Source organism: Hippoglossus stenolepis, chromosome 9 (genome assembly GCF_022539355.2).
Source record: "Hippoglossus stenolepis isolate QCI-W04-F060 chromosome 9, HSTE1.2, whole genome shotgun sequence".
NCBI classification, from domain to species: domain Eukaryota; kingdom Metazoa; phylum Chordata; class Actinopteri; order Pleuronectiformes; family Pleuronectidae; genus Hippoglossus; species Hippoglossus stenolepis.
In genome coordinates, this window is record NC_061491.1 from 26,963,569 (window position 1) to 27,106,991 (window position 143,423).

Genomic DNA, 143,423 nt, shown 5'->3' on the forward strand with positions numbered 1-143,423 from the left:
CTTTTCAACACAGCTAATTCATTTATAAACGGTTCCTCTATTCAATTCAAACAGTCCAAATACAAATGGATGAACACATCGGGGGAGTAAAACATTATGTACACAAACACAACAGCACTCTGTGGTGGGGGAGGAGCCGTCAAGGCGAAGCTCACGTCAGTCAAACACATTCAACTTCATACTCTGAGCTGCTGCCTCCAAAAATAAATCTCATACGAACGTGTAAAAAATACAAATAATAATAATAATAATAATAATTAAGCCAATATCTGAAGACTACTTCAGCTGGTTATGTACCTAGTACAAAATTAAATAAGATGATGGTATTGGCATGAGGACATAATGTGACTACACAGAGTTATAAATAAAACAGGGAGGAAACTAGACTCTGATGACATGGGAAATAAAAACAAAGACGAAATCCTCGGTTCACATTATTCAACCACACAAATCCATTCACTGTTCTGACTGAACCACCAGGGGGCAGCACAACCACACTCGTTGACTACATTAGGCAGGTAGAGCAGGGACACGGGGCCCTTGACTCCTGTCCTCAGCAGCTGAGGGACATTTAACACCCACTCGATCAGGATCAGCAGGAAAAACGCACGAGACTACGTTTCATTTTTACGTTCACTGACGAAGACGTCGGTACGTTTCAAACAAAGACTTCGATCCCCAGGTTTCCTCTGCACAGGAGGTGAAGGTTTCATCGCTGTTTGACCTTAACGTTGAGCAGGTTCACGCAAAAAACTACTCGGATGATTCTCTTGAAACTTGGTGGAACGGTCGGGTGAGAATCCGGGAACGTTTGGCACAGATGTGGATAAAAAAGGCGGATCCAGGAATTTTCTAACAACTTCCTTTAACGTTGCAAGATGATGATTTCGTGAATTTCTCAAGAAATCCTGCAGAAATCTATAAACAGCTGACATTTGGTGCAGAACTGTCTCAGCGAGATGTTTTAATATGAGCAGTGTGTCCATATGCATCTAATTTAGATACATAGACCTGTAAATGCTGCTCCCCCGTCAGAGAAACACTTTGTCTGGAACGTACTGAGGCTGAAGTGGGTCAAAGACACAAGAAATGCTGCTCAAGAATCACACAGTTTTATACAACACACACACAAAACAACTCAGTTCTATCTTTTAAAAAACGCAGCCAGTGCATTTTTCTCGTACAACATCACATTTAACAAAACCTTCAAGAACACGTAGCGGAAAGAAGCTCGTACAAAAGGAAAGAGACGGGAACGAGAGACCATGGCTTCGTGAGGAACTCGTGTGTTCAGGTTCGATCTCCGTTCAGAGTGCTGGCTTGTGGAACCAGAGAGCGTTAGCCAACCAGCGGCTAACGTTGTAGTTTCAGTGGAAAACAACTGGCAGAGGAACGAGTCCGTTGACGCTCGCAGGAGGTTCGTCGGCGTCCAATGTCCCGGACGAGAACAAGCACCTGCCCGTGCTTTTATTCTGACAGTCTGGGGTGTTTCTCTTGTTTGTTTGTTTTTTTAAAAGACTCTACAAAGTCATACAAAGATGAAAAACGAGCAGGAGCGTAAGGAAAAGCAGAGCTTGGTAGAAATCTGAAGCCGGAGGGAACACAAAACGTCCTCGCCAGCCAGAGTAGAGATTGTCATTTCCCCTTTCCGATACGGGAATACTTGGTTTGGACAACAGCGGCGCCGAGCGAGCGGTGGCTTCCTTGTCGGGGGGTTTGTCTTCCAACTGGTTTTCTTCAGCTTGGAGGTTTAGACCCTGCTTAGCAGAGTGGATCTGTGGGGAGGACAAAGAAAACTGGGGTTAGAGTGATGACAAAACTGAATCCTCTGGTTTGTTTGCTGCTCCATTAAAGCATTTAACACGTGGTCTTAGTGTTTTTTCAAATAGGATCATATCCGATGTAGAAAATGTGTCTTTTCCCTCCTCCTCAAATTAGTTTTTCTGACACTGATAAACCTTTAAAACGCAGGATGTGCAGCTGCAGCAACAGTTTGTCTTCAGAGGGGTTTTCTCTCGTGGTGACGTGTGCAGAGCGACACTCGTCCCCTGAGGCCGCGTTCGAAACCGTTTCTCGGCTCATTCTGCCGACGCCGCTCGGCCGCAGTAAAGTGACAGGTCGTGTCGCAAGCAGAGGCGGCTCGGGAGTGAAAGCTGAGCTGGCAGACGGTCAGGAAACGTGACATCACACACACACACACAGTTCTGAGCCAAAACCTGATTCATGTGTGTGGGGGTCACTTTTTGGCAGCGTTCAGCCACGTGATCACGTCCATGGATACTGGCTCGCATTAATCTGACTATTTTTGGCCACTAGGGGGCAGACTTCTACATCAAGCTTACAGACATGTAAGTATCTTGTTGTGAATTTTATTTATTTACAAACTGTTCTAAACAAATAACAACAGAGCGTTTGTATGTTTTTCCCATTTTCATCCTGTTTTAGCTCAGTTTTGGTCTCCACCAACTCCCTAAAGGAAAAATCTAACTATTAACTATTAACTTTTAAAAATATCTTTAAATCGCACATTATTTGACGATCTTGTCTTCGTACAGAATTAACAGCTTCTGGTACAAACCCCAACTAAAGGTTTTCCAATGTTTTCAGGGAGTCATGAATTAATATTTATTTATCAAATAGCAATTCATAAAATAAGATAAATAGAAAATAAAAACATTTGTGAAAACGTGGGATTATTACTGAGCTGGACTGTTTTCTTGTTTTAATTGCGAACCAGAGAAAATGATCTTTACCAACGTTAATACAAATTTAGGTTTGTGTGTTTGCTCGGTTATGAATCTTCATGTATTTTAAAGTTTAATCTTTGTTTAATGGCAGAGATTTGATCGTGAGTCACTGAGATCTGCACTCGTGTCTCAGGAGAAACCTGACGTCCCTGATTCAGTTTGTGTTCATTTAACTTCAGTGTGTGATGCTGCAGCGAGGAAATATCCCTCTGTCAGCTCTCCTGGGCTTTCATCAGCCGGGTGGAGGGAACAAGACACACACACACACACACACACACACACACACACACACACACAGACACACACCCAGTGCTGTGTGAGGAGGGTGTATGGTGCATTGTGTGTGTGTGTGAGACGATATAATTGTGTGAAAATGACTGATGTCCTTTGCATTTGTCTACGCAAGCGATGGTGTGACCAGGAATAATGAGTGTGTGTGTGTGTGTGTGTGTGTGTGTGTGTGTGTGTGTGTTTAATGTATTTATTGAACAGTGTGCAGGTCAGTGTGTGACCTACATCCCTCCGGTGAGGCTGGTCAGTGGGGAGGCAGGAAGTGATGTGGGGTGACAGTCGAGACTGAAAGAATCAAAAACCCCTGAGGGTGTGTCTGTGTGTCTCTGTATGTCTTTGTGTGTCTTTGTGTGTCTTTGTGTGTCTTTGTGTGTGTTCATACACACCTCAGAGACTTCCATCTGTCCTTCTCCATGTGGTTCTCAGGACCTTCGCTCTCGTACGATGCCAGATACAAAGCTGCCAACAGAAGAAAAAGAAAATCAATAAGCATTACTCTTCTAAAAAATGATTTTTTGAAAATGTGACAGATTCCTGACATGAAATATCATGTGATTGTGATTTTGCACAAAGGTTCTTCATCATTCATTCATTCATTGTCCCCCACCGATGAGGTTGTGGAGGACAATGGTTACGTTTTCATCTGTGTTTGTTTGTTTGTTTGTTTGTTTGTTTGTTTGCAGGATCAAGTAAAAACTACTGAACCGATCTCCATGAAATTCTGGAGCAGACGACCTTGATTCACCCGTTAACACACTCACCGTCCTCAGGCAGCACCGGAGCCGTCAGCAGGTACTGCAGGATCTTACGGTCCTTCTCAAACGGACACTCCACTTTCTTCCAGGCCATGAATTCACTCACTTGTTTGGCGAGTTCCCAGAATTTCTGAAATGAAACGGCAAATGGACAAAGGTGAGCAAGGAGCTAACACGTGAACCACCCACGTGGCCTGAATCCCACAGTTCACTGTCACTACTTTACTCCGTGTTCCGAATACAACCCAGTCCCCGCGCTGCCTTTGAGCAAGGTATTTAACCTTGTACGGCTGGCGGTGGTCGCTCAGCTGCTCCGAGGTGTTAATCTGTTCATGTGTACGAGCGTCATCGACAGAAAAAGACTTCAGCAGAGTTTCCCAAGATAAAATTAAGATTTAAAAATAGAGTCTGAATCAGAGAAGCTGTGAGTAGAGTGGAAACACTCATGAGCGTTCAGGGTGTTTTTGCTCCATGGAAACGCAGCTGAACTTTACACACTTTACTTCTTCTTTCTCAACACTCTTTGGGGAAGTGGAAATAATCGAATCCGTCGCCTCGCGCGGTGACGGTTTCTGACCCAAGCCGTCGGGGGTGTAACTGTTGCCCGGGGGAAACCCCCAGTGGGGAATTTAAAACTCAGCTCACCTCAAAGTTGATGCGGCCGTTCTGCAGCCTGTTGGCACATCCCTCGTTCAGGAAGTAGATGTCTTTAATGAGCAGGCTGAAGAAAGGGATGACGATCTGCGAGGAAAACAGAAAGTGAGAGAGATTTAATTTCACTGAGAAGATGTGAAGGGGATTTCCCCCAAAGACACTGTGTGTGTGAGATCTTTGTAAATATCGATTCAAAAGAGGATCTATGACAAAATGAAAATAAACCAGCGAGCAGACGTGTAGCAGCGTGTTTATAAAGAAAGTACCCAAAAGTTTCCCGAGACAAATTCCTCCGATCAACCATAGAGAAGTGAGACGTCAGGTCGTTGTGTGTGTGTGTGTTGGGATGTTTCTTCTTTACTGGTAGAAAACTAACCATCGGGACCAGAGCTGGTTTTTGCTTTGACTTGTTTTTTGATGCTGTGACCTGTTTCCAGACCGTCCCAACACACAACCCCCCCGCCGCCAAACATTATCAAACATTAATGGCACTGGAGCTTTTCAAAGTGGAAACACGCAGCAGACTGAGATCTGGGTTCATTGTAGAGTTGGGCCACGGTTTGATGTCCGAGTCCGACGGGAATTCAGTTTTTTGTGTTCGAACCCGAGTCTGATGTTTTCCAGGGCGCATGCAGCCTAAAAGATTTCTTAATTCAAGCTCGTAATATATAGTGGTGTTTAAGTTCTTGTTATTTGTAATTATTCCAAATAAAGTTTATGGTTAAACTGCAAAACTGACAATTTTATAAGATACAAATTAAATGTCTTAGGAGAGTTGTGTTGCCACTTCTGTGTTGGTGTTAAACTCTTTCAAAGAGTCTTTCAAAACAAACAAAGCTTGAGGTGCCGCTGACGACTTCTTATCAAAGTTCTGGACATCATGTCTGGTGACGGTTCTGCAGGAGCAGGATGTTGTTGGGTCGTGTCTGTAGGTCTGAAGGCTGCGGTCATGTATGAACACACGTCTGTAGCAGAGAGGAAGTCGTTTTCACAGCTGGACACAGAGAGAGTCGAGGCCCTGGAGCCAGAGTCGGGATTTATTAGATTTATTTCATGCTTGTTACTGTTTATCAGCTGTTTTTTTGATTATTCTCTGCATTCCTATTTTTATTCCTTCTTATTTTGGTAAAGAAATGTCTCACTTATCATCCAGGTCTGATTAAAACAAGCTTTAGGAGCAGAACGTGTGATTTAACTGGATATATAACGTGAATTCTGCTGTAAATCATCTGTTGAGCAACGTTCAGATCATTTCAATCTTTGATCAAAACAAACCACGAGCTTTGTCTTTGTTGACAAGTTCAACAGCCGAGTGGACGTCCCCCTCCCCCGCCCCCGCCGAAGAGCAGAGGTCACAGGGGCAAGAACATACCAGACTTCTTGGGAACTTTCCGTTTCATGACCCCGACCTCTTGTCTGTTTGCATTTCTGAGCTGCAGAAAACAACCTCCGGGAGCCAGACACGTACTGACAGTACACTGTGTTTCCATAAAACTCTGATTCAACATGTGATGACGTGAGGGGAGGATAACCACTAACGCCTGGCGGCCCACGAGCTCGGCGCTGGCACGGACTCGGGCAGGGCGGGGGAACCCGAGAGGCAGCCGGGAACGCTATGTGATCTGGCAGGCGACCATGTTTTCTCTTTCCTTCACAGCGTGTTTTGATGAGGAGGAAAAACCAAGACCCTCGTCAGATCTTGACCCATTTATAACTGTCCCCTCGGAGCGCTGCACTGTTACGTAACCTCTGTCCGGCGTCCAGGTCCTCTGAGGACGCCGCTGATGTTGAAGCTCGATGGGAACGCGGCGTCCAGGCGCTAACGAGACACAACAAGCGGAAGCGCTGTGGTTTGTTTTTCTGCTTTGACTCGACTTCAACCGTTTTCCTTCATGTTTGCTGTTGAACTACACACGGAGATAAACATCTCAACTCTTTACAGAACTGTAATCAGCTTAAAGTCGCTCGGCTGCAGAGACTCGTTCATCCGAATCCTCCACGATCCTCTGCTGTTTGGTGTTTTACTGGAATTTCAACCTTAAGTTAACAAACTGGTCTTTAAATTGTACATTTTAATTCTCCCTCTTTGGTTCCTCCCAGCACAGAGAGTTCAGATATGAGCTGAACCACAAATGAGCCAGTTTAAAGAGATTGAGATTATATTATATCGTCTCTGGCCTCACCTTCTCCCGGCTGCTGTTGGCGGTGATGGATCTCTGCGTGGCTCCTCTCAGAGACGTTCTGTAGTTGTAGAAATTGCTGGAAGGATCCATCTGATGCTGAGAGGAGGAAAAAAAAACACCAGAGTCGGTTTGAGTTACGTGAAGCTTCGGTCAGAACTCGACGAATGAACCCAGATGTGCGGAGCAGCTGAGAGACGAGTGGATGTGAGGGAGCAGGGAGCTGTCGACACGCTGCTGCTGAACAAGGACGTTTCTACAAGTCGGTCAAACTCAATACAGATGTGATAGGGTTGAAACAAATATTAATACAGTTGATGTCTTTCTTTGTTTGTTCTGTTAAAAGTTTTCAAGCTGCTTGTCCGACCACTGAGAACATTTCCTACATTCCTTCTTACTTTTCTATTATTGAATTTGACATGATACAGGAAAAGCAGATGATTAATTACACTTTAATAGAACCAAAGTTTAAATATCTAATATCTAAACGACTAAACCAGTAGCAGAAGAACAAGATCAAATAGCCAACGCAGCAAATTATAAATTTAGTATAACCTTAATATAAATATATATATATAACATTTGGACTTTGCTTGTCACATTTTACACTTTGGTTTTTAGGTTTTTTAGGTTTTTAGTTTCTATCCTTTTAGTGTTTTATCATTTGAAGTGTTTTTAGGGCAGATGCAATATTTTTAACTCACTTTTATTCGGCATTATTATTCTGGGTCTCACACGATGTGTCCTTGTGTAGTGTTTTGTGTTTTTTTGTTGTGCAATGTACTGTTGAAGAAGAATTTCAATAAAGTATATTTGATTAGATTTGATTGAGGAGCAGCGCGGTGACGTGTGAGACGTCTTACCTCTAAGATGTCGAACTTTGCCGTCTTGACTTTACTCCAGGTTTTCTTCAGCCGAGACACAGGACTCATGTTCATCCCAGCTGCAGGATGGACACACACACACACACAACAAACAACAACAATGAGAGAGATATCACACATCACAGCTAACACCCAAACACCACAGCATTAACACATGGCATTTTCCCATTGAGCCAGACAGACACACACACCTCCCCCTCTTCCACTCTTTCTCCCATGACATGTCAGCCATCCCCCTTTTTCTTTCTTCCTCCTGTTGTTTCTTCTGATGCAGCGAGGCAAAAGGCCGCAGGAACAATGGAGTTAACACACGCCTCGTTTCCCCTGCCAGCCCTATGCTTCCCATATGGTAATCCTCTGTGTGTGTGTGTGTGTGTGTCGCCATCAGAGCAGAACCACAACACAAACCTGCAGTAAACAATGGAGCTCAGTTTTTGTTTCTGTAGACACAAGAAACATAAACCACTAAAACCAACCAGAGCCTCATTCTGTCCCCGAACTCGCTGCACTTCCCAGGAGACGGTTTCTGGGTTTCACGTGAACCTCGAACGCCGCCGGGACAAAACGAAAACCCTGAGTCCCGACCACGAGCGAGTGTGACCGAGCACGTCCTCTCCAGACGCACAAAGACACGAGTGTGTGTGAGGACAGGTGTGAGCCGTCCTCCTCTTTATAAAACACACTGTTCACATTGTTTGTGTTTAAAGGATCATTTCACCCGAACTACACAAAGAGATGTGAAGTGATATCAGGCTACGTTTGGTTTTATGACTTGTTTGTCAGGATTACGGTAAAACTACTGAACAGATTCCAACAAGGTGGAAGACAAGGGCTTTCTCAAACGTTTTGCATTCCCCAAATTCTGAGGACACATTTATCTCTTTTTACAAAACAAAATCCGCGTCTTTAAGATAATTAAGTAAAATTAGCTTTTCATTATTTGAGTGAACTAACCCTTTGGTTCCCTGGAGACGAGGCCGGGGGAGAGAGCTTTGCCTGCGGCTGTTTTCTCTCTCTCTCTGTCTCGGGGGAGAAAGACGAAGGACAGCTGGACGCTCGAATATCCTCCACTCTCATCATCACCGTCCCATCCTCCCACTCTGCCCCCTGCCCCTGCCTCCCCCGCACACGGACTCTGGTCAGTGCTGACCATCTGCCTGGACGGGGTCGTTCTGCGTCCTCTGCCAGCTGCCCCCTGGACACAGAGATCCCTGACGATGCTCTAGGCCTCGGACATTCGTATCTAACCTGGATCGAGCTTTAACAAACTACCCATGATTCTCTGCAGCTTCTGTACAAACGCACACAAACGTTCTGCTGGAAATACTTTGCAGCCGAACGAACAGAAAGTTGTTTCCCAAATCGGACCGAGATTCTATCGAGCCAATTATCTGCATCACCGCCGCTCAGCTGACGACTCTCACTCATATCATGAGGCTGGAGTAAGTTACTGAACTGAGACCGAAGCCGTGAGAGGTCCGTGCTGCAGGGGGAGATAACATCTGCACCAAACTGCCACTGAACAACAACATTTACTACGCTGATCGGACTCAGTAATGACTTTAAGAAACGGCCCCAGAGCAGCAGAGGGTGGATCAGAGGGAACGAGGGAGGAATGTGACGCCCATCGGTGCAAATGAATGTTTTTCTCACAAATCAGTGACATTTTGTTCTCAACTGACGATATGAAAACACAAACTCACAGATGATCGCCATGAGGGAGTTGAAGTTGCCGATGTTGAAACATTCCCGCGCCACGTCGATGAAGAACTCGATGACTCGAGCTCGGTGCTTCTTCTTCACGGGCTGTTAACAAAATAGAAACGTCTTTTATTTACATGACTGATTCCATCAAGTCTGGACTCATTGTGGCTTTTCATTGACACCAAATTGAGTTTCCAGGCTTTCAAATGTAAGATCCAACGGGTTTTCCTCATTTTAAACTCAATATCTTTGAGTTTTTAACTGTTTTCTGACATTTCCTAAACTAAACAATCTGCAGTCGGAGCCTGTTCGCCTCCAGAAGCAGCGAGAAGTGACCCTTCGTTACTCACCATGCAGATTTCTGTGGCCACCAGGTAACTGAGTCTGTTGAACCATTCCACGTACGCCTCCAGGTTGCTGGCCTTCTTGTGATCGCTGAAGCAACTCTGCAAAAACAACAACAGGATCTTAATGAGACAACAGCAAAACATGATAAGAGCTGAACTGGTGAATTAAACGCAGATATTTGCGATAAAGAAATAAACTCCCGGCTTCATGGAGCCAATCACAGTCAACTTCACTCTGTAGTGGTCAGTGTCCGTCTCATTATTCATGCTGCTCCTTTGTTTGGGTTCTTCTGGATCTAATTCCACACATTCCTTTGGCCTTACGCCACGCTCCCCCATGTCGTGCCTCCCGCCAGTGGACACACACACACACACACACACACACACACACACACACACACACACACACACACACACACACACACACACACACACACACACACACACACACACACACACACACACACACACTCGTCGGGGTAAGAGAGAGGCGAGCCTGAGGCACAAAGGCCGTCTTAACCCCCCCATCACCTGGCTTCCAAAAATGAGCTGTTGCCTAGCAGCCGAACGCCAGACAAAAGGACCCACTGCCAGACCCACACACACACACACACCCCTTCCCAAAACAAACCCTGGGCACCAGCGGTTGCTAGGCGATAAGGTGCATGCATGCCCATCTAATCCAGACATTGGGATGATTTGAGGAAAATTGTCAGTGAGGTGTGGCCGGGTGTATCTTTCTGAATGTGTGTGTCTGCATGTGTGCGTGTGTGTGTGTGTGTAGCGGCAGACAAAATACCCGCTGCACACAGTCTGGAAATCACCTGCCCTCGCTGTGACCCGTGCAGCCCGTGTTGTATAAACCTAACATCCGTCTGCAGGAGAAACTAGGCCGTCTCATTTCTAACCCACAGACACGGAAGAATCAGGTCTGCCTCAGGATTTCAGCCAAAATAAATTGTTGCATAATCACTGTGTGTGCGTGTGTGTGTTATTATTGTCTCAGAGAAGCGTGCAGACGTTACCTTATCATTGTCGAGAGGATCTTTCTGGACGAAGGCCTGGACGAATTCTTCAGGTCCGATGTAACTCAGTCTCTCCTGAAAAAGGAAAATGAACACAGTGAATGTTTGGGTCGAGTCTCCTTAAGAAACAAGAACCTTCAGCCTTTGAATTGTGCAAAGTGACACCTAATGAGAATAAAGCTGTGGTCAAACACCACAGTTTAAAATCAATGCTGTGTTGTGTCAGCTGTACGAGCAGCGGGTTTCTAATCCATCCCTCCCTCACACGTTCTCCGCTGCAGATCGATTGGCTCTTTCTCTCTGAGCCGACACGAGTGCGAGTCCCTGACAGGATTTCACATTGTTCGTTGGAAGACAACATTTACATCTTAATCTGGTTTGATGTGCCACAGCGAATGATGGATACGGTGCAATGGTTTAAACAGATGATCGATGGGAACCGTCCTGGAGTAAAAGAGACGTAGGTGGTCCTCACCAGTTCTATGTGCGTGAGCTGCTGGGCCACAGTGAAGGGGTCGTTGCAGATGGACAGCATGTCTCTCTGGATGGACGCCTGCGGCTTCGCTTTCAGAGCCGTCAGCCGCTCGGCCGCCGTGGCGTTGATCTTGACCAGCGCCTCCTCGTACTGGCTGAGCACCGTCAACCTCCTGATCAGGCCCTGGCTCATCTGCCCAACCGCCTTCCTGTACACCTGAGGGAGGGACGGAGACGAGAAGAGAATTAGATAAAAACACAATGTTTGGCAGCTTTAAGTAGTTTAGTTTATCTCAGAATCAACTGGGAACTCTGGATCGTTGACAACCTCAGTGGAAACTACAACAGCCGCGCTATCCCCGTGTCAGCAGAAATAACTGATGCCTGCTCGCAGCAGCATCCTCTCGGTCACACACCGGGAGGGTCACTCGCTATGTCGCGCTCGTTACGGCCTCTCAGCTCAGCAGGGGCTGAGGAGGACGGGCTCTTGACTTCCTGGCCTCAGGGGTCGAGAGGTCGAGAGCTTGGAACATTCCCCTGACTCAGACCAGGCCACGATTAGATAATTGTTCCCTTGCTGACACAGTTTAGCACAGAAGTTGCGTAAGTGGGTCTCCAGAGGACAGGAGGACAGACATGTGTGTTTGATTCTGTGTACGTGTGGCAGACTGTGTGTTGTTGTGTAAGTGCGGAGGATCCAGGGCACGGAGTCTTTCGTAACGCCGCTACGAGCGGTCCAAGAAATCGGAGGAGCCGAGGCCCCTTTTTCTTGCGACCACATCCCTTCTCTCTGGACTTTCTGCCAGTTCAGCCTCCAGAATCTGGGTTTTACAAACAGGAATCAGGTTCAACGGGGTGAAAAGAAACACAACCAGTATTGTAATGGAGGTTGAGGCCCCGAGCCGAGGAAATCAAACGTGAGTTCTCGGTGGAGGCGCTCGGCTTCTCTGGGAAAAATGAGCAGACTCTCATCGCTCAGCTGGAAACGGCCGGGGCGGCAACGTCTCTGAAATTCACTTCCAGGGGCGTGACTAATGCGTCTGCCTGTCGGTGATGTGGCCGTTACAAGTGTGATGACACACGCACACACACACACACACACACACGCACACACACATTCGAAAAGTCAGCCAATCAATTGCAGCCGTGTGGATATTGCACTTTTTGGTGAGGGATGATTGCAGGAGCACAGGACAGAGGCAGAGACAATGAAGTTGTAGAGAGAAATGAGGTTTTCATTTCGCAGTGCAAGTGGAGACGGACCGACAACAAGGGAGGAAATAATATATTCAAATGATCAATGCTCCTTTAGGAAGGTGGTGACGCTGCTAAAGCCGGCGACTAATCATATTTTTCATTATCGGTTATTTTCTGCAGTTAAACAACTCATGTTGTCATTGGTGAAATGTCAAAAATAGGCCGGAAATGACGATTAAAAGATGATGAATTAAAAACACTCGTCTGTTCAACTGAAAGTCAAGAACCCAAAGATATTAAATAAAAACCCCACTTCACCCCACTTCATCATATTGTATTGGTATTTGTTGCTTGATAAATAAATTATTAAGCAAGATTGTTAATTACTTTTCTGGAAATGAACCAGCTCTTGATCCCACGGCTGCTGGACTCAAACAGGAACTGTTTTGTAGAGTTGCTTGTACACGTCTAGAACTTTTCTCCCTTTAAATCTACTCGTGCTCGTTCTGAACCTGTCTGTGGTCAAATCACATTATTATTTCTATTACTATTAAAGTGTTAATAACAAGAAAAACATGAAATCTGATCATTGGCTGCAGCGCTTCATGGAATACCTCCACCCAGTCCCAGTGACGTCAGTGGTAAACACTGTGAACCCTCAGCTGACGCTTGACCACACTCCTGCCCAGTTGGACGACAGTGGGACACGCCACCAGTGAAAATCGCTTCAGTTGCCACTTCAGATTCAACCATCTGCCGCGGCTTCTGTCCACACTGCACACAGAGGACAGGCCGGGGTCGGACAAATATAGTCTCAGATCTCGGAGACGACATTTCTCATCATAACTATCCGACGTTACGAATGATGGCGCCTGGCGGGGGCGTGCTGTTCCCTGTGCTGGAGAACCTGGCAGTGATCCTGAGGTGGCAGCCGGCCGCTCAGTACAAGTCACCGCAACCGAGCGCGTAGTCGCTTCACGCCATCGACTCACCGGAGGTCCTGTTTTCCTTGGCTGGGTCGTGTCGTTGCCTGTGGAGCACCACCTGACCCACGTGAGGGCAGGACTGTTTTTAGCAGCTCGGCCGAGCAGCACTAATGAACAGATAGTAAAAGGTGCACTGGGCGGGAATGATTGTATCTGCAGGCACGTCCGTGCTGCCAAGTCAGGAAGGGACAGAAATACCTTCCCACCGTACGACGTCACATCCAGGTCACGTTATCCAGAAAAGTCAAGAGTTCAGTCGATCGTTTTAAAGTCTGTATTTTAACAGTTAGGATATCAGCTCCTCTGGAATCAACTGACGTGCAGATATTGATTTTCCGACTATAAACGTACAGTGGCCCTTCGTTATAAAAGAGTCGTCTCAGTCTGAGAACGTCTGTCTTATACTTTGTGAACCATCTGTATTTACTGCACAAATTTGAAGAAAAGCAAGAACTCTGCGCCGCTAACTGAGGTCAGATGAAGATCAGTGCTTGTTTTCTTCTCCGCTGCCGCTTCCCTATATATCCAACCACATCCATAATGACAGTCTTACTACAGAGATCAAGGTCCTGGAATGTTTTGAGTGTGGTTTTGGACACGTCTCTGACCAGATGTTCGGGGGGACATCTATTTTGGACTGGAACCCGTTTCCCAGAGAGCTGCGGTTCAAACGCTCCGAAGAATCAGCAGCTCAACTCTTTAACTCCAGAGTCGCTCAGGGTTTTTTTTTTAATGCGTTTTGTTTTTTAAATCTGTGAAAAACACAAATGTAAATCACTCGTGCTGATGTCAGTGGCCTGTGTGTTTACACTTCTTCGAAAAAACACCATTTGTGCAGATTTAATCTACAAGAATAAACAATGTACAGTCGGGGGTCAACGTGGTCTCACACGTATGAACAAACAACCTCAAGCGTCCCTGAGAACTATTCATCTGAAAGAGCATTTCTTGGTCACGCTGTGCTAATCATGAGCACAGTGGTTTCCACGGTAACGCAGCACATCTGGAGGGCGTCTAATCACGGCAAAGGGTTTCTTTGTCCACACAGGACAAACTGTGAATTAAGTTTTTATTACATTTGTCTATTCACTGAAAGGGACTTTTGTATCAATGCCATAGATCAAAATGTGCTAATACAAGTTCGAGCACGTTACACAAACGATGAAGGACAAAGGGGAAGTCGTGATATTCCATCATCCTAACTGTCGGGACACTAGAAGCAGAAGACGGGGAATTATAAGAAATTGAAAGCAAAAGTTAAAGTGGTTACACAATCTGACCGCAGTTCAGTTTCTCTTGCATTCAGACGCTCTATGTCATGAAGGATTTTAAGACACTTTTATTATAATCTGACTTTAATCTCAGTGAGAACCTGGAGGCCCGACACTTTAAACACTTCACCTGATAGTGTAGACGTTCATTAGATAGAAGAATTAATACCTGTTGTTTTTCAATCATTTGGATTAACTCGTTTTATTTTTAAAGGAGAAAGCATGATGTCACCAACGAGCAGTGGAAAGTACCTGAGATTCAGATAAAGAGCTTTTTGTTTCCTTCAGTTCAACCGTGAACTTTGGACGTTTAATGCCAACTGCAGCGATTTAAGGTGGAAATCCTGAGATGTTTGTGTGACCATCAAAACAAAGCATTTCTGTACTGTAGGTGTGAAGGTGTGTGTTATGTGGGGGGTTGCAGATGTTGGGAGCTGTAAATGTGTCCAAGTGAGAAACGTATTGATTTCTAGATTAACTCAGGATCAATACTCGTGCTCGTCCCTTTGATGAGTCATGCACAACATATAAAACACTGGCCACCCCCCCTCTCTTGTCTTGAGAGGTGGGGGCAGTTTTCATTAACACCAACCCAAGACAAATAAACAGATAAAACCACTCAGCAGACAGAAACACGTGGAAACATCAGGATTCGTGATGACTGACCAAATCATTTGTCAGGAGACCAAAGAAAAGACTCTTTCATCTGGAAAGATAATTTTATAAAACGCCAAGCTCACTCAATTAGAGCAAGAAAACAGGAAGATAAACTTTTTCTACCCTCCGACTTCTCTGTTGAATTCTTTATCAGCCGAATGCAACCTGCTCTGCTAAAGTTCGCTTTGAGCAGCGACGGGACACAAACAGATCCACCCTGATAAAAAAAACTCTGTTATCCAAACAGCGCAAAGACGCTAAGCCGGTGACGTTCAGCTCGGCAGCAGGGGAACAATCCAAATGCTGCCTCGGACGGAGCACCGGAGGGATTCACAGAAAAAGCCACCTATCCCTTCAACAATGGGGCTTTTCTCTCGGCTCAGCCGGCCTGAAAAGCGGCTTTGTTGCCAGAGAAGCCCCGTCCACCTCCCTCTGCCGCTATCGGCAAAAATCGGCCTGAGTCCGTAGCTTTGCAGCACGTGCAGGCTACAAAACATGGACTGCATGGACTTCCTGTGACATTAATTTAGAGGGAAAGCACGAAGAAATAAACGAGTGAACCGACCTCGTCCCCGCTGGCCAGTCGGTGGGTCAGCTCCTTCAGGCTGCGCATCATCCTCTCGTCCCTGAAGTCGTACGGGAAGGTTTCCGTCCACTCGGTCAGGAGCTGGAGGATCTTGGGGGCATTCTTCCTGACTCTCATCTGAAAAATGCGAGATAAACACAACATGAAAAACCAGGAAGAACCAAATCTAGGTGGGAAAACAAGGAACTAGAAGAACGTATCCTGCGTACCTTGTCAGCTTGGGGGTCGCCGGGTCGCTGCTGCTCCATACACAGGTGACACACCCTGGACATGAGCTCGTACGGGTGGAGGAAGAGGCGAGAGCTGAGCAGGAAGGTGAAGATGTACGTCCTCTGCACAGAGAAGAAATTAATAAGTTTACTGCAAAAGCAAAAAACGCAGGTAATGTAAGTTTGAAAATATGCTTTAAAACCCACTACAGGGAATCATAACCTACACAACTAACTATTTAAAGAGCTTGAGTGGGAAATTTAAAATGTTTAATCCCTGATGTGTGGAGACAAACACAGCAGCGCAAGCATCTTTGATATTTAACAGCGTCTCAATGCACCAGAGCTTCTCAGACAGAATCAACACATTGATGAGGCTGCAAAGGAAAAGAACCCAGCGGGGATATAAACAGGTACAATGTTAAACCAACTCACATCTGGATAGTAATCCACAGTTGGGACCAGGTGGCGGATGAGGGCCTCCAGGGACCCGGACACCAGGTTGTTGTCATGATAGTAGAGGCCGGGGTAGCCCTCCTCCTTGGTCTGGTACAGGTTCTTGTTGTAGCTGCCTGTGTTCAGCTGCCCCGTGAACGGTGGAGTCTGAGGCATGTTGTCCTGCAAGACAGAAAAAAAAAAAACCCACAGGAACAGTCAGTCAGGAAAAAACACGATAGATATTTCACCGCAGACGCTGATGCAGGACGGTCAAAACAAATCCAAAATAGCTCAGACACACAAACATGAGACGGCTTGTTTTGGGGAAATGGTTTGGACCCAGTCGACACCCTTCCTCCTCCTGGATCTGCTGGTTTCAGAGTTTGGGTTTAGTTTATTTGGACAAATGAGCAACTGAAGAAAACGAGCTGTGGTCGAGGCAGAAAAAAGGAAAAAAAGGATGGAGTCAAAGAAGAGACTCAGAGAACTGAACTCTTGACCCTGGTGGGATTAGTGTGCTGCACTGGACAGAGACGACAATTAAACTGTGCAGGATGATGAGCGTCACAGTCACAGTTACATAAACCTGCAACCTTCATCAAACCAGACGAGTCGGACACAACAAGCGGAGGAACACGTGTCTTCTGCTCGATTACAGGCTCCATGGAAACGTTGCCATAGAAGCTTTTCAAACTTCTCCTGCAGCAGGATCCACTTGACATTGGCCCTTTGATTTCAATCAGTCGGAGCTTTGTCAGAAACCAGCGATAGAGGAAAAGCTTCTTGGCAAATAAAAATTCGCGTTTGTGTCTCGTTTATATTTCTTGCACGGCTGCTTCTGTTCAGGCTTTTTACGAATGAGAGAAAAATGAGTGGTAGAAGGAAGTGATCGTATTAAAGGTAAATATGGTGCTAACGCTCTAGACGTCACTTGGAGTGAGAGACTGCCAGAAGTCATTGAGGATGGAGCCGCAGTATCAGCTGCGTGATTGACAGCTGAGACTATTCAGTCTCAGCTGTCAATCACAACGTTTCACCCTGTTTTTACACTGAAACACACCAGACTGATTATGACTGTTAAACTGAGTAAAGGAGCATTTATCAGTTTGATCCACCTCTTCTTTTGTAGGACTTTGTTATTTCTTCTCCAAATACTTTTACAAATCCAAATCTCTGGTCCTCACAAAGATAGAACAACCACCTCTCCATCCCCTCGCAGCCTCCTGACCTCTGAACCTGGCTTTTAGGTTCTGTCCCCGGCCCGGCAGACTTATGGCTGAGGAAACACAAAAGGCCTTTTCACACCAGGGGTGGGGGGTGGGGGTCGGCACAGGGTGTAAGCAACCCCGCCCCCACACACCCTCACACCCCCACCTCCAGGACAATATGCCGCCCCGTGGCTGGATGCCGAGTCAGGAAGCCTGTGAGGCTGATGCAATGCGGCGCTGCCAGGAGCGGACACGGAGATGCCAGGACGTATAAACTGCACCTGCCCACACACTGGCACCGAAAGTTCAAATAAATTCAGGGTTTCATTGTCCCGTGACAGGACGGGAGGAAAATAACCACAACATATGCACCAGGGATGAACATCATCTGATCAGAGCGGGGATGGAAATCAAGAGAAGTGATTCAGTTGCATCTAAAAGACCATAACCTTTAAAAAACCAGCATCACAAGACGCTGCGCTGGAGACAGAAACCAAAACAAAACCCTGTGTATTCATAAGTTCACATAAAACCTCCACCCACACGAGGCACGACGCCCACTCCTCCACTTTCACACGCATGCCATAAAGCACGCGTGCACACACACACACACACCCTCCATCGCTATTATTCAGCGAGACAGCCGTGGACATTTCCATGAGAAAGGCGAGCGTGAGGAGTCAGAGCACAGCAGCCGGAGCATCTGCTGCACCATGTGGCTTCCCCACCGAGGAAGAGGAGAGGCAGCGAGCGGCTGACGGAGGAAGAGATCCTGGAACAAGTCGAACGGATCATCTCTGTTTGTTTACTCCTGACTACAGGGGGGGTGCTAAACTTAAATGCTCTTTTCTTAGAAGTATAATTATTTATTTAAGTCCTGTTGCTCAGCAGCAGTAGCATCCAAGTACGACCACAGACATCTGCTGTCCAGCACTGAGGTTCAGACCAGCAGCACGTCGACAGCAGCAGGTGATCGAGGGCTGAGAACACCACTGTTGCTCTTTTCCCAGCCGGGTGGGATCTGAACCACCACCTCCCTGATCCACGCCTTCTTTTCTAACCCTTAACCGGGTGGATGGAATAATTATATCTCCATATTATCTTGAGTAAACACGAGGAGGTTCTGTGCACATGTAGGACATTGAGGGAACTTGCCCGTGAGCATGTCAATTTTTTTTGCAGACTTAGAAAAACATCATCCAGATGTGACCTGTCTCCTTTAAATACATTTCTTCATCAACATCGGTTAAAAAAACAGTGTTTCCACAAGTGTGCGCTCACTAAGACGAGATGATGACCTGATCAGGGGCCTCGTTAGTCATTTAACTTGTTATATCAAGTTTAGATTCCTCGTTTTCAAATATTAAGCTGTTTTCTTTTTATTTATAGTTATATTAGAGCCTGACGAGTGGCAGCAGCAGCAGCAGTGGTGGTGGTAGAGGGTGTGGGGGCCACATGTCGGGTCCCGGGGCCCCCGACAAAAACAAACCCTCAGCACAGTGCTGTTGGTTTAGCGTGGCCGCTGGCTGGGAGGCAGGGTAAACAAACAAAATGCCACAGCTCGCCTGTAGAGGGGGGGTGGATTTAATTATAGTCGGACTGGTTGTGTACGAGGAACCATCTGCCTCAGTGTGTGAAAGTAGTTAAATGGATTTAAAAAGAAAGGGACATTTGCATGTCTGGATATAAAGATGGCTGAAGGTCACAGATTGTATCTCTAAACTGTGATATTCTTTAAATATTCAATAGTTTTATTTGTTTTCACTTCTTCTGATATCGGCAGGAAACTGGTCCAGTGATCATCATGACGTTGAGTCTGTGCTACCTTGTGTTGATCTTAAGGTCGGGGACTTTCTCCACGACATTTAAACAAAGACAGACGAAGTAAACTGGTCTGAAACCAGCATCTTCAGATGAATCACTGATGATCATGTGCTGTGACATTTGGAATTTCAGGGAATATTGCAACTGGCCTAAAAAAATCTGCTCCAAACCTCCTCGGGCAAATGTCCCATTAGGACTTAAAACCCCCGGAATCAGCTCCAGGCGGCGGCGCCATCGACGACACGCGTTTACAGGTAATTTGGTCTCCAAACGTTTGGGCGGCGCCGCTTCCCCGGAGAGAAAATGATGGGAGTCCGGTTTCCCACTCGTCCAAAACACGCGCTATCAAACAGCCGCCCTGCCCGCGGTGTTAACGACCGCTCATGATGAGCGGCCATCAGCAGTTCAGAGGCCGTAAAGGAAACGGAAACACCCTGGACACACAGGGAATCATTCCCTCAGTCCACGAGACGCACGCAATCAGCCAGACACTCAAGTGAGGTGCTTTTATTTTGTATTTTCCTGAGAAATGTTCTTCTCACGACCAAGCAGGAAGATTTGTGACGTAATAAAACTTCTTTAAATGAAAAACAGCGATGCGGTTGAGGAGAAGGAGCCTCACAAAGAAAAAAAAGCTTCTGAGAGAACGAGGCTGTAGCAGTGAGAGAATGTGATTCTGGCAGAGACACTTTAAAAGGGACCTGTAGTAAATCAATACTACAGCCCCCCCCCCCTTCCACTGCGTAAACACTGCGAGGCATGAGGAATCTCACTCATGCATGGCTTGAGGAAATGAGGGTGAGAGATAGCTGAGTGGCTGCACAGGAGGGTGAGGAGGCCACGGTGGAATACTGGAAGTTGTCTAAATAAAGACGGCCGGTGTTTGAAGCTGGTGTGTGGTCAGGAGGGCTGGACGCACCGAGAACTGGGCCGAGCAGATTTCAGCAGAAATCACAACTCCAACTATTACAGAAGAAATCACAACATACCACAAAGAGCTGAAAACTGACTCCGACATTCTCAGACCAGAGGAGAAGAGGGCGACCACAGATAAATCATCTTCTCACTTAACCTTTTCACCCCCGGTGTCCCGGCCCGAGGGGCGAGCACGCTGCGCCGCTTAACTTCAGCTGCTTTCAGACACGCACTGAGGCAAATGTGCAGAAAATTGGGTCTGGACCTTTTCCAGAGTTTGTTCTGAACAAATGAAGAACGCAGCAGCAGACTATCCAGGTCAGACGTGATCACAACATCAGGAACATTAAGGCAGGACATGATTCAGAGGTTTAACTGTGGAAAACACATCCACACCCACGTTAGCCCTCATTAACCAAAACCTTCCCAAGCTCGTCTTCTACGTGTTTGCCTCCTCTTGATCATCCTGCAGATATTTGGACATTTGACCTGCATTTGTTCAAACTTTATTTTTAAAAGGAAAGCAGAGGATCTAAAGTTCACATAGATGTCAAGAGATCAAATACATCGTAAATGAAGAGACTAAATCTGCTGATGAACAGAATATGTGGCCCAACCCTCTCGTCCATCAGCCGTATTAGCATGTAGCCTTATAGCAGCCATTAAAAAGAACCCCAGTGCCCCTCGTGTATGAGAACATAAGAACCACGAGACTGAAAACCCCTCTGACGCTTTCCACCAGCGTCTGAAGACAGAGGTTCTCCCACCTCCCTCCACCACGTTTACACCAGAGACGAGTGAGTGATGTGCGACCGACAGTGTTTTGACGCAGGTTCATGTTTGCAGCTGCTGCACTGAGTGATAAACATCACAGCTTCCATACAGGACCCCGTCAGCTGGTGTCATCAGTCCTTGACAGCGATATGACCCCCTCCTCCCTCCCTCCCTCCTCGCGGACACTAAACACCCTGCACAGAGGGAGGCTGCAGCAGGAACAACACCCCCGAGGCTTCTGATCCTGATGGTGATGAAAAACATCAACCAGCTGAATTTCAGCTCAGGTAACTGAGTCTGTGAAGAAACACGAACCCATACGATTTCTTTGATTGGACAATTTGCAGGTCTCAGGTCGACACTGGGCGAAATTTGGAGACAGCTGGATTGGAAGGTTGCAAATAATGTCAGTGCCTGTGTTCCAGGTTGTAGTCTGGACCCACTTTGCAGCCATTTCAAATTCTGAATCACCGCTTTTCCAGCAAATTAAGCCGAGAATGTGACCTTAAAAAAATGGTAATTTGAACAAATTCAATTCAACTGTAGCTGAGGATGTGATTAAGTCGCAGTGAACAGCTCCTAAACAGACTTTGCAGTCAGTTGGTTTAGGCAGGTTCAGCCCCTGTTCAATAAAAGCTCAGACGTCTTGTGACCTGCAGGAATCTGTAGATCAGTGCTGGCCCAGGTTTTTTTTACGTGACAGGTTTGAAGACAGCGCGGCTGCAGCTGTGCGGGCACGTCTCGTAATCCTCACGGCTCGGCAGCCTGCACACCTTTTTATCTACAGTTCCACCGCTGCCTGCACCGAGTGTCAGGCTCCCGGCACAGACCCTTACTTCGTGATTGGCGACTTCCCATATCCCCCAAAGTCCTTAATTTGTGTGCATTGGTACAAACAAACCCCACCACAGCCACAACCCCGCACCGGAGAACAGTAGCAACCCGCAGCAACAACAAGCCAAGTGTTTCCAGAGGAGGCCGCCTCCCTGTCGGCCAGCCACAGTCCTGCCAAATCACCAATAAACGGATTGAACTTGTCAGCACGTTAAGGGGAACCCGGAGCATGCCTGGAACACAGAGCAGCGACACGGAGAAGCCAAGGAGGAGCACAGGCCGGAGTCATTCAGGAGAGAGGTGGGATTAACTTCACTGATCCCTGGCTGTCTTGTAGGGGAGAGGAGGCAGGGGAGGGGTGGGGGGGAATCCTCTTAGCCACAGGGCGGTGGGGTAAAAATAGACACTGGTTTCAAAGATCCCATTATCGGGGGTACGGTTTCTGGGGAAACACCTCGGCTCGTTGGGGAAGCCTGTGCATCATGATCATTAAGGAGGAAGATGTGGTAATTTAAGACAAAGTCAATAAATGCACAGTCACACTGAACATGAGGTTCAATCCAAACAACAGAAACTGAGGCTGCAGCCTTTAGATCTCACAGTAGAGCCTGAGTGTCATTTCATCTGTAGCAATACAACAAAAGTCATACACAACATTAATATATTGCTTATACACTCTCGAACACAGGGAGGAGGTAGAACACAAAACTGATCCACCTCAGATTTGTAAAATGTTTGTTTGTAATAAATGTTTCTGCTCGTAAAGAAGAATCTTCACTCGGGAGCAAGAATCTGTCTTTAAATGTGAAAAGTAAAATATTAATGTGACATTTAACGTGATAATTATCAGAATCAGCTGCTATCAAATATCGCTCCTTTGGTCTGTGACACATTAAAATCCTCAATAATAATAATTACCGCAAGGCCATCCTGATATCAATGTCAAAAACATCAAATATATATCGATACGTTCTATTGGGTGAACAAAGTAAGATGGTATAACACCGCAAAACCTGCAGGAGCAGATAATCACGATAACTATCGGTATCGGTCAATATTAAATATCGTCCAGCCCTAATTAGTCTGTGTCACATTCACAAAAGTTTAATATATATATCGATATATTGCTTATGTATTGTGTATAAACAGTGAGGAGGTGTAACAGATAATTGTGTCCATTAAGAAGAGTTTAGGAGCTGAACCTTCACTCAGGAGCAGAGATCAGTCTCTAAATGACACAAACTATAAAGTATCGTGATGTTTATCGGTGTTAAACACGGTGTCTGCCTCTCACACAGGCACAGACCCTGTCAGCCACAGACCCTCTCAGCCACAGACCCTCTCAGCCACAGACCCTCTCAGCCACAGACCCTCTGAACCAAAGTGCGCTCTGTCCACCACCTGCGCGCGTTTCAGCCAAACTGCGCGTCCACATCACAACATTGAATGAAACCCATGATGTAAAGCAGCAGAGTAAATCCTCTCACCTCAACGAGCACCGGTCCAGATGCAGATTCAGCCTTTCTCCAGAACCAACTGAGAGAATCAATGAACAACAAGAGACTTTCTCCTTCTTTTACATGAGAATAAAACCCGAGGGGGGGGTTGAAACGCTGCTCCGGGCTCCTGTGGAGGGTCAGTGCGGCATCGTCCAGGTGGAAACGCCGCAGAGAGGAGCGTGTATTCCCGGTTGAGCCGCAGCAGAGAGACGCACGAACGGATGGATGGAGGAGGAGGAGAGACGCTGCTGCTGCTCCGCCGCCTTCACGTGAATCTGAGCTGCGGAGAGAAGCCTCCAGACTTCAGGGTGAGGGGGGGGAGGAAGCAGCCAATCACAGCACAGGACTCCCCCCTCCTCCTCATCGTCCCGCCTCCTCCTCCTCCCCCTTTTCTCTCGTTTTAAATTTCATTTCTCCTTTTACTCTCTCTCCTTCTTCTCTCTCCTTCTGCTCTCTCTCCCACGCGGAGGGTTTTTCCATCAGTTTGTCTCAAGTTTCATTTCTCATCTCACTTTCATTTCGATTTCTGATAAAGTGAATGACTTCTGCAGAAAATATGATAAAAATAATATGACTATAACAAGTGTTTCTATGAATAATAGTTTAATAACATAAATCCTAATCCCATTAACAATGAAATAATAGTACTACTAAAACAACTAATACTCATAATAGCTATTATTATTATTATAGAATAAAATATATTGACTATACTGAGTGTCTGCTATGAATAATGAAGGTTTTATAACATAAATAATTATAAACACATTAACAATGAAATAATAGTACTACTAAAACAACTAACACTAATAATTATTAATATTTATATAACAAAATACATTGACTTATACCAAGTGTCTGATTTGAATAATTATATACTATAAATAATAATAACATTAACGATGATAATAGTACTACTACAACTAGTGGTAATAATAGCTATTATTATAATTTATATAAACAAATATATTGACTATACTGAGTGTCTGATATGAATAATGATAGTATAATAATATAAATAATAATAACAATAATAATAACATTAACAATGATAATTGGACTGCTACTACCAGATTTAATAGTTAATTAAGTCTGCCCCCATGTGATTGAATGAATTACTAACCCACGTTAGAATCATACTGCAATAAAAATGCTCATTAATATGCAGTTATGTTTCCTGAGCTGTATGTTTAATGTTGCATGTTTTAATTGACCTGCCACATATATGTTTTCACATCATTCTCTTGCCCCCTCATCTTGTTATCTCCATACCTCCCCCCACCCTTTTCCATTTTGTGTATCTAAAGGCCTCATTGTCATTTCAATTAATTGACGCTTCGTAAACAACAAAAGAAACAGATCATAATTATATTGATGGAAGAGTCGTCGCAGCGAATGAACAAAAACATCCTGGTTCAGTTCTTCAAACCAACACTGGTGTTCCTCGTTTGTCCAAAAACAATTCAAAGCAACAACTGTTTGATTTGGGCAGAAGCTGTTGTTTGTAGTGAAATGAAAAAAAACGTTGTCTCACATGATGAATCGTTGGATTTCTATTTTTAAAAAATGTGGACGGATTAGATGAAACAACCGTGCGAACCACAATCGTATTTACACGACAACTGTATTAAATCCTCCGATGCACCAAACTGTTATTAATTTAGTCGTCTTTAGGTATTTTTGCCTTTTAGTATTTGTATTCAACGAGCCAGATGAGATAAGAACAAATAAAGACAACTGCAAGATGCTGTAAATTCTGTTTTATGTCTGATTTAATTTGAACACACGTTACCTGACGGTTCCTGTTATCTACAGAAACAGGCTTCACAGTAGTAACGCTTGTTCAGACAATAAAGAAATGTGACTTGTGCACAGACTGGATCCTGGATGTCTGTTTGGCCGGTGAATTCTTTGCGCTCTGCGGATTTCCTCCTGGTTTCTGAGCAGAGTAATAAGCCTCGGTGAAATAACGGTGAATCATCGCAAATCTCGTCGACATCCAGTGGCGTTGTGTAACATGGGATTAACGCAGATTTACGTGAATATGCAGTAATCCTGCTTTTCTCTCGCTTAAATGACCGCACACGAGATCGACCGCAGGGATCAGGATTGCCGTCAGTGCGTCGGACATCGTGAGGCTCAAACACAACAAACGTCTGCAGACACAACAACAGGAGGCTCAGGTCATTTCTGGTGTTCGACTTCATTTGTTTCTCTTGTTCTGCAACAAAAACTGTGGCAAAAAAATACAAACTATGATCAGAGCTGATCAGGAATCATAGAATTTCTATATTGGGACTTTAACCAAAGATTCAAATCAATGTCAATTTGGGTCTTTAGCTTTTTTTTTGTTCAACTTGTATTTACACTGACTGGGACAGAAGAGCACAAACCTTCGCCTCCCGTTCATCACGAGGAGGCAAATAAAAACATTCCCTTCCTGTGGCGAGGGCAAATTGCAGCGTGGCTTTTGAGTGGAGTTTAACTTTGGTGACCGTGTCCTTACACAATTATTCTGCCATCAGATTCAAAGAGGCTCAGTCAGAAGTCACAGACCAAAATGTCCCTGCATGAAACTGGAGAGACGAAAACAACCAGAGCGACGACACGCGAATCAACAAACGCTATAAAGTTTGTTGTTTGTTCCTTGTCCAGTTAGTTAAATACTTTCTCAATAGAAGATTTAACAGACCTGTCAACATTAGAAGCAGCCATCTTTGGTTGTTAATGGAAATGTTTTAGCAGCACAATGACTGATGGCTGTCAGGCATCACAGATAAATAGTTGTGATTGGCCCAACCCGTCTCAGGACGAATGGAACCCTGTCTGAACGAGGAGGTGGGGGGGTGGGGGCGCGGGAGAGAGTGAATAAACATGAGTTTGCTGACTGGTCTGGTTTCCAGGCTTATAACACAATACCACCCTGACCAGTGTAGATTACAATCTGGTTTTAGCATTTCAAAAGTTAAGGGGAAGTGGGGCTGTTCCATTTCAGCTCGTTCACACTCGGCACCTCGGGGCCGGCTCGTGTTGAATAGTCGAGTGAAAGATTCCAGTTTGTCTGTTTCAGGGAACAATCAGCACGGAGCAGCTACGGCCCAGAGGTTTAATAAACTGCATTTTAAATGTGAGGGTAACACAGAAAAGGGGGGGGGGGTATCACTGTGTGGCTTGTTTTGTTTATATCACTGAAGCTTTAACAGCTAAAATCACAAATCAGTCATCTGATGTGGATTCGTCCACATGCGCCGGGACTTAAAGCATCAGCTGTTCACTCGTATGGACACAGAGCCCGACTGGAATGTGAGGAGTGTGTTTAAGGTCCCTTATGCAACTGTGACATGGATTTGAAATGTTCCTGCGAAGGACATAAACAAACACAGGCTTTAGGTTTGTGCTATATTCCCAAAATAGCCCCTGCAATGCTGTAATGCTGCATGTTTCCCATGTGTGCCACCAGGGTCACAGCCCAGCGTCGCGTTCCAGTTGGAGAGCAGAGAAACATTCAAACAGACGCCACTGGCAGAGCAAACAGTTGGAAAATATCGAGCTTTTAATTTCTCTTAAAGTGCATGAAAAGATTAAATTACATTTGGTTCAATCAACACGGATGAATCCCCCGAACACATGTGGTTCCAGGGACCAGGGAGACAAACAAACCACCTGCTGTCAGCTGGTGTGAGGGTCGTTTCCCTGTTTTTGGTCCGGTGTAAATCTCACACAGAACCACACAGAGTTCACCTGGTTCACACGACACGACCTGTTGTCTTGTGATCAGGAGTCTTGCCGTCGTTGTGATTTCAGTGCAGATTTGGGGGGTTTTGCGGGGGGGCTTCTAAAACTCAGGCGGAACATCCTGAAGTTTGCACTCGGCTTTGAGACCTGAACCAAACTGGCCTCAACGTGGTGGTTTGCATTATCAGTGCCGTTATTTGGTTCCACCTGAGCTCACCTCTTCCACTCTTTGGGTCAAACATTAAAAAAGTCCTCAACAACCTAGTTTCTGTTTCTGTCCGTGTTGTGACTGGGACCAGTCGCTGCCTCTGGTACAGTCTGGCTGCCTCCACATTTACACCCACGTTCTCTGCCCAGACTGGTGAGGAGCTCCAGGACTCGGATCTCGTGCTCCATGCGAGCTTTCTCCCTCCTCTCCTCCCTCTCCGCCGTCTCCCTCTGCCGACGCTCCTCTCGCTCCAGCCACTGGGTCAGGAGCCCCTGGTGCCAGTGAGCCTGCTCCTGCCGCTGGCTCTCCAGCTGCACCAGCAGGCCCCGGCTGTCCGACACCAGCCGCTGGAAGCTCTCCAGCAGGTGCTTGAGGACGGGTTCCAGGCCGGGGGACTCAAGGTGATGGCGGCCAGAAGTGGGGAGGGCGTTAGGATCTGGTGGTGCGGGAAGAGGAGAGGCGGTGGACTGGATAAGAGGAGGAGGGGGAGGAGATGGTGGAGGGAGTACTACGTGTGGGGAAGGAGTGCTAAAGCTGTTTTCCACTGGAGAACCTGACACAGGAAAATAAAAAACAGAGCGTGAGACTAGTAATGAGAAGAATATCTTAGTAAGTAATGAGTAAGCAAACAATTCTAACAACGTAATAAAATGGGTGTTAATATACTTAATATGATAATCACTACATACCACTTATTTCAGGATGAACAGTTGATTCCAGATAAACTTGGTGGGCTCTGTCTCTCGGACACTGTGAGAATCCTGCGTCTATGAACTCGAACTCGTCCGTTGAATCTTCTCTCTCCTCCAACTTGACGTCGGAGTTGAGCTGCCAAGACTGACGAGCCCCTCTCAGCTCCAGGGAGCTCGAGCGCTGTCTCCCTGTCCGCCCCAACGGACCAAAATGGTGACCCCCCATCTCAGTACTAGAGTTAAAATCGTGTGGGATACTTCCTGTCCTGTCGATGCCATCCGCCGTCTGTTCTGAAGAGGCAAAAAACGAGCCCCCCTCTCCTCCCGCCGACCTCCGTCCCAACACAGCGTCCATCTCGGCAAAGTATTTAAAAGTGCACTGCTGCGGGCTGTTGACACTCCTCTGGAGTTTGGCCCTCACGTAATTGGCCTTGAGCGTTTTCACCCGCAGCCGGCATTGGTGCGGACTCCGGGCGAAACCCATTTCACTCATGCGGGCTGAGAGGTGTTTGAAGACATGGCGGTTGCGGAGGTTCTCTGCCAGGCTCTTCTGGACCCGCTCGTCGCTCCAGGCGCAAAGCAGCACCTGCGTTTCCTCCACCGTCCAGTTAACGGAGCGCTCCGCCTCTCGTTTCCCTGCACAAAGAGGTTTCAATGGGTCGTTTAAATGCTCTGAACACGTAAACACATGTTGTTCACAGCAAGCACGTGGATACGCAGTAAGCCCTGACTTTATCAGGGTTAGAATTTTTTGTATTTATTAAAGTCTGAGGTGTTGATTCTAATTTAAGATGTCATACAACATGAAAACGATTAAACTGAAATGTTCAAGAGGAAATGATTTACTGCAGAATTGCTGTATTATGCACAACTTTGTTTAGCTTCAGTTATTTCTCTTTATATGTTTTTATATTTGGCTTCAATACTCACTCTTCTGTCTTTCAATCACCTTATACATGAAATATTTGTACTGTCAATATCTCCATTAGCAGATACTTCTTTACAGTGACATCTTTGTAATAGTTCTGGTGGTTAGACTTTCATCCCACTTTTATTATTCCTATGCTCTCGTGTCTGACTGTTTTATGTGATACTTGATGAATACATTTCCCCTCAGGATCAATTAAGTATCTATCTATCTGTTAGACAGAGTTAACTCTAGCCAGGTGTACTTAATATACTGAGCGATACACAGAAACAGGTATCTGCTTATTTAACATCCAACCAGGACACTGCAGGTTCGAGTCCCCAGGCCTGAGAATAACCACATCACAACCACGTGTCCTCATCAACCTTCTTCAGTCTCCTCAGGGGAAATAACCGGTGACTTCTGCTCAGGTGACGACACATCGACTGTAAACCTGCAGGTTTCTAACTCACTCTGACACATAATATGAGAAAAGCTTCACATTCAGATAAAATAAAAGAGTATTACATTACTTTACTGTCTAATAGTGACAGTTCAGTGAGCATGAACCTGGCAGGATCCACCACCACACACTGACTCCAGAGCTGCTCTGCAGGTTTGTGGGTTCACAGTTTGAATTCATGTCAAATCCTCACATTAACCAATCAGAGAGAGAGAGAGAGTTAGCTCACACCTCCACCTGAGAAGCAGACATGCTAGCTAACATGCTAACTCAGACACATACAGGATAACACTAGCATCGCACAACAACAAGGGGCCCAGGTGTTACTGGGAAGTTAATATTCATATAAACTAGAATTATAGAGAACAATACATTATTCACCGGCTGTAAAAGCACCGAACCTGAGGCATTTCCGCCTTCTGCAACAACATCCGGAGCTACCGTTAGCAGCTAGCAGCTAGCAGCCCTAGCTACGTGGCCCCTGCTGTGCGATGAGCAGCAGAAAACAACATGTCGGCGGCTCGTGCTCCTCTTACTTCTCGTCGTCGACACGGAGTTTGTGGAGTTGATCATCGGAGGATTCATCTCGACGAGCTGCAGCAATGTAAACAAACGCTCCTCACTTCCGGGTGACGCAGCGCAACGCGTGACGTGATTTCCGGTCAGGCGCAACAGTCAAAATTCATCAAATCAAGGAAAATCAAAAAAATGTTATAATAATAAAATCAAAAAGCAGTTTTCATACACAGGGTTAGATTCAATGTGCTGAACAGGGACATTTAAAAAAGCACATTTTAAATCTAAGAGTGGAATAGAGGAGATTAAAATATTGTAGAGGCAAAAGGAATAAAAATGATAAATCTGTATAAAATAATGAAATAAAAATAGAATAAACTTGTACATTGTGCATTGTTGCTTCTCTCTGCTCCTTCAATCATATATTAATTTATGTTTCTCATTAAAAGTCTGTTTATTATTTGTTGTTGTTTTGTTCCTTCTATGTTTTAAGGTAAGTGCAAAGTGCTTCACACATGATTTACAATATGATAATAAGACATAAGAAGAAAACAATAAGAGCAAATAAAAGAAACAACTAAAACAATGAAAAACAATTAAAGTCTAATGCACGCCCAGTGGATGGAGCATCATTGTTTCCAGTGCTGTTCTCAGTGGAAACCATTAACAGACCACTCCCCGGAGATCTCAGGGGTCTCACAGGGTTATATTAGACTAACATGTCCTTTATGTATGTGGGAGTAGCTCCATTAAGAGATTTTTAGAAATTGTATAATAATTTATTGCCAAGGAGGTATCTCAACTGGGAAAGTGAAATACCAGTGGTTTGATCCCCGGCTCCTTCAGTCTGCATTCCTACTAGGTAGCCTAGACAGCGCTGTATGAATATGTGCATGATTGGGTGAATGCAGTCATGACTGGAAAGGCTCTATATAAATACAGTCCATTGCGTTTTCAAACTACAATGACCCATAGAGAAACAGAGTGTCAGTTTCAAACATCACAGAAACGGCACGACAGTGTGGGGCGGGTTAAGGGAGTGGGGGTGGAGGTATAAGTCAAATACTAATGAGGTGTAATCACAGAGACAAAAGCACTGCATGTAAAAAAAATGCGGCCACCTCATTCATTTCAATGAAACAGCAGTTGGCTCAGTGGGATCCCACCACAGGGACCTCGGGCATGAACTGGGCTCCACCTTCACCACAGCACGATCCCAGTGTATGTGAGGAGTCAGGTGATGGACGGGCATTCCAATGGAAACAGAGATTTTAGTTTGAAAACGCTTCTTTCAAACCAAATCTTAGTAATATGGACGTAGCCAATGTGAGTCCTCGTGTGATCTGCATCTCCAGGTGAGTTTGGACGACTTCTGATGTGAGTCACTACAGTTTTAAAATGTAAAATGTATTCGTGTGGATGTAGCCTAAGGTGCATTTCCCCCCCCTGAGTGCGAACAGTGAGAAATTCATCTGTGCTTTGAATAACAAGAGGAGCCCGTCGGGAGGAAACGGCTCCTGAATGAGGTGATAATGGTTTGTCTCTGCGTTCTCTGCTGGGAGCATTAAGACCTTCCGGAGCCTCTTCTTCTATTTCACGTCTTTCATCCACAATCACAGCGATTACAGGGGGAGGGCTGGGGGTGGGGGTGTGTGGGGGTGAGGTTAAAGTGCTGTTAATGATTCAGTCTGCTCCCGTGCATCGCATTTGCATGTTGAGCTTTCAGCCTTTGTTCCGTGACACAGTGACTTTAACAGTAATGTCTTTGTCGTCTTTTCTCTGGGCCCATTTTCCTCTGTCTCCTTATCGTGTTGCACTGAATCATCTCGTCATACATATACATATATATTAAAACAACTACTTGCTTGGGGAAATTCTCCCCTTTGCCACTTCTCAAAGATTTAGATGCCAAGAGTCAAAATCTCCAGTGTGTCTAATGAGCCATTTTCGCACATATAAATTCACATAATATCACATTTCTGTTCACAGCACATCTACAACGGCGTCTTATCACCAAAAGCTCTCGAATCTCTGGACAACAACACGTCCAACACCGGCCGATACTTTGAGACATTTTGCACAACAGGCCTGAAAAGGTTTGATTGTGTAGTTTCCATCCTGGGACCAGCGTCAGGCCCTGAAGCGGCAGGTTCACGACACAATGCTGAGCCCAACACAGCATTAGGTAATTATAGAGGAAGAGGAGGGGAGACAGTCGACTGGACATCCGTCTCTTTACTCACACGCACCTCTGGGCTGTTCCTCACAGGAACATCACACGCTCTTATCTCACAAGCACAATTTGAGGCACACACACACACACACGCTGGCAAAGTCTCCGACAAACACACGACACACCCCTGGACAGTCAGGGTCAAGAGCTCGATGCAGCTTTTCTGATTCCATCACTACAAACAGTGAGCCGTGTGTTATTATTCATAAAGAAGCAGTGAGCAGAGCGCAGCGTCAATGGGAATCACATTCGAGTCGACCTCTTGCAGGAAAAGGACGGAGGGAGGATTCCTGAACATGAATTTTGCAGGAGAACCTGGTGCTGCGAAGTTCAAACCTGAGATGTTTCTATCATATAGGAGGAGCTCGAATTAGTCGTCTGCGTTCTCCTGGAATCTAAAGGACGACGAGTCAACCAAAACAAATAATATATGACCCCAGTGAATGACACAGCACAGAGCCGGCACTGTCTCCTCAGAGGGAAGCGACAGCGTCTACATCTTGTGTGTGATTTGTGGAGCAGAAAACCAGGTCAGCGAGCACAGCGAGGTGAGATGAGGGCGGCTCACACGCCGGAGATGTTTTGCGTCAGCCGAGGCTGGAGTGGAAGCAAAGTGCCCTGCTGCTGCGGAGGCTCAGGATCCCTGACTGCACGCTGCTCTTTGGCGTGGCTCCATCTTCAGCCCTTTCATGTCTCCTGACAACCAGCAGCCGCCGCGTTGTTTAGATCAGACGCTCGCAAACTTTCACACCGCATGCAAACAAAGACTCGACGTGGGAGCTGTGCAGCAATTCCTGGAATCTGTGTCTTTCTCTTTCTCAAGCTTTTAGCCTCCCAAGAATCAAAGTGATGTCAACTGGAGCCCTGGTTGCAAAGTGGTGTTCCTGCAGAGCGACAGACTGTAGTAGAAATATTTTATTGATAAAAATTCTCAGTTCTACACTTGAAAATTCAAAGTATCAGCCAACCCTGAAACATTTGCAGAGCTAGAACGTCACTGAATAGTGCACAAGCCTCCACCACCTTGAATTCAATGCACCAAATTACACATACAAAGAAATCAGTTCCCTAAATGTGCCAGATTATTTTTTCATCAAGATCCATGAATTATTCTCTGGGAAATTAAGGAAAATGTCAACAACACATCATATCTGTGAGAAAAGTGATAAAAGTAATCCTTGGATTGTGGCTCACGTTTTATCCTTCCACCAAGTTTCTTGGAAATCGTAATCCCACTGACAACAAACACTTACTTTCAGTTTTACGCCCGTTGTGTGTCATCATCATTGTGAGATTTCTGCACAACGTTCGTTCTGTATTCTTACTTGGACTCAATCTGACATTTTACCAGGGGGCTTTACCGGGGAAGTTCCAGAAAATGTACAGAGCAGCTGACTCGGACTTTTGCATTCTCACTTCTCACAATGTCCAGACTTCAGTGAAGGTCTGAAAACTACTTTGACTTTTGTTGCTGCTCAATATTAAAATTAATTTATTAACTAACTGCCACACATCGACATCCCTCACCATCACAGCTGGTGGCCACGCAAACGGCCCATTTCCAACCCTGCAAACAGAAAAACAAACCTAAAAAACCTGACAGCTCTCGTTAGCAAAAGAAAAACAAAGCTCACATGTCTGTGGGTGGTGATCACGAGCTTATTATGGTCTGTGGATCCGTAGCTTTGATTTGCAGCTGTGCAGCACCAGCCTCTGCAACAGGGCGGGACACCGAGCCACAGGATCTCCAGGAACCGCGGCAGGTCATTTACCAGCCGTAAACGTGGGCTCTGTTGTGATGTGGAGCTGCGAGCTTTACTCTCTCAAATGAATTACAGAACTCTTGGTCCCGCGCCCGGACGCCCTCTAATTTGCTCGCATTTTTATAGTAGCCACCAATTTGCCGAGGCCACTTTGACCAACAGTGAACTTATGGCAGAGCATCTGCGCTTCAAAACATTTCCTATGGACACCAGATGCCTGCATGTGAAAAACATCCCGCCCGCCGTAATGTATTCAACAGCACAGATCAATTAGAGATGAAGTGCCGGGGAGCATCTGGGGAAGTGTGTGGTGACGGTTTGGCTGGAAACACCATGTGAACGCAGATTACTCCACAACTTCTGCGTAAATATCCAGAGGTCACAGGCGACAGAGCATCTTTCTGTTCATCAGCACACGGAGCCAAAATTAACTTCGGCCACGCGTCACACTTCCTGTACTGTACGTCTTATTTGAGTCACAGTCATCTGCCAGTGTGTGGAACTCTCCAGGCATTTCCACCTCGAATTCCTTCTTCCTGTGTTTGCACGAGCTGAAACTTCAAACAGGAACCGAGGAGCTGAAAGTGGAACAAAGACTTTAAAAGGCTCCTAAATATAGTCGCGCTTGGTTGTTGCACATATTTGTGCTCGTAGAAAAATAGCAGCATTACTCCTGGTTGTATTTTTACCAAACTAAATAGGAAATAGTTGCGTAAGAAGCAAACGCCAGAGCTGACTGGTGACATCACAGGGTGGAATGGAAATGTGTTGATTTGCAGGGTCAAGAAACTTTGACACATCGAGGTGGAAGTTGAGCTGAATCAGGTTCAAAGTATTCAACTCAATTCTTGATTTACTTGTTCTTCTGTATTTCTCCTCCACTCAAAAATGTGCTCACTGTTACTTGACTTCCACGTTTGACCTTCACCGAGCAGAACAACGTGTGTGAGGTCGACACGACGATCAGCTGACGAGTGTGAAGAGAGTCAGCGCGAGTGTACGAGCCCGACTCTGACCCACATGAAGACATGGTATTAACAAGAGACTGTTTAAACAGACGTATCGATTCTGGGTCTGGAACGTGAAGCCTTTTAACAGCCAATGAGAAAATGACTGTACTTCTCATTTGATTATAACGCCAGTGAACAAAAAGGAGTTTATGTCTCAGTCTCTGGTTTCAAGTCTTCTTCAACACAGCTGATGTTCACTCAGTAAGTTATGATCCAGTTAGAGACCAATAGAGCAAAAAGCAAACGGTGACGTCAGTGTGGATTTTTTATTTTATGACAGTTCTTCTCCACTGGTTCGTTGATTTCCTTCCGAAGACATTAGATGAGAAATTCTTTTATCAGTTCCACTTCTGGGAAATGGGCAAAATTTATCCCATTAGCAGAGGATGGTTTCGATCCATCGACCTCTGGGTTATGGGCCCAGCACGCTTCCGCTGCGCCACTCTGCTGACATGCACACTCTGTCAATCACTGGTGGACAGACTGGTGCACTAGGGCTTTGATTACAATACAAAACACAACATATTTTCCTTTCTACATATAATTTAGCTTGAAAAATATGGTGTTGGACACCACCTCATAATTTTCTATATGTTTTTTACGTTTCCTTCCCCTTAAGTATTGCATGTTACTTATTATTAATTACTGAAGCTTATTTTTTGACTCTTACTGATGTAATATTGCAAATGTCCCCATAGTGGGACTAATACAGGATTATCTTATCATGAGTGGAGAATATTATAATTTTTAATTAATCATTTATCTGATGGTTAACGTTTCAGATTCACTTCTTACACTCAAAACCACTGTTTAGAATAAACTATCGCTCAGTATCCACCAGTTATAAGATTAAAAATTCTGCTTAGTCATTAAAACAGTGATAAAATCCTTCATGTAACAAACAATATAATGATATTATTCTGCATTATGACTGCTTGTATTTGAGCGGATACACGAACAGTTTGTCTGTGAGCTGCAATTCTAGCTCAAGCACAAGCTTTTGTCTGTCCTGAGACAGACAATGAAACCAATAAAGGTTTTTTTCATTCAGTGATCCAGACTCCAGCTCCAGACCCCCCCCCCACAGCATCTCTGGATTCCAGGGACTGAGCGGAATGCGTCCCCCATAAGTCACCAGGGCGACCCCCTTCTGGTGTCCGAGGAATTCCCGGCGTTTGGCTGCTCAGACTGTTTTCACAGCGCAGACAAGTGTCCACGCTCCCTCTGGTAAACTGATCCCGACCACACAGGAGGAGCTCCCTCCCGAACTACCGTCAATCAACACCTAATACTCCGGGCACAGCTGATTGAAACCACGTGGAGGAACTGCTGCTTCCAATTCGACCAAGAATGTGCTTATATAACTGTAAGAAGAAGAAGAAGAAGAAGTGGGCCACTTCCATGGCTGTGGGCCTCCTATGGATCTGAGTGTATAGGAAGCAGAGTGCGATCAAAGACGGGGGAAAAGAGGGCAAGAGGTAACGGAGAGGATGCAATAACACGACGCGATAAGTAAAACCAGATCGACGCTGTTAACGTCTGCAGTGTGGAACCGTTTGAAATCTCTGGCACCATTAATCAACAGAACTTAATGATATTATCTCCTGCTCTGAGGCAGTTTTACAAGGTCACACTTCATGTTTTATTTCTGCTTCTTTGTGCTGAGTGTTGAAAGACGATCTGTCAACTCTCGTCACATCAACGTCTCACAATCTCACACAACACTTTCACTTTCCTTTTCTCATGCAAACGTTCTGTCTTTTTGTCTTCTGCTGATGCCGAACCGGGGACTTTCGTTATTTAAGATGTTTTCGGGGTCATTGTTGGCATGAGGAGAGAATGATTGTGTTCTGCAGGTGGCGGTGATGTGCCAATCATTTCCAATCCTGCCATTAGAAGAAGAAGATGAGGAAGGTTTGAGCAACAAAAACACAAAATACTGTTTAGACCATAGACCGGATATAAAGATGGACGACATGACAGTTCCCCAAAAGTGAAGCCAAAACGTCTTGTTTGCCCCCTGGTGGCTGGCTGTGGTATATGTCATAAATCTGCCTGCTCGGTGTAAAAAAAAAGCAAAATACACGTCAAATTAACATCTCGTAAAGATGGTTTCTGTCATTTTAGCTAGTTCTTATCACACTGATGCAAATCTTTCGTTGTTCATGTTTATTTTTAGTCTGTGGTTTTAAATTGGTCTAATTTACGTCTTTACATACGACGTCAAAACGAGACCCGTTCTCTTGTGTCTACATTTAAAATAGTTTCTAAACATTGTGTGTTATCTCCTCATGCAACAGTTCAATTTGTTTTACGTTTAATTCGACCTATGGGAGTAAAACACATTTTCACTGTAATAGCCTGCAGAGAAACTCAACAACATTTAAAAAACCCAAAAGAGACGAGTCGTTGGATCTGATCTGTTTCCAGGATTGTGTCTCTGTGTTTCTACAGCTGTCCTCAGCCTCGTCCCCCCACTGTCCCTTTACCCCGTCATAAAGGACCAGACTCACTCCTTTCTACAGATCAGCCTCAGATCCCACAGACCAGGTCAGACTCTGATGTTTCAGGGGCTTTGGTGCATTGTTCTCACCGGACAGAACAAACACTTGGGAATTCTCTGTGTACGAGTGTTGTTAGTCAGGGATGAAATATCCTGCAACAGAGATACAAGATACTCCAGATGAGGAAAGACAACGGAAAACAATAGAGTCTAAATGAGTTTCCATTCCTTTAGTGTTTATGTACACAAAGAGCTTATTTAACAGGTATATATGTACTTATATTACAAGTATCTCCTACAAATGTCAAGAAAAGTAGAAACTAAGTTTTGGGTAAACATATTTTATGTTTTGTATTTTATATTATGTAACTTAGCAACTAATTTCTGTTTATCTGGTAGATGATGGGTGGCTGATAATTACCCAATCAGGGAGCGAACGTGGGTGACTGCATAGTTTCCAAAAGTCTTGAGTTTCTGTTTGTCCAGACTGAGACAAAACGCCAGGGTTTTCAAAATAAAATGGGATCAGCAGCTTTTCCAAGAAATACTGATGTCATTTAGAAACTGGTTCAGACTCATGGGCCTCACATGTATCTTGGTTTTAATAACACCCTAAAATCAATATGATGTAACGTGTAAAAAAAATCCATTTTGCTCATTTCATGTGCGACACATGTCAGCACCACATTTCCACTCTGGTTCTTTTGTGAGAGAAGAAACATTTGTACGTTCCTGTCGTGAAACACCTGCTTCTCCTCATCAGGTCACGATTAAAAAAGAAAAAGCTCGTGATCGCTCTGCCAACGATAAACTATTACCAGACTCGTTTTTTTCTGCAGTGGTTGGAGAACACAGGTGCCGTGGCGTGAAGACGAGCGATGAAGACGAGCGATGAAGACGAGCGATGAGGACGCAGCAGCGTCGCCAAACACTAATATCATTAACTCATAAAAACACAGAGGAGCACGGCTGGGGGAGCAGAGGTGACTGGTTAATTAGCCTGAGCAGCTGGTAGACTGAGGTGTGTGTGTGTGTGTGTGTGTGTGTGTGTGTGTGTGTGTGTGTGTGTGTGTGTGTGTGTGTGTGTTTTATTGGTTTGACACAATGATCTAATACATTGTCAGAGCAGAGGGTGATAAATGACTTATTCACAAAAATCATAAAAAATAAAATCATTCACCTCCTTGTATAAGAATATAGATTTTTGCCTTTGACGCCTTTTCAGATGTAAAAATGTGATGTTTTTACTTCCCAGCCACCGACAACAGAAGAATAAGAATAATCATATCTTCTTTGCACATTAGATTTGTCTGTAGTTCTTATAGATCTAATGAAAGTTTATTGAATAAATGACCTCATGGCCTTTGAATTAAATAAAATAAAAAGGTCTTTCCAACACATTTCACATTCAGTGCTCACAACAAAGCTTATCATCGACTTCCATCCTAAAATATCAGAGTTTATCAAATATAATGGAACAATGGTATTTAACTCCTCTCACGTCCAAACAGAGCGAGTCACATATTCCCTGAATCTCTATTTATTTCATGTGTTTGCGTTGGGGGGGAAGTGACTTGAGGAAACCAGGGAAACAATGAGACGCCACCAAAACAAACCGCCCCACCCAAATCGACCCAGCTCGACCCATCCTCCTCCTCCTCCTCCTCCTCCTCCTCCTCCTCCTTCTCTCTCTCCCCTCCTCCCGTCATCAGGATGACGACAGCCGGGGGGGGCCCCGCCCTGGATCAATAGAAACAGTCAGCGTGTGTTTATGTGCACAAAAGAATAAGGAGAAGCAGAAACTGTGTTTACATGAACTGAACTAATGTGAAATCAATGTTCACATGCAAATATAAGTAATCAGATTACTGAGGTGACATATTGCTGGATTAGAAAAAGGTTTTATTTCAAGAGACAAATAGAAAAAAGGCTGTTTTTTGGAGATTTAAAAGTATTTGGAGTGAAATACAGCCGAGGTTCCACCATTTAACTTCAGGTATTCATATGTTGTGTCTAGCAGAGTGAGAGGAGGCTCCTAGCAAAGTGTAGCTACCGTTACGTGCTCCCGGAGCCATGTAGAGAGTGTGTAGCCACCGGAGTTAGGTCTAATGTTAACTAAGCACATGTGGAGATGTTTATGTTGCCTGTGAGTCAGCACAGAGCTCAGGCTCAGAGTCTGAGTTGTGATTCGGTCCGTTAGTTTCCTGATTGCTGCTGGATCTCAGCACCGATCCATCGATATTTTCTCTTGGAAGTAAAACTGAAAAGTGTGAAGCTCTGGACCGAACACAGTAGATGTGAAATTGGCCCCGAGACTCAGAGACTCCAGTTGGAAGTCAGCGACAGAGTTACTTATTGAAAAATGTGTTTTTTGGCAAGTGACAGATGATGGAAGTGTTTCTGTTCCATTCCCCGAACCTTCAGCCAACTGAAGCTGCGGGTATCAGAGGAATGGATTTTTCAATTTTCGTCCTCCACTTTATCAGGAAGACAATTTTTGAGAGGGACGCATTTTTCTCTGAGATGAACGAGCTGCACGAAGACGCCATCATGAGTCTGACCTGCTCTTAATGTTTAGGCGCTCACAGCACATATAGAGTTAGGTAAAGAAAGTGTCGGTGTTTTAAATCAGAGACAGGAAATGTTGACTTTACCGACTTATAACTGAAAAACATTACATATTTCAGGCTATGTTTTAAACTCTCCTTCCCGGCCTGTCCACCGGTGTGATAATAAATCACTGTACCTCGTGCAAAATGGTGCAATCACGGTCAAACGTAGCGTTCAACCACTTCTGGGCTCTGCAGATATATATCAGTTTATATTTCTTGGCACGGCCGCCATCGAAAACGCACTACATGCGGAGCTACACCTCATTTAGAGAATATTTATTATTGCCCAGATGTGGTTTTTACATTCTTTTTCAACAGACAGTTTAGTTTAAGGGAAGAAATAATGGGAGCGGTGAAAGAAAAAAGGGCAGCGGAATCAAGTTGCTCTACTTTCACTGATCACTGATAAATGTCACAAACTGCAAAACACGTCACGTTATCTGAGGTTTTCTCTCCGGTGGAGCCGCCCTGGGCTTTGAATCACTCATCTGGTGACGCACACACGGAAAAAAACGGATAAACAGTCGGATGCAGGGGATTCTTCTGCATGGTCACGTCCCCAGTGTGTGTCTGCAAGTGTGTAGCGACCTGTGTGTGTGTGTGTGTGTTCATCGGCATTGTGACTAATGAGTCTCAGGCCCAGCAGGTTACAATTCAACTACCTCCGACAAACACACAAACTCACATGCATGAATTCTCCCACTCACTCACTCACTCACTCACTCACTCACTCATACACGCATACAGTAGGAATGTGATCTGCAGGAGAAGCTCTGGGCCGATGGCTCTTCTGCAAAGTGCCACACGGAGACGGGCGGCTGCCGTCGTGAGCTGCAGCTGCAGAGGAACACTACAGTCCCCCCCCCCGAAAAAAATACAAGCGCACCACTAATCTGCGGATACACAATCTCAACGGCTCCTTTCATGCACCGGTCCGGCCCTGGAGAGAGATGGAACCACCCACACAAAGAAAAATGGAAGAATGTCCAGGATTACATAATTTGTGGGCTTTATGTAAGAGCAAGGGCGAGTCAGTGAGTTGGAACGGTCCTTTTTAGGGCTCTTCTCTCTCTCTCTCTCTCTCTCTCTCTCTCTCTCTCCGACTGGGTGACTGGATGGGTGGATGGTTCGTGTGCCACTGGCGATGCCCCAGAGCAGTACCTCTGTGACAAAGACTGGCACAGATGGCGGCCCAGGGCTGGCTGCCGTTCAGGGTACCAAATGGCATGCCACAACAGGTCCAGATGGACTCGGGCTCTCGGTTTTATTTTTGCCTCTGAATAGATGGAGGATAAACAGCGAGGCAGACACGGGAGTGAAGGAATAAGAGAGAGAGAACAGGGGAGGCGGGGGCAGAGGAACAGGGAAAAAATAAACACACGGAAAAAAGGGATCTGGTGGAGAAGTGGCAGCGTGAAAAGACAACGAGACAAACAAATCGATCAGGCTCTCTTCCAATCTGTCCACTTTGTTCTTCACAGGATTCACCAGCTGCATCTTTCTCCAGCTTCCCAGCATCAGAGCTGAGTCACAGAAGTGAGGCCTGGTGGAAGAGTATCTGACTGAAGGAGAAATAGTGTGTCTGCAAGAGTCACTTTATTTTACTATTAAATATCCCCTTTCTCCTCGGGTATAGTTATTATAGAAACTACTGTACGATTTGTCTCTGAACATATGAAGGTGAGAAAGCACAAGTAGATTTCCAGAAATAGCCACAGGTGGTTCTCAGCACATTTCTGCTGGTTTCCAATTGGCCCAGATGAGATGTTTGATTGCTGCTCACGGTTCAAACCTGAGAACGTGTACAGCACGAGGGAGCGGGCGAAAGGAAAAGTACAAATTTGAGAAACGAAAGGAAGTCCTCCTCGTTCTTTGTGTGGACTATAAGTGTCTGAAGGCTGCGAGCGATTGAGTGTTATTCCACAGATCAGCCTTCGAGGCAGCAGCCAGGGGATCGAGGCGGCTTTCAGAACTCATGTGCTAACAAATTATTTTCTCCTGCAGGATATTACATTTTCTACAAGAGTCCGGTTTCCTTATAAAACATACAACCCACAGGAAATTCTCTAATGCACTGAACTTAACCTGGGACGACCTTTGAGCTGCGGTATCCAGGTTAACGTGGAATCTGAGGATAGAAGGGTTTGAAAGAGACGTCTGTCCAGTGTTGAAGTTTGACGTGGCACAACCTTTGTGAAATAGCTCCATGGTTTCATTCATCCGGGGAGGAGGGGAACCCGCTGCTCCCTCGTGACCATCCACAAATCAGGGAGCAGCTCAGTCTATTCTTAGATGAGATTTTTTTCCCATCACAATTAGAGTCAATCGGTGCAGATTCTGTTTAATAATCTCTGCAGCATGATTACAAATGGATTTCTATTCTGAGGGCAGCAACGGGCGACACTGGGTTCGCTGAAGGAAGCGGGAAACCCTCAACCCCCCCCCGACATGAGTCCAAAAATAAATCCAAAGATACAGAATAATGGTCGTGAACAACGACAGAGCAGCCGAAGCTTGGCCGTCACAGGTCTGCGCTCGAATGGACTTTTACTGGATATTACATTTTCTTAATAATAAGGATTAAAACAGTGTCTATTGAAGATGATTGTTTGGTGAAGCAATCCTGGATCTGCACCAAAATTGAATGGGTTCTTCCTCCACCCATTCCGCACTCTTCCACTAAGTTTCGTAGTAATCCATCGGATAGTTTTCGTGTGATCCTGCTACCTAACAAACAAACCGTGGCAGATTTAATGATAAGGGCCTTAAAGCAACATTAGGCAAAGGTCACTGAGCAACAGCGCCCTCTGCAGCCACAGGGGATAATTAATTCTGTTCAGCTCTGAGAGGTTTAACGTTTCTTTAATATACAGAAAGCAAAACCTATCAAAATTGCACACAACACACCTTTGGAACTGGATGTTATTAAAGGCCCAGCAGCTCATTCGGCCCCCGGGAGCCTCCCAGGTTAATCTGTCTGTGTGTGGCTGAGACCACCGGGAGAGTCTGCCTCCTCCTCACCAGCATCCTACTGAATACCAGTTCCTAATAGTTATTGGTTCTTATTAATTGGCTCAATGATGCGTTTGCGTTGCTTCCCCCCGTCGTCAGGTGTGCGACCAGCAGCGGCTCCAGGTACAAAGTCAAAACGACCCGGTACAAACATGCAGCTGCACCTTGAAGGCATCGCGCTCACGTCTCTGCTGCAGGATTGCCGAGCGGCTTGATCATGTTCAGAAAGTAGACCACACGGAGTGAGCCATGAATTATTAAAGCTGCAGTAGTATATCGCAGATGAGGCATAACTAGGGCACATTCCAGCACCGCGACTCGGGGCTTCTGGGAGTTTCTCTGGGAGATGGAATGTGTAGTCGGTTGCAGCAGGACAAACTGTACTGTGGCACAGTGTACCCGTCTGCACTGTAACACGCTGTTCCTCCTCTTCCTCCGCATCCTGTGTCAACCCTGCTCGAGTTAAGTGTGTTTGCACTCGAGGTGTTCCAGGCAATGTGGGTCGCTGACGTCGTGTTTTGGCCCCGCGGAGGGAAAAGGAAGCCGGGCCTGCGTTCAGCTGCACCCTGACAAGGTGCCACACCCACATGAATTACATCTACATTCACAATGTATATATGACATATGTGTTTTTTACGATGCCAAAACAAATAATCAAACACGTAATATAAGCTGCAAGAGGCTGATAATCTGTATTTTGTGTTTCCCAAAAGGAAATGACTGAGATTAGCACTAAATTAAAGATAAAGCTCCGTCATTAACTCCAGCGATGCCACAGTGTTGGACGCAGATGGATACAGGAAAGAAAATGACAATAAAGTTGAATAAAGAGGAAGAGTCAAATGATTCTTGCTGCGACTGTGTCCACATTTTCCAGAGCTATAAACTCCTGACTCCTGATTTAAACTGTTCCCTCAGTGCGATGATGAAACATTATAAGAACTGTGCTCGTAGCCACATTTTGTATATTTAAAAAGTAACTTCAAACCCAACTCTGATTCTCTGCCACAGACATCTTCCCTCAGAACTTTATAATAAAAACAATAAAAGCTTATTGCAGCTGTACCGGTTTGTGTGGTTCTTTTTCATCCATCTTTATATCCTGCTGCGTCTCTCCTGAGAAACATGTTTGGATGCAGTAGGATGAAATCGGTGGAGAAGGTGAATTCATCATTGTTACCTCCTGTAATTGTGCTTTGTGCAAAAACAAACTTCCATTTAACTTTTTCTCACTTCGTAGTGAAGATTTTGTTTCACGCAGATTTTTGCCAGTTTAGCGTTTTTTCCCGACTCGAAACAGAAACTCACATCTCGTAGGAAAAGATGTCTGGAGAAGATCTGACTCTCACCTCCGACACGTCGTCAACCGACAAAAGCCTCTGTGGAAGTCCCTGTGCGATGGAGTCCACACGTGGAGTGTGACTGGGATGTAAGACACAACGTAAACAAGGTCCCCGAGGACACGAGATGTTCTCTGCAGTAGGTTAATCCCCAGTAACTTATATAACCGTCAGCTGGAGCACTTTAAAGAAAGAGCGGAGAGGATGATCCTTGGATTACTGCGGACTCAAAGACCACAATCTGTCGGTGCACGTAAGGAGCTGTGTGTGTGTGTTGGATGAGTTTTAATGTAAAGAAAGGAAACACAAAGTGGGAGTAACACAAACGAGCCCGTCACCTCAAACTGAGAGCTTCACCCCGTTTGCCTGCGTGAACTTCCAGGCAGGATTATCACATCCCAGACCGGGGAGTCGATACTCGTGTCCTTGAGGAAGTTTCTCTGAAGTTGCTTCAAAGAGAACAAACTTCTTCATGAAAGAAGCTTCTCTGCTCTCTGAGCAACGTGCACGTCCATTCAGATGTTGTTTGAGTCTGCTCAGACATGATGATGCATCACAGAAGCTCGGGGCCTCGCGCTCGATACCAAGCCTCCGTATGATGCGTCTTTATTTAGTGAATAATCTCCCCATGATCTATTCCTGTCATGTATGAGTCACGTCTTCTGTAACATTACAGCGTCCGTGACGAGGCGGTGCCTTCACGGTGCCGACGCTCTGTCCCTGCAGAGGTTCATAGATGTTATTCCTCATAATTAAAAAGACGTTTTAACATGTTTTTTTATTTATTTTAGGAAAGATCACAACGATCTATGCATTATATAATAACATTATAAAATAATCAGTATCTGGACCATATATTTGGTTTTCTTACGTCTTGGACCAGGAAGAAACTGGAATGAGGTCACTGCGACCTTTGACCCTTGACCACTGAAATCTAAAATCTGGAAAAGTTCCAGAAAATGAAACTGACTCATTTGCGTTTTCACATCCAGCCTCTGCAGAGAATTTCAGGAGATGTCTGGACTTCAGTGCGTAGAAGCAGAGAAAAGACTGATCTTCCTGCGGTCAGCGACGCCACACGAAGATCAGATCATTTCACGGGAAGCAAAGTGCCCTGATATATATTTTTGTTTTCCATTTCTCCAACATGGTGGCAGACGTCGCTCGTACTGGATACAAGTCTCCGAAGACGCCGTGACGAGCTGCTAATTGAGAATCCGTATTCTACTTTGTGCTTTATGTCACTTTTCTCCTCTCTCCTCATCTCCTCAGCGTTTCTTCTTTGCTCACCAGGGAATCCCATCCTGACAAGCCCCCCCCCCCCCATACAAAGCCAGGGGAAGTTTGTTCTTCTCCACGGGGAGAATAATTAGCCTCATCTTCCTCCGCTCGCCGTCTCCTCTCCACCCTCCTTCATGCCTGTGGCAATGTGTGTAAATGAGCTCATACCATCGCTGCTAGAAAGCTGGTGCACGCTTCGGCTGCATAACAAAGAGTTCGGCTTTCGTTCTGTCGGAGAGAGACGCAGTTTTCCAACCGCCTCAATGTCATTCGCAAAGAAAAACCAAACAACTCTTAGAAGTAATCCGATGTTTAAAGCAGCCGAGAGGAGACGAGGATCAGGTCGGAAAGATGCAGCATAAATATTATCTATAAATATTCAGTCAAATCCAGCTCCAGTGTAACTAGGTGTTTTTGATGATGACATGTGATCACATTTAAATATTTCCGGAGAAGCCAATAAATAGATTTGAATGAAAACAACAATATAAAATATGTAAATGTAAAAATCTGGTGTCAGTTCGAGACGAAAATGTGTCTGAGCAAACACAAAGCTGCAGCTGTGATCTGATTGGAGGTGTATGACAGAGGTTCAACATCCTCATCCTCATCTTCATCACCATCTTCACCATCTTCACCATCTTCATCATCATCATCCTCATCATCTCTATGGAAACTACGGCTGAAGGTTGATATCTGATAGCTGCTATGTTTGCAATATGTGCTACTGGTCTCCACAAATCATAGAATTGCACACAATGCACTCATACAAATATGTAAATATATTCAAAGCATGAAATATTGGTGGAACACATATTTAAATGTTTATTTTACTTTTTCACACAGCCTGAAACCACAGGTCACTGTATCTGGTTTGCATATTTAAAATTCTCTCGTCAGGATCTTTAAGACGTTAATTATCTCAATTAAACAAATAACGCCCGTCTACAATGATCCACATTTCCATCCGGCTCCCTGAACCGGGTCTTAGAGTCTTATCCACACTGAGCACACAGAGCAGACCGGTCCTCTGGCAGAGCGGCAGCTGTGGTCAGCTCTTCAAAAGCAGCATCGTGGAATGATTGTGCTCAAAGCCGACAGCAGGAGGTTCAAATGTGGCCTTTGCAGATCAAACGGCTCCTGTCGCCTCGGGGCGCCCGGGGCCAGGCTCGCTGAACCGTGGCATTTGGAGCTCGCACAGTGAGATATGAATATGTAGCTGTGAGTTTCTTGAAGAACAAAAAAAAGTCCTCGACTTCCTGTGTGGATATAAGACAAACCAGGACGGGGGAGGTTGCAGAAGGGACAGAGGAAGCCTGAAGTCAGAGAGACACACCGGTGACCGGAGGGTTCGCTGCTCCCCGAGTCCCAGACCTGACAGAGGAAACTCACTGGGAATACAGAGTAATGCTGTTTTCTTTCCTCAGCACTGCTGTCACGCTGCCCTTGAGCAAGGAACTCAATTCTCAATTGGCCGGCTGCAGCTTCAGTAATTGTACTCAGCAGTTCCCAGTGCAGCAGGAACATCTAATATGGAGGGATGATGCAGGGAAAAGCACAAGCATCACTTCACTAGTTCTGTTTGTCATTACTACTGACCTTCATCAACCCTGCCTCCTCCGTGTTAGGAGATAGGACATGGACCAAACTAAAAAGTCAAATATATATACACATTTAAATAATTTTAGGTAATTATTACACTGATGTATGTTCATTTTTCCATCAAGATGGCAGCGTGAGTATCCATGATATTTTGGTTTCATTTTCTGATTGTCGGAGGAAGTGGAGACGCATCATATGGACTTTATATACAGTATATAGACTTTATATACACTTTATGGACGTTATATAGAGTGTATTAAAATAAAATATAGTTTTTTTCCCCCTGTTAATAGGTTTTTTGGTAGTTTTACTCTTGTTGAAGGGTGAAGAACAGAGGATGTTGCCCCTTGTTAAGATCTATAAGTGATTGATGAATATGGGCTATACGAATATAATTAGATTGATTGATTGATTGATTGAAATGTGCTAAATTGATAAACAGCTGTTAATGCTAACATCAGCTATGAAGCAATAGCAAAAAACGTACATAAAGCACCTTTAAAACACATTAACGCTCGAGTAAAGCAGCACATTTATCAAACCTGCTCCCTGGATCCTCACAACTACATCCGGGCTCCTACTGTACGATATCTTGACTTCACTTCTGGACAAATGGAGGAAGTGGAGACGCGTCGTGCATCTTTATTGTCAGTCCATGATGCCGCTGAGCATCTTCTCATTACATAACGATGCTCCACATCAGAAAGGATCTCTTGAGGTCACATCCTGTATCAAACTCTAATCTGTAGATGTGAGGGGTCCAGCATCTGAGAGTCCGAGGAGGAGCTGCCTCCGGCTCTCACTGATCCTCGCCAGCATCAAGGGCCCGTTAAATAACCAGTGTTTGGAATCTGCACGGCGTGACCCACGACTGTTTATGTAACTCTTGTTCCAGGGCCCGAGCTCTGAGGCGAGAGCGGGTCGCTGTGCGATGGAAAGTCGTCGGGGCTGATATCGGTCTCGCCGTTTAGCTCCACCACAGTGAGCAGTTCACAGTGGAACAGGTTCAACAGAGCAGCACTCAACAGATCTGGAGTCTGGTCTCATGGATTTGTTTTGGTCTTGGTCAAAAGTCTGCGACAAATATTGTTGCCTTGAAATACGGTTCACACATTCACGCCCCTGTCATCACGCTGACCTGGATCAACCTGCGATCCACAAACATGTAGTTACCTGGAGAAACCACAGCACGACAGACCGGACTCACACACACACACACACACACACACACCACTGTGTCAGTACTGTTTCTATTAGTTCTGATCAAAGTGCATCCGGAGCTCTGTCAAGGATTCGGTCAGATTTTCGGGCCCCGTTCACTTTTTCTTTGATCAGTTTGATCCCGATTTTAAATTAAAAAAAAAACCTCCCATAAATTATTAAGTGAAAGTTCTATCACGACCGACTGTGCAGACATCACAGTCGGTCAGCATCACGCACACAACGCGGAGAACTCCGGCCTCCTTTGATAAATGAAAAAAAGAGTTTAGTGAAGTTTGAAAATCATGTTATATTCCTCATATATCAACACACTGTTCATTGTGTTGTATCTGCACTGCATCAAAAAACCTCTAACCCTGCGAAGCCCTGACTCCACAACAGGCTCTACAAACTGGACGAGGTATTTAAATATATTTACGCTTCGTCACGAGGTGCGTTTACATCCGTATTTTACAATCTTGTAATATCACAATAAATGGCTTGGGAGAGGTTGAACAGTTAAGGGTTGATTCCCTTTTAAGAGGACAACAAGGAAATCACCGTTGACTGGATCCTCTCCTCGTTTCTTTCTCTAATGTTTCACCTCTCTGGTCGAGCCCCAGGTGTTTATGCTGCTCTCCGCCGTCTAATTGGTCAATTATCATGATTGTGTGGTGGGCTGCAGACACACACACACACACACACACACACACACACACACACACACACACACACACACACACACGCACACACACACACACACACACACAAACCCTTCCATTATTCATTCTGCTGTGGAGGCAGACTCTTTTCTCACCACAGCCCACCTAAGGGAGTTATTAGAGAAGTGGGAAATGAGTCGATTCCTGATCCCTCTCTATGTGTTTGAACCCGACCTCCATGTCTCACACACACACACACACACATGCACAGTTCACTTTCAGAGTCAAATCCATCGGAAGTAAAGAATGGAAACAAGTGACTGTATCTGAAATCTGGTATTTAAAGAGGAAACTATTGGGGGTAAAACGTGGAAACAGGTTTTTATTTCTTGTGCGTCTTGATAAAATGAAACAAATATATTTACTCATCAGAATAAAATCAAATGACCATGGAACCAGCCTGTTGAAGAAGCTGTGACACTCAGAGTATGGAAGAAATGTTCAGAATGTTTTCTGACAGGAATTCTTCTAAATGAGAGCGAGCATATTTTATTTTTTGTAGATAACTACAAGGTCGGACAGATGTTCTCAATTCCACGGAGATAGAATCTAATCTGAAGCATTTTAAACTGTGTGGCTCATCTCCCTCTGAGGATTAATAAAGACATGATGCTCCTGTTCGTCCAAACTGTCTGTTTCTGTTTCTGTGACTGTGTTGCACATCAGACTGTAAATAAAGAAGAACGCCGCGTCTCCACTTCCTCCCACTGTACAAACACGAAGCCAAAAATATCTTGGATACAGGAGGCGGAACACGGAGCGGAGCCGAGGTCGAGGACAGAAACCATCTTGGAAAACATCTCATTTTCCTAGTTTGGCCCATGTCCCATCTGTTAACATGGAGGAGGCTCCACCTCAGCCCTGATGTGTCATGTGCAGCAGCTGCAGCTCACATTCCAGAGGATGCTTACATACCAAACATACATGGACCCTGACCTCCGGATAACAGGAGCATCCCTCACGCCGCGGCTCGGCTCTGCCCTCACACGCCCTCAGTGAACGTGGAGTCAAGTCCTTCACGTTAGAATGTGAAGGGGATTCGTCGTTTGCAGATTATTTTGGGGATTTGAAAACACTTTGGCCTCTTCGCACCTTATCCAGCACGAAAGCTGCAAACTGAAATTCATCATCTGTGGTTATTCACTGCTGCACTTTGTTTGTCAGTTGTAACCATGAACACAACACGTGAGCTTCAGAGACACACGTGTGTTTTATTAATTCATAATTAGCAGTTCGTCGTTTTAACTCGATTAAGCACAGATTGATTTACGTGTGACTCATGATGAACATAAAGAATAATGGCTACAAGTTTAGGTTTTAACGTCACGCCTTACACCATCACCGAGGTGGAAGCAGCTCTGCAGCACAACCCTCTCGTTAAGATTCACAGGATTGAAGATTTGGTTTGCAAATTAGGGGACACACACACACACACACACACACACACACACACACACACACACACACACACACACACACACACACACACACACACACACACACACACACACTGTAAAAACCCTGTCAATCACTACACAGGAAGCAGGAACAGTGAACCTGCAGCTCCACGATGGACGAACAGGTAGAAATGAACCTGCTAATTAATCAGTCATTAATTATGTGGCAGCTTTACGATGAGGGAACTGAAAACAATCGCTCTTATTACACCTCAGCAAACGACGGCACGCCGACCTTTACAAATCAATGAGAGCAGCCGAGGGGCATTATGCAGATGTGCTGAAAAAACCAGAGACACGCCCCCACACCTCTGGGAGATGTGAGGGCGTTATATATGGTTTTATATCTACAGGATTAAAAACATTAGCTGGAATAAAGAATATATCTGATCCAGTCGTTACAGTTCATCACAATCACTGTGTCACCACTTCATTGTAAACACACACAGACGACGTCAGCAGCACGTACGTGTGGAATATTTGATTTGTACATTTGTGTGGTTGTGAAAGTGGAAGTTGTTGTGTTGGAGCAGGAGCCTCAAGGACTTTATTCATCTTGTGATGAGTGTTGAACGCAGAAAGTCACACAACGGTTTTTTATGCTTCATTATTATTTATCACCAAACAAACATTAAAAAACGTTCAGCGTTTGTATTCTGACGACGTACGAGGAGCTGGTGACATCATGACATGATGTCGGTCTTGGTGGTGTGACATCATCACGTCATGGATTTCCAAGCATCTCAGCGACTCAGCGCTCACACTGTGTTTACAACAGGGAACGCTTTGTCTGATTTTATTTATTGGATTTCTACTGACTCTGTGAAGCAGCCTTGGGTACTTTGAAAAGAGCTTCATAAATTCAAGTCATTATTATTATTATTAATGTCTTGTTTGTTTCTGTAGAATCTCCAGGGTTCAGTACCTGTCGTAACAACGTTTACATGGACACCAATAATCTGACTCTTGACCTTATTATACGATATGATTTATATTACAATGTTTATTTGATTTGCTAATAGAATATTCCATTCATGCCCGTTTACATGTTACAGAGCAGAGTGCGATTATGACTCAGATCAACTTCATGTCCGACTTCCTGTTTACACTCAGGTCATGTGTTGTCGAGCAGCTGGTAACTCCCTGAAAATCATAATTAGATCAAGACGTATTCATGTCCACATAATGTGACCAAGGTCAGAATAAACTGAATATCTTATTTATATTCTGACTCTGTCACTTTGGGCTCTGACAGATTATAACAAGCGGTTTTTAATATCTCCTGACATTCGTCTGTCTCTCCATCAGCTGAGTCTGGTATTTGCAGCCCTAATGTTTCCTGTCATGTCCTGAGCTGTGTGACAGACGTGACAACACAACCGCTCGCGCCAGACGGTGCGTGAAAATGTACACAACCTTATCCTTGTCGTACAATTTAACTACTGACTTAACAAATGTAATCTCACTTAACTGAATAAAACAGCCTGTGCGGGCCACGGGGCCACGACGTGTCGTGAATAAAACATGAACCCTTAATATTAAGAGAGAATATAAGAATCGCCTGCTCTGATGTGCGTCTCCTTTACCGACACAAACAAAAGACTGTTTATCATCTGATCTGAACGTCCCGTTAGTTTAGCAGCTGATGTATGCACAGTGCAGCCCGGAGCATCTTCAATGCATAAATTTAAAACACACTGTTTTCTGAGGCTTTGTGCTCGGACACGATAAGAGGAGCTGCTGTTCCCCTGTTAACCTCCCGCGGGCGTCCGTCCCACTGCTGCTGATACTGAAGGACAATTTGAGAGGGGGGGACAAAGAGACGTTTGGACAGCAGGACGCAAACACCACAGGATCTACAGTGAAAATACATAAAACAGAGACGTCTGTATGTTCTACACGTATTGTTATTATATGAATTTCTAATTAAAAAGCAATGCAGCAGTTTTTATGATACTTGTAGAGTCGAGAAAACTTTTGATAAATATTTAGTATATTTATTTGAATTGCTCTGCAGCAGAAACCTTCTTCTTGGTTTGTTTTCTTGTTAATCTCTTATGTTAAAGGTGATTTATTCCTTTGTTTTTCAGCATAATTACACAAAAAACCACTGAAGGGATTTCCACCACACTCGGCGGAAGGATTGGACGTGGACCAAGAAAAGAATTTGGCGTGGATCCGGACAAAGGGCAAAGGGGCAGATCAAGACGTGTTTCACCCCCTTTTCTTTCGGGCGTTTTCATAGAAAGAAAACAGGCATAATTAGAAGACTGATATTTATGAGCTGGTGCAATTTGGTGCACGTCCAAGTAAAAATATGGATCCAGCAGATTGAAACGTGGTTTGATAAGGGGACGGCTGGGACTTGGCAGAGGTGTCATTCTAGTTTGCATCTTCAATTATTCATCTGGTGCAAAAAATCTCTCATTTCTTTGTTTCTGCCCCTTTTTTCTTTTCATGTATTTCGACAATTTCTTCATTCAATCATCACTCGCTCGGTGCTGCTATCACACAAGCTGCAGGAACAATCACTCTAATCCCTGTTTGTCTTTCCCGAATCCCGTCTGTGCATGACATCACATGCAGAAACAAAAAATACAAACATATTTAATGGAATGGCTCTGATTAGTTTTTTTTTCTGTCGCAGTGAAAGAAGCAGGAGGTGAAGCTTGACTCTTCCTCTCGTAATGTCAGCTGACTAATATGAGAGCGCACGGATCACCGCCTAAACTCATTACCCGCACTGTTTCCACCGCCGCACGGTGACTGCTCATAATTAGAGGCGTCTGACGGCGGCATCAGTTTCATCGATTATCAGAGGGCGTCTGGTCTCGGGAGGTTGTACAGTGTGTCCTACGTCCAGGTACTAATGTGTATTTATGTGTATAATGTGCATAATAACCTGTATTTACTTCTTATTATGTTAATCATGGCTCCTTTTTACTGTTCACATACGTGTTAAGGTTCAATTTATTCCGCCTTTACATGCAAAAACAGATTTGTCCTTTTCACTAAACATCCACGCTTCCTTTACGTTGTTGTTTCCGACAACGACAAACATGGTGACGGTTCTTATCTTTGGGAAAACAGGAATTGATATTCTCTAAAGATAAGAATAAATTAATAAAAAATAAATCAAACCCTAATCTGCATCAACTCAACAATCCCACAACTGCCACTAATCAGCGTCTGCTCTATTTATCCAATTAGCTGAACAACGCACCATTAGTTTGGCTCCGTTGACTCAGATCGACTAATGTATTTATTATATTTAACTACACAGTGTTTGAATTACAGCCACATTCAACCTGTGTTTCAAAACTATCAGAAACACGAACAAATAAATCATTTCACACATACTTCATAATTGGAGGGTGTCCCATTTGCTACCATAGTGGAGGCAGGGTTTGAGGTTTTAGACCTGTACTGCAGCCAGCCTCCAGGGGGCGGCCAAAATATTCTGACTTCATATTTCGGGGCTGTCTTGTTGTCAAACTTTACATAAAGTCTACGATCGGTATCAGTAAGTGTGAGAATGTGTGTCTGCGTTGAACGTATGAACGATGACAGACGTTTGCTCAAAGTGTCGGAACCGTCAGATCCAATAATCTGACATTCAGAGGAGGTGGCGTGAGCTGAAAACACAAGTCAGTGGAACATAAGCTTTTCGGAGTCAAACTATGTTAATTAAAGCGACTGTATTCACTCATATTTCATAGGAGCCACAGAGCCGAGCCTCTGAAGTCGAGCTTTAATGAGATAAAGCGACTTATTGGGGTTAATCAGCTTAAACTGTTCACTGCCGTCCTTTGTGACGCTCGCTCCACAGACAGGTCCACAGTCACTAAGCCAATTTCATCTCCTCTTGGATTACTGCATTCGACGGGGGGGGTGGAGTGAATTAAACGCTCGGTCACGTCGACAGGAGCGGAGGTGAGCTACGATTGGTCCAGTGTGAGAGGTGCGTTAAAGTTCAGAGATGTCGTTTGTTGTTAGTTTAGATTCGGCTGGTTAATGTGAGATAAAGCTTTTTAGTATTTTAAGTGTTTCTTATCTTTTCTGGTCCTTTAATCATCTCCTCAGCTTCGTCTTCAGACTCGTCAGACCCCGGGTGAGGAAACATCTTAAAGCTTGTTGGTTATCGTGAAAACCCCCCAAACTACAGCACAGTCACTCAGAAGAGCTCGTCCATCAAGGCCCAACAGTTAAATTGAGTATTTAACATCCGTGGATCTGCACCAGAATGTAACGAGCTCTTCTCTGACCCTTCTTCCACCCTTCCACTGAGTTTTGTTGATATCTGTCCAGTAGATTTTGTTTAATGACGCAAACTAACAGACAAACAGACACAGATGAAAACAGGATGGCGGATAAAGCTAAAAGTCAATGACCGGAGCCAATCCCAGCTGGTACTGGGCGAGGGAGGCGGGGTTCACCCTGGACAGGTCGCCAGTCCATCACAGTTTGTTTTTTTGTTTTTGCCATCTGCACATCAAAGATAAGACTCTGAAGGTCAAAGGTCAGAGAGCGACTCTGCCTTTGTGTTCAGGTCCGGAGGTTAAGTGGACGGAGCTGGTTCAGAGACGTCAAGGTCAAAACGTCGGCTTTTCAACAAAGACGCCGACTTCTCATGACTCAGGACAAATAATTACAGAGGAAAACAACTTCACGCATCTTCTCTGATCTTCTCATGACAAACGCTGTTTAAACACTAATGTGACTATTCAACTTCTTACTCATAAATGAGAGTTGTTTTTACCACTCGCAGCACGAAAATATCTGTGGTACGAGTAGGAAATTGTATTTTAACATTAACCAGTTACTATTTCTATGTCTTGATTCTAATGGATTATGTTTGACGATGTTTGCATTTGTGAAATACAAACTTTAAACTGACGTATTGACCCCTGACATCTTCTCATCCCTGAACTAAAAACTGACATCATCAGATGAAATGAAACCTGAGGACTGAGACGTCCTCACACGTTACGGGACAAAAGTGACATTTCCAGGAAGAGTCGACGCTATTTAAACTTTAAACGTCAGCAGGTCATCGCTCTCTGTACAGAAGCAGCACGTTGGAGCAGAGAGCCGGAGGCCGACGTCCGGGCTCTGACTCAGAATCACAAGACCAGCAGCATGGAGCCGGCCCTTTCAAAATAAACTCATCAGAACAGATCCACCCGATATTCCCTCTGCTCCTCAGACGGCTAATTTCATCACTGTGGCTCAGTGTTTATTGTGTGTGTGTGTGTGTGTGTGTGTGTGTGTGTGTGTGTGTGTGTGTGTGTGTGTGTGTGTGTGTGTGTGTGTGTGTGTGTGTGTGTGTGTGTCAGCAGCAGCCTGCTATGACAGGGTTACATAAGACGTGTGTGTGTGAGACAGTGCCCAGTCTGATGCCAAGAGAAGGTTACTTTAGATCACACACACACACAAATGCACGTCTCTCTATAGTTGTGAGGACACTCATTGACATAATGCAGTCCCTAACCCCCCACCCCTAACCTTAACCTAAGTCTTGACCCTATCGGTGTGATTGACACACGGCGGACGATAATGGCAGCTCTGGGGAATCGGAGGCGAAACCCGATGACATCACAGCGTCTTCACGAACATCTTCCATTAATATAATTGATTCACTGGTGGTCACTTAGGCGCCATGTGGGGGCCGTTCACCAGCGCAGCCTGGGTCAGGGGTTCAATTCCCACCGGGGCCACGCAGGTCAACATGTCAGCAGCAGTGTTACTGTACCGGGCCGTGGACTAATCCCTTCTCCAAACGGCGCTGGTCACACGTGGGCCTCTAACGGGATTACATGTTCAATTAGACAAAAATGTCAGTGTCAGAAAAATGTTGACGCTCTGGAGACGAGTGTCTCCGTCTGTGAGGCTCATGAGCACAGAGGTGACAGAAGTGTAAAACAACAAACAGGCCTCATAACAAACTCTCTATATGACCCCAAGTTCAGACCTCTACACACTGAGGGGCGAGTCCACTGAGTCCACTGTCTCCATGTCATGACCAAGGCCTCGGTTCAGGACATATTTTAGGACGTCAGCGGGACAGTTGGATGTCCTGCTGGTGACGACAGAGCAGAGGATCATGGGATCTCATTGAGACAGAGCAGCGTCTGGCATCTGTCTGAGGAACATTGCTGTTTTAACTTCGACTACGAAAATGAACGGTGATTGGTCGATGCATTTATTCGTAGAACGAAAACTCACAAGACATTCAACCCTCTGTGTGAAAGTGCTTTTCAAAACAAGAGCTGGCAAGAAGGTGCAAATCGCCCTCGGTGTATAAAAGACGTTTAGTTTAAATGTGTTTAGAACTTTGTTGTTTTGTTCCCGGTGAACAAAAACCACGTAGACGTTTTTCCATCTAATTGGGTCGAACTCATTGAACGATGAGGTGTTTATTCGAGGTCTAATCTCACCTCTGTGTTATTTGGCTGCGTGTAAACACAGTTCGTGTTTGTGTGGTGTAACCATGACTTCTGGGCCCCGGGTTCATTACTTCCACTGACAGTCACCGAGCGTTAATGAACCTTTGGCTTGTTCCTGCTGCTGAGTCACAAATGGACGAGGAGGAAGAACTGCTGCTCTCTGGTTTTGGCCGACGTCCACGTTCCCAGCACTGATTTGCTGATGTTGGAGAAAAATCTGGTCTCTGAAGAAACACTTTGGTTTCTGGATTTTCTTTTTTTTTTAAAAACACGTTTACATTACCAGTGTCCTTATATCAGTCTTATGCAACCAGCCTGGATTGTAAAAACCGTTCATGTGCCACATGCTCATCATACCTCTCTGGGCCTGGTTTATATTTGTGTCAGGGACGTTCTGGGTCTGTGAGCAAAGGGTGAAAAGAGCAAATGTTAAAAACGAACTATGAGCGCCAGCGTGCACATGTACTTTGGCAGCAGCCTCACGGGCCGACCGCTCTCGAGTTCAATTCCCTGCAAAGGACAAGGACGTGTCAATCAACAGGCATTTTCCGAAGTGCACTTGAGCACAATATGTACCCAGACATTGGAAAACACAGATCAGATTCCCACCTGGTTTGTTAGGAGACACTCAAGCTGCAACAAAGTCAGAGTCTGATGTGTGAGTGTGAACGAGGAGAAAGTTTCCTCCTTCTCTCCCTGAGCGTCTGTTCTCTGTAACTCTGGTGAGTGGGTTCCATCTCCTGTGAGAAGAACTGACTGAGAGTCAGCTTCAACTGTCACAACCAGCTCCAGGTGAAGAGTGAAGCTGAACTGAGATCAGTTAAAAAGACTCAGAAGTTATTAAAAAACCAGAGTTACTGTCGTCCTCGTGTGAAGCGAATCTCTAATAACGGTCACAGGGCTCTGATTCAATCGGAGTTTTATTCGTTTATTCATCAAAATGTTTCATAATCGTCCACAAAAGGCTGCGGTTAATGATCCTTGTCCTAATGGAAACAGCTCTAATGACTTACAACTGAAATCTAACATCAGTAAATGAATCTTCTTCTATGTCACAGAATGTAAAGACACGAGTCCTCAGCCTGGTTGTCAGCTGCGAGTCGGATTTATCCACTTTTCAAACGCAGTTCAACATGGGTGAAAAAAATCAATTAGGATTTCGGCACAACTCTGAGTTCATTATTAGATTAATCCCACAAAGAGCCGTGATGCGTTAAGAGAGTTAAGCCGTCAGCGGCGACATCAGGGCGACTCGTCTTCTCCGGCTGCCGGTCCCACTGAGATTCTTTTGTTCACGATCCATAACATTAGCATAATCTTCGGCCAGCGCCCGACGCCGCCTCCACCTGGGCCTCGTGAGCCCAAAGGCAAAAACATCCAGAGGAGGCGTGAAGTCAGGGAGGAGGAGGAAACCTCACCTGAACTCCCACTGCTCTGGGAGAGAGAGGGAAATGGATCTGGATCGTCTGAAAGACTGAAACCAGCTGGAGAGAAATGAAGCCTGGTTTTATGTGATGTGGTGTTTTTTTTTTTACAACCCTAAAAACCCTGATCTCTGACCCCCGATGATGCACAGACACAGAGCGAGGTGACGAGTGACAGGGAGGAATTTAAGATCCCTTTGAAAACCGTATAAATTCATGCATGTGGATCCATGTTGTCTGCACCGCTTCAGGAGAACGGCTGCAAATAAAATCAGTTTTCTTTTCTTGTATCTAAAACCTTCTTTTACGTGTATGAGTTTTGTTGCAGGAACAAGTAGGACAACGTTTGAAGTATCTGTACAGACATGAAGGAGCAGCAATGAAAGAGGTGTTGTCAGCAGTGGTAGAATAGGTGAGGAGATTATATTGTATATCTAAGTAATCTAGTTCTCTTCATAATCCACGATCAGGTGAAAAAGATACTGTTCTTAAAAATCAGGGGTTCGGATGTGCGTCATATATTAAGGCACATTGTTGTGGGTCAGGTTTTCGTACCAGGTCGCGTGGATCCGAGTAATTAAAACGAGTTTCTGTGAGATTTCAATCACCACTCTGAGTTTCCTACAACCAGAAAGTGTGTGGTTTTACGTTCTGGCCATTATAAGATTATTAAATCTGTCAATATGTTTCTCCCACGTTTTTAAAAAGGGTCAAGAGTTGAAAATCCCCGGAGTGTGCAGGAGAGATTCAAATGAGGTGATAACTCAAATATCAAGTTTCTAATGAAAATCATTTATCGGTCTCATTATGAATTAAACCTGGTTTGGTCGAATTAGGTTTTCGTGCTCACGTCTATTAACATGAATTCCAACCCGAATAAAGAGTGAGTCCCTCGACTCGGAGCCGCTGAGGAACCTGGACACATTCCACCGGAACATCTCTACATTCTCAAAGGGTCTAAACGTCTTTCATGATCAGCTCCATCAGATGTCTGTGAATCCCCAGTGGTCCGCCCCCCCACCTGCTGCCGTGCATTACTGGGACCTGACTGAATGAAGCCAGGGGCCGGCGGTCAGAGCACAGAGATGCTGCTGAATGGTCCCGGGGCCCTTGGGTGCTTTGTAGACGGAGCATAAAGAGACACGTCCATTGTTTTCTGATCAATGGGAAATGGACGAAACCGTAAATCTGCCCGGCCTCACTCTGTGCCGCTGGGCTAAGTGATTAAACAAGTGGTGCCAGTTGGCACAAGCTCACCAGGGACTCGCCTGCTCCCACAGTTAGTAGCCACGTAAACAAGAAGCCAGCTTAATAATTTGCCTTTGTAGCTGGTTAATTGGCTTTCTGTGGCGTCTGCCATCCTCGTTTGTAGTTCACAGCAGCAGAGAGACAAGAGGAGATCAACAGAAACCTGGTGTCATCCACAAAGACACAAGACTTCCACCATCTGTCGAGCAGAGGAAGCTCCAAACGCAGCTGAAAGACCACGTCCTTCTCATAGTGTGTCGATATTCACAAAAAGGTACATTCAATCATATTTAGAGGATGCATGCACACACACACACACACACACACACACACACACACACACACACACACACACACACACACACACACACACACACACACACACACACACACACACACAGCATCGTGGACATCTGTTGCTGCTTCTGGGAATATATATCCTCAGGAATTTGAGGTTAATTGAAATTCCCACAACTTGCTGTTTTTCCATTAAAGCCGTCGTCAGCGTGACGCCCTCAGAACCCGAACGTCCGGACTTTGCCTGCGTCACGTTGCGGTTACAGAAAGTTAAAGTGCAGGTGACTCACCAGTCTGTTGTCACATCGCGCTCTCTCGTTGTTTAACGTCCCAAAAATAGTCGTCTGCGGGGAAAAGAAAGACGAGAAACATGGTCAGAAGCTAACATTAAATCAGAAACATGTAAATTCAGTACATCAGGGTTGTTTCGTGCAGTGGAGCAAAGAAATCGTACTGTAAGGTCATTGAATTTCAAGGCCTCAAAATGAATTACGCATAATAAAAACTGCACATGTGGCCTGTTACACAACAACAGGATTCTATTCAATATCTGTGGAAGTCTCTAGAAGTGCTTCATGGATGAGAGTTATCAGCTTTCACACGGACATGAGCTGAAGCAGCATGACGTCTGAAGTGTTCGCTTCTTTTAAGGAACATGGAACAACTAAGACAAAATGTAAAACTAGAGTTAAACATCTCCAGAATCGCTGCTGCAGGCTCCTCGCGCTGCTCGATTCATCACGTTCCTCAGTCGAGTGTATCGGTCAAAACTAATCCAGCAAACTAAAGCAAATAAATCTATTGGCACAAAGCAGCGACCGAGCAGAAACCTGATGAGCTGTGGGGCAGTGGAGGTGGACGCCACTGACGGCACGACGGGGGGAAAATTATGGCGCTAATAAAAACGTGTGATTTATTGCGGCGGGACAGGTGCCTTCGCCCAGAGTAACGGTCGTCATCTGCGTTTAATGTGCAGCAGAATGTGGGCAGCACACACGGGCTAATTAAAGTCGAAGCGTTAAACGGAGAAAGAGCCGACGGAGCAGAATGAAAGTGCTTCTCTCCGCAGGTCACGTGACGACCCGACGCTGACACAGAAGACACAGACCACCAGACGAATACTGAGAAAAACTGTGGATTGTGAGAAAGAAGAGAAAGAACCAAGTGATTAACAGTTTGTCCCAGGAATCAGAGACGATGAACAAATATCTCCTCTATGTTTGTGCCGAGGGAATTATGAGGTGCAGACACAAATGACTGTGAAGTTTGCTGAGTCACTGGGGTGAGATTCATAACTCTGCAGAAAACTGCTGCTGCACGAGCAGGAAAATGTTTTAATAGATAATTCAGACAGGTTTTTACTGAAGATGTTTTCATCAGCGAAACTAGGTTGAACTATGGATCAGGGGAAGAACCGTTTCAATTACGGTGCGCATCCAGATTTTTTATCAGTTTCTTTATCGTTGTGAGATACTTTTGTTTTCAATAGAGATTTGATTTCTTGCTCTTGAAGACGCCTAAATGGTTTTTAATCTGCACAAAATTTCACAAAATGGAACTAGAATGTCACCCAGAAGAGCTGAAATCACTCAGAAGAGCTTGACATTCTCAATTTGGGAAATTTCGTGCAGATTAATAAACATTGCTGCATCTTCAAGAGCACGAAATCAAACCTTTCCTCAAAACAAAGGTTCCCAGTCCGCTTCTCTTTATTCCAGCAGAGAATACAATCGAGCGGAAGCGACTCTGCAGCCACGCGCTGCAGTCAGGGTGGGCATTCACTCAACTTTAATCTCCTCAAGTTGAGCACTGGCAGGGATTTATGAGTAAAAGCCCACGGCTGCATGCTGTTGCATAACTCAGCCTATTAGCCGACATGTTTCTCTGTGACACACAAACAGGAAATCAATGGGAAAGGCCACGTTGATGCTGCCACACTGGATGTTGTATTCATTCTGCTTCTGGTCGAGGCAACACGTGAACATGTGTTCGATGGCGTGTAGGTGTGTGTGTCACGAAATCCTTTTTCTTTTATAGAATATGTTTTTTTTTTTTAAATAATACGATCGAACATATGATTCAGAGAGAAAATTACTAATCTCTTCTGAGGAATTGACGCCATAATAACATATAGAGATAAATCCTCTTAAAGCATATTAGCAACAAGAGGGATTATGCTGATTAAATCATGGAGGTTTGCATTATCTAGCCCGAGGATCAAGAGATCAACTCATATTTCACAAATTCCTAATATAGCCTTCTTCTCCTGGACAAAGCAGCGACACGAGCCGCTGTCAAAGCTCCGCACTCGACCACGTTGGCTCGGATCATTCCCAAACCCGAGCAGCCACGTAATGACCGATATAATTTACGAGCTGTTTGGATAACGTCTGGTTCATTTCTGCTCTTTATCAGATGACCTCCTGCAGCGGGAGCGTGACCGGCGTAATCTCCGAGCTTTCTGACCCTCGGCCGTGCCAGCGAACCGGCTGTTCCCTCCCGTCACTTAGTCCTGATGGTTATTAATTCAGGCTCAGGCCGAGTTATGCGAGTCGTTTACTGGGCAGCGCGGAGACTAACTGAGAAGAAAGAACAGTGAGAGGTCATCAGATGTTTAGGAATTATGAAGGAGAAGCAGAGAGAAGTCACACTGCAGCTACTGGCGTCCGTAGGTAGTGTCACCAGGGGGCGATCAAGATGGTTTGGCTTCACTTTTGTGGAGGTGTCATGTCGTCCATCTTTATTTAATATGGTTATTAACACGCAACAATACTCGTGTACGTACTCGACGTGTCTCAACCCTGTCGGTCATTTGAAAAGTAAAAGTTACTCATGTTCACTGGACTTTCAACTTTCTACAGACTTTATACCAGAGGACCAGGTGGAGAGAATCTGCAGAACCTCCGGAGGTGCTCACTCTGCGGAGGATCTCCGGAGTTCAGGTCACGTCTGGAAGCAGCTTCACATTACGACTGACAACTAGTCACTGTTCAAACGGCTCCAAGGTTCAGATGTCGGAGCAATTGACAGGAACAAATAAATAGAAAGGCTGGGTCACAGAGTCAGGACGCAGTAAACAGACGCTCGTCCAACATCTCTAACGTCCACTCGGCCTCTCGGCGTTTTCATTTCCAGTAGCGCAGATAATCGCTTCGGGGACTCGGACCTCAAAGCGGCGCTTCTCCCTCTGACCTTTGACCTGTGACTTGTGACAACTACAAAGCTGCTGAGGGAGGCTGACCACCAGGAAGCCGCCGCTCTGCGACATCTGAGGGAAACGGGACGATTATCTTGATGAAGGCTGCTCTGAACTGCAGCTGACCTGGTTGAATTTACTATTTTTTACAGCTGAACGGAGACGTCGAGCCGCTGACCTCCCTGCCCCCCCTCCTCCTCCTCCTCCTACATGATTACTCCTGCAGTTGTATTCTGTTGCATAAAACTACGTCTAATTAGTAATCAATGTTTTTCTGTTTTGCATTTATTAGAATCGATCCTCGTCTCTATTTGATCCCAGCGTCAGATTCTGGTCACAATTTTCCTCTGCGACTGATATTTTCCCTCCTGAGACGTCCAGTAAATCTCTTTTTGTCCTTTTTTTTTCGATTCTCTGACCACGAGCTGTGCACGGCCGTCACGTGACTCTGTTACAAAGCCCGGATCAAAGTCTGTGTGGTTTCTGGACAGCCGCTGCCCTGCCCTAGATTGAAAAGACTTCTGAATCACGTGACCCCGGTCCGTCCGTCATTCACCGTGAACCAGGTCAGCGAATCAGGCCACGGCGCTGCGGAGCGACCGTGTACTCAGAGCCGGGCGTGTAGTTTTGATATTTGTCCGAGAGATTGACTGCATGTTTCATTTGGCTTCTACACCGTTCTCTAAACGCTCACCGCGATTACAGTGACGGCTTAGAAGGAAAATGAGACACAAGAATGTCAAAACTGCAGCGAATCTAAATGAGTGAGTGACCTTTGAATTCAACATCAAATTACACACAGTCAGTCCTGTCTGAGTTCATCAAGATACAGGAATTATTCTCATTGGTTAAAATGTCAAAAACAAATGAAAATTCTCTCTTTCTTTACAGACTCACATCCTGTATTTAGATATTGTTTCTTCCTGCTGACAAACAAACCAATAAACAAACAGACAAGAGTGAAAATGTTAAATATCCAGAATGTCACTCAGCATAAAGTCCACAGATCTCAGTCTCCTTCTTTAAACCACATTTAAATTCATTCAAATGTATCTGCACCAAATTTCACACACACTCGTCGGTATCAGTCCCATAAATGTGCCCGTTTTGTTTTTTCCATCAAGATCCTTGAATTATTCTCTGAAAGAAAAAGTTCTTTCTTTGCCACTGTCACATAATCCTTCTCACAAACAAACAAACAGACCAACAAACAGGAATAAGAACAGAAATGTCCCCAGGAAATTGTTTATTTCACTCACAACCCCGAAGAGTTTTTGTTTCTTCCCTTCCTGTAACATTGTGAGACTCTGATCTCCCAGAGAATAACTCCTCATCATTATGAAAACAATCAGACACATCTAGAGGACTGATATCTATGAGTGTGTGAGATTTGGTGCAGCCTGATTGAATCTGAGGGGCTTTTGGGCCTGAGCTTTATTGTGAAGTTGCAGTTGTCTCTAAAACGATCCATTTTACCGTCTAACTGATGTTTGTCTAACGTCTGACGGATCAGATCCGTGCAGCTAAAAACAGCTCGGTCCATAAACAAAGGCAAACATCACTGAAATGAATAATCTCAACCTGCGACGTAAAGAAAACATCCTCAGTCTAAAACCACCGTGTCTGCATCCGGCCTCGTATTCATTAATAAAACTGGTCCCTCAGTGAAGATTCTTCTTTAGACTAAAAACACAGACGATCAGCAAACAATCAGTGTTTACCTCGTCCTAGAAAAGGAAAACAGAGCTGACTACACCATGTTTGAATTGGAGAATAATCCCGTGGGCTTCATTGCGGCGATGGCATGCATGCTGTAGGTCTGCGGAAATAAAAATTGGATTATTCCTCTGGAGGAAGCCTTGTAGGAAGCAGATTTGTCAGCTGACGTGGAGAAGGGGGGGTTGTGTTTGTGTTTCTTGTCCTGTAGGGGGCAGCGATCCCTGGAAAAATCGATGTTTGACCCATGAATGACCCCATTTCCTGACTTCTTCTGTCACATGACATCTTATGATGGTGAATCATTTCCTGACTTTTCTTTTATCACATGATTTCTGAACGATATTAGAGATGTCTCTGTTTGTGGACCTTGAACCTTTGACCTTTAACCAATCAGCTCTAAAAGTTAATCACCTGGAGATAAAACTCCATAATAATCTGTCCATCTGGTTTTGAGTTATTCTGCACGCACACACACACACACACACACACACACACACACACACACACACACACACACACACACACCCTGCTGCCGTCATGCAGGATAATCAGCTTCTTAGAATTACAACAGCACTAAAGGAGCATCTTGATTCAGTTGTAATACTTCCTGTGATAATATGACACAACGTTTTTCCTGCGAACAAACAGTCACAGTCTGAACCTGAGGATCTTGTGATTTTGACTCAGGACATTGGTGTGAAGGATGAAGTATTCGCTGCCTCCGCTGACTTGAGGTCTGTGGCTTTGTGGCGGTTTGTCATCGTCCTCCGTCTCCTCTCCGTTTGTGTTTAGTCGCCTGAAGAATTTCTTAACACCCGTGAAACCACCGGTGCTCAGAGCCGAACAGAGTCGGTTCTGTTTCCACCGGCCCTCCGGTGTTTCCCGTCCGTCATGGAGGTTCGGTTAAATGACACGTAACAAGCTGGAGGTGAATTTAATACTCGTTTCTCTCTTTAACCCTAAAACTGTGACCCACTGACACACAAATGCGTCATTCCAGCTTTCAGAAGCTCTGACCAGGGAACAAAAGCCCGGCGCTGAGCTCATGCTTCTCAAATGATCAGCGCCATCATTTTTAATACTTTTAAAATGTAATACTCGCAAGACCGACGGAGGGAATCAGGAGCGAGAGCGAGATGAAAGACGCGTTCGGCCGCGTTCTCAGACGGAGACGGAGAATCAGCCCGAGTTCAAGAGGCAGGACGTGTTTTACAGAAATATCAGAGTTCTGTTGTCTTGTTCCAACAAAGGTTTCATGGATGTAGTTATACGATACGATGGAGAGAGAGAGGACGACATTAAACGAGAAGAAAGTAAGAGGAGAGGGGGGAGACAGGAGTCAAACAGAGGGAGAAGATCAAAGGGGTGGCCTCCAGCGTTCAACCCTAAACGTGTGTGTGTGTGTGTGTGTGTGTGTGTGTGTGTGTGTGTGTGTGTGTGTGTGTGTGTGTGTGTGTGTGTGTGTGTGTGTGTGTGTGTGTGTGTGTGTGTGTGTGTGTGTGTGTGTGTGTGTGTGTGTGTGTTATACCATCTTCAAAGACGTTCAGCAGTTGCCCTCAGCCCATTAACCACTGAAGCTAAAACCTGGTCCCCCTCAGTTGCCAGCGTTGACTTGAGAACGACCAGAATATTACGTCACATGATGCGATCTTTGTATTTTATAACATCCTGTCGCTGCCTCAGATGATGAATTGTTAATAACAGATTTCTGTGTGGCAGCAGAGGAGATGAACAAACACGTCAGATACGGTGAAGAACCATACAAACTAACGAGACGCACGTCACTGCTCAGGACCTCGTGAATCATCAGCCAGTAGCGTCTGAGGTCAAAGGTCACCAGAGGTACCCATGGGACTCCATCACAGGACGACCTGGGATGGAGTCGAATCAGTGTTTCAGTCCGCCGCTGTGGTCATGTGATGTTTTGTGTACGCCGAACCAACTCAATGGTACATTCTGTACAGTCTGTGTGTGTGTGTGTGTGTGTGTGTGTGTGTGTGTGTGTGTGTGTGTTTGGTGTGTGTGTGTGTGTGTGCGCGTGCAGAATGTCTCTCAGAGGAACACATTGTTCCACGAAAGACCAACATCCCACACGTCTGTGCTCTTAAAGCATCACAAATATGTTTAACCTGAAGGATCCAAACGTTATTCCCTGAAAAACTCCATCTCCCAGTGGATGTAAATCAGCTCTTTGTGCGTCGACTGACAAACAAACAACAAACAAAGAGACCGACAGTTTCACGCTGGTGAAAGCGTCACGTCTGACGGAGGTAAAGAGTCATTTCAGGTCTCAGACGTTTACGTACCCTCTGTTTGGACGGAGGCCTCAGGCCCAGAGGAGGTTGACTCCGACACTGCAGAGAGGGAGAGGAAGACAACATCACGTTAGTTACTAGAATGGTTATTCTCACATGATATATGAAGTTACATATTTGTTCACTTGTTTTATAGGAACATATGAATGTGGATGGGGACTGGGACCATTATTAGGAAACGGGAATTTGACTCCTTTCCAGAGAATTTGCGAAATATCTTTGTTTCCTCTCAATATTTCTGTTTACATCGGTTGCCAGAAAAGTGGATTTGAAATGTCAGTCACTTAATTCCTGCTCTTTATATCATTGTGGTCAAGTTATGGGTTCAAAGCCGAAAAGACCATCAGGCCAGTGGGAAATGTCCCGTTGCTCCAGATGTGCAGTCCACCACTGGATGTGGATCTAAGAAGCAGGAAGATTCATTTTGTTCCTTGAACAATAATTGGTCTTCCCCCGTCGACACTTTTCTGTTGCATTAATGTCACTTCCTAAACGCTGCAAATGCAAAAATGCAAAATAGCTGAACTGCAGCCGTTAAGATGAATGGAGCCATTAGTGATTCTCAGAGATGAACATGTTGAGTTTTTACACAGAGACGACGACAACCAATCCTAATGAATCTTAAAAAAATGACAAGAGAAACACACACATGTACACAAAAATACACACTCAAATACACACACACACACAGCTCTCCATGTACACGTCCACACATCAATCACATACATGCACATGTTCATACACACAGTTTGTCACCCAGTGTAGAGTTATAGTTTGTACAGACACACACATGCACACACACATGCACACACACATGCACACACACACACACGCACACACACACACACACACACACACAGCTCCACCCCAACACATATATTATTTGATCCACAGAGGAAGCAGCATTAAACCTCCAGGAGGAAACGGTGGATTTGATTTTACGAGCGGCAGCATCTGGAGATTTTTGTGGGGGGGGGGGTTGCACGGTGTTAGAGGAGAGGGGGTGCAGGTGTGAGACTGGACGACTTCTCGTATTCAGGTTTCCGCCGACGGGTGGATGGAGATTTATTTGTCCCACAGCTGATGGATGGAGGCTGAGACAGGATCTTTTGACCTTTGACACAACGAGTCTGGAACCTGACGCTCGCTGCTGAAGAACCAACCTCCAGGAAGATGGAGGGTTTTTATTTGTTTAATTAACGGACTCAAAACAGTTTTACAAAGATCGTAACATGATTATTTATAAGCATCCAACAGCCTCAGCTCCCACAAGCCTCAGAGCTTTAATGTTCTAAACGTCTTGATGTACAAATAATTCATGGGTTTATAAATCCGTTGGAGGCTAAATGAAGACGCTGCTGTTCATTCTTCTTTTAATTAAGGATTTTGGGCTTAACACACCGTGAGTAATCGTTAGATAAAGTTTTTACTGGCTCATTTGTGTGTTTGTTTTAATAAAAACGTTGCGTCTCTTCGCTTCACGTGAGCATTTTTACATTTTCACCAAAGAGCTGATGCAGAGGTGTTGAAAAGAAAGTCTGGTTTCCACAGGCAGAAGAAACGTCTCGGTGGAAATCAGATATCCGTCAAACAGGATTACTGCAGGAGCCTATGGAGCACAACATCTGGGAAGGTTGCAGGGGGGGGGGTAAGTCAGCCACATGTATTGTAACACACTGCCCCCCCTACAGGCCCGCTGCTGCATGTTAGGTTCTAACTTTCTCCAACTAGGAGGACACATACCTGCAGTAAAGACCCACAACAGACGCCCTGTAAATTCACCCAAGATGCACCACACTGCACAAACTCATAGAAATCAGTTTCCTAATATAATATATGAGTTCTTTTCTTTAATATCCATGGATCCACCTGACTGACGTCTTCATCTGCGTCTTCTACGTGTAGGACACAATTTTCCTTGCGGTGAATTCTGTGGACAATATTCCTGCGTGTGCCCCGAGAGACACACGCTACCTAAAGAGACATTTGTACCTGACACGAAGACAATTTATCACATTTTGTCTCAGTAAAATTATTACTTGGAATGAGCATTTAAAATTCTCTCTAAACTTTAGAGCAGCTTTTTTATCTTTACATGAAAGGAAATGTGTCAGAATAAAAAAGAAATCAAATACTGGAAACAAATTAAGGCTCAAACTGCACCGAGTTCGTTTAGAGTATAATCTGAGTGGTTCTGCTTTCATCGCAGTGCGCGCAGTCATTTGTCCTGAAGTGATGAAACGGCTGAACACAGATTATAAATCACTTGTGATTTCAGTACGGAGCAAACAAAGGATTCACTTTATGACCTGTTTTTTAATGAATTGGGCAAATATCCGAGATATCAACCTTCATTCCGCCCAGAAAAGTTTAAATGTCAAAGCTTCCCATCGCAAACTTTCCCTCCTGACCTCTCTTCACCTCCACTGTGTCATTATCTCGTTAATTCCATGCAAACCAAAGAGCAAATATATCATCCATATCTTATGATGCCGCCTTCAGCCCAATCAGACGGGATCTTCATTCCACGGCTCGACTTCACAGACGTCGCTTTGAGTCAACAAGCAAATCGTGTTCCCCGAGTCTGACGGAGAAGATCTGATTGTTCGGAACAGAAGAGATGTGTTTCATCATTTTTGTCCTTTTTTTGTTTTTACTGCTGCAGACAATTGCCGTGACCTTTGGAGGAGTCGTATACAGAGAGAGAGAGGAGAGAGCGTCACGGTGTCTGTGATTGAACACGTCTTTGATGGGGGACGAGGTGAGGGGAAGGTAGAGGAAAATGAGAAGGGGGGGGGTGAGGCGGAGAGAGAATGGCCTGGTGTCTTTGCACATCTGATCACGAGCTCAGAACATTTTGGTTCCTGACATTTCAGACGTCTCATGGAGGTTTCTGATATCTGTCTCTTTTCTAAGATTCACGTCAAACGAGAAGAAATATTTTGTGGAATAAAGAAATGGAAGAAATGTGTGAATCTGCTGATTCTGTTCTACAGGCTGAATATTCTCTTCGGAGACGTGACGGAGCTGAAACCGAGCGGAGAGTTGTTGTTTTTCTCAAATGCACAGGAACCGGCCGAAATGCAAAGTCCTGGTATCGGTTCAGTATCTCAAAGGGAAAAAGGAATCAAAACGTCTCTAATCGCAAACACGTAAAAGATAAAGAGAGAATCTCAGTTCTGAGTTCACTGTTAATTGGTATTTTACATTTAACTGCACATTTACTCCACTTCAGCAGTTTGTGTTTTGGACAAGAGGCCGTTAATGTCCGTCATCCTGAGTCAACCACTGTAATCTGCTAAATCTGTCCCAGCGGGCAGAGACCTCGGTGACCCGTCGCCGCTGGAGCCGCTCGCCCCTGCAGATGAAACGTGCTCGCCCTCTGTGGAAGGTCAGACGCAGAGTGTGTGTGTGTGTGTGTGTGTGTGTGTGTGTGTGTGTGTGTGTGTGTGTGTGTGTGAGTGTGTTTAAAGGTCACACAGGACCTCGGTGCATCAGCCGTCCCGGGGTAATGATGTATGAGGTGTCGGTGGGGCCGTGGTCATTCTGTTGGGGGAGTCGCCCTCACAGGTCAAGGTCAACTCCGTGGTCACATGGTTCCACACTGACACTAACAGGAAGTCGTAAAAGGCTTGAAAAAAATGAAAAAAGTATTAAATTCATCTTAAGGGGGACATGCATGAGACATGTTGACTCTGTGTGCAAGGTTTCTGTGCATGATGATTTTTAGCAGATGATGATTTGAAAAACACACACACAGATCTTTACTGTGCACAACATTAAGTGTGTGTGTGTGTGTGTGTGTGTCTGCAAGTGTCCTGATTTTCTGCAGAGACGCAAGCTGCTATCAACAAGCACATATTGACCAGAGACCCCCTGGTTTGTGCTTATGTAGAATTGTACGTGTGCATATGCAGTGGTTGGTTCTGCAAATAACTGTGTGTGTGTGTGTGTGTGTGTGTGTGTGTGTGTGTGTGTGTGTGTGTGTGTGTGTGTGTGTGTGTGTGTGTGTCTGCCAATGAGCCGGTGTGTATGAGACACTGTTATGTGCATATGAATGGCGGGGGGTCTCCTCTTCCTGAATGCAGAGCGCCTCCAGAGCATCTCATTGCTATTCATGTGAATGAGTCTCCTGGAAATCAAACCACAGTCAAAAGCATATTTGCACAGAGTTAAAAAGCTGGAAGAGAAATCCAGCAGAGTTTCCTCTCAGATGAAATCGGCCTCACTCCATCGAGTCGCCTGATGTTTACAGTGCAGCTGCACGGAGACGCTCCCACCGTCGCCTGTCAGGCTTCTCCAATTCGCCATTTGTACTTTTCTGCTCTGACCTTTTGACCTTAAGCTGCAGAACTGATTAAAAACATCGAAAGCTGTGGTTTTACAGTTAAGTTGATTCCTCTTCTCATCTGAGAGTCAAACCTTCAGCAAACGTTTACTAATTCCACAAACGTCCGTCTGTATGTGGAGCAAATATCTTCACGAAGCGTTCTTCTACTCGACTTCACATTTGGTACGTGAACTCCTAGTGGTCATGGGAGGTGCAGCGCCGAGTTCGGTGCGATTCGGACACGTGACGCGTTCAATCAAACATTGACTGTAAGATCTTCAGTGCAGATGAACCAGGCAGGATGAACACAAGGTTTTCTACCTTCACTCTGCACATCACGTCCAGCATGCAAACAATAGAAAGTGACAGTTTATAGTAGAAGTGTTTCTAATGACGACTCAGCTGGCTCCTTATATAATGACTGACAGCTGGTGACGCCTCAAACGTGAAGCTCCTTATCACTCGACTCCCTCCCAGCGTCTCCCTCCCTCCTTCCTCTCCTCCTCCTCCTCCTCCTCCTCCTCATCCTCATCCTCCTCTCGTCACGTTCCCTCCGGGATCATGAGAGGACAGTTGTGATTTGAGTTCACTGAAGGACTGGATGTCTGTGTTCACACCTTTTCTTCACAGAAGAGGATTTGTTTTCAGTTTCAGCTCTGAGCCCGAGAGCGACTTAAAGAAGAAACCACATCCAGAGACAAACAGATTATATGAACAATATCTGCTTGAAAGCACAGTGCGTCCTCTTCGTGTCCTCAGCTCTCGGCTGCTGTGACGTCCTGAATTCACCCACATTTTGTCCAAAATAACAAAACATGCAACACAAACAACACACGACCATTAGAGAGAGACTTCTAAGGTTTTTAAATGCAGTAAAAATCACGCTTGTACAGATACTTGTGTATTTAAACATTCTCAACAGCACTGGAGCAGAGTCCTCGACCTGCTGCTGAGGCTGAACCTTTCAAAACCAGAAGATGTTTCAATGAGCAGCTGATTTTTTTGTTGTTCTTCTTCACAAGATCGAGAATAAAGGAAGAAATGTCACATTTAAACGTCTGTTTCCTCCGAGAGTCGATGGATTAGATCACAGTCTCTCTCTCTGGACTCCAGTCGACCAATGAGCTGCACGTGGATGTGTGTTGCACGCTGCCCCCGTGTGGTGATATCACATAGTAAATACATGAACTGGAAAACTGACAGAAATCATGGAAAACTCCTCAGATTAACACTAATAATAATAATAATAATCTTTATATAGCCGAGCACAGAATGCAGCTCAAGGTGCTTTATGTAAAACAGAATAGAACCAGCAACCTCTCAGTTGCCACCACACATGTTTAAATTCATTCATTGTACATAAGAGTTTACATAATAATAATCATTTGCAAGCAAAACATTACTAAAAACTATTTATAGTTACATCACATTTGTTTATTTACTTTACAAGTGGTAGAAATGTGAATCTGTGAACCTGCAGGTTTCTGGTGAGAAGTTTATTCTACACCTGGATTTTGTTTGACGCCATCTGATTTTGGTGTTTTGCCAGAGAGACTTATCCCAAAATATGATTCTATTCAAGCTTTTAATATCAGTGGAAAGGATCAATAATTATCAAAAGTGCCCAAAAAGAATCGTTTATATTAACAATAGTCAAAGTAGCTTTTGAAAGTTGTTGAAGAAGTAAAGTTCAGTTTTCTTGGCGCCGGTATCCGGCAGCCATTAGAGGAGTAACGGGGGTCGACACTTGATGACAAATCGCTGCGGATAATAGGAAATCTGCTCGCTCTCGTGTTTGGCACATTCGGGAGGAAGCGCAGCTGTTTGTCATGAAGGGAGAAGAAGGGGCTTCATCAACACTCAACCCTCCGCCCGGCAGGAGAAACCCTCTGTGACGAGCAGTTATCTTTGAGTGACAGCTCGCTCTGGTGGGACCTTCCACCGAGTGGCTCTCCTCCTGCAGCTGCCACTTTCCTGCATAGAAATCCAGTCCTGATGTCGATGTGGAGACGTGAGGCAGCAAAGTCCGAACAGACGGAGTTTTTATTTATCTACAGTGAAATGTTTGTGTGACAAAAAAGCAGCAGAGCATCTCTTCAACAGATTTCATGGCTGAAGGCGGAATTGAAAAAAAAACGTGGATTTATATAACGCGTGTGAATCTAATCTCTGTCCCCCGGTCGATCTGGTCATCATTTAATTTCCCCAGAAGTTCCTGCGATGATCCTCTTCGACACATTTCTGAGATGATTTTAATACGCGGCTCTCACCCAGTGTGTGCTCAGCAGATTGAGATGATGCCCGGTGGATTAACGGTCCCGCGGCTGCAGTGGATTACGGCTCCATGTGGGTTTTGTATGTGATGGGGATGAATATAAAAAACAGTTTTTCTTCATTTTGAGCCCGTGTTACGCAACAGGTCCCGATTTTTCAACAGACAGACGCTAAAATTAATCGTGTTCCCTTTTGTTTCATCAATGGAATCGGACAGAAAACGTCACATTATTACACGTCATGCAAAAAGTAATCGGCTCATGTTCTTCCTCGTGCATCTGTGTAACTTTTACTTTTACTAACAACAATCCGGGACTGCTGGTGAATATAGAGTTAGTAAACATATACATATCTTCACTGATTTGTAGGAGTGGCGTTGCTGAGATGCTGAAAAAACTGGGTATGATCAAAGATACTGTTGTTTTGGAGACGTCTTCCCTGTTTTACCTTCTCAACCCATGTTCTCTTTTGCCTTTCGTCAATTCAACAGACATCCATCTATTTTCTACTGCCTCTCAGAGCCCAGGAAGCCAGATAATAAGGGTCCCAGCAACACTTTCCATCTCTTGGGGGATCGTGAGCAGCTCCCAGTGCAGATGGGATCAGGTTTTATATGTCATTGCAATTTGTCTTGTTACGTGTATAAAATAAAGACAATCCACCCATCACTTGTCTGATCAACAACCAAAAAGTAATTTCACTAATCACTTAATTCATCAGTTTTCATCAGTTGAACGATTTAAAACACGAAGACAAACCTTCAGGGTGACACATCAGACAAGGAGCCCAAAAAGTTCTGCAGTTTTTTTCTATTTTTCAACAAAAAACACATTTCACAGCAGATTTATCCATCAGCCCGTGAAGAGCTGAATAAAAGTGAACGGTCCTGAGGCAGAAGAACAAGCAGGTGCAGTGTGTGTGTGTGTGTGTGTGTGTGTGTGTGTGTGTGTGTGTGTGTGTGTGTGTGTGTGTGTGTGTGTGTGTGTGTGTGTGTTGCACAGTGTAAGTGTGGCACACTGACCCATATACTTGAGTGTTTCAGCCATTTATCCCCTGAGACTCTGCTTCCTGGCACCAAGTTACAATGAAAATCTCAACATAATCATCCTAAAATTATTCTTGGCAGATAACTGCAAATATCATAGAATCAAATCTGCTCCATGTCAGAGGAGGAGAAAAGAAAAAACCCACAAAGTGAAACAAGCTGGTCACAAACTCACTGTGAGCAGCAGCAGCAGAGATGAAGCACACGCTCGTGTTTTAGGAATATTACAGGTCAATTTTTCAAATGACCATGAATCCGCAGCAACATGCAGGATAAGCATCAGATAAAGATCTGAGCTGAGTCCAAACCTGGAGCAGCATCACTGTTAAATGAAGAGCTGCACCTCCTGGCAACTGTCAATCACAGGGAGCTGCCGCAGCCTCCCGTTGCCATGGAGAAGTGATGCCGTGAACATGCAACCTGGTGATGGATGAATATTGGTGATAGATGATGAGAGAACTTCAGCATCTTACCTCGAACAGAGGCGCAGCGCTCTTGTCTGGAAGTGTGCAGCCCAGTAACTCAGACAGGAACTTTGCCATAGAGGTGAGAGGAAGTGTTCCTGAAGTATTCCTGAAATCTTCGGAGTGAGCAGAATCAACAGGTGGACTTCTCTGATGCGTTCAAGGACCCTGGGCACATTCCCCTTCTTCTTCTTCTTCTTCTTCTTCTTCTTCTTCTTCTTCTTCTTCTTCTTCTTCTTCTTCTTCTTCTTCTTCTTCTTCTTCTTCTTCTTCTTCTTTTATTCCACTTCTCCTGCAGCTGCTCCGGTAAACCCTGCAGAGAGGAGGAGGAGGAGGATGAGGAGGAGGAGGAGATGTGCAGCTGGATGCAGGATGAAGGTGCGAGTCCAGCGCAGTGAAGCTCTGTGAAGCGTTGAGTGTTGAAATCCTCTGAGCAGCGACGTGGTGGTGGGGGGGGGCAATGGGAGGGGCCGAGCAGAGGCTGTGTGGGCGGGACCTCTGGTGTCAGGTGGTTCCTCGTCCTCCTGATTCATAGAGAGAATAAACCTGGAATCACATCACCATGATTAAACCTCACATTCATTCTGTGTCACACTTTTTAATCTCAGTATTTTATGCTTTGACCACAAATTAAACCACAATTAAATGTATTTTAATAGTTTATTTTGTACGGTTCGACACACAGCAAATCCAGAAAACACATGCAATTAGAAAACCACACGTGCAAATCAAGAAAACAACTTCATCAATTTGTTGACACACAAAAGGTCACAACACGTGAAGATACAGAAACGTGCTGCGAATCCATAAATGAACCTTCAATGATTTGTGTTTTACATGTGTTGTGACTTTTTGCAGCGCGTTGCTTTATTGTTGAATTATGACTTTTGTCATGTGACCACATCTGACCGTGATGCATGTGTTTGTCTCGTGTTTTTAAATGTGTGATTTATTCATCAGAATCTCATAATTCATCTGCAGCCTCTCTGCGTGTGTGTCCCGGTGGTTTAGACGCCTCAGCAGGCGAGAGACGATTCCAGTTTGGGTTCATTAGATTCAAACAAAAACAAAAGGACTCAGTGATTCGTGCAGCAATTAATCTGAAAAAGCTTGTAAATCAGATGTAAATCTAATTTTCACATCGTACATCAACACGAGGTCGGGGGGGGGGGCTGCAAAGCCAAAATGCAAATGATGAAAACAGCAAATAAAAGACCAATAGGGAAGATACAGCTATAGCATATTACAGTTGTGATTTCAAAATAAGACGTGCAGCATTTAGGAAAATAGGACACAAAAGGGATAAACATATTTCACTCATTAAATATTCATTTGTAATTGTGTTGCTGTGTCTGCTCTTGTCCTAAAGGCATCATATTGTAATCTATATCAGAATCCTAATTTAATCCCATGCATCATATTAATCTGCTGGAGAAGGAAAAAGGTTTCCACTCAGGGATTCAACAGGATCTTAATGCAAACTGAACATTAAAGGATCTGTTCACTTCATCATCTGAGGGAAAAAAACCAGGAGACGAATCTGGAAGGAAATTAATTTTGATAAAAAACGCAGAAACGCAGAAAATGATCATAGTTCATCACCATATTGCATGTTGCTCTGATCCTTTTTGTGGGTTTTACTACGGAAGTTTTATCTTTACTGTATCTTCATCAAAGCCTCGTGAGGAAAAAGAGTAAGAGAATATAAAGGGAAGCGGATCGAGCTCAGGAGAGATGAGTCTGGATGTTCTGCTCTGGAAGCAGAACGGTACCTCGGCTGTGACGGTCACAGATCGGGATGTGACGACCATCACACGTAGGATTCATCTTCATATTTCCAACGTCTGCAGCACTTTGATGTATGAATGTATGTGGAGCGTAAGAAGTCTGTGTGATGTCACCTCTTTCATCAGGCTGCCTCATCCCCCCCCCCTCAACACACATCCAGTGAAAAACTCTGAGAAGGAAAAAAGTTTGGAAGAAGTCTCCAGCTCAAAGTACAGAGGAGTGAAGTTCGAAAAGTTCAAATTAAGATTAAGCAAAAATATTCAGAACTCATGAAAAAGTTAGAGGGAGTTTCAATGTTTAAGTTTGACTTCACTTTCTGAGGGTTAGAGCTGGAACAGTTTTCCGCCAAAGGAAATTTCACCAGGAACCAGGAACTCGAAACAAACTTCGGTTCCCAGGAAAATAGTTTACTTTGAGTCGAAGATTTAGGATATTTTTGCACGATTTGAATCTCCTCCATGTTAACTGTTGTTGTGTTTTGTTGAAGAGATTCTTTGGCTGCACGAGGAAGTGGAGAAGCTTCGTTAAAATCTATTTTTCAGACACGACCTGCAGAGGAACTCCAGAGGATTTCTGCAGAATTACTACGAGGGGGCTGCAGGCGGAGAACATCCGGAGAAACTGTGGAGGATCTCCGGACGTTCAGTGCACGTCAACTCCTTCGATCCATTAGAGCTTCCTGTGGGTTTTGGCATGTTTACATTCATGTGACACAAATGACTTTGATGTTACCTCCTGCTGTTCCACCTGCTGCCTCGACCAAACACCACAGTCACACACACACACACACACACACACACACACACACACACACACACACACACACACACACAGACACACAATCATAATTAGATGAATAAACCACATTTATCTTCTAACCTCCAACACATTAAAGACAAACTGACAGCGGGCAACAAATTGTCGAAACCCCAAAAAAGAAAACATAATTAATGAAGCAATCAGCGAGCTCCAGCCGAGCCTCTCATCGCCCCCCCGCTGTTGTATGTGATTTTAATAATGCTGTTTAATGACAAGCTCCGTGTTGGCTGGCGAGCGCGGCTCCATATGTTGTTCCAGCTGTGGGGAGCAGCATCTACATGGTCCGTACGCAGCTTCAGAGCGGGGCCCCCTGCTGGGATAGAGAGCTTCACATGTTTGTGTGTGCGAACTCGTTGGCTGCCAGGACATTTGATTTATCCCCCCCGAGAGGATTCTGTTTCCCTCTTTTACGCCATCATGAATGTTTACGTGTTGATGTGAAAAATTAAGTAAACGCTTCACTTCAGAGATCATGATTCTCCTCCGCACATCGTTTCAGGGTCTGAGGGTCTTCTCCCCTTTTACTTATCTTTGGTGATGTCTGGAAGAGTTTTCAGGTCCAGGCACAAGAAAACCTGAAACCTGCAGATCCAAACATGTATGAGATGTGTTGCCATGTGCACGTGTGTTAATTACATGTGTTAAATGTGTTGATATTGCAGCGCCTGTGGTTTTATAACCCTGCAGCGTCCTCACCGTGCGAACAAGGGTTTTGGTCTGTGAGCAGCACATTTCTCCAATGTTTCGATGTCTCTGTCAAATATGTCCCAGGACTGGAAGATGATTTAAATTGTAGAGTCCTGGCTTTTAGTTGAGAGCATAGACCTGCTTCGATTTGAGGAGATCCAGTCGTTAGAAACCTCATGTAGCAGCTCTGCAGCAGTTCAGCCGTCACGCACCCAGTTCACAGAAGCTCTGCCTGAGGCGACTGGATCGTACATTGATCACTGGCCACACTCTGGTTACTGCAGCGTGAAAATCCCTTTTTCTTTTCCACTAACTATGTTTTGACAACGCAGTGAGGACAAAGGAGCCGTGTTCTGGGGACAGAAGAGGGTCGACCCAACGTGTCTGACGTGTCAGACGTTTATCTACCGTCCAGCAGCGATTGACTAACGATAACACTGAAATTCCGACGTGCAGATCAGAAATCGTGACCTGGCGACCTTTGTCTTTCCATCGCAAACGATTTACTCGAGTTTGATCCCAAAGAATCACACAGAGTTCACCCAGGTTTAGATAATGGAGATGTACTCTGGCTGATGGTTTGTGCCTCTACTCAGAGATTTCTCATTTTATCTCCTGAGGCTGCAGCGACGAAAACCAGAGACACATTTCAAAACACTTTATTTTTCTTTAATAAAATATCTAAGACAGGACCAATAAACAGAGAAGCTCACACGTGCTCACACCCTGACACAGTGACTACCCCCACCCCCACCCCTGTTCACCACAGCAGCTGCCTAATGTTGCATCAAAGACCCAGACGTTCAGGAAAGTCAGTGACGGAGAGTTTCTTCTTCCTTCTTCTCCCCCTCTCCGTGTCTCTGATGGATATTCACAGCGTTAGAGCCACGACGCCGCTCCATCATCAGCCCCATCGACTCCACAGCTCATGAGCGAGAGCGGAGAATAAGAGAGAGGGAACGAGAGAGAGGACAGACGAGAGAGAGAGAGAGATTCTCTGCACTGCAGCACAACAGAGGGTGTGATTTATCCTCCGCTCGGCTGCAGGGACATCACGTTTCACCATTTAGCAAATGAGCCCTAATTCACCCCGATGGCAGAGAACACACTTCCTCTCGTCTTTTGGTTCTCAGCCCGAGGCCGAGAGCCAGAGCCGCTCAGGAAGCTGAGTTCACTGCTGTGGTCCCCGATCCCCCGAGTCCGTCCTCCCATGCATAACAACACAATCAGCCAGTTGACCAGAACAACACGTTCACCTCGTATTTGTGGTGTTTCCCTCAGTCTGAAGCAGGAAATGCTGATTTGAGTTCTTGTCTGTTTCACTCTGAGGTTCACTGATGACACTTTTACACCAAAATTAGCAGGTACAGGCAAGTTTCTTATACATGAATAAACCTGCTAATTAAAGGTGATTGACTCTTTCCCCATTTGAGTTTGCATCACAGTGTTTCTTCACGTTCGATGTCACAAACGCTTCAGACACCATCGCTGTTTTGAATCTTGTGCACATGTGTCATGTCAGAATCCCAGAGAAGTTTTCCTGACAACCACAGTTTGACGTAGAAGAACTGAGAGAAGGTCCCTGAGCAGGATGCATAACTGTTAAACTATAAAAGTTCTCCGGTGTGTTTTTTGAAAGCAAAGTTTATCAGATTTCACGAACCACATCCAGAGCTCCAGATATTTAACACAAGCACTAAACCGATGTTGTTTCCTCTGCAGCTTCTCTCTGGTAAATGATTGATGAGGACGGATGTGTGGCTGAAAGCTTCTCACTATTAATAATGTACTTGGGAACAGAAGGCAGGTACGAGGAGTAAAAAGAGTTTCTTCACAATCTGTCCTCTGAGACACTCGATTCACATTATACAGGAAAGATGTTTAACATTCTCAGTCTGTGTAAATTGATTTTATGTTGGTTTCTGCACTTTTCAGTCTCTTATTTCCCTAAAATGTCTTTCAGAAATATTAATAATACGTCAGTTCCCACTTTAATTGGCACTGAAGTGACTCAGCTCTGCATCTTCTTTTTACCTCAACTGTTTTACAATTAAAACCAAATGTTAGCAAAGCTCTTACAGGAGACGTGATGTTTTCTGAATGTAATCGTTCCTCAAAGAGAGCACGTAAAGCTTTTCAAGTAAAAGCTCAAACTATCAAGGCTAATTGGATAAATGTCACCATGACAGACAAACAGACAGAGAGACAAACAAACGCTGATGAAAACATAACCTCCTCTGCTGATTTAGAAAATGCACGAACTGAATATTTCTACAGTCTGTTGCAGAAGACGACTCTGGACTTGACATTTTAATTAAAGACATTAGCTGCACAGCTACAACCTCCTCAAACTCCCCGAGTCCCCGTCCGATGAAACGTGAACGCTCTGGTTTAAATCGAACAAAGGAGGTGAAAGGAAACAGGCTTTGAAAGTGAAATGTGTTTAAAGATGTATGAAAGCTTCAAAAATATCTGTGATGTCGCCTAATTTGATTCTCGTTGTTTGTCGTGTTTAACGTGAACTCGTCTGATGTTTGTGTGTTAAAACTGAAGGGGGGGGGGGTTGATCGAGACCTCAGATGTTGTGTTGTGGGAGGTGAAATTATTCCCGACATCAGACAGCTGAGCCAACACTCATACACACACACACACACACACACACGCACACACACACACACAACGCAATTTCCCTTTCCGTGAAATCGAGGGGAGCTCGAGTCTCGTCCGTCGTCCCGAAAAATGAGATACAGGCAATTTGTCGGGTGATGATGTGAATTTTACATTCATTCATGCATCGACTGAAACCAGATGCATCCCCCGCCTCATCGTATTCCCCACTGGCTGAGTGACACACACACACACACACACACACACACACACACACACACACACACACACACACACACACACACACACACACACACACACACACACAGCAAAATATGTCAAACCCAGTGTGCAGGATCTGCTGGTTGAGAGTATTATTAGAAAGCTCTCTTACACACACACACACATCTGATATGTCAAAAAAGAAAATCTCAGGGGGGGTTGATGAAAATGTCAGATACAGATGTGAAGGAGCTGAATTCATCACCTCTTTGTTTCCCTTCATCTCTTCACAGTCCAGTGACAAACGAGTGTAACACAAACTTCAAATCCCCTCGGCCACAGAGAATCATTCAGTCTGATGCAGGGAAACACGCAGGAGGAAATCAATAAGAGACAAATTAGAGAAATGACCAACGAGCATCAATTCTTCATGATTTAAGAAGAGATGAGAACTTGATGAAACATCAGTTCACAAAGTTTGTTGACTGCAAAGTGAGAGATCGAGATTTCTGCTGAAATACACATAAACAACATCCATCCATCATCCATCCAACCATCATCCATCCACCCTAACCCCGATCTGCCTCCAACCTTCTACCTCAAACAACCATCTTCACTTAAATTGTTAAGTCTGGTCCATGACCCATCCACTAACATGGAGCTGGCCTCACTTTTGGGAGCTGCTGTGTCGTCCATCTTTATCAAACGTCTATAAATTGAATAATTCTCTTCAGCTGGATGAAGTTGACTCTCTGAGTGTTTGGCTGAACGTCCGGCGCCGTCTCTTTCCACCCTCTCAACGCCTTCTGCTTTGAAAACAGTCGACCAATTAACTCCGCCTCACTCCCGCCGTTATCTCCGTTTTCCTGTAGATAATAAATCATCCTGCAGTTTTCCCCCTCAGGAACGAGGTGAGAGCTTATTTCCTACAGGGCCTCTCGCTGTGAAGCAGGTTTAACGTCAAGGACTCAGATGAGTTTAGGACTCGGGAGTCATTTGTTCAGCAGTTCTTACGATCTACCTAAAAGCAGCAGGGGCGGTTTAATAAGTCCCAGATGGAGGAGGTGGCGGAGGAGAAGACCCAGACGGATCCTGGAGTCTGTTTTATAGACAAACTGCGGCGCAGGATCTGCTGAGGCGTTGATTTCTTACTTCCTGCGAGGCAGTTTCATACGACTGTACGTTCAGACCTGTCACCTGGAATTGATCCGGGGAAATTGTTCAATCTCCTGAGTCTCAAGACAATTTAAGATCGCCTCGTAAAAGAGATGTTTGTTTACTATCACTGGATTTGTCCCAAACAAATTACTGCTGTACCGAACATGCAGGAACATCATCTTTCACTTTTATGATAAAAAAATACACTCACGTCTCACAGATTGAATATCAGTTTTCACCCCCTTTTAGTTTGTTTGTTTGTTTGTTTGTTTGTTTGTTTGTTTGTTTGTTTGTTTGTTTGTTTGTTTGTCAGCAGGATTACGCAAAAACTACGGGACAGATTCCCATGACACTTGGTGGAAGGATGAGAAATGGGCCAAGAATGAATCCATCAATATTTGTGGATCTGGACAAAGAGGCAGAGGCAATAATTCTTTATCACTTCTATATAATTTAATTATAAATTCATGGATCTTGATGAAAAGAATGTTGTATATTACGACACAATACGATTATTATACGATATGATACAATATGATGATCCTTTATTTGTCCCACAGCAAATTTACTGTTTCCTTTTCCTCCTCTTGTCTCCTTTCCTCTCCATCTTCTCTCTCCTCCTCTCCTCCTCTCTCTTAGAAGTGGGTCACCATCACATCGACTCCTCTTCCAATCCATCACTGGTGAAGTAGCTTGTAATTGCTGCTTAATCTCGACACCGCTCGAGTAACTGGTCGAAAAGCAGCTGTGCACTGGTGTGTGTGTGTGTGTGTGTGTGTGTGTGTGTGTGTGTGGTAAAGGCTAAGCGATTTAGGAGAGGCACCATCGATGGAAGGTAAACCCCCTGACCCCGCCCCTAATATCTCCGGCCTTTCACTCTCCTCTGACGGATAAGATGCGATCATCTGGAGGGCGAGGACCAGCCGGTGAACAGGATGTGGAAAGAGCAGCGGCAGCAGGGTAAGACAGGATCAGCCCGCAGGATGTTATCATTAAAGAGCATCAGGGGAAGGGTTTTAGCGTCGCGCAGAGTGACTGTCCGTGGCGCTCTCGAAGTGCGAAAGGACTCGGAGCTAAGAGGATAGAGCTGCATCTGATGTCTGGGTTCAGATTCAGGGTAAAGGCTGCAGAGATTGTGTGGAAAGAGGAGGAGGCAGGAATTTTACTGAAAATGTAACGTTTAAGATTATCTGCGAGACCATACAGGTGCTAAAGGTTCTACCACGTTTGGTCAGGACCTTCTGAATTTTCAGTTTGGTCCGAACCACCAAGATAGAGCGTGTAACCAACCATAAACCAACATATTACAGTTTTAATCTAATCCCTGGAAAGCTTTGAAATTAACATAATTGCTGATCTGACTTGTACCCTCTGTCTTTCAGAGTGTGCCCCAGTGTCACCTCTAACCTCTACAAGGTCAAGCAGCCTCGTACTCATTCTTATTGACTTGACAAGTTCGGGTCTCACTTTATCTAAGAAACAAGCTGGGCCCTGCGATCGAAGCCCCCCCCCCACGTTTGGGTTCTCATGCATCTGGACGTTGTAAACTCAGAGCTGTCGACTGCTTGAGTCCACGTGATCTTGTCAGACCTGTTTGTTAAACTTAGTAAACTGGGTGAAACACCGTAGAAAAAGCTTTCAGGTGTTGAAGGTGAGTTGATGACTTCCGTACGTTCATCACTGGGATTATCAGCACTTCGCTTAATGTCACACAGTGTCACAAATCTGATTTAATCTCTGAACGCCACAACTGTATTTAGTCAACGAGTCGTGATTTGATGGAGGTGAGTTGAACACACACACACACACACACACACACACACACACACACACACACACACACACACACACACACACACACACACACACAGATAAGAGTCGTTTCATCCCCTTGAAGAGCAGTAAAGCTCCGTGCTGGTGATAGAAGTGAGTGTCATTAAAGCGAAATTAATGGATTTATGGTTGTGTTAATTACTACAGATAGAAAAGCTGTGACCTTGTGTGTATCTTGTTCAGGTCGATCTGCCTTCAGCCCATGAGCAGGGACGAGAACCCACACCGGAGTCGTCCATCAACAAGCCGTCAGGAGCGAGTCCTACTTCTGCCTGTGATGTCACATCTGGGTGAACTCCTGCTATAGAGAGATGATGTTAGTGATACTGAGGTGAGGTGTGTGTACTGTTGTGTCTCTGCAATGATGGATCACAGTGTAGAACCTGTGGGCACAAGTCGAGAGCTCTGGGGCCACGGTAGGTTTTCAGTTAACCTCCATGCAGGAGAGCAGATGTTGCAAATGCAATAACATGACGATAACCACCAGTAACAGTAATGATTGAGATCTAATAAGTTCATCTTTGAGTTCAATTAATGCCACAAACATGATTTGTGAGGCCGCAGTGACCTCTGACCACCAAAATCGAATCAGGTCATTCTTGAGTCCAACAGAACATTTGCAGCAAATTTGAAGAAATTCCATCGAGACGTTCTTGAGATATCGTGTTCACAAGAACAAGACAGACAGACGGACAACCTGAAAATATAACGCCCCCTGCTGGCACGGAGGCATAACAAGCTAACGTTAGCCTGACTACAACATCCCAGTGACAGGTATGATTGATTATACTGTCGTTCACTGACATTACGTAGTTTTGTGCAGTCGTGTGTGGATCTGTGCTACATTCAATATAAATATAAATATGTCACTGTGCATTGTTTATGAATGTTTGTAGAAGTATCTCTAGTCTCTCTCTCCCATTTCACACTTACTGTCCCATCAATAAAGACAAACTGCACAAAAATATCCAAAAGGTTGGATGATGTTAAATGTTGTATGTTCTTATTCATCCGTCAGACGATTTGACTCCATAACGTTAAATTCAGAATTGTTAGCAGAGTGGTCAGCACCTCCGTATTAGCTCAGACTATCTAGGCCACACAAAGCTTTAGCTCCAATCACATAAACTGCCAGTAAGCCAGAGCGCTGCAGCGTCAGTGCCAACATCCAGAATGTGTCACAATCTGGAAATGATGTAGACGTGAAGGAAAATATTTACATTTTAATGTTTTCAGGCTGGAAAACAAAAAACTAAATCATTGAAACGTGTCATTCTATGTTTCTTTAAAGGCGTAAACACCAGTTATGATATCATATCCTTGTTCTTTTCTCCGTCTCCTCTCCTCTTTCGCTCACACATCACAGAACAACATCATTAATTCTGCCCTCCACAGATCCTGAAACAGTCTCCTCACGATACTGAACGTTTTATCTCATTAAGTCCCTTTTTTTTTTCCACAAATTAATCATTTTCTCGGTGGAGTTGTTTTAACCAGCGAACGAGGGAGAATATCTCATCCGTCATTCTCCATTTCACCGAACTGTAGCCACGCCTGGCCGGGCCGGGTCACAGCAAAGGCTCCTGGGTAATCGGGTTTGAAGCGAAGGCTCATTACCTCCTTTATTTCCTTCTGACCGGCTCAAACACACCACGGGCCTTCTGGGTAATTCTGAGGCACAGACTGGGTCCAGATGTGGGAGCTGACGTCCAAGTTTTCTGCTTTTATTCAGCAGGAAGCAGAAAAAGACGAGATTTGATCAAATGAAAACGTTAAAGTAATCGTCTGAGGTGCATCCTGCTGCAGATGTTATCAGATATGAACAATTTGATCAGATTTACTCAATTTAACTGTGTGCGACCTTTAAAGAAAAATATATTTTCAATCATTTAAATGAATGTACTTCTTCTGAAACCTGCTTTTCAGATTTGATTATTAATGCATTATTCAATTTGACATTTTGGTTTCAAACCAATAACAGTTTGTATTGACTGTACGTGTTTCTGCTGCTTATAAACAATGTGTTCTGATGCAGGAAAATAAATGAAAGATTTCCATGAGAAATTAGTATCGATACACAGAAGTCAGCCTCAGCTGTCAATAACCATGACGTCCCAAGTTATCAAAAACATGAACACACATCAGTGTAGCAAGAACAACCTAAGATGTAATCATTTAAAGTGTTATTTCTATTTTGGTCCATGTCCCATCCATTAACATGGAGGAGGCAAGATTAATCACCTATGCTGCAGCCAACCACCAGGTGGCAATCAAGAGGCTTTGGCTTCACTTTTGGGGGCCTGTCATGTCGTCCATCTTTATTTACAGACATGGTCTCTGTCTCTTTGTTTGTTTATTTATAATTTGGTGAAGGTGAATTTCTTTTTAAATAAAATATAAACCGGCAGAAGAAAGGTAGAATTTCCGATCTGAGCTTTAAGTCGTGTGTTGAAAACCGGACAGAACATCAGACGACTGGTCCCGACTGTGACTGTTCATCTGTGTGAATGTAAAGTATCGTGTTGATGACGAAGAAGAAGCTTCACAAGCTCAGGTCCAACCTCGCATGTGAGCCCGTCGGTCCATGAAGAAGTTCGGATCAAAAGAACGAGACTTTCTCTCCTCCGCTCCACACAATCTCCCTGAGAGCCTCCGGGCTGAGGCGTGTTGACACTACACAGGCCGGGTGTAATGGAATTGACCTCCTCCGCCAATCCTCCGCCACTTGGCAAATAGACCCATCAATAAGATGTGCAGCGCTGGGCCGGGGCGCAGCACGAACTGTACACTCAGCAGATTGTAAATAAAGGTTGGACAGCTGCAGCAGCAGGGGCGAGGCGCCCTCTCTCTCTCCAGACGTCTGCGGGACGAGCGACCTTCCACTGTCAGAAGAGGTAAAGTTGTGTTTACGTTCAGTAGCTGTCGTTGAGCGGCTCCGGGATTTAAAGGCTCTGTGGTCATTTCTCTAAACGTCATTTTAATTCTCATCCACCCACTTTTCACCACTTATCCAAGGTCGGGTCGCAGGGGAAGGAAAACCACCCTCGGGTATCAAACCGCCGTGACGTCACCCGTTTGGTTTGTGAGCTGCAGGTTGAAACCTTGATTTTGGTATTTAGTCCAGAGCCGTCTCGTTTTCTTTAAACCACAAGTAACCATATTTGGAGGAGCAGGGGGTGGAGCCTGACTGAGAGCTCGAGGACACTGCACGCCCACCTCCACCCATTGGACGTTGCTAGCTGTCAATCACAAGGTATCCACACATCGATGCATACAGTGCTTTATGGTCTGTTCGACTGTAGATCTGTTAAAAAGACTTAGACGTCATTAAAAACCAGAGTTTATCTCCAATATTGAGCAGGAAACTGTTAAAATATGAAGAAGGAAGCTGAGGATCATGGGTAATATCCAGCGTTCAGTTGTGTCCACTCAACACGTTGATAGACTTTACTCACCACATGTGGCTGCAGGGGGCGCTGTTGATCAATAAATGTGACACAGTGTTGCATAATTTTACAAATATATTCCCATATTAGTTGGGTCACTTTAAAAAGATGCTGGCCATTAACGAAATATGGTGATTTGCTTATTTATTTATATCGACAATAGTCCGTCTGTTCTGTGCTGTTGTAATAAAACTGATCTCGACTCCTGTGATTGAGTCATAACTGCTCATTATTCTCTCTGTGATAAAAGTCGTTCACTCTGTAAATGTCTTGGATCCATAATGACACCTGCAGCTCTGACGTTTTGGTATTAGCGACTTGACGAGGAGTGAAAGGTTGGAGCAGCCACATCACCGCCGGGCGCCGACACACCACCGCAACGCAAATGAGGAGATTAACGACCAGATGGAAATAGAGCAGCAATTGAGACAGACGTGAGTCAAAGGTGTCGTTTAGAAGGAGGCGATAAATTCATATTATATTTTCATACGCTCGTTGCCCATGAGAGATTTACTGAGGGTAAAAGGTCTTTTTTATTTTGACGGTGCTGTGTTGCACCTTCACAGCAGAGTCAGGGAGAGTTTGATGATCAGAAGCAGAACAGGAGGAAGATGTTTAAGAGATGAAAAGTTCACATCTAGTGATTCTGCATCAATTCAAAAGTGATACAGGAGCACGACGGCAAGAAATACAAAACAAGAACTGAAACTGAATCTGGAATAAATAAGATTAAAATAGAAATACTACAAACAATATTGGGCCGTAGTAGAAACGTGCAATATAAATTTACGATTTACAATATGTGCAATATTGTTGCAGATTATTTATCTTTAAGTTATTTCAGATTTGAGATATTGAATCAGAGACGTGAATGAAAACGATCGTTTGAATCTCACGGTTTTACAGTTGGACGGCTTCGCTCTGTGAGGAATTAAAAAAAGCTCAACCTTATTTACCAAAGAGCTGCGAGAAGAAATCTGCCGAATGAGCTAATACAAGATTTAATCTGTTGGTAAACTCGACTGTGACTGTAAATAAAGATCAACGATGCATCCTCACTCTGTCATTGACACCATAACGTGCAGGTATGTAGATCTCTTAAAACACACGTTTAAATAAATGCACAAGGAGTTGAGTCTCTTAAATAGATATTTATTTTATGAAGGAATAATCAAACGTCTCTGTTGGCAGTTGACCCTGGAAACCATATGTCCCGTAACCCCGTCCTTCAGAGCGTCGTGTGATGAACTGTGGTCGCAGCAGGGTCTTTGAGGGAAGGCGCCGCCGTCAGCTCCTCCGTTACATCTGACAGAGTTTATTAAGTCAGGGTGATGAGCTGTATATCCAGACAGCAGGGATGTGATGGCAGCCACTTCTCCTGCCAACACTGATTAAGGTATCAGGGCTCACACCTGGGGAAGGGACGGCCTGGGTTACAACAACAATATCCCAGACTAAGTAATGTCTCTATAATGGGATGTGAACACTGGAGATCCAGAGATGGCACGAGGAGGAGAGGAGGAGAGGAGGAGAGGGGTCAGGAGGACGGGAAACGAGCAGGAAAGACTGATGTGCTGTCACGGAGACGAGTCCTCGACAGATGGGCCTCCACCTGGACGTCTCTCCGGGGAAATAGATTTTGATGTGGTGTCAGAACCCGGTGAAGGGGCAGTGGGCTGGAGATGCCTCCTGCTGATGTTCCTGAGGTAGAAGTGTTTGTTTGTTTGTCTGTTTGTTAGCAGCTTTACACACAAATAGAACTGAGGGATTAAGAGAGAAACTTGGTGGAAGGACGTGATATGTGTCAATGGAGAAACCTTTACAATTTGGTGTGGATCTGGATCAGTAAAATCAAAGTAAAATTGTGTTTTTCCACATTGTCGCTCTTCAAAAGTGAAGCCAAATCCTCTCTATCGCCCTCTGGTGGCTGGCTGCAGCAAAGGTCGCCTCCTCCATGTTAGCAGATGAGAACTAAAAAGTCAACACATGCATCAGATAAAGTTTTCAGTTTTCTGTTAAGTTACGGTTTGAATTAAATATTTGATGCTGTCAAAACAGAGCGAAACGTCACACAAACAATAAAAAGTGACAGTTTATCGTAGAAGAGTTTGAGGACGATTCAACTATTGACAAGGAATAATTCTGAAGCATCAACACAACTTTACAAACAAACACGTTTAAGGCAGTGAAAGACGATCAAAGCATGAACAATTTTATTGTGAAGGGAAAACATCAGCCCAGTTTCATCCTTCAGAATAAACGATGCTGTGATCCTGCAGCAGTTTGTCCTGAACATGTAAAAGGAGCTTAGGCTGAGATGAGAGGCTGCATGTTCGCCTCCAGTGTTACACGGCAGCTGGCGTCCAGCAGAATAAATCCCATCATGCAACACGTCGTGGTGACGGACAGGAGGAGAGAGAAGTGCTCCTTTTGTGAGGTTTAATTTAAATATTTTGGGTTTCTCATATGAGCAGAGACACAAAATATTGTAATATTACAGATGTTGTTGTGTTTTTTTTTTTCAGCTGCTCCAGATGTGTGGCGCCACCACATGTTGGGGGAAATGAGATTGAATTAATCTGCTGTCTGGTGGAAGGAGTTAAGCCATGAAATCCACAGTCTGCACCGTGTTATGTAATCGTCTGTTGTCTGATGGAGGTCTGTGTTACGCTGCTCTTTAATAACAATAACCACTCATCACATAATACCATATCTCAACAATAGAGTCAGGAACGTCTTGTATTCTGGTAAAAATGTTCAGCTGCACTCAAAGGTGAACAGATTTTATATAGTTTTATATAGATCATTTATTGTGAATCTGACAGAGATGAACGATTAATTCCCTTCAGACTTCAGACGTCACAAAATTCACAATATAAGGAAACATAAAAACACATGTAAAAGATATAAATGTGTAAAAACTCTACCTGTCAGCTGTAGAAATATAGAGATGTTGTGGTTTTTGGATGTAAATACAGTGTCACATTTAATATAGATTTGTATCATGTGTTCATGTGGAGCCTCCTGTTCACACCACTACTGCCCCCTGGTGGAAATATGAAGGTAAGACTTCAGTTTGAAATATTCTTTCTTTTTTTATTGCCGCTCATTCTTGTATGTATTCATCTTTATTTCTTTCTTTCTTTCTTTCTTTCTTCATAGTGACTTATAGTCTTTTACACTTTGCTGCCTCTGGCTCCTCTAATAAACTACAGAAATAAAAATTGAAATGAGACACGTGACTTTTTACATCGTTATTCTACAACGACTCATCAATCCTCTTCTTTCAGGTTTTTATTCTCTGCATGTTTCTATGTTTATAAACTTCTGTGTAATTTTCGACTTCTTTCATTAACTGCGTTTATTCTATTTTACAACTCACTGTACACAGAATACATAATATGAAATTAATAATAAAACACAAAATATGTAGCATTTTAAATGATCATTTCTTTCTCTTGTTATCTATTCATAAGTTATTGTCTCTTTATTTGTATCCTCTCTACTAAAAAAAACAGAGCGGCTACTCTCACTCAGTAGACGATCTTTGCACGAAACAGGAAGTGGAGCTGCTTCCGGTTTCCCCGCCCTCTATCAGCTGATTCTCGTCTGTTTGCAAACAAACACGGGCCCCGTGGATTCTGTCTGTGGCTCCTCCGAGCTCCGTGTGGCGGCTCCGTGTGGCTCCTGGCTCCTCGAGCTCCGTGTGGCTCCTCCGAGCTCCGTGTGGCTCCTCCGGGCTCCGTGTGCCTCCCCTGAGCTCCTCCGGCTCCGTGTGGCTCCTCCGGCTCCGTGTGGCTCCTCCGAGCTCCGTGTGGCCCCTCTGGGCTCCTGCAAGCTCCGTGTGCCTCCTCCGAGCTCCGTGTGCCTCCTGAGCTCCTCCAGCTCCGTGTGCCTCCCCCTGGGCTCCTGCAAGCTCCGTGTGCCTCCCCTGAGCTCCTCCAAGCTCCGTGTGGCTCCTCCAAGCTCCGTGTGCCTCCCCTGAGCTCCTCTGGGCTCCTCCGCCATGGAGGGACACGAAGACATCATCGAGCAGCAGGTCGAGGAGCCGGTGGAGCAGAAGGAGACGAGGAGCCACGCCGCCTCCTCCTCCTCCTTCCCGGGCAGCGTCAGTCCGTCCGAGGGGGAGGAGCCGAGCAGCACCCAGTCCTCCCACAGACTGCTGGCCTACAGCGATGCTCTCATCTCCATCATCGCCACTGTCATGGTGAGACCCCATCAGAAGATAAGATATAAGATAAGATATAAGATATAAGATAAACTTAAGATAAGTTGCTGAGGCTGAGGAGGTGCAGCACAGCATCACCCCCACCCTCTTCATCACAAGTTAAAAGATGAGACAAACCCGACCCCCTCTATGTTAGTGGATGGGACATGAACCAAATCAAACAACGAGGTTAAGCTCAAATACATATTTCAGAATAAATGTGTTTGATGCTATAAAACAAGGCGAATGATTGACAGCTTTCAGTTGGTCATTGTGTGGGCGGGGCCTCAATGCAGAGACTCCTCCTTATCATCAGTTATTAGGATTCAAATGAAAATCAGATTTCATCATCAGATGTAAAAAACCTCACAAACATTTGATTTTGTCAAATGAAACTTTTCATTTCACGTTTTTTCAGATTTTACCCGTCGCCCATACAAAGGTGGAAGATGACGAGGTACGTGGTGACTTCAGTGATTCACGTGTAACCACAGATATTAAGTTTAAGAATATTCACCATATTGATATTAAAACAGTTTCAGTTCATCTTCACTGTGAACGTGTTGTAAATCCTTGTCTGTTGCAGGAGTTGAGACAAAGCGTTCAGCTCCTGCTCACCACAAAGATCGCTGTTTACCTGATGACCTTCCTGATCGTGACTGTGGCGTGGGCGGCTCACATCAGGTGAGTTGGCTACGTTATGATCACAGCAGCTGATTTCAGTCGCTTATTATTATTATTATTATTCATCACTGGTTTGTTTTTCCATTTCACAGGTTATTTCAGGTGATTGTGCGCATCGACGACTGCCTCGCCTTGTTGAACCTCGTAAGTGTCACCGAGGAAATCAGGAGTTCAGGAGCATCCTGTTAATACAAGTTTATTTTTACCATCTTGGATATTTATTCAAACATTCAACATTCAACATTAGTCCGAAATATAAATAAACAAGATGTTAGTGTGACCGATGGTTCTGTCAAGTTTTTAATTGTGACATAAAGGAAACAAGTTTTTAAAAACTCAATTAATTATTAAATTTATATTAGAGTTAAACACAAAGCTACGTAGAGAAATTAAAGTTCGGGAAAACGCTAAATTCGAAAATGTCCCCGAGGGAAGTATGAGTCATCACATTTTACAGGACGAGAAGAGACAGAGATTTAGATGGACAAATACTATGATATTGTATTTTGACATATAAATAACATTTAACACGTGGACACTGAATAAAAACTGGTAAATTGTATTTTTCATTTCATTGGGTGTTCAAATATTTAAAAAACAACTCTGTCATATGAATTAAAGTATTTATCTTGTAATTAATAGATGATTTGTTTATGTTGGTGGGATGAAATCATCAGAATCATGTTTTCAGGACTTTATGTGCGATGAATGAACCTTCTCTCTCGTGACCACGTTTCCTTCTCTCTTCTTCCTTCTGTTTCCAGGCCTGCATGATGGTGATCACCTTTCTACCGTACACGGTGAGTACGAGTCAGTGGAAGTTAAATTAGATCAATTCATCCATTCAAGCTCCTCATTCTCTGCACGTGATCTTTTCTCTTGCAGTTTTCTTTAATGGCGACGTTCCCCGAGAAGATCCTGGGGATTCTCCTGTTCTGTGCTTGTGTGATGGTGACTGGCGTCCTTCAGGTGAGGCTAGAAACAAAGTATTAACCCATCACATTCTTTGTTATTTTGTGTTGGAACTAAATGCGAAGTTGTCTTGTTTCTTATTTTCCCTCGGTGTGGTCGCGTCACGACTTCCTGTGTCTCTTGTCTTTGCAGTCGGTGATCGTGTTGTACGCCTTCAGTCGCCCGTTCCTCCTGAACGAACAGATCCAGATCTCAGAGAACCGGACGTTCTATAAGCACCACATCCTCAAAGTCATCATGAGAGTTCCCCTCATGTGCCTCTTCGCCAGCATCTTCTCCGTCATCTTCTTCCAGCTGGTGGGTGACATCTTGTTTTTCATCAGAGGACAATCGTCTTCCTCGGGATTCCATTCGTCTTGTACTCTGTTGTTGTGTTGTGACGTTTGATTATATTCTTTGTGTTTTTTTTAGTCCTACGTGCTGTTAGCCATCGTCATCTTCCTGCCTTACATCTCCCGGGGTCTGAAGTGGTGTCGCAGCAAAGCAATTGGTAAGTACGAGAGTTTTACCTGACACTAAAATCCCTTTTCCACTGGTCACAAACACTGTGATGGGAACATGAAACCTGGGTGAAGACGGCAATTTGGCAAACCAGCGAGGTGAGAGCACCGCAGCATTCAGGGCCTTTGTGACGTTGAATATGACGCACTGGGGAAAATTACTCCTCTACTGGCAATGGGAAAGGAGTCGATCGTCTTTCTGTAGAAGGTTAACCTATGTTTACTCATTTGTGTCCGTTCCAGGTCCCGCGGACGAGTCTCCAGACTCCTTGATGTTCTACACCTTCCTGCCTGATGAACCGCTCACTAAAGAACGGGTGGAGGCTTTCAGTGACGGAGTTTACGCCATCGTAGCAACGCTCCTCATCTTGGACATATGGTTTGATTCTCTTCATTACCTTGAATAGGAAAGACAGATAACTATCAGATAGCTATACTAACCTGAACCTAAGAATCGAGTGAACCCTTTATATCTTTATTGAGTTTGAGATGCTACAGCAGCATCTTTCTACAGTAGCCCCAAATGGACAAAACAAACGCTGGCTCTATGAAACCTGAACTAATCACCTATAGGTGCGATAAACAGAAAGGTTGACAAACGTTATACCTTGTTGGTTCCTTCCTTTCAGCGAGGACAACGTTCCAGACCCGGCCGTTGTACGGGACCAGTTTGGCGGCAGCCTGGTAGCAGCTCTGCAGGCCTACGGTCCGGAGTACCTCGCCTACTTCGGCTCCTTTGCCACCGTCGGCCTCCTCTGGTTCGTCCACCACTCGCTCTTCCTCCACGTCACCAAGACAACGCGCTTCATGGGCCTGCTGAACACCTTCTCACTGGCATTTGTCGGAGGGTTACCGTTAGCCTACCAGCTAACGCAAGAATTCTCGCCCAACTCCCGGAATGAACTAGAAGCCATTCAGATCAGCTGTGTGATTATTTTCTTCGCAGGTATTTTTCAGCTGACCATTTGGGTGGCCGCTCTTTACAACGAGCGGGAAACTCTGCACCCGTACGTGCGGTACGGTGGACGGGAGCATGCGTTCATGCTAGCTAAACTATCTCTGTACCCCTGCGTAGCGTTAGGGACATTTTTCCTGACGTGTATTCTAAGTAAATTCAGCGCTTCAATTTTCCACCTGATGGAGATCACGGTGCCTTTTGCCTTTCTCGTGTTGAGGCTGTTGGTGCGAGTCGGGCTCGCGCTAATACGGCAGATCTTCTCTCCCGATAGGCCGGACCTGAGGATTGTTGTAGAGGAGGACGTTGACGAGGCCAGAGTGCCGTTCAACACTGTAGTGGCATAAACTAGCTTAAAGGGAAGTGGCGGCGCTGCGAGGCGTCACTGCTGAAACAGTTTGTTTCTGAAAGTGTTAGAAACGACCTCTCATCAGGAGCCTGTTGGGGTTTGAATCAGGAACAAAACGGAAAATGGATTCTTCTCTGTTTAGCATTTAAAGTGGTTCAAATCTTGAGAGGCGATCGATAAGATGTGACCACAGGTGTTGAAGGTGAAATATGGACCTGTAGAGGTGAAGGTAACTCGTGGTGGAGCAGAGTAGTGAAGGATCCTGACAGACAAAGCCTCTCCACTCATTTAGTCCTTCTAACTGAAGATACGCCAACGCCATCATCTCAAAGCAACCAAAGCCTTTTTCAAATAACCCTCACTAAAGTTTCCAGCTTTGCTTTTATCACTCATCCAAATCAGACAGTTTAAAAAGATGGACGACGCGAATCCATTTCCTCCTCCTGTGCAAAAATGAAGCCAAAATATCTCAGATTCGGGCGTCGCCATCTTGGAGTTCTGATGTTATTTGGAGTTTGCGCAGTAGTGATCGTGGAGTGAGTCTCTGCCGTCAGTCATGATGTTCCACCCGTTTCGTTTTAACATCAAATTACTTATTTAAAACAAACTTGAAGGAATCTATACTTGAACCGGCCACCAGGGGGGGGGCGATCTAAATGTTTTGGCTTTACTTTCATTGTGCTGTCATGTCGTCCATCTTTATTCACAGTCTTTGAGGATGGCTGATTCGGGGAATGGCTTCAAATCATGTAGCTAGCACACACATTTTTTTAATTATTCAACACATGCCGGAACACACACATTCAACGGTTCAGTTTCTGGGCCAGCTGCAGAAATTCACACATGAGCGCTGAGGGCAGAAGAACTTCTGAATACTTTGCTCAAGGGCACGTTGGTTTTTCCAGACTTTGGCTCAAATACTAGACTGAGTTCGGATTGGGTTTAAGTCTGGAGCGTTGGGCACTTTAAACGTTACACTGAGCGGGTAGCGCCATCTCCAATTGCACTATTCTCAAAATATAACTATGTTAGCAACAGGAATGTTAATCTCACCTTTTCAAATATGTCCCCACAGAAAAGTATTGAAATGAGAAAACTGTGGGATTATGACGCAGGGCTGTTGTTGGTTTTAGTTTCAGACGTTCAGTTCTTGAAAACTTTAAATGTTGCGTCATTTCAGCGTAAGATTATTTAAATCATCGGAAAAATGTATGTTTCTGCTTGTGTGTCGAGGTTTCACCAGGAGGTGTCACTGTCGCGCGTCCTGAGCTACTGCTGCGATGATGTCACGCGCTTTGATGTACTGATGAGTTTTATATATCGGCTCAAATCTGAAATGCACTTTAATGGAAATCTGTCACGTGATGGAGGAGAGTTCGTTTTCTTCAGAGTTTGGACGAGTGACGAGAAGGAAACGTTGAATTATCAATTTTTGTCGAATGTGATTAGACTGAAAACTGATGTGTTTTTGTTTTTTAGCTCAGCTGCAGATCAGCAGCAACTCTGGTTTGTTTTTATGTATCAAGCCTGGATTCATTTAGATGAAGTACTTTTGTTTTCAGGACTTTATGGAGGAACGTAAGCCAGAACTTGTCTGATATTTATTGTGAAAGTCCAAAATAATGAACCCAAAATGTCGTCAGTTTGACCTTTGAACGTATACATATGACATAATGTATTTAAAGCCATATTTTCAGAGTTTAGAGACATAAATCGTCTTTTGAGTCCCAACCGTAGCACTATAATCTTTTATTTGTTGTAATGATCTTTCTCTTTGCTTGTTTGTTTGTTGAATGAAAAGCTTATTGATATTTTGCTGTTTGTGTATCTCTTGTTTTTTAGTCAGCTTTGGTTTAAGTTTACATATCTAGCATGAATTAATCAACAATTCGATCTAGGAATTGATGCAAGAATTATTTTTTTGTCATCCATCAGCCATCGGCCGTGGGCAGCTTGCTTCAGGTCGTCCGTCCGTCCACAACGACGTCATGTTACTGTTTCAGTTGTCAAAGGTTACCGTGACCTTTATGATAAGTTTGTAAAAATATACACACACGTATACAACCACAGTGATGTAATTCTAGTTTTCTCTCGTCACTCCTCCAACATTGTTCAGTGTTGATTGACAGATTTCTATTGTCAAAGCATCAATGTCTATTTATTGTGTTATTGCTTCACCAGTTCAAACTCTGAATCTGCCTTTTCACACGTCTTTGTTTTGTGAATAAATCTGAAATTGTTAATTTTAACTCGAAATTCAACCACTTGTCATTTTTAGAAAAACATATGAAACACGATGAACGAACAGGTTTCAAGACATTTTAAAGAAAAAACAACTTTATTCACCTTCATACAGTAAACAGCTGCAATATCCCTAACAAGATATCAACACGTGGTTTATACAGATTTCTACTGCCCCTATATTAACAGCATACTTCCTCAGTATAACCTTTAAATATTATCCACTCCAAAAAGCTATAGATTTTCATTAGAAAACATTTCTCCTCAAAGCAAATCAAACAAAATATACAGAAAGGATCAATTAAAAAGACGAGCGACCAAACATCAGCAGTGCATCATTACCTGACGTTTCAGCTTCTAAAACTTAGTTTCTCTTTCTTTACCGTTGTTTCATTCACCGTAAATAAAATATAAAATAGTCGACACTTAAATCTAATTTCAACCACAGCTGTGAAACTGGAGTCTCGAGCGTGTCAATGTAATATTCTTAATTATAATACTTCATCGATGCTTCGAGTTGAAAGTTAATTTCACTTGTATTCGTCTTGGTAAAGTTGACAATAGCTTAATGTCATTGTTTCTAAATTAATAAGCTGATTGACTAATTCCTTCTGCAACTATTTTAGTAATCAGTTTTAAAAAATTTGTGTTTTTACCTGTTAAACATTATTACATCAATTTAAATATCTTTGGGTTTGGAGAATTCCATCAACCTGGAACTTTAAAAGAACATTTTTCAACATTTGACATTTTTCAGACGAAGAAATAAATGAACTAATCAAACATTAAATTGGAAACAAAGAAACAAACACGGTATATAACAATTATAACTTGTCCGCTGACACACTCCAGACTCCAGACAACAGTTTCAAAACTTCCAAATAATTTCAGCGTTTTCAGTTTGATTTGTTTTGCTTCCTGTTTTTGGTCAGATTTCAGCGATAGAGATGTGACGCACGTGTTTTGCTTCATCTTGTTCAGTGTGTTACATTGGACAGTTTCTCACAGAAAAGCAGTAGTGTGTGTTTTGCCGAGGACGAGGTTTCGTTGTAGTGCGACACAGCTGGTCCCTAAAAAATGCCCCCGACACCTCATTCACCTTCAAAAAGGACAAACTGGACAAATAAATGAAGACATCCTGTTCGTCCCACATGTGAAGGAAGTGGACAGAATAAAATGAAACGCATTGCACGGGCCTCAGATGAAACTGTCAGAGCTCCAGCTCCAGACTCTCTCTCCCCGACCGTCCTCACTGAGGAGAAGTCGTCGGAACAGGACGGAGTCGAGCGTCCGGGCCTGGACCCTGGAGCGGTTTCAGTACTCGAGGGAAATCGGTGTTAATCACACGGGGCTTTGGTTCACATTCATCTCTGCAGAGCTCTGGAGAATCAGAAACAAGGCAGATCCCCTGTAGAATGAAATCCTCCAAATCATAATTCTCAGACTTGCATAAGATGAAAATATTGCTAATAAAACCACCGCCCTTCATATACTTCAGATATGTGTAAATACAGTACTGCACATACTGTATACACGCACATGTCATACAGCACATAGGTTATCATCGATCACATCTCAGATTGCAAACTACATTCAGAACTGAATCCGTACGACGGGGATTTAAAGCATAAGGAGAGAAGAAGAGTAAAGAGTGAGGACGTGGGACCGTTCAGAGTCGACCTCCACCCATCATCACCACCTCCACTGCTACAGTGCAACTGAAGTCATCGGTTAAATCACTAAAGCAGGAAGCACGAGTCTTTTAGAAAGGAATAGTTCAACATTTCCAGTAGCACACATCTTAGTTTCCTTCAGAGAGTTTGAGATGATCACAAATCAACAGTGATTGACACTGGAGACGTCATGTGAGGTGTCCTGGCCGACTGAGGCTCAAATAAAATAAAGCATCTAATGCGACGCTGGCTCTGAGGAACTGTTTGCAACTTGGCTCTTGGTCTGAAGGAGGAGGAGGAGGAGGAGGAAGAAGAGGAGGAAGAGGAAGAGGAGGGACAGCAGCCCCCTCTGAAATCAATCATCTCATCTTATTCTCAAAAAGAAAAACAGATGTGTTACAAATGTTAGAACTATTCCTTTAGATTATTTTTCACATTCTCTAGTTAAAGTTCACACCCTCTAAATAAGCAGCAACCTCAGATCAACTCTACGTCCCTACTTTTAAAAATCTAATTTGTTCATGCTATTATTATTATTATTTCTCTTAGTTTAAAAGTGATCTTTTCACCCCAGCAGGTCACATACGTAGTTATATATTAAGTATTTGTTTAGCTAAATATCTTCAAAATGTATTTATGTACAATACACGAGTGTGAGGCTGATGCTCTAGTTTCTGCGTTAACATGCCTACAGTCAAACACCGTTGACTTTTTGTGCGACTTATTTAGATTCGGACAGAAACCTAAAAGCTGACAGTTCACGCTGTGGAGGAAAAACAAGAAACATGGCTTATCCAAGCAGAAGCCTGACAGGGGACTCAGGAACATGCTACATGAGGTTAAGATCCTTAAATAGAGCAAACACCGTGAAAAACAGTGTTTAAACTTTAACGACCCTGCTGCATCATGACTTCACCCCGAACCCCAGAGAGACGAGTGGCGCCGGGCGGTCGGCGGCAGCTCAGGTCCACGTGTCCGACGCTCTGGGCCCAGTTCATGCTGGTAAAAGCTTCTTAAATCCATTTGTTCAGTGCAATATTTGCCGTCCGCAAAGGGAAACCGCACGTCCACCGTCCACCTGCGCCGGGAAAGCTGTGTGCTTTGAAGTCTGTGTTGTGTGATGAGACATTTTATCTTCCGTCCGTGAGTCTTCAGGATGTGGACTTCCTGTTTGCCGTTGTAGTTTATGTGCCGCTCCAAGTGGAAAGCAACAAAGCCACTTGTGTTTTGTTATTTTTTTTAACGAGAGTCGCTTCGGGTGGGATTTCGCGCTGGTTTGTAGTCGAATGAAGAGGCGGCAGGATGACGACGGAAGCAGGGAGGGGCCTGGGATCACACCATACAGGCATACGTGCGAGTGTGTGTGTGACTATGTGTGTGTGTGTACATGCCTACACAAACTATCCACACCATCACACACACACACACACACACTCCCCCGTCATCCCCCCGTGAAGTCGTTCACTCAGCCTGGGCGACAGCGGGGGGGAGCATGCCCCTCTCCCTCAGCTGGGAGAGCAGTGTGTGGAAGATGCTGAGCTGCTGCTCGGGCTGAAGCATCAGCAGCTGCTGCAGCACCTTGCTGGGGTTCGGACCCCTGCAACACAACAGACACAAATAAGACAACAAGCGACAAGAGCGTCAGAAAGTATCCCCACGTCTTTAAAGTGTCATTAGCAGCCGCGCTCGTGCTGTTCTTACCTGATGAAGCTGGCGATGTAGACGTGCGTGAAGGTGGCCATCAGGTACTGGCAGTCGAAGCGATCCATGATGCCGCCGTGTCCGGGGATGGTGCTGGCAAAGTCCTGCAGGAGGAGAGAGACCAGGGAGATACAGCATGAGAACATGTCAGGAACCACAGAGTCTGATGGCAGGAGGCTGCAGTTCACCTCCACAACCTCCGTGTGTGCTGCTGAGTCAAATCCAAGAGACACAGCACAAGTGGTCCGACCAGTTTCTGGAATATTTGAATGTCGCCCTTAAACAAATCTCTGTGTCTGTGAGCCTGAGGCTTGAGGTGGAGTCACTATGACGACATGTGATTGATATTCAAGTTATGATCACAAAGACCACAGCTTGAAATAGAAAATATTTATCCAACAACACCTGAATCTACAGGAGAGGAAAAGTACAAGAATAAAAATGAGGAGAGGAAGATTTTGCCTTTCGAGAATAAAGTGTAAATGTTGAGATTAAAGTAAAAACTTTGAGAATATATGAAACAAATGTAAACGCATATAACTGCCTGTACAAAATGACTTGTGTCAAACACAGTGTGGTGATCAGTGTATGTTCTAACGTCTGGTTCTAATACTAATACAGATTTTAAAAGGAAAACTGCGTCTAGTTTTAAAAATGAGAAAGGAAAACACGACTAAGACAATATGTCAGACGCAGGAAAGCAAATCTCAGATGGTGTTGGCTTGTTGGTGAAGGACAGAGACGAAGACAAAGACTGAGGTGTTTACTTTGATTTTGAAGGCTCGCTTGAAGCCGCTGGCAAAGAAGCCGCCGAACGGCCCGATGAGCGACGCGAAGGACGAGAGGAAGATGCTGTGGATCTGGAACGGATAGAGGTTCACCGTTTTCTGAAAGAGAGAGAGAGAAATCTCATAAGATTTAATCGAATGTTTACAAAAGGAGAAAAAAGCTAAATTATGCTAATGTTTTTTTTCAGAAATGTGCCGAATGGCCTTTAGTCAACAATCAGACTCTGGGAACGACCAGAAAATAGTTTCACAATAATATGGCACTAAACAAATATAGTAAATATATTAACGATATAGAAAAATCATATTTCCAAAGGTCTTAGTTGATGCCAAAGGGACAGAGGCTTACCCATGTCACAATGTTTTGTACGACCACAGGAAGTGTGTACTCCTGCATCACGAAGATATCCGAGGGCTCACACTCGACTGTGAAGCCGTTGGTCTCACTGTTGAATCCCACAGGACACACGAAGTACTGGAACCGAGCCAGGAGGTACGCCAGCTGAGGGCAGAACCAGAAACAACAGCAGTAAGTAAAGATCGACGTCTGACTCCGAGTGCATCGATGTGTCGCCTCATCGGGATCATCGCACTCCTGGAAACACTCAAAGATGCAGTGAAAGTTTCGTGTCCTGATTAAAATCACAGAAATCTAATTTCCAAACACAGCGTGAGACGGAAGCTGGAGGTCATGTGACTTTAAGTTATGAAAACAGTGTCTGGCAGTTGAAGGCATGATGGGAAACTGCCAGCAGCTTTGGTAACGGCTGTTTTGATCTCCAGCAGCCGGCTGTGATAACCAGCTACGGTTTACACGCCTCATTCTTTTTAGTTGGAGTGTTTATCTTTACTAGTGAGAGTTTTACTACGGAAAAACTGTTTCACCCTCCTTCAATACACTCTCCACCTAGCATTATGTTTTCAAATATATTTAAAAGCAAGTATTTACTCACTTTGACTTGAGTAGAAAAGTAAATGTGGTACTTTTACTTCCAGCTTTACATTTTCATCTATCTATATATATCTATACTTTTACTCCAAACTTCCTCAAACACCATCGATAACTGGTGTTTCAGAGAGAGAAGAAACAGCTTCATCCATAATCTTCCAGGATGAATCCATTCTCTCCGGCGGTGGGAGGAACAGGGAACTTGTTTGATATTCACTGAGGGTTCATTCAGAGTCGGCTCTAAAAGGAATCGACACCGCGTCAAAAGGCGGCGTCAGTGCGCTGCGATTTGATGCGATCACAAAGTCGAGTGTAAACTCTGCAAACAGCGTTCAGCCCTGTAGGATTTTCTGTGGTCGACTTCAGCCCTGAAACACGAGAGCATGTGAGGCAGCAGCGAATGTGATGTACTCACGATGAAGCCAAAAACCACAGTGGAGAAGAAACCGCCGATGAAGCCCTCCCAGGTCTTCTTGGGCGAGAGCTGCAGGGGGCGAGAGACAGAAACAGCGTCGGTCTTTCATATCAGCATGACGTGGTTTTTACTCGCCTACATGTGATTTAAATAAACGCCGTCTCTGAGATGGCGTTTTGATTTACCTTGATGAGCGGCGTCCTCCCGAAGAAGAATCCAAACAGATACGCCCCAATGTCGTTACAGATCACGATGGAGATCGGAACGATGAACCTGGAAAACAGGATTTAACAAAGAAGTTTAGAGGTGGAGGGAGAAATGAAACCAACCACCAGAGAAACTCTGATCTCGTCTCTGTGGCTGGAAAATATATGATCTACTCTATAAACTGATAAATGGCAGACAGGGAAAATATATACTTGTGGTTTTCTACTGTGGCAACGTGTGTTTTTATTGTGAAATTCAATGACTTGTTATCTTCAGAGAAGTTAATTAAAACAGAATATGATTGTGTTCGAACTTAAACAGAATGACGAGCTACACAACAGTGAACACGGGTGCAAGGACACATATGTGGTGATAGTCAGAGATAACAGGGCCGGTTCCTCTGGTCTGTCTGTGTCCTGCTTACCAGATCATTCCTTCAAACAGGTTCTGAATGACAAGGTGGGACTGAGTTACCACAATCAACAGGGTCACATGGGTCCAAGCAAACTGGAATGGCAAACACAAACACAAACACGACAGTGTCACTGCACTGGAATGTAGCCGCGCCTGCTCAGAAGTTGGCTCGTGTCAGAAATAGTGCAATGTACAAACAAACAGGCCAATGAGGTGAAAGGACACTGACGGAGCCGCAGAGTGAGATGATAAACAGCAAATGTCATATGCATCAAAACAATTAAATATAATAAATATATAATATATGAAGAAGAGCAGGCAGCAGGTGGAGCAAATGTCACAAACAAGGATTCTGCGGAGATGGGTGCAAATAACAAGGCAGCAGCTTTTTTGAAATCTACCACATATACAAGATCAATTATGAGGAAAAGGCCAAATTGTTCCAGAAAGGTTTAACTTGAAATGATCACGTTTCAATAGGTGGTTATGAAAACACTCTACGAATGTCTGCAATGAAAGCATTTGCATAGATTTGCCTGCTCAATGAAAACACGTTGACTCAATAAAAGCAAAATGGGCAATAAAGTCAGTCCAGGCCAATAAACTGTGTTGCACTAGAGCGGCCTTCAGAAGTCAGAGGAAGCTCGACAGATGCATGAGAAGGGAAATGAAGCTGAAGCCACTGCAGAAGTCCGGCAGTTATCCAGGTTTAAACTCTGCACAGTGACGTGCACAGATAATCTGGAGCTGCTTTCACACACACGCACTGTTAACATCAGCTGTTCGACTGAACTTTTCCAGAGGGGCTGTGTGTGTGTGTGTGTGTGAGTCAGTTGCTGCAGACATTTTTCTGGAACTTCTTCACACACAGCCCCTCCAGAGAACGTCAGGGGATCACCCACAGTTCAGTGCGTGTCTGAGAGCAGCTAACGTGTGTGATGCACAATAACAGAAGGGTCACAGCATTTAAAAGGAGACTTCTCCAATGGCAAACTGCAAAGCACAAGATGAGACTCCAGAACCTGGAGACCCATCTCAGCAGGAAGCGGTGGAGGGAGGTGGACAGGAAGGTAAGTGGTGTAGTAGAGGAGGAGGAGGAGGAGGAGGAGGAGGAGGAGAGGGTTACTGGGCTGATACACACCATATAAAACTGCAGGCGGTAATGTTTCTTCACTAAACTCAGCACAAACATGCAGAAACCTGTGAAAGAGTAGACAACATGCTGTCAGTTATTACTCCAACATTACAGAGGTTTAAACATCTGTGGATCACAACAACAGTAACACATCATATATAATGTACAGGGAGGTGTGTGTCTGTGTGTGTGTGTGTGTGTGCGTGTAGCAGGACCGTGACTACACAACTCAGACTATTCTTTACATGAAGCATTGAGAGGAGTTTTATCTTGTGACTTGTTTGGACACTGATTTGCATTCTCGAGTCCGGGGTTAGGGTTAGGGTTACCCTTGGGAACTGGCTGTCTGCTTCAGGGCGTCCTTGGGGTGTGAAACTGCAGCTGACGCCGACTGAAAGGCAGCTATGTCAGCGAGACTCGGGCCGACGTGTTCACCACTGAGCGATCAGCGGACAGAACCTGTATTCATCCCACAGGGAATCTTTGTTAAACTGCTGCTGCTGTGATTTACACTGTGGTTTAGGACTAATTTACCCAAATCCTCTGGAAATGCTTGATTTATATTCAGATGGATGTTTTTGGTTTTTTTATTCCATTTAATTTGTACTTTTCGACAAGTTGGTTTAAAAATCTTTTTACTCGTCAAAGCCTTCTTGCCCCAAAGGATATATTCGTTGAAATATCGTCACATGCAGATATCTCAGCGGTTACATTTGTGACTACAGTTTTATTCTAATAAATGCAAAAGGCAAATGTGGTTTTTAGTTTTGTCTCCAAAGTAAGAACATCAATTTGTAAAAGACTTGTTTTCAGAATCTGCTTTGTTATTGTAGATGTTAAAACTAAAGCAGCAACGCAGCTGAAAGTCAGGACTAATTTGAAAAGTCGTCTCTGTGTAAACACTAAATAATAAGACTCGTCTGAGTATACTGGAGCTTTCAACAGTCCACTTCAAATCAAGCTGCACCAAGCTACACACACTCCTAGATTTCAGTTCCCCTTAATGTGCCGCATCATCTAGATCCATGAATTATTCCCTCAGAAAACCTCAATATCCTGGATGTGCACCCAAATGTAATGGGTTCTTCTTTGACCCGTCCTGCCACCAAGTCCCGTGGAAATTCATTAGGTAGTTTTTGCGTAATCCTGCAGACTAACAGTCTAATCTTGCTCACAGTAAAGTAAAAGGCAGTAATAACCAGAGTTCTGCCATCTGCTCTATGAAAAGGCCTGAGTGAAGATCTCAGCTTTACTGTCATCAACACACGTAATAGTTCGGTATGTGATCATATTGTTTCCTCTTCGGTGTGTAATGTGTGTTTTTCCTTTTCTCCACGTTGTATAAATGTAGAACCAGAAGAAGAAGAAGCATGTGTTTGTAAATTAGTGTCATGTGATCCAGAGAAGGAGAAAAAATTCAGTAAAATCCAGGATATAAGCTCACTTCGTTTTACAGATATTTATATGAATCCCTGGTTAACGGCGATGTGACGATGAAAGCTCAGCTCAGTGTTTTATGACACATCCGGCTGCAGATTAGCGGAGCAATAAAAACGTCCTGCTGCAGGAACATGAAAAGATTCAATATGTCACAATGTAAATCACTTTAAAAACTCATAAACGTTTATATAGAACGTCTTCCTGCGGGTTTTTGTTTTTGTTTTATTTCCTCCTCAGTAATGTGACTTGTAACTCGGCTCCTCTACAGACTGCGTATGGTGACATCTAGTCCATAAAGAAAAGGGGGTAGGGAGCCCAGGGGTCAAAGAGCACGCTTTTCTTTTCTTCTCTGAGATAAAGGAGTCTTGAGGGTGGGAGTCACCTGCGAGGTACAGAGCAAAGGAGATGAAGCGGTGATAGCGAGCCAGGAACTGCAGCGGCTCCTCCCTCTGCACCAGGGCCCCGAAGTAGTCCGCCACCGTTTCCCCGTAGAAGAAGTAGTTGACGCAGATCAGGAAGTACCTGAGACGGAGAAACAGACAGGACTAGTTTTACTTTACATGTTATTTGAGTTGGCCTCAAGTATGTTTGAGTGCTTCTTGGTTTTATGAAGAAGCACTCTGTCTTTAGTTTCTGTCTTTATGAAGAAATGAGCTAATGTATGAAAAACCTCTTGTGTGGGTCACTGGGTTTAGACGTCTGACAGTGTTATACTGGCTGTACATTGACCTGCTGTATGTGTGTGTATGATGGGTGGCCTTGGGGGGAAAGGGCAAGTTTCAATTAGCCTCCATTTGTTTCCAACACGGCAGTGATCTTTGCTCCCATGCTGTGGGTGTGTGTCTGTGTACACAAAGGTAACACTGCAACAGAAACGGGAGCAAACAAAGGGGGATGTTGCATTTTCTGAGAATGTGGCTGCAGACGAAGCCGAGTCAATGTTTCACTGAAGGAAGAACATACTGATATCAATATATCAGCTGATATATGTAAGAAAAAGATGTTGCTCGATAAGATTGATCTCAGGTAGAAGAAGTTTGATTGAGGTTTGATATTTTACAGTTCAACCATAAACTTTATTATAAATAACTCTAAATAAATAGAAAACACAAAGGTATAGATCTTGAATTAAGAGAATTAACTTATTTTGATAAATAGAAACATAAATGCACATTGTTTATTCTGTAAAATAAGTTTTCATATCAGCAAACCAACACATATACTTCTATGTCTGTGAAAGGCTCATATCCGACGTTTTTTATCTGTGAACCAATAAATCAGTCTGTCTTTGCTATTTTCCAGAAGAGTCTGTAAAATTCCCTGAAACATCCTCGTGAACTTGAAATCGACATGTGTTGAGTGTGAAATACAAATATTCCACCCTCTGAGTTATCTCCGACCACACCGCAGATGCTGAACTGATTCTCAAACCACTTCCTGTTTGTCTGTTAACACACGTACTGTGCTGCTGAATGAGAGGTTGGTCAGATAACTGCACTAATCTCCATTAATAAATGTTTCTAGAGCATATCTGCTGCTATCGCAACATCCTGTACTCACCAGCTCAGAGTCCTGAACCAAGGCAGCTCGTAGGAACGGTAAACTCTGTATCCGATGTCGATGATTTCTTGAAAACACTTGATCTGGACGGTCATGACCTAGATGAGAAGACAGGAGCAGAGCGGAAGCGTGACACGTGAACAGACGCATTGACGACTCAAACACCAGCTATGGTATCGAGTGCTGCCACTTACCACTAATAAAAGAGTGACAGGTCCCATGTAGATGATGAGGAAGAAGCCTGAAATCATGGCTAACGACAGAACCCCTCGTATCCAGTAGTTCTTCCATCTGTGGAGAATGGAAACTTTGAATTAGTGATTTATTTCCCTCCTGAAAATTAATTTATACTCCATATGAAAGGAAGATGGCGAGAGAGGAAAGTATACAGTATATTATTTAATGTCCAAAGCTCCAGTTAGTATTTCGTCGCCACCAAAGTCATTTAGATACATCCACCCACCCCCTTCCCCCTGGTGGCTGGCTGCAGTATAGGTCTCGAACACGGCCCCCTCCATGTCAAAGAGGGAACCCTTTCAGTTCCTTGAAAAAGTTCCTGGGACTAAAAGTAGGGGCCGTCTGTAGCTCAGGAGGTAGAGCGGGTTGTCCACTGACCAGAGGTGTGACCACGTGCTGAGGTGTCCTTGAGCAAGACACTGAACCCCAAATGGCCCCTGACGGCTGTGCCAGCACTGTATGAATGATGCATGATAGAGAAAGTATGAATGGGGGAATGTCAAAAACTGTATTAATACTGTAAAAGGGCTTTGAGGGGTCATCAAGACTAGAAAAGTGCTGCGGCCTGTTTTAAGCTGGTGCAGCCTCAAGGCTCATTATCACCATCGGCACCTCACAACAAATCATTTCACCAGTACGACCTGTGCCGTGACGCTAGCGTGGCCAAAAGTGTGGAATGTGTTTTTCACAACACGTCAGCCGGTCCGTGTTGCTGTGAGACAAACTGCCGCATGCCCGCCGCCTGCGAGCAAAACAAAAGAGAGGGACGAGCTAACAGCTGCACAGGAGCTGCCTGGATGTGAATGGAGGAGGAAAACAGCTGCGTCATCAAAAAAGCTGCTGCTGCTGCTTCCACGCAGCACAACGCTCCGACTCCCTCCCACCATCATCATTCACTCACTTGCACTCAAAGCACCACCCTTCCTCCTCCCTCCGCCTCTCCTCTTTATTTTTACTACAGCTTCTCCATATGTTTCTCTCCCCCTCCCTCCCTCCCTCTGCAGTCTGTTCATCCACAGCTCTCTCTCTGCAGCACACCACCTCCAATGCCGTTCAAGCCAGCGGGGATTAGTGCTTCCCTCCTCGTGAGCCTTTAAGCCCTGTAACCTGGCCGTCGCTCATTGGTCACGCCCCCTCCACGACTCATCCGTGTATCAAACCTCCGTCATGCAAGGTGCTGCAGACTGGACCTGGTGCATCAACACTCCTGAAAGCCTGGCATTAAGCGTTTTGCAAACTGTCAGAATGTAAACAGGACTTGTGTTGAGTTTCAATTCATGTGGTCAATGAACTTCTTAAACTGTACCTGTGGCCGGCAACATATATATATATGACCCCATGTGTGACAGACCTGCAGTAAACCTCCGGGTCGATGGGATGTTTGCAGTGTATTAACACAGAGTTACTGTATTTCCTCCACTACATTAATAAGGGCGTGTTCGTGCACCTCTGCAGACTTTAATCTATTTCTGGTCCAATTAACCTACATGGTGCAGGGGAGGTGATCAATCACCCTGTCAGGGTCTTTCTAGAAAAGATGGAGGAGAAGCTGCTTGTTACAGCAGAATTATGGCTGAAATCACAGCAGCGAAGGAAATCCAGTCGTGGGAGTTTGTGATTTATTTAAAAATAAAACGGTTTATTTCCTGAACATGATTGTTCACAGTTAAATTGACCTCAGTTCATCTGCTGATGTTTTCTAACCATCTTGAATAAAGCGTGTTGAGCTACGTGATAATAGATCCTCAATCCTTCCTCGTCTATAGTTTACTCTCTTCTGGACCAAGTCCGATTACATGTTGTATACCAGGTTATTTCAGTTTCAGAATATGGGCTGATATTCATCCCATAGTCCTGTGGCAGGGTCGAGCAGTGAGGATGCACTTCAGGAACAAACAGCAGCTGCTAGCATCTGTCTCCTGAGAGTGTGAGTGAGAGTGAGAGTGGTGTGGGTGTGTGTGTGTGTGTGTGTGTGTGTGTACCTGGGCGGCAGGCCCTCCAGAGCTTTGTTCAGGCATTGTGGAGTGTTGTCTGTGTCTGCTGTGGAGAGAGGAACATCTGGAGTGTCTGCTTTGGAGTCGGCGTCACATTCTCCCTCTGCGTCACCGTGCAGACCCAGCCTGTCATCACCGTCGGCCTCCTGTCAGAACACACACACACACACAGAGATATTCAAAGAGTGTTTCAAGATGGTGGGTGTTCACCTGACACACAGGTTAGTGTAGAAAGCTCAGACTGCAGAGTCGTAAGGTGACAACAGAGAAGGAAAACATGAAAGTCGTCCTGTGAGAAGACGGAGGTCGGACACTGAGAGCTGCTGAGATGCAAACGACAAGTAAATGTTGAGGTCGTCATCAGTCTGAGCCGAGGAGGGAAACATACGACTCAGCAGATGGTGCTCTAATTGGGTATTGCTTTTACCCGTGTGTGTGTGTGTGTGTGTGTGTGTGTGTGCAAAATAACTCAATAAAGCATGGACAGCTCTTCACCAAATTTACTAATTATTATTTGGGAGTTTATCTCCAGATGATCGATTAAAGGTCAAGGCTGCTAATAATAGAGCTACGGAGGGAAAGTTAATAAATATTGATCCGAAAATGATGTGATGCACGTTTCAAAAATGCATTTTTCGAGGTATCGTTGCGTCCTACAGACACGACTTGAAGCTTATATAGATTGAAAAAAATCATTATGATCTTATGGAAGGAACGACGTCGTCATGATGTCACTATGAAGTCAGAACATTACGTCGTAGAGTGGAGTAATTCATCAACTTCACATTTCAATTTCACAACCATTAATATTAGAGACACAATCAACATCTTTGTCAGATTAACCAGTAAAATGGTATAAATGACGACGAGGTTATGTTTTCACCCCTGTACATCTGTTAGCTAGTAAGAATACGCTCTAATTGGCATTTTTAGAATTAAATAAAGTTAGTATTGTCTGATTGGGGGGGGGGATATGAAGCACACACACAGGATATAGGTCGTCTCTGATGAAGTTTCCTAGACATGTGGTTCTAAGTGGTTCATGTGTCTTCTAAACTTGGCTGTGATTCAAACGGTCTGTGAGTAAACGTGGAGGCGTGTGGGTGTGTTTGTTGTCGTATTTAAAACCAGAGGCAGAAGTGAATTTCATTTCCATCTTTTAAACTAATCCCAACGTCATAATTCCAACATGAAAATGTACACAAGCAGAAAATGTTGGATTGGAGGCTGGTGAAGAAACGTGAGGATGACGGAGCTGAAAGTCTACACCGAGTGTCGCCAGGTTAACAGGCGGCTGCCCGGGAGGCAAACCTCTTCATTGGTGTTAATGAATCTTTAATCTGGATTTAAACCCAGTCAACAGACCCAGTGTGTGTGTGTGTGTGTGTGTGTGCGTGTGTGCGTGCGTATTTAGTTTTTTTAATTGGCAATGATCCCTAAAATGTAATTATCAAAACCTTACAGCAGAGAAATGGATTATTTGAAACTTGATGTTTAACAGTTTAACCGAAGCAGTTACAATAAATAACTATGAATAAAAAGAAAACACAAGCAAATATACAGAAGGTGAATTGAGAAAGTAAATGTGTAAATATAACTCGACATATTTTCCACATTATTTATTCTGTAAAAAAGTTTTTAGGATTGAGCAGAGTTACTTTGGACACTCTAACTTCTATAAAAAGGTAAGTAAAGTGACATAAACCCAGCACTTTTGTTCTTAAATTAACCAGTAATGGTCTGTGAGGTAACAAAGTGGTGAGAGGAGACGCTTCTTCTTCCTAAGAGAGTCTTTTTTTAAACCAAACACACACACAGACACACACACACACACACACACACACACACACACACACACAGTAGGAGATTAGGTTTCTCTCTGCACTTGACGTCCTCGCTGATGCTCCTGGACACTTTTTCCCTTTCATGGTTGCTTTTACTCAAACGTTGCTAAATACGGTGAGCGGAGGGCGTCGGGGTTAACTCGGACAGATTTTCATTTAGAAAGAAGGTCTGTGATCTTGTCCAGATTTTGTGATTAGCCTGGGGTCACTTCAGTTGGCATTAGCGCTCAGGAGAGAAGATGAAGTGTAGATTTCTACTCAGGTTTTAATGAGGAAACGTTTTTCAGGCCCGCAGACTGAAACCGTGGAAAGCTACACGGTCCTTTCAGACGGCGATGCTTACACACGGTGTCCTGACTGAAAAAGGAAAATAATAACTCACACGACTCACACTGAAGTCAAAGAGAGACAGTTTCATTTGAAATCATGGTTACCACTAGAAACAAGTTTATCTGTAGCTGTTTAAACAGACCGACCATTTAACCAGCTAATCAGAATAATTAGAAAAGTTGTGTACAGTTTATATTTTACATTTTAATAATAATGTTTACATTTGAAAACTTCTTAATTCAAAGTTCTATATATTTGATAACAGAATCACTTTTTTTCAAGGCATAATTAAAATGTGATGATTGGCTGAAGTTCTTTGCCATATTTGATTGTCGGTTGAATACAGTAAGAAATCTGACGACATCACATCAGGCTTTGGGAAATTATAACTCATGATTTTCCAGTCATGATTCCCCGTGACCAACGTTAACAGTATAGATGACGGATGAATAGATGGATGGAAATCTATGATGATGATGATGATAATGTGCCTGGATATGACAAGTGACCGTGTTTTCTCACCCGTGTGTCGTTGATGCCGTTAGTCAGCAGCTTAATAAAAGATTCGGTGATGGGAAACGAGCCTCTGGTCAGTTCATTACTTCAACCACACGAATATGTTACATGCAGAGCTACGTTATTAAAGCTTAATCTGTGTGAACGTTATTAATCAAACTGTCCAACACTGTTAATCTTTTGTTTATTGAGTGAAGTTTGGCACCTGCAGTCAAACAAAGCTGCAAATCTGTGTGATATCAACGCGAGTAGTGCCACCCTGAGCCCCTCATCAACACCGGCTGATACAGACAGAAAAAACTGTGAACAGAGGTTTGAGTGAAACACAAAAGCAGCCACAGCCGGTGGGGCATCCAAGAATTCACCTTCTACCAGACGCCCATGTTTTCCTACAATCTGTGAGCTGCAGAGACTGAGGCAGCAGCAGCAGCAGCAGCAGCATTGCGACTGTCCTTGCAGCTCATCTCACCTCCCCTGTCGTCTTTGTCCTCCTCTCTTGGCTATTAATGCCTTCTCTGCAGAGCCAGAGGGAGGAGGAGGAGGAGGAGGAGGAGGAGGAGAGAGTCGGGGTCACAGGAGAGAGAGGAGGGCGATGAGTCGCTAATAAAGTCGTGACAACCCCGGTGTTACAACTCCCTCCAGTCGTTTTGCCTCCAGATACCAGCACCGTCATTATAATTATTATTGTGTCATTACTACACACGGGTAAGTTTGTTGTGACACGACATCACGACAACACAGAAGACATCAAGATGACATGCCTCCTTTTAGCCTTTGGGAGGAATCCGAAACTTTATCTAATACACGGTTTTGCTGTTTGACACCTGATCCTCTGCCTCCACTTTACCGTGAAATCAAATCCCAGCAGCTCATTTCATTTGGATGAAACAACGATGACTTTGTAGAATTCGCACGAGGGAAAACAATTAAAACCACGTGAGAGCTGTCGCAGTTTAATGCAAACAAAACATGATTAAATTTGACCAACTACAAATAGAAACCACCAAAATATTATAATGTGTCAGCATTTCAGACCCTCAGAGGAAACAGATTCTGAAATAATTATGACATGCATTGAGGAAAACTTCAGTGCAATCGTACCTTAAATTCTTTACTAAGAGATAAACTCCTAATTTAATTAGGTTTCCGCTGCCTTCCAAGATACTGATACTGACATTTTTACTTTTTGTGAAAATCTTTTCTAAGAATGTGTTTCTGTAAGAATTCAGGGGACAAACGTGCCATTGTGCAAATAGAGGGTTTGAAACCAGATCATCAAACCAGTTGGAGAATCTCTGCTTCTTTACTTTTACACCCGTGAGATGGATTTCAAACTTTTAAGAAATCTGAGATAGATTCACTGAACCCATGACTTTGGGACAGTCTGGGACATAAAAGCAGAACTGATGATATTCACTCTTTGAGAGAACTTGGACTAACTGGTTTTGCCTCTGTGCCCTGCAGATAAAAAGCTGTTTCCTGCTCGGGTGCGTGTCCAAGTGTGTTTGTGAGTTTGATTGTGGATGTGCGAAGGTTATCCCAGAATGTCCAAAGCATGACTGACAATATAAATGGGCACAGTTAACACCACCGTCTGCAGCACTGACAGGATTAACGAAACCTTTTATGGTGACAAATTTCCCTCCAGTGACAGTGGAGGTGAAATGGTTTTCTACTTAAAAAAGGTCCAATGAATCCGGCTCATCGAGTCTCACATGTACACTCACAGATGGTGGTTTGTATTTCAAGCATACACTGACAAAAACCTGTCCTGAGCGGACAATCAGGACAAGTGATTGTGAGTCACGAAGTCTGTTTGACTTCTTTGTTTCATCCGACTACATGTGGGAGGCACTCAAATACACAGAATTCATTCAAACTTGTTTTATTTTGAACATTTTTTTAACTCTATAACAATATTACCTTTTAGGAAACAGCAGAGCCTCTAAGCAGACTGACTATCACCAGACACAACAGAACCTGCCCACATTCATGAATAAACCCTGAGTCATCACAAACTCAACCTAAAAACATAGTGTGGTGAGTTGAGCAGCAACCAGCATCCAGTGAATCTACGACCATTTAGTTTTAATCAGAAGAACCGAACACGGGGCCGTGATCTACAGTTTTCATCCAGACGGCTCTGGATTAACCTGGAAGGTTGAATCGCAGTGAGAAGCTGCTTTCATGGCAGCAGTCCCCCCCCCCCCGGCACACCAAACACGTCTTTACACCTGTGAGGTGCAGACCTGCAGCAGCAGCAGCAGTGCCAGGCTCATTGAGGATCAATGAGTAAGCTACAGCCTGCATTGGTTCACTCATGCTGCAAGGAAGGATTTAGGCTAATCAGCAGCGAACATTGACCTGAAGTAGCACTGCTGCAACTTCCAACTCTCTGAAGTGCTGCACGAAGCAATAAGGGACATTGTCCAGGAGACAGAGTGACGCCTCAGAGGTGGCGCTCAAACCGGAAATCAATACAGCTGGATGCATAAATAATGGAAATCAATGTCTTCATTCAGGACTTAACTTAGCGAGCCTGGCTCTGCATTGGTTTGAGCTGAATGCTACTGTTAGCATGTAAGCAAGTCAACAGCTTAACACAACATGCTAATAGTACTTCATTGTTAAAACACTAGTTTACCATTGGACATTTAGCACATTGGCCCGCTATGAATGGCGTGAAAAGCAAAAGATAGCAGCATCCGTATCCAAGATATTTTTGGCCACATTTGTGTACAACGGGAGGAAGGGTAGATGTCGTCCATCTTTATATAAAGTGTAGTTTCACGTGTAACATTTAGCATGATAGCTAATAACGCCCTCCACAAATGCTACCATGATAGCCAACATAGAGTACATCCGAATGTTAGCATGTTCTGTTAGCATTATGTTGTATCTCTAATTGGTTCCTGAGTGGTGTACTTGATGGATGCTGTATTATATAATGCTCTTGTATTTGTTATTATAGTATTTATCTTTGCATCTGTATGTGCGTGTGTTTGTTTAGTTTGAATGTATTTTCTCAAATTGAAGTACATTGACTTTCTTCGAATAAAATTGCCATTGGCAAGTAACCTTGTTCAAGATCTCTGAAGCTTCAGCCTCATCTCTGATTTTAACAGCCATTTAAAGAGGTCTGGTGCTGGGGGTTGTTTTTCTCATCAGAGCTAATCAGAGCTTTGTCAGTAAGAACACGAAGACGCACGTTATCCTCCAGTGTCAGAGAAACAATGGTGACACGCGTGGGTAAGAGCCAAGAAGTTTAAAAAAGCAACATAAAGAACAATCTATCCAACGGTGGTCGAGAGATTTACAAACCGATGTTACTATTCCAAGAACCATACTAACGGGGAAAAAACAAAATCTACAGTATCTGTGTTTTAACTTTACTGAGCCTGAGGTTGAAAACACAACATGATGCTATCTATACACAGAGCCACCACATGAATAACAGTCCTGTGCTGTCCGAAGACATTTCTAACTAGGTCTGTGTGGAATGAAGCTGTGACCATCAGAGCGTTTAAGTGCCTGCTGCCACCATCACTGCTGCTGCTGCTGGAGGCTTCCGTTACGCCCAGCCAACCAGCAGACAGCCCACCAAGGTCAACTGTCGTGTTGGGGTCTTGAACAGCCGCTAATTGTCCCGACAACGGTGTTAGAGCCGTGACTGGAGAGAAGCAGTGTGAAGGACGCGAGCTCAATATGTAAGTCGAGCACACACACTGCATGCGGCTGTCTAATAAATGGAAGTGAGCAGTGGCAGCATCGCAATTCAGGGGACACATCACAGACTGGACGGATGAAGAAGCAGTAGGAATCGTGGGACGACGCCACGGTTTCACGGTCCCGTCGATTGACCCTCTTGACCATTAGGGAGTCACTCTCAGCTGTCAATCATGACGTTGCCCCATGTTTATAGCAACAGATAACCAATTAAAGCCCCAAACTAAATAACACTTGAACATACATCAGCGTGATAAGAAGTCACTCTTCTTAGCAAAAGCCTGTGTGCCATTGCCTAATATGGGGGAGGCAGGGTTTTGGTCTATTATGCAGCCGACTTCAACGCCCAACGGGTTTTTCCTCTTCCCTCTCTGCAGATCTGTTTTGCTTTCACAAGACACAGAGGATTGTCAGTTACAACAACAGGGCCACATCCTAGAAAACGAGTTGCCCAACCCTGCTCCCTTCAACACTTGGGTTGGACCCTCTCTTCAGTTTATTCCTTCTGATCTGAATCATAGTGGAATAGGTCGTGTTGCTGCTTTGTTGTGTTGTGTTTTTCACAACATTTAAGGACAAGCCAATCAGGGTGTGGAAACCAGAGTCACGTGGAGTCACCAGAGTCAAGCTAATAAATCAGGCTGAGGTTTGGTGACTCGATGCTACAGAAATGAAAATGATAAAATCCTGATGGAGAATATTTCACAATTTGTTAGGAAAGAGTGTTATACTCGTCTATAAATTTAAACAAGGGTTAACAAACAGTCTGTATCCCTGCTTGAACCCTGTCGAGTCATGCCTCTCACATATCTCTGGTGCTCAGAGGGGGGGGGCTTCCCTGGGACGACGGCAGACTCGCCAAAAACGAACCGTGAAAGAGCCAAATGTGGAGCTCAGTGCCTGAATGTAAACACACGGCCAGGCAACAGTAACCACCGGGGACGAATACATTTAGATGCACAGCACATGTGACTGATGTGGGGAATCTGTTTTTAGCACCAGAGGCTCCAGAGAGGATTGAACTCCACACAGCGAGAGTCAGAACCTGCATGAAGGCCACTTTGAGGGATTTGCACAAGACGACGCATGAAGTGTTAACAAACAAACCAATGGACAGCAGTGAAAACACAACAGCCTTAGTGGAGGTAAGAGCCCTCAGAGCAGGAGGGTTGAGTCCACAGCAAGAACTATTTTGTGAGAACCCTGTTGAACTATACGATCGTGTAATGTACAAGAGACAGCGTTAGAAAACCAATGTCAGAAACCCACAGACGGTGACCTAAGCCACGAGAACACGTATGGACAAGTCAGAGTCTCCAATTAACCAAACCCCCGGTCTTTGGGCTGTGGGAGGAAGCCGGAGAAAAACTCACAAAGACACTGGGAGAACCTGTTCCCGTCAGGATTCTAACCAGAAACCTCTTTTCTGGTTTGGGTTTATGCAGGGACAAGCCGGTGGGTGGGGGGCTGTTTGACTGGACATTGTTTGGTCAACAGCTGATTTAAAAAGTCAAGACTGACAGGTCAAGATCAATCAATGCTATTGATCGTTAATGGCCTCAGCACTGAAATCATTATTTTAAAGCAGAGTTTTTGCTACACTTCATATTTTCCAGCCGAGGAATCTCACTGAAAACTTAATTAAAATTTGAAAAACTGGCAGGATTGAATTCACATTTCAAATATATTTGGTCATTTTACGTAACTTGCACTGCAGCTTAGTGTGACGTCAGGTCTCTGATGTTTTGTTTTGAAATGTGCTACGTTTAATAAAGGAACTATTAAACGTCATACATTATTATTATTATTATTATTATTATTATAATACTGTTGTTGACTCTGTGTCATTGATGACAGGATTAAAACATGGGGGGACATCTTCACCCAAGATGCCATGAACGTCCCACGAAATAAAAGTCGTTATTTCGTCACCGTGTTGTTGCGGGAGCTTGTTGCGGGAGCTTGTTGCGGGATTACCGGAGGCTAACCCATTAGCTCATGTAGCAACCGCTGCTAACTAACCGGTATCCGCAGCTAGCCCCGCCGGGCTGACCGCAGCCACAAACCGGCCCAACCCGTTCCACAGGCCGGGGCCTCGGCGGGGGGGGAACCGGCCTCTGTTCTCCGGCTTCACGCCGTTACCTTGTCGCTGATGTTGTCGGTGCTGTCGGTGTCTGCTCCGCCGCCGCCTCGCTTCCTCAGCTCCGTCATGTCTCGCTCGGTTCTCCGCCGGGACGCGAGTCGCACAAGCCGCCGCCTCCCGGGGTGGGGGGTGGGGGGGTGAAGAGAAGGGGAGGAAGGAAGAGGAGGGTATCCCGGGCTATTCTCTCCGTTCCTGGCTGCTTGGACCCGGGTCGGACGCGGAGCTGCGGCAGCGGCAGCAGGTGAGTGGAGAGTCCGCAGCAGGTGAGTGGAGAGTCCGCTGCGTGTGTTTGTTTATCTCCGCAGTCTCCGGTCCTCCCTCCGCCGTCAGCTTCCGCCAACCGACACTGACGACTTCCGCTGGACTCTTTCACAGTAAAAGGCTTCATCGCTCATTTCATTCCTCTTTGCTTCTCCGATAAATTAAAAATGTTAATGCTAATTATTTATCTTAGAAAGTAGTAAAGGTGCCTGCCACAACCCCCTCCCATAAAACTGCAGCACTACAATAAAACAGGACATTGAAATTATTTTTAAAGGAACAGGGAACACGACTTTTACTCAGTTGAGCTCAAACCTTCTCCAAGGCCCCAAAAGGCCCTTAAATTCAGTCACTTACCTTGATATGTCCAACTTGAATTATTCCAAGAGAAATTTGTGAAAATGTTGAAAAATGCAATGTTTAAGAAGGTGATCTTTCATTTTTCCCCAAACCATTACATGATGCAGATCCAGATGAAGATGTAATGAGTTATTCCCTGACTCATTCAACACCATCACCTCCTCAGCAAAGGTAAATATTATAAATTGTATTCCTCATCACAGTTATCTGGCTAATTGTCCATAATGTATTTTAAAAAATAAATAAAACATCTTCTAAAATATGACAAATTGCATCAGATTAAACTTTCCAACAAAAATGACCTCAGCTCAACCAGGTACAACAACCAAATTCTGCCTGACATATTATAATCAAGCAATTCAACATATGTAAATACTGTCATCACAGGAACACAGCTGTAACATCAGGTAAATCACAGGCTGAATTTGTTTTGGGATTTATTTGCTTTGCATGTAAAATTAATGCAGTTGCTCAACCCTTGTTGATTTATTTAATGATTTAATCTACGTATTCGAAAAGGAGTGAGAAGAAGTACAAACTTTTTTACTTTGTTCCTTTTAAAGGAAAAACTGCCATTAAGAAGCTGAATAATAAAACTTTTGTCTCATATATTCATTCGATCTGTTATTAAGAGATGAGGAGAGCTTTATTCTGAAGGGGAAGTCTCAGTCTGTTTCTTTGTTGAACTTGACGCATGTCTGCGGTGGTCTCTCTCTCTCTCTCTCTCTCTCTCTCTCTCTCTCTCTCTCTCCCTCCCTCCCACAGAGTGTCTGGTCCATCTGGCCAGCAGGGGCGCTGCCTTCCGCCTCCAGTTCATCCAGAGATTGCTGAGGGACGCTCTGTGGAGACCTCTATCTAACATTCTAACAGCCTGGGTCTGGATTTTAGCCTGTTTTTAATGAACGATACCAAGATGATCTCACCATCTCTTCCTGGTTTTTACAAGAGTGTTTTTAAAGTCTGGAACCTTTAAAAAAAAGAGCGAATGCAACAGGGGGCCTCCCTGCACTGGCTGCTGCAGGAGCCTGTCCTGTATGGGACCGTTTTAGATCCCCCCCGCTGGGCACAAGTCACCCTGTCCAGAGTGCTGCAGGCTGCGGGGGTCTCCACGCTGGGCCAGGTGGTGGAGCTAGCCGGGCCTGGACTAGAAGACCCCACAGGGCTGGCCAACAAACTGGGGATTAAATCAGAAAGAACGATGGAGAGGGTACTTGACCACTGGAGGAGAAGACTGGCAGATCAGGACATCTTGCTTTTAAACTCTTTTAAAGATGGTTCCATTTCCCCCAATGTGGAGGACCCGGTGAACGCTTTTATATCAATAATCAAGAACACAGTGGAAGACAAATGCCCATTTTGTAGTGTCAAGGAAACAATCTTTCACTGTTTTTATGAGTGTCACCGTCTCTCTGATTTGTTTCTGTTTTTACAAGTTGTTTTTACCAGTTTTAAAGAGGTTTTTAACAAGCAGGTTTTTGCTTATGGTTTTAAATACACTTGCCAACAAAAACACAAAAGCCATCTTTTAAACTTTGTTTTAGGGCAGGCTAAGATGGCCGTGTACATAACCAGGAAGAGGAAGGTAGAGCAGAACGTCCACATTGAGTCGGTCCCTGTCGGTGTCAACATGATTAGATAGTTTTTATAAAGCAGCAGGTGACCTGGACTCTTTTAATGATCTGTGGTGTTTTCAAGATGTTTTATGTTCTGTGACAACTCGAGAATTCGTTTGTACTGATTATCTTGTGTGATTCTCTTATTTATTTATTTATAGCTAAATGTGTAATTTAAAATAATTTATTAGGTGTTTCAATGTGTATTGTCAAAAAATAGTACCTAATAAAGTTGTTTTCAAAATTCAAAAATTTCTCTCTCTCTCTCTCTCTCTCTCTCCCTCTCTCTCTCTCTCTCTCTCTCTCTCTCTCCACCCTCAAAGTGAACAATCACCACTATATCAGGGCAAAATAACAATATCTACAAAACGAAAACATAAATTAATCATCTTTAATTATAACATGAAGACGAGTATACAAGTGTTATTTTGTGAGAGAGTGTTGTGAAAGACGACCAGGGTCATCCTCCTGCAGCTGGGTTAAAAGTATCATCTCATTATGGTCGTAATGTGCGCTGAAGGTTCGACTGCTCTTGTAGCTTCAAGGCGGTTCGGAAGCAAACTCTGCCGCTTCTCCAATATTTTGACTTTCTTGATCATAACTCCCTTAAGCGGAAGACATGTACATCTTGTGGCCCTTTCTTTTTCAAGAGCAGAACCAATTTCAGCAGCTCTCTCCCTTTCGTTTTCAAAGGCAGAGGCAGAGTGTTTGCCTCGCTCCTCCAAGACAGCCCTTTGTATCTTTTCCTGTTTTAGGGCATTTTCAGGTTGGGCCTGTCTTGTCTTGCTCTCTGACTGTTCTGCTTTGAAGTTATCGACCATATATTGGAGCTTAGCAATCGTAGCTTGATTCATAGAGATGAAGGCTTTCTCCTTCTTCAGTTGTTTCTCGAGTCTGATGCGAGCTTCCCTGTCTTTCTGGCTGTACCTTCGAGTGAGCTGACCCTCACGTAGAGCATCCTGAAGTTCATATTGTAGCCTCCTGATCTCAGAAGCCAATTTGTGATTTCCCTGAGTCAGCTGGTCCAGTTTATCTGTATCCTCACGGTGCTGGGAGATGGCAGCCTGATGAGCACGGTCTTTCTCACGTACAGCATCCTCATGTTCACTTTGTAGCGTCTTGTTTTCAGAAAAAAGTAGGTGATTTTCCAGAGTCAGCAGGTCCAGTTCCTCCTCCTGCTGGGATATCGCAGCCTGATGAGCAACGTCTTTCTCATGTAGAGCATCCTGAAGTTCACTTTGTAGCCTCCTGATCTCAGAAGCCAATTTGTGATTTTCCACAGTCAGCTGGTTCAGTTTATATGTGTCCTCATGCTGCTGGGAGATGACAGCCTGATGAGCAATGTCTTTCTCATGTAGAGCATCCTCAAGTTCACCTTGTAGCGTCTTGATCTCAGAATCCAGTTGGTGATTTTCCAGAGTCAGCTGATCCAGTTTGTTTGTGTCCTCATGCTGCTTGGAGATGACAGCCTGATGATCAAGGTCTTTCTCACGTAGAGCATCCTCAAGTTCACTTTGTAGCCTCCTGATCTCAGAAGCCAATTTGTGATTTTCCAGAGTCAGCAGGTCCAGTTCCTCCTGCTGCTGGGAGATGACAGCCTGATGAGCAATGTCTTTCTCATGTAGAGCATCCTCAAGTTCACCTTGTAGCATCTTCTTCTCAGAAGCCAATTTGTGAATTTTCCGACACAGGCGGATCACTTTATCTGTTTTCTTATGCTGCTCGGAGAAGGACGCCGGATGAGCAAGGTCTTTGACACGTAGAGCATCCTGAAGTTCACTTCGTAGCTTCTTGATCTCAGAATCCAGTTGGTGATTTTCCAGAGTCAGCTGGTCCAGTTTATCTGTGTCCTCATGCTGCTGGGAGATGACAGCCTGATGAGCAATGTCGTTCTCGCGTAGAGCCTCCTGAAGTTCACCTTGTAGCTTCTTCTTCTCAGAAGCCAATTTGTGAATTGTCCGACACAGGCGGATCACTTTATCTTTTTCCTTATGCTGCTTGGAGGACGCCGGATGAGCGAGGTCTTTGTCACGTAGAGCATCCTCAAATTCACCTTGTAGCTCCTTGTTTTCAGAAGCCAGTTGGTGAATTTTCCGACACAGGCGGATCACTTCATCTGTTTCCTTATGCTGCTTGGAGATGGCAGCCTGATGAGCAAGGACTATCTCACGTAGAGCATCCTGAAGTTCATCTTGTAGCTCCTTGTTCTCAGAAGCCAGTTGGTGATTTTCCAGAGTCAGCTGGTCCAGTTTATCTGTGTCCTTATGGTCCAGGGAGATGACAGCCTCTTCAGCAAGCTCTAGAGCATCCTCAAGGTTATCTTGTAGCCTCTTGTTCTCAGAAGCCAATTGGTGAATTTTTTCTGTCTTCTGATTCATGACGATGATAGTGTCTTCACCAAACTCTAGAGCATCCTCAAGTTCATCTTGTAGCTTCCTGTTCTCAGAAGCCAGACGTTGGTTTTCCTGAGTTAGACGGATCAGTTCTTCTCCGTCCATCTGCTGCTGGGAGACTCCAGCCTCATCGCCCCTCTGGAGTTTGCAGTTCTTTGCCTGCTCCCTTTGTGCCTTCATGTGCTGAATCTGAATTTGAGCTTGTTCTTGCTTCAGGTCCAACTCCACTGCAGCTCTGGCTTCTCTTTCTCTCTGTAGAGCTTCTAGGAGACCACCTGCACTCGCCTGCTCTGATTCACTTTCCTGTGAAACAAAACAATTATTACTCTTGTGCTTTTGTAGCTGAACCAATTTAACAAAATTGGGGGTGAATTATCTTATACATTTTGCACAGAATTATGGAAATAGTCAATTATTGAAATGGAGTCAATCATACTTCAAGCTCTATAATCGTCTCCATTTTGTCCTCTTTGTCTCCAGTCTCGTCAACTTCCTCTCTAGTGTCGTCCTCAAATTCCTCCTCACTCTCCTCGATAATAACTTCTAGTAAATCGATCTTCCAATGAGTGGCCATTGGGACAGCTTCTATTTTCTATCTTACTTCTTCTTCCTCTTTTATATGGTTTATGACAAGTGGCAACCAACATCATAGGAGATAGATCCACATCATGCTTTAAGATCCTTAGTTCTATGATGTTTATTGACAAGGGGCAACCAACATCATAGGAGATAGATCAAAATCATGCTTTAAGACCTTTAGTTCTATGATTCCTTTTGAAGTGGACATATTCTACATTCTAGGACTGTGTGTGTGTGTCCTTTGTGTATCTTTGTGAGGACCACCTTGAGCCTACAGCCTATGGAGTGAGGACATTTTGGGCTGGTCCTCACTTTGTGACCCCCCTTTAATGGACTGTTTGGGGGTTAAGACTTGGTTTTAGGGTTAGGGTTAGATTTAGGTTTAGGTTAGGGTTAAGGGTTAGGCATTCAGTTTGGGGGGTTAGGGTAAGGGGCCAGGGAATGCATTATGCCAATGAGTGTCCTCACTAAGACAGAAGTATAAACATGTGTGTGTTTGTTTTTGTGTGTGTGACATGAAGGATTTTTGTATAAATTATTTGATTGAACTGTTTTTGTTTTTTTGCTGTTGCGGTTTATTGGAAAGATGAAAAATCATGAAATGATCTAAATAAAGTTGTGTTAAAAGTAAAACAAGTGTCTCTCTCTTCAGTCAGTCTATACTTGGTCGACCAGCTGCTCTGCTTCATGCTGCAGTGACCAGTGTCCCAACTGAGACACACACACACTTACATCAATTTCATTTAGACTCATTAAGTATTATTAATTGAAACATTTCTAAAAATTAAAGTTTTCAGTTTTCAGTTTGAAAACATATGATGAAGCTCAACCATTAACACCTCATACATTTTTTAAACAAAATATTTCGTTTCACCCTGTAAAAGTGTGTTTCTCCTGTGAAGCAGCAGCAGCAGGTTGTCGGGTCCCGACTCGTTCACACCAACAGGAACATGTGGGGAACATCCAGGCGAGGGGCGGAGCCTGTAGAGCAGCAGGAGGCCGGACATGACGTATAAACTCTGCTGTGGAAAGATCAGTGTTGTTGTTTACAGCTCATCCACACCGGCGTCGGCCCTCATCACCAAAAGATCTGGAACCTCCTCGTGTTTCCAAGTTGACGTCTTCGTCTTCTACGTGTATGCGGCTCCTCTTCTTCATCCTGAGATGTTTGTGTTCTTCCAGTTTCACGTCCGTCACGTGTTAGAAACCTCATCAACACGTCCACTCGCTCACTGGGAAGCTTCAGGACATTGTCCTGCTGTTTCCTCACTCGGACATTTTACCAGGGGGGGTGCAGGAGAAAATCCAGAAAACAACCAGAGCAACTGAGTCAGACATTTGCGTTCTCACATACAGACTCTCCAGAAGATTTCTGGAAAATGTCCAGACTTAAGTGCAGGTGTGAAATTTCCACCACATTTGATCAACTTTTGCCAAAATTAGAAATGAACCATGTGAGTCTTGCCTTTGGTGGTAAACAGCAATTATTTATTGAAATGAAATTAAAAAGAATAAGTACCAGATCTATTGCATTATTGTAACATTTTGTTTTTGTAACGGGGAGCGGGGTCGTTACTCTACTGGTTTTTCTCTTGTGGGATGTAGTGAACACAAATATACAAGGAACATTCAGCTATCACAGATTGCACACCAGATACTGTAATATCGCAGTCTAACACAAGACCACCAAAATAATCCGAGATTTTTTCCTCCTCCTCTTTCTTCTTCTCTCCACTTGTCATGAATTCTTTTCCGTTAAGAATACAAAAAGTCTGAGTCAGGAGACGATCTGCAGCTCTGTACATAAACCTGATGCTCGGTCACTCGGGGGTAACTCATCAGACAGTGCCTCCAAAAAAAAATATACAAATTAAAAACCCGAAAAAGAAAAAGAACAACAAAACAAAAACAATATAATGCCAAGAACATGTACAATGCACTGACACAGAAAGTCAGCTGTGTTAATAGACATGCAACAAGTAACAAAACTTGCTGAAATCGCAATAATCATTTAAAAAAAAAAAAAAAAATCTAAATCCATTTATATTTGCATAAATACGTTGTTCAGTTCATTTATCCGCTTGTGAAACGCACCTCTCTGTTAAAACCACAACGTAAAACTGCATTGAATAAAAACTCGTGACTTTTATTTTGTACACGTGAAGGTGCAAAGCAACTCTTGATTGACAGAAGCCGACTCGGCCGTTTCAGCTAGGTGGCATGATTGCACGCTAAGTTACAGTACGTAAACGCAGAGGACGATAACAAGAGTGCGTGTTATTAGTATAATGTCAGGGATCTGTGGGGGTGAATAGTAAAGTGTCTTCCTTTTTGCTTTTTTTACATGTTGAAGACTGAAGATGAGTGTGGAAACAGAAAATAATGAAACGTTCTCTCAGAGAAAGAGAGAAAGAAAACGAAAGCAGCACTTGAATGCACACGTGTCGCCCACAGAGCCACGAACAAAACAACACGAACACAAACACGTACGAAGCGAAAAAAAAACTGAAAACAACACGATCAGTCTGTTGGTGAAAACAAACGCGCGTTCATCATGTGTAACTGTCGAGGCAGCAGCAGCAACTGAAACTGTATCGTGTGGTGACGAATTCTAAACTCGTACGCAGACGACCGTCATGTTTACGTGATGTGTCCGTATGTGTAAGTTACGTTTAACAGAAAAAAATACAAAAAAAACACCTCCGATATTAACATCTCAGTCGTGTACGAGTTTCAATTTGTTGCCAAAAGTGACATTTACTTCCCTGCTGGACTCTTTGTGTAGAATGTGGCGCCCCCTTTTGGTAGCGTCAAAAATTACACTAGATCCTTTTTTTCCCCATCTCTCCTCCCAAACTCTTATTTACCTGTAACGGGAATAGATGCAAATACAAAAAACTTTTGGAGAAAGAACAATTTCCAACGGTTCCTGGTCATCGTAACCAAATGGACTCGTCTGGTTCGTAAATTATGTCCATGAAGGAGCAGAAACAGAAATGAGAGTTGTCATCCTCCTCCACTGGACTAAAGAGCCAAGATGTAAAAAAAAAAATCAATAATTTCTGCATTTGTACCAAAACTGCGACACAAAGAATCAAAGTGTCAAACAGCAGCTCTGTCTTTAAATTGATCTCATGAATGATTATTTAAGTTTTTTCATACTTTCTGCTCACACTGAAAGACGATTGGCTGCTGCTCCTCCAGTTCAACACAAACTGAGGATAAAGTGTACGGAGTGCCGCGTTCCCTGACCCGCTGTAATAATGCCACAGGATCGGGGGGGAAGTCCAGCGAACGACGAGTCTGTGCAGAAATAAAAACTACGAGTCCCTTTTTTCTGTGTGCGCATTCAAAGCGCTGCTTCAACACTGTACAGTAACTAAACACGCAAAACAGATGTGCAGCAACATTAAAGGTGTATTTTCTTTTTTAACCTAATTCATATTTCTTTCACAAATAAAGTGATATGTTTTCTAAAAAATATATAAAATTAAAAAAAAAAAAAAGAATCTGACGTGATAACGTGTCCAGTCTTTCAAAAAAAAAAGCAGCAACAACAAAGATTCTCCAAATGGGAATTCATGTAACGGACAGAATCGATGATTTAAGGATAAAAAAAAATAATAAAAAAATCTTCCTAATTTATACATTTAAACAATTTGGCAAAAGAAGGAAAAGACGATCTGATAATAAATCCGTGTGATGGCGAGCGCTCGACGCTGTGGGCAACGCACACGCACAAAAATTAATCACATTTTTTTTGTAAACAACAACAAAAACAAAACAGGAAATTAAAAAAAAGAAAATAAGTAACGTTGCATAATAACTAGACGCACGAGTAAATTCAACCCACTGACATTAATTATTGACATTCATTTCCCTCCCGTGTGACTCCGCTGAACTCGCCGTGACTCGTGACGCGGACGACACACCATCGATTTTGTTCTTTTTCTTTTTCTTTTTTTTTTAAAGCCAGGAGTGGTTAGTCACAACGCTATGTTACAGGCGATTTCTTTTGTTTTTGCTCTTTTTTCATTGACCTTATTTTTTGTTCTGTTTGTTCCTCTTACAGTTAAAAAGGCCATGTTAAATATTTACAATATCAACAAGTTTCTTATGTCTTGCAGTGACGGAGGAAGGAGTTTTCCATGTTTCTCGATGTCAACACAAAGATGGCGGGTGATTGAATCAAGCGCGCCGCACTCCAGGGGCCTTCTTCTTTCCTCCAGGGGACGAGAGCAGGTGGTAAAGTGGTGATTGAGTTTTCATTTCCTTTCCATCACGTTCGACCTCCTTTTCCCTCCGTTCTCCTTCAATGAGTTTTACCGTCACAAAGATGAAAGGACGGACGTTCCTTCCTGTTCTGGTCTGTCAGTGTGTTACAGTTCGTGTGGTTGTACACACCAAAGGGTAAAGGGGGTTTAGAGGGAGAGAGGTTCAGGTTATCTGGGGGCTGATGAGGGAACAACGAGGCAGATGAAGGAGTGAAATCCTCCTCAGGTCCCCGAGAGGAGGATTTCTTTCGTCGGCGGCAGGTTGAGCTCAGTTTCTGCAGCCGTCCTCGACGCTTCGCTCGTGTTGCAGGTTGTAATAACAGTTCTGACAAACTCGCACCGGCGACGAGATCTTCAGCCGTTTGATCTCTGACTGGAAGCGACTGCACCTGAAAAACACAGAGAGACAAGGTGAGCATTTCAAAAAGGGATCGGTGGGATAGTTCGGGTTCTCCGTCATGAAGCCGTTGCAAAAGAGTAGAGATAAAATAACAGGGGACCCAGGACGGAGCCTAAAAGATGCAGAGGATCAGGTGAGTAGAAAGATGCAAAGCGTTCATACAAGAAGTTTTTTGTCAGAAAGAACAATTCAGAAACAAAGAATTACTTCTGGCAGAAGAGCTGCCCGCAGTTCCTGCAGTGGTGGCGTCGCTCAGTGAGGGAGAAACGAACTGAGCAGCCGGAGCAGCTGTCGACCACCTCGTCCTTCACCCAGTGATCAGCTGCCGAACGGCCCGGCTGGTCACTCACCGACCAGCTGAAGACCCGGCCGCGCCCATCGCCCACCAGGATCTTGCTGTGGTCCCTGAGGAGACGATTTAAAAGCAGAGGAAAGTGGAAGGTCAGTGGAATTTAGAACCATATGAAAACCAGTTACATTACAATTCACAAACATTAAAAGTTTGTCAGTTTGGTGCAGGACACGCGCTCCTCCATCGTTCTTACTTGGAGATGGCGAGGGAGGAGATCTCTGCTGGGTGAGCATTGTCCTTGCGATCGAACGCCGTGTGCATGGTGAGTTTGCTCCGGAAGACCAGCTGGCGCTCCCATCTGTAGCCTGCGGACACACACAAATAAAGCAGCAGCATTTTAACAAACGCCTTGTCATCAGATCAGCGGAGCAAACTCTTCAGAAAATGTTGCTTTGCTTTAAAAAATTGAAACCATGACTCGTTAAAACCTGATGTTCGGACACACACCTGCCCTGAGCTGGTTGAACGTCCGTGCCTCCAAGACAGAGGCCTGGAGCGGCTGAGGCACCGAGCTGTGGCCTGGATGCGCTGGATGAGGGTGAGTGTGAGTGTGAGGGTGTGGGTGAGGGTGAGGGTGAGGGTGAGGGTGAGGGCCTCTGGTCTGACCCTCAGAATAGTTGACGAACACGAAGCCGTCCTTCTCGTCGATGCTGAGGGTGTCTGACCAGCGGTGGGAGTCGTCGGAGCCGCTGTCCATCGACCATGAGGCTCCCGCTCGGGCTGAGGGACCTAAAAGGGGGTTTTATTTATCAGGCGTGAGAACATCACTATGGTTTAACACTCGTGAAAATACTGTCCTTACTCTCAGGGAAGGAACTACACAGGACACGTGAAAAGCATGACAAACCAACATCCCCTGTACAAAGTGAATTAAACTAACGAAGAGGTCAAGACGTGCTGTAGCTGTAGAAACATGAGCAGGGACTGGTGGTGGAGTCCGTGTTTACCTCTGGGTCTGTGGACGGCGCTGCCCGGCTGGCTGCCTCCGCCTGTTGACGGGTTGCGTGGCGCTTTGGGCTCCTGGCTCAGACTCGGTTCGTCTCCGTCGGACTCGCTGCTGATGTCTTCCCCGTTGTGACTCTCGCCGCCTTCTGCGACGGAAAGAAAACCTCGTCAGATATGTTCTGTGCCATAGTGTTGCTGATGTGAAAGTCAGAATCTGTCGCTGATGGACTCACCGATCTTCTCCTCGCCACAGCAGTCGGGCACATCTGGCTCAACCGGCACCGGAGCAGGGGTTTCTGGGACTTGGAGGAACTCCATTCTCCAAAACTATGACAAATAGAAGAGTAACAACAATGACTGAATTTCTCTGTTTTGCAAAACGCCACGAGCAGCATTTTAAATACTTAATGTATCAAAGCGGCATGGGAACACATTGGATGGTTACCCTGACGACACCGTCCGAGTGTCCCGTGACGATGACGTTCTGTGTGTCCCACTCGTTCATCTCCGACACGCAGCAGCACAGGATTTGCTGGCTGCGTCCGGTGAAGGTGTTGGCGCTGGCGATGGGGCTGCCGTTAATGCTCCACACGTGGATGTAGGTTCCTGCACACGACACGATGTCGCCCTGAACAAACACAAATATCATCTTTAAAATCAGTCTGTCCTCATTTCACCATGACGCAGATCAGGAGTTCTGTTCTTTTGCGTCACCCACCGTCAGTTCGTTGATACACAGAGCAGAGACGGGCGCCCGGTGTCCCCGGAGCTGCGTGACGAAGGAAAGCTTGTTGAGGTCCCAGATGATGCAGGTTCGATCCCGCGAGCCGCTGACAACAATGTGGTACGCTGACGACGCTGTGAGACACGTCACAGCGTCCGTGTGGCCCAGCAACGCCTGGTAGACGAGAGAAACGAGATTAGACCTACAAAGTTCTTCATTGCTGCCTGAACCGAGAGGGAAGTCATTTAAACAGTTGAGAACAATTTCATGTTTCTATAAAGTGAGATCTTTTTTCATATCAAAATGCTGCAGAGGAATCGAGCTGACTTCTCTCCCTTCGACTTATGCACATAGAGATTTGACTTTTTGGATTTGATTTGTGTGTGTGTACCTGTTTGAGCACGAGGGACTTGACCCTCTCCTTGGACGTTCCTGTCTCCCACACACAGATGGCCGTGCTGGTGCCACCGGTGACGACCAGCTTTGGGTTGGGACATATTGCACAGAGGACCTGACCCCACTCTGACAGACACTCGTACACAACCAGCGCCTGAAACGACACCCGCAGTTTTCTATCTGTTACTCAATGATCACACATTATTCTACAGGAGGTTCTGCTGAAGAAGTGCACGAGAGACGTCTGTAATAGAGTCAGTAAGGAATGTGTAGTGTCATTCAGGCACCAGCAGGGGGAAACAAAGTCTTTTCAATAACGTTTCACTTTCTCCCGACAGATTCATGGTGACATACGTGTGAACAGGAAAGTGTTGAAAAGCAACACTGGATCAGGACGTCAGTTAAACTCGTTAAAGAAATCAAATCACATAAGGTCATGACACATCGTATTACACCTCCACACGCAGCAGAACGACACGGGGATGAAGACACACGTTCGACAAGAGGAGTTTAAATGTCGTAGGAGCTGCTGCAGACCTTGTCAGACTCGTAGTTGGCCAGACGGCAGCTGAGGTCGGCGTAGCCCCAGGCGAAGGTCTTGCTCCAGGTGGGCGGAACCAGGACTTTGTTTTGCTCCCCGGCGAGGATGCCTTTGTCAGTGCAGACGATCTGTCCCACGGGCTCCTTCAGCTCTGGATAAAGGGGAAAAACAAAGAAATGTATGAGTAATAATCAGTAATAATGCAGGGTTTATAGGAACACACCCGGAAACGCATATACAGAAAATACTATGAGCGAGGAACAAATAATGGTGGAAAGTGGGTTTCACACTAAATCAGGGTCAGCAGCGTTTTCTTCATTTTAGATTCTCATAAACACGTCACAGTGCGTTGGCCTGTCTGTGGTTCTGTGTGAGTTGTGCACAAACGTACCTTTGACAGGCGCTAGAGAAGGTCTGAGATTATCCAGATGGTGGAAGAAGATCTTGTCGCTGTTGGAGCTCGGAGGAACGCTCGCTACGTCGCCGTTAGCTTTACTGCGAACCCGTTTAGGAGGGTGGGGCTTCTTAAAGAGCTGAAACACACACACACATCAACACGCGTGAGTGATTGAAGAGTTGGGTTTAAAAGACATCTACTGACAGGAAAGGGTTAGAAATGTGTCCATCCAACCTGTTTGGGGATCTGACCAAAGTTGTTGATGAAGCCGATGGTGGCCGTCTCTTTGAGCGGGTCGTTGATGTTGTAGATGTCCACCTGACCCTCGTAGAACAGGTGGTGGAAGACGTTGACCGCCTCCACAGCCGGAGGACCCTGCTGCTTGTAGCCAAAGATCAGGTCGATCCATTCGTGGAGGTGGGCCGACACGTAGTCGCACTCCAGCGCCTGAAGGAGGACGAGATGGAGGTTAACGTGTGACTCGCTGAAACCGAGACCTTCACTGTGGGTTCACGTCCTACCTCTCTGTGGACTCTGATGAACTCCCGGGGGTCGCCCTTCGCCCAAGGCGGCAGGATGACGTCGCCCAGTTTGGTGCCGTTCTGTTTGGCGCCTGGTTCGTCAAACGGCAGAGGGCAGAACATTAATATTCATGAACTCCAGTATCTCAGTCAGTTGGACGTGTGCTGCTATCGACCTCATACTGACCCAGGTCGAAGTTGTTGGCGTTGAGCATGAATTCTGGCAGGTAGAAAAACTCGGGGATTAGCTCCTTGACGTCAGCCATGTTGTGTTTGGAGGCGGAGTTCCAGGCTTCACGCACGCTGTGGTACATCCTGTCAGCCAGGTCAAAATGGCCTCCCTGGTACACAACACACACACACACGCACACACACACACACACAGTTACACACTTGAAAGCATCAATGTTTTCCACCTGAGGGGCTGAGAGGACGATGATCTTTTCTGTTAGACCTTGAGATCTGAAGAAACTGAACAGCACTCAGTGCAGTGAAACTTTCTGATGTGAAGATCAATAGAACTTTCTTTTACCGGTTCTGTTCTGTGTGTATCTTTCAGGAAGAGGAGGCAAAGAAATCTTCGCCAAATTTTTTTATTTGATTCTATTTCCCTCTGGAGATCAAACCCATTTATTACATTCTGTAACTGAGCTTAACGTCAGAATAACTTCCAAATGTTTCGTCTGAATCATTTCTCTTCACAGTGGGAGCATGTAGAAGATGAGCAGAACACTCAGTAGGCAACTAAAGCTCAGTTCAAACCTGAAGTCTGAGGAAAATCTGTGTGAAAGGCTCCATTCGGACCAGGTAAGAGGCCACGATCATGGCTGAGGAGTAGTGCGTGCCGTAGTGGTAAGCCGGGGTTTCACCTGGAGCGACGGAAACAACACACATGAAAATGAATATCACTCTAATGTTTTCCTCTGACCTTTTGAATAAAAACAACAGACTTTGTTTTCCTCCTGGTGCTTGTGAACCCGTCTCTGGCCTCTTACCGTTGGGATCCTCCCAGTCCTTGTACCTCTTCTTGTACTGGGTCAGTCTGTCTTCTGTCTGGGCGCCCATCGGCTTGGCCAGGTTACGGAACGTCTTGGGGTTGCTCAGGTCCAGCTCCTGGTTAGCGTGACCAAAGTTAGAACAAATGAGAGTTCATGCATACGTCCAAAATCCTGACATTTAGCCGTGCAGCCATCGTACCATCGTCATAAACACGAGACCAGTAGAGAGCGGAGAGAAAAGCTTCACTCACCTCGGCGTCGTAGTCGGCCAGGATCCAGGGGAAGACAGGATACTGCATCAGGTCGTTGTAGGAGCGTCCTGCCAGCGTGTTCAGATGCATCAGGTACTGGAAGTTACTGATCTCTCCTCGCTGGAAAACAGACCAGACACACACAGATCAGTGAGGTTTGTGACTGGAGGAGCTGATATGACGAAGCAGAAGTTTAGACAGTTCAGGTTGTTACCTCCCATCTTTGAGTCACCGACTTCTCTCCGACCAGTGTGCTGAGCAGACCAGATCTGAAAACACCAGCACAGGGAGGTGGTTTAGTTCAAACCTCTTCTTCTTCGTGTGTTATTTGTGGGATTGAGTGGTTTTGTTTTCATTTATTTTCTGTAAATAGCTCAAATCATAATATCTGTAAAATATTTAGACTCTAATCAAAAATGCTACAAAGATTTTAAAAACAAAGCAACAAAATGTATATCTAACCTTTCAATCAATCATCTCACAACATTTGAAAATAGTCAGCAGATTGAAGTGGTAACATGGATATGTATTAATCTTACCCCTGTTCCACGCTGGTGTTCGGCCTCTGACCTGAGACCGACTCCGAGCTGTCGGCCAGCGAAGGCACCACGGCCAAGAACCTGCAGGAAATCAACAGCAAAATGTAAAAACAAAACAGAAAACAACAATATCTGAAGGATCAACGTGGCTCTCACATCACTTCTTTATAGAGATCACTCATAGTGAGCGACTGCCGATCAAACACCAAACAAATTTGTAGGTGAGCGGGAAATCGGGCTAAAAATCACGTAGTGGGATCTTGGCACAAAATTTGTTTTTAACTACTGTCGCTGTGACTGACAGAGCATCTGTGTTTGAATTCAGTACCTTTGGTAAACCTTGTTGCGGACCCCTTTCTGGAAGGCTAACAGGTAGTTCCTCCCGTCCGCTGAGAACACTTCCACGGCCATCGGCTGAAAGAGGAAGAGGACACGCCCGTCAAACATCAGCATTTCAAGAGCTGACCCAAAATACTTTACTGTTGTTGTTTAAAGTGTGTGTGTGTGTGTGTGTGTGTGTGTGTGTGTGTGTGTGTGTGTGTGTGTGTGTGTGTGTGTGTGTGTGTGTACTGACCTGCAGCAGGTAGCGTCTCTTGTGCACCTCCTTGATGTCCTCGTAGGCGAAGATGCTGCAGGTTCTCTTCAGCAGGCTCTGGCCTTGTCTGGCTCCTCTGGGGATGATGGCCTCATGCAAACTGGAAACACATTTTTATTAATAATATTTCTATTAGGGGGAAAATGACCCTTTGCTGCCCCCCGTTTATTAAACATTAAAAAAATAACAATAGTCAAAATAAAATGGCAGATTCATCCTCAACTACTTCATTACCCATCTGCCGTTTGAAGCCGATACTCTCTCAGATCTAAGAACCATCTGTTGGCGACAGGTTTTTTGGCTGTTTTCCCAAATGATGCCTCAAAGAAAGAGACAAAGAAAAATCCTCCCTCACAAAAAAAAAAAACTAAATATGTCCAAGCCTTTCTGTCTGCATCACAACACTCGCTCCCTCAGCTGCATTACATCATCCTGGCAGCAGCAGCTCCCACTGCAGCGTCCAGAGGAATGAAGTCATCGTTCAAAAGTACAGTTACTGTCATACACAGTACAGTCATCTGTGAACTGCAGCTTCAGGAGTCATGACTAAGCTCTGGTGCTGAGTCTCAACGCTCCTCACGGGCGTTCACACCTCCGGACAAACACACTGACTCAGAGGCGTGGACCTACTTCGGCGGCAGCGTGTCGATGTCCCTGATCTCCCTGGACACGGTCATGGTGTAGCCGTCGATGACGTAGAAGTGCTCCTTCCCGAACAGCAGCAGACCCTCGCTGGTGTCCAGACCCTGAACTCTGGCACAGCGATACATGTGCTGAATCTGGAACAAGGGACGTGAGAAACAACCGAGGGTTCATTTGCTAAACAAAGGACTTGACTGAAACTCATGTGACTACAGGGAGACTCTCGTTTACAGATTTCATTCAGGGAATAAAACTTTACTGAGAAACTTAAAGGAAACATATTCTGCTCATATTCAGGTTCAGAAAGTTTGTGTTATCACGTGAAAATGTAAAACTCAGGAAGAGTTATCAACTCTCCTCCCAAATTGAAACTGCTGTTATTTAGTTGTTAACACTCACTCTCCTCCTGAACTTTCTACAACATAGATCAAATGCAATTCAAATCTTTAAAAGCCTCGTCCCACTGGCTGAGTGTTGTTGTGTCTTATCTCTTATTCTTTCTTCTGCTCCGCTCGGGTCTCTCTTACAAAAAGAGGCTCTGAAATCAATGAGACCAGCTGATCAAATAAATATTCTACGATGTGTTTGTTTTCCGTTTCAATCGCAGATACAGAAATAATGCTTCTGCAACGTTCATTATAAACTGACTTTAATTAATTCTAAAATGATTCCAAATTATTTCAGCCTATAGAAACTATGATGCTGCAATAGGAAACAATATGAATATCCTTTTCTTGTTAATGTATCTGTTGGTGCCGCCCTTCCTGACCTTCTCTCCTTCCTCCAGGAGGCGCAGCAGTGACGTGTTGTCGGTCTTCTGCTCCTCCTCTGGGCCTCCTGACTCCAACAGCTGCTCCTGAAGCTGCTCCTGACTTTCCTCGTCTGCTCCGTCCGCCGTGGACCGGGACCTCTTCAGCGGCGCCTTCACCAGACCTGGGGAGCAGAGAGAGCAAAGACGGAGCTCAGAATTTGAGCTCAGACACGAACTGGTGACAGTTATGGAGGCTCCCGACCAACACAAACAAGTATCCACTTCTAGAAAGTCTTAAAATCAGCCTGTGGTCCCGTAAAAAGCTTCCAGACGCTGCATGAACCTCCTCGGCCCTCTCTGCTGCTGCCTCTGTACCTTTGACCCTCGCGATGGTGTCCTCTCCGTGCTCGGGCTCGTGCTGCGTGGTCTCCCCCTCGGTGCTGTGCTCCACAGAGTGCTGGTACATGCCGGGGTTTCCAGACAGCAGGCGCACGTAGTAATCTTTGCTGTCGTAGCTGATGGCTCGCCGGTAACGCAGAGGCTTCTGCAGGGGGCGGAGAGAGGATGAGGATGAGGTGAGACCGACTCCAGGTTGGTTAGAGATGATTAGCACAGATTTTCTCATATTCAACTTCAAAGATTTCATGTTTTTATTATCGTTATCCCTTCTAGAATTTTAGTTTTATTGTTTGAGTCTCTTTTTTTCCTCTGTTACCAAACACATGCTTCCATTATGAATTCTATGGCCTCTTCCTCTGCATTGAAATTCAATTCAACATCAGATCTGGTCCCTATCTGTCAGTTTATCATCTTTAACCTGTAAATTATGACCATAAATAAGGCAAAGTGACAGCGGAGAAGAAAATACTGAGACGACTGCAGAGCGTCACTTGATTTCTTATTAATTTTGTTGTTTTGGTTAATACTTCATCCTCAAACAGGGATTTGCTGTATGTGCAAACACATGCAAAGTCAAAACCCGGGATCTGATTCTGGCATTAAAACAATATCAAAGTCACAGCAAAATATATGCAAAGCATCAGCAGAGCAACTGTCCCAACGTGCAAAACACACACGTCATTGAACACGTTGAAAAACAACACAAACATTCTCCTTTCCTGGAAGTTTAAGTTCAGACTTAGACACGTTACGGTGGCAGATAATTTAAGACGAGACTTCCAGTCCACTAATCAGTGATGTGACACTTGGGAGATTTGATTTTCTGTGTGAGTCTAATGTCGTTTTTTGTAAACACGCCGTCATGCAGTCACACCGGGCGTCACCGAGAGCTACGTCGTCTTGTGCACTTCAGAACGGTACCTGGCCTCGCTCAGGGTCCCCAGCCAGAGCTGAGAGTACCAGAGGAACCGGAGGGGGGGAGGAGGAGGGCTGGAGGAGGTAAAGAGAGGGAGGAGGTTTGTGAAGCCATAACGACGCTGTCACGATTCTGTTGGAACCTTCAGCCTGCAAAGTTAAAGCTAACAACCCTGTAGGAAACGTCACAACAGTAAAGTTTAGAGGAGAATTCACAAGTGTTTCATTTGGTTTTTAATGGAACTGGGACATTTTCTGCCGTTGTGGCCTTGAGCAAGGCAGGGAAAGCCAAAAGCTGTAGAGCTCAAGAGCTAATGTCTACTAATGGTGTTTTACTGGGAACAAAAGTCCCTCGACGTCCCCCTGAGCATGTTTGAATTATAAATCATCATCAGGCCTGTGGGACTTTTTGGACCCGATCATCGTGGCACTGAAGCACTGAAGCACTGCTGTCATGTAAAGATGCCAATTAAACTTTCCTCTATTTGCTCTTGACAATCAAGGGATTCTTTAAATAATCCCTCAAATGCCTAAAACGTAATAATTTTAACTGATATAAACACAAATCAAAGTGAGCCATCTCTCTGTGTGTCCTCCTCACCAAATAAATCACTGTGCGGCGAGTGTGGAGACGCACCCGTGAAGGGACGGCAAACAGAAGGGACGGATTATCTGTCCAGCAAACAAAGCTAAATGTGTCTCGGCGGTGCCAGGAAAAAAAAACTGAGCCCCCCGGCTGCGGGTGTCACTTCCTCACGTGACAGCGACGAGCTCTATTTCAGGAGAGCTGCTCTTACAAGTTCACAGCACACATTTATCAACATGATTTATTTAAAATATCTCATTTGAAGGATGTATATAAATGTCTTTAACATGTTAGTTTGAAATCTCTGGATCTGCATTTTAGTCTGGACGGGCAGAGACTTCCAAAGAAGAAATCCCTCCTCTGACTTTTCACCATTGTTCTTCCTAGTTTGAAGTATTTTCTGAAACTAAGCAACCGACCGCAGCGTGGACGAACTACTTCCTGTTTCCACCGGGACGCACCTGCCCAGTGTATGTGAACGGTCACGTGATCTGCATGTTCAGGTGTGTCAGTGTGCACGGGGATCAATACTGATGTGGAGATAAAATACCTTTAACTATACAAACTTTGATATAGCAGAGTCTTATTCTGATGATCTCACTGTTGTTCTCTTTGACGTTAACTAACTGTGCTTTGCCGGTTCACGTTCATCCACATTTGAAGCCGAGTACCTGCGCTGAGTTGCTGTTCGGCTCCAGCTCGGGGATGTACGGGTAATGGATGTAGAACATGTCGTTGCGGACCATCTTCTTCCTCATCCTGCACGGCCCCTCCGTCATCTCCAGCACGAACTTGTCCAGGTGGGAGCCGATGGGGGGGCCCCAGAGGCCGCGCTCACGCAGCAGCTCGTACTCGATGGACGCCCACTCCTCGGTCACGTACTTGAGAGTGTTCTGCTGCCGCTGGGAGAGGGGGAGGTGAGAGGGGTCAGTCACTGTTTTCATCTGGTTTTCTCTCCTGACACCAACTTTCATTCAGAGAACGTTAACCCACTTAGACCTGAGGCGACACATCTGATTCTCCCTTTAGAGCCAGATGAGACGTGTGGGTCTGATTCATCGCTTCAGGTCTTAAAGGGTTAAAGTTCCTTTGTTCTATCCACTGAGTAATGATGCACATGCGTCACCTCTTGATATTCTTTGTACTGCATGGCCACCAGGTCTCGAACAACAGCGATGTGTGTGAACATCCACTGGAAGGTCTCCTGTGCAGAGAGGCTGTTCTTGTTCAGGCTGTTCTCCTTCTTGTGGCGGCGGACGCCCGTCAGCTTGGAGAGACCGAAGCCGCTGCTGACTCTGGACAGTTTGGATTGGGTCGCCGGCGCCACCGATTCACCGCGGCTGATGCACTTCTTCTCATGGACTGCAACCGGGAGGGGAAGCGAAAAAACAAATGAGTTAGCGATTTAACCACAAAACCACTTTCACAACTGTCACCTCACAACCAGAAGGTTCTGGGCTTGAACTCTGGCTTCACTCCACCGTCCAAAGGACCTCTCTGCATTCTGCGTGAAGGGCGAACTCCAGAAAATGTCTGAAAACAGCTTGTGTCAGCACTTTGATGGACTTGTAATCTCTCCAGAGTGAACCACACCTTTCGCCCCAATGTCAGCTGGGAGCGGCTCCAGCCTCCCACGCCCGTAAGAGGATAAGTGGTAAAGGTGATGGATCGATGGACTGATTACAACTGTGCTATACTTTTGTCTTTATTTTTTTAAAAAGCTATTTAAGCATCTTTTTCTGCCTCCACCTTTGTGCGATCAACCTGAACTCAATTTCGGTTTTGTGTGTTTCTGGAAGTCCAGTTTCACTCTGGTCAATCCACAGGGAATTGTTCTCAGAGGCTTTTGTGTAACTTTTGGTTCTGCTTCTCTGACAAAGTGAAGAGTCAGAACTTTTACAATTACCAGATTAACCCGCCTGCTTACGCAAGCAAATCACAACACTTTGATTAAGTGAGCAACAGAAAGAAAGCAGGTCAGCAATAATCGGCCCCTGATGGCAGCGCTCCAAAGCATTTGACAAAACAACAAGAGGCATTTCTAAAAAATTTGATTTAGTTATATAATGAGAAGATCAGACGTTAAAACTCAGGCAAAGGGAATAAAGGGAAGCACAGATTCAAAAGGGACATGGCTGAGGAAATGTTGAGCTACTTTACTGCAGGTCTACGTGAATCCCTCACCCAGGTGGTTCTGCCAGCTCTTCAGGGCCGGCTCCTCCAGGGCGGGTCGGGCCGTGACGATGTCCACGTGGCCCCTGTCGTTACAGGGCAGAGACACTTTGAAGATGTCCTCCAGCATCTGACGCTTGCTGTGCATCAGCTCCGTCCACACGCGGTTCACAGCCTTCAACAGCAGCTGGCGTCCTGCACAGACACCGCCGTGTTCATAACACTATCACAACCTCCATGTGTTATCAGATTCAATCCGGTAGATTTTCTTATGACACATTTGTAAAACTCATCTTTAATGTCCGACATGATAATTATGTTCTTTCCTCTGTGCACATATAACCTAAATCATTAACACATATATTCACTTCCAACAAAAAACATGTGGTTCTGAACCCAAAACAGCTTAAATATTATCTTTACCAACTGTTAAAAAACTTTCTATGAATTATATGGAGCTAGAGTTTGAATTATAAACCGACTGAATCATTTTTCACACAACTTATTTCCCCTCATGTCAAACAGGGTTTGTTTAAATATCAAATTATCAAGATTAAGAATTAAAATTCACTGTCAGTTGTTTGAATTTGGATTTAAGGTATTTCTATTTTCAACAAAAATGCAAATATGTCCACAGAAACCTGTGTTATTCTCCACAACACAAACGTTCAAACAGGTTCACACAGGTTCACACAGGTTCACACAGGTTCACACAGCTCCTCCTCACCCTCGCTGACGTCCTGGCTGTGTGTGGCGTCAGCATCGTTCTCTGTGGGGATCATGACGTGCCAGGTCGTCATCCTGGCCTCCGCCTCCAGACCGAAGCCCTCCACGCTACTGCAGAGAAACACACAGCGGCTCAGTGCCAACCCTCAGACCAGGGGGTTCACAGGGACAGTGTGATTGTTTTTGCTTCTCCGCAGCAGAGAAGCTGCTGCTCTCCGAGGTCGTGCAGCATGTTGTGTTTAAGCATATTGTTTTCCCAGCATGGTCAGAACAGTCTCTCCCCCCCCGCTGCAGCTCTGGAGGAACAATCAGTAAATTCTGGCAGGACACACACATCCAAACACAGTGGACACGACGCGGTGAAAAAGACTGAGTGCAAAGTGGATGTGTTTCAGTAGAGCTGCTGAGAAATAATCTCAAATAAACCAGGAACAACAGAACCAGAAATATGCACTTCAAATAAAACACGTCTCTCTCTTCATCACACACTAAATGAATGTTATAATATTATAATAACTATATACATTATAATGAATCAATATAATTATAGTGGCCTAATAGATAGATAAATAGAATAAATAAAATCGGAATAGTTTTGTTATTTTTTACACAGATTCTGGCAACACATGCTGTATTTTCTTAAAGGTCTTTTCAAAGTTACAGGACAGAAACTGGAGCAGCCTTTTTCTTTAAACAAGCGTCCCACACCGACTCGTACAGACGGTTCTCCTCCGGCAGCAGGTTCCATGCCTCCTTACCTCCCACTGTGCAGGCAGATGAAGCAGTGAGCCAGACACGCCACAAAGTCCTGGTCGTGGTTGCCCGGCCCGAGCACCAGGTTGCGGTTGACGGTCAGGACCCGCAGGGCGTCCAGCAGGGCCACCTGCTGAGCGACCGTCTTGTGGGGTCGACAGAGCTGGTAGAGCACCGTCCGGTTCAGACAGTGGTAGATGGTGTCGAGGGAGAGGCCCTGCGAGCGCCGCTTCGACTGCAGGAGGAAAAAAACAGGTGTGTGGAGGTTAGAGGGAGAAACACAGCCGAGGAAAAGAGATCCTGGCTGTAGCTGTTGCTGTGTTGCACATGTGAACAAAGCCGCTCTGGAAATACTTGAGCAGAAAGAAGATTTATTTGCGCAGCCGGGGCTGAACTGGGTTAAGTTGTTTGTAGGTTTGTGAATGTAGCTTTGTTATTCTAGTGTTGTTGTTGTCGTCTGAACAGAGAAGTGCTTACAGACGTTGAGTGGAGCGACGCTGCTATGAATGACTTATGTGAGTATAGAGCTAATATGCTTCATATCCTCTTTTCTTTATTCTGCTCACAGACTCGCTGTCGCACGAGTTCCTGACACCTCCGAGGATTTGTGTGCGTGCGTGTATTAAAACAGCTGATGACACAAGACCACAGATACCATTTCTTCGCCAAAATGACAAACCTGTTGGTTTAATTTGCTCAGGAACTGTTTGACATCTGCAGTGACAGTGTTTTACAGGCACTGGGTACTTATACTTCAAGTCACCAGCGTATATTCTAACTACTACTGTGCTCCTCGGCGTTGAGTCGATGGACGTCTAAATCACTAAACACTACTTCGAAGACACAAAGGGACTTTATGTTTTGAGAAACCTGTTTCAGAGCCTAATCCTCTAATCTCCTCACTGGCCCAGCAGAGTGTGTCGAAGGCCTCGAGTAAAGAGGAGGAGGCAAAGTCCGCCCATGGACTTTACTCAGAAAGAAAAGTCTCTGCACTCGACTAATCAACTTTGTTCACTCTGTAAAAAAATGAAATATAAAATATAATCTTACATATAATAAATGTAATCTCAGTCCCTCGAGGCTTAATATCAAATTTGCTGTTGATAAAGTCAAAATCTATTTATATACAAGACTTGTGCATCAAATTTCAAGTCAGTCGGATCAATTTGATCTTTAATTACAGCGCCACCATCTGGCCAATTGATTCCCCCAAAATAAATCAAAAGACACCGCTCCACTACCAGAATAATGCAAATGTGACGTTTCATGTTCATCTTCGGAAACTAAATCACTACAGACGTATGAATGTAGATACTGATGACTGATC

General features: G+C 44.6%; 5 protein-coding genes and 1 non-coding gene across 8 annotated transcripts in view; 1 reads left to right on the forward strand and 5 right to left on the reverse strand.

Moving 5' to 3' along the window:
- Positions 1–1,096: 1,096 nt before the first annotated feature.
- Positions 1,097–75,845, reverse strand: rasgef1ba (RasGEF domain family, member 1Ba). 2 transcript variants are annotated; one of them, XM_035166724.2, is made up of 16 exons: positions 75,483–75,845; positions 67,352–67,399; positions 60,421–60,474; positions 16,403–16,585; positions 15,968–16,090; positions 15,738–15,875; positions 11,063–11,278; positions 10,588–10,662; positions 9,566–9,661; positions 9,215–9,317; positions 7,491–7,570; positions 6,631–6,726; positions 4,439–4,534; positions 3,800–3,923; positions 3,425–3,497; positions 1,097–1,775 (listed from the first exon to the last, which is right to left on the reverse strand). In XM_035166724.2, exons 1-16 carry the CDS (start codon positions 75,549–75,551, stop codon positions 1,751–1,753), a joined length of 1,599 nt encoding a protein of 532 aa, XP_035022615.1. In that variant the 5' UTR covers positions 75,552–75,845; the 3' UTR covers positions 1,097–1,750. The 2 variants fall into 2 exon arrangements, with proteins under 2 accessions (XP_035022615.1, XP_035022616.1); XM_035166725.2 differs by lacking the exons at positions 60,421–60,474; positions 67,352–67,399; positions 75,483–75,845 and adding an exon at positions 23,448–23,733.
- Positions 26,980–30,123, reverse strand: LOC118115525. The gene is made up of 3 exons (XM_035166733.2): positions 30,001–30,123; positions 28,092–28,730; positions 26,980–27,955 (listed from the first exon to the last, which is right to left on the reverse strand). The coding sequence occupies exons 1-3, from the start codon at positions 30,047–30,049 to the stop codon at positions 27,456–27,458; spliced, it is 1,188 nt and encodes a 395-aa protein (XP_035022624.2). The 5' UTR covers positions 30,050–30,123; the 3' UTR covers positions 26,980–27,455.
- trnam-cau lies at positions 35,364–35,435 on the reverse strand. Its single transcript has one exon. It is a non-coding gene; the product is annotated as a tRNA-Met (tRNA).
- Positions 75,846–91,936: 16,091 nt separating the features above from the next.
- On the forward strand, positions 91,937–97,956 carry tmem175 (transmembrane protein 175). The gene is made up of 10 exons (XM_035166728.2): positions 91,937–92,240; positions 92,659–92,697; positions 92,827–92,924; positions 93,017–93,068; positions 93,689–93,724; positions 93,810–93,893; positions 94,029–94,193; positions 94,308–94,386; positions 94,640–94,775; positions 95,026–97,956. Exons 1-10 carry the CDS (start codon positions 92,040–92,042, stop codon positions 95,696–95,698), a joined length of 1,563 nt encoding a protein of 520 aa, XP_035022619.1. The 5' UTR covers positions 91,937–92,039; the 3' UTR covers positions 95,699–97,956.
- Positions 97,957–98,019: 63 nt separating this feature from the next.
- On the reverse strand, positions 98,020–119,367 carry cds1 (CDP-diacylglycerol synthase (phosphatidate cytidylyltransferase) 1). The gene is made up of 13 exons (XM_035166730.2): positions 119,013–119,367; positions 110,443–110,600; positions 108,418–108,514; positions 108,224–108,321; positions 107,046–107,185; positions 105,230–105,288; positions 104,099–104,181; positions 103,653–103,740; positions 103,468–103,536; positions 102,453–102,605; positions 102,083–102,202; positions 101,316–101,419; positions 98,020–101,211 (listed from the first exon to the last, which is right to left on the reverse strand). The coding sequence occupies exons 1-13, from the start codon at positions 119,079–119,081 to the stop codon at positions 101,076–101,078; spliced, it is 1,374 nt and encodes a 457-aa protein (XP_035022621.1). The 5' UTR covers positions 119,082–119,367; the 3' UTR covers positions 98,020–101,075.
- Positions 119,368–125,685: 6,318 nt separating this feature from the next.
- The window catches only part of wdfy3 (WD repeat and FYVE domain containing 3), a 76,661-nt gene continuing 58,923 nt past the window's right edge, over positions 125,686–143,423 (reverse strand). Inside the window, exons 37-66 of one of the 2 annotated variants that reach the window (XM_047341322.1) lie at positions 142,102–142,331; positions 141,345–141,454; positions 140,630–140,812; positions 139,572–139,807; positions 139,117–139,347; positions 137,866–137,934; positions 136,921–137,089; positions 136,564–136,727; positions 135,783–135,931; positions 135,132–135,252; positions 134,886–134,971; positions 134,558–134,638; positions 134,233–134,287; positions 134,019–134,138; positions 133,765–133,882; positions 133,532–133,638; positions 132,957–133,110; positions 132,770–132,861; positions 132,483–132,695; positions 132,243–132,384; positions 131,848–132,002; positions 131,306–131,464; positions 130,909–131,088; positions 130,636–130,818; positions 130,424–130,517; positions 130,193–130,336; positions 129,693–129,974; positions 129,439–129,550; positions 129,101–129,298; positions 125,686–128,882 (exon numbers count right to left, since the gene is read on the reverse strand). In XM_047341322.1, coding sequence (XP_047197278.1) covers positions 128,762–128,882; positions 129,101–129,298; positions 129,439–129,550; positions 129,693–129,974; positions 130,193–130,336; positions 130,424–130,517; positions 130,636–130,818; positions 130,909–131,088; positions 131,306–131,464; positions 131,848–132,002; positions 132,243–132,384; positions 132,483–132,695; positions 132,770–132,861; positions 132,957–133,110; positions 133,532–133,638; positions 133,765–133,882; positions 134,019–134,138; positions 134,233–134,287; positions 134,558–134,638; positions 134,886–134,971; positions 135,132–135,252; positions 135,783–135,931; positions 136,564–136,727; positions 136,921–137,089; positions 137,866–137,934; positions 139,117–139,347; positions 139,572–139,807; positions 140,630–140,812; positions 141,345–141,454; positions 142,102–142,331 — 4,458 coding nt within the window. In that variant the 3' untranslated portion in view covers positions 125,686–128,761. The remainder of the gene's footprint in view (positions 128,883–129,100; positions 129,299–129,438; positions 129,551–129,692; positions 129,975–130,192; positions 130,337–130,423; positions 130,518–130,635; positions 130,819–130,908; positions 131,089–131,305; positions 131,465–131,847; positions 132,003–132,242; positions 132,385–132,482; positions 132,696–132,769; positions 132,862–132,956; positions 133,111–133,531; positions 133,639–133,764; positions 133,883–134,018; positions 134,139–134,232; positions 134,288–134,557; positions 134,639–134,885; positions 134,972–135,131; positions 135,253–135,782; positions 135,932–136,563; positions 136,728–136,920; positions 137,090–137,865; positions 137,935–139,116; positions 139,348–139,571; positions 139,808–140,629; positions 140,813–141,344; positions 141,455–142,101; positions 142,332–143,423) is intronic. The other variant, XM_047341323.1, reaches the window with a different exon arrangement.

Excerpts from the sequence above, each read along its gene's own strand:
- cds1 (XM_035166730.2), bottom strand. The coding sequence starts at position 119,081 with ATGACGGAGCTGAGGAAGCGAGGCGGCGGCGGAGCAGACACCGACAGC. Across the intron at positions 110,601-119,012 it reads CCGACAACATCAGCGACAAG|GAGGCCGACGGTGATGACAG; the intron begins GTAACGGCGTGA and ends GTGTTCTGACAG. Across the intron at positions 103,741-104,098 it reads CTGTTTGAAGGAATGATCTG|GTTCATCGTTCCGATCTCCA; the intron begins GTAAGCAGGACA and ends CCTGTTTTCCAG.
- tmem175 (XM_035166728.2), top strand. The coding sequence starts at position 92,040 with ATGGAGGGACACGAAGACATCATCGAGCAGCAGGTCGAGGAGCCGGTG. Across the intron at positions 93,894-94,028 it reads TGGTGACTGGCGTCCTTCAG|TCGGTGATCGTGTTGTACGC; the intron begins GTGAGGCTAGAA and ends TTGTCTTTGCAG. Across the intron at positions 94,387-94,639 it reads GTGTCGCAGCAAAGCAATTG|GTCCCGCGGACGAGTCTCCA; the intron begins GTAAGTACGAGA and ends TGTCCGTTCCAG.
- rasgef1ba (XM_035166724.2), bottom strand. The coding sequence starts at position 75,551 with ATGGCAAAGTTCCTGTCTGAGTTACTGGGCTGCACACTTCCAGACAAG. Across the intron at positions 16,586-60,420 it reads CGCGATGTGACAACAGACTG|GACAACATGCCTCAGACTCC; the intron begins GTGAGTCACCTG and ends TCTGTCTTGCAG. Across the intron at positions 15,876-15,967 it reads GCGACCCCCAAGCTGACAAG|ATGAGAGTCAGGAAGAATGC; the intron begins GTACGCAGGATA and ends CGCATTTTTCAG.
- LOC118115525 (XM_035166733.2), bottom strand. The coding sequence starts at position 30,049 with ATGAATCCTCCGATGATCAACTCCACAAACTCCGTGTCGACGACGAGA. Across the intron at positions 28,731-30,000 it reads CTCCGTGTCGACGACGAGAA|GGAAACGAGAGGCGGAGCGC; the intron begins GTAAGAGGAGCA and ends CTCTTTGTGCAG. Across the intron at positions 27,956-28,091 it reads TGTTCATCCTGAAATAAGTG|GTTCTCCAGTGGAAAACAGC; the intron begins GTATGTAGTGAT and ends TTCCTGTGTCAG.